This window comes from Lepeophtheirus salmonis, chromosome 6 (assembly GCF_016086655.4).
Source record: "Lepeophtheirus salmonis chromosome 6, UVic_Lsal_1.4, whole genome shotgun sequence".
Lineage (NCBI taxonomy): Eukaryota > Metazoa > Arthropoda > Copepoda > Siphonostomatoida > Caligidae > Lepeophtheirus > Lepeophtheirus salmonis.
Genome location: NC_052136.2, coordinates 20,345,053 through 20,489,231, shown reverse-complemented (window position 1 = coordinate 20,489,231; position 144,179 = coordinate 20,345,053). Strand labels below are relative to the sequence as shown.

Here is a 144,179-nt window from a genome sequence, read left to right as displayed (position 1 = left end):
TCCTCAATTTTACTCCGAGTCCAATGAAGAATTACACTTATAACCACGAAGCAAACCCTTAATGTTACTCTTCGTCATTAAGAACTATTAAGAAAATAGTTTCGAAAAAGTTGTGCTCCTAAGGTCTCAAAATATGCTTTTTAATAAAAAATAGTTTCCATACTTTCTGATTTGTAGACAAAACTAGCATATTTTCCTCTAAATCTCCACATCAATTAACGATAAAGCACTTACAATGACAGAAAATAACTTTTCTCCTAAATTAAAAACTCGTTGTCAAGAAGAAAAAAAACATTATTGGAACGGTTTCTTTACTACTGCGTAGGAACAGCACGAACCTTTTTCTATATCTAGGCGTAATTAATTATTGATAGTAACTAATCACTTTTTACAAAAGTATTAATAAAAACACCTAAGTTTGAAAAGAGTCTGAATTAACATATATTTTTTCGGTTTTCTGACACTATGCCTATGTAGCATTAATTGCAACTCATCTTTGTTAGCAAGTTATCGTATTACTTAATTATATCTACACCACGTCGAACATTGGGATTGGTCACTTTAATACCTTAGACTATCTTTATTGCTTTTTTGTAGTCATCTATACTATTCCGCAAGTTTGGGGATTCACGATGAAACAGTGAGAGAATTTTCATTTTGTTAAAAAAAAGAGATAATTTTTCTGGTTGGAAAATCTTCAGAAAAACATATCTTTACCAATATATATATTTATTCGTTGTTTTTTTAAAATATTTTCTTATGTGAAGGACTTTTGTTCATGCCCTGAACAATTAGAGGATGAGTAGTAGCGTGATTACTCTGCACCAACCTCTTTTTCATCTTTCTGACCATTCTTATAGTTCGATATACTGAGCCTAAATCCGGAATCGGCACATTATTTTTCGATCTTTGTTATTACTCCAAAATAATCATTTTTTCTTCGTTTTCTCTATTTCACATTTGTTTTCAATACAGAGGGTTATTAACATACATATGATAATACAGATCTAATAATCAGTTAGAACAAAATAAAAACACAAAGTGCTCATCCACAAAAAAATTATTAGAGTGTCTTCGTGAAGATTTTATATATCTTTAGGGATCAAAAATAATCAAAGTATGGAAGTGTTTTTTGTGTTATTTTAGTAAACGTTAAAAGCCTTAAAGTTAATAACTTCCCTTCCTTGAATGAAAAAATGAAATGTGAAGCAGATGACTGTGTAAAGAATCAGATTTCACGTGTTTACGATAAAACAAGAAAACTAATAGTCACAAAAATAATATTACAGGAAAAGTTATATCCTTCCAAAAAAATTAATACAAAAATGGTCTTAAAGTTCCTATTGATAGATAATCAGCTGACAAAAAAGTTTCATCTCTTTGAAAAGATAAAAGAATCATGCTTCCCCCCCCCCTAGGAATGCCAAGAAAATTTTGCTATACAGTCTGAAGGAAAAGTCTAAACAAGAAAATAATATTGTTCAAGAGTATTATTGTTTTTAGAAGATATGAAGAAGTATTACATATAAAACAAATTAAAAGGTCCCAGAAAGCCAAATTCATTATTGTAGTGTACTGGTATGGAAAATTGATGAAAATTCTTTAAAATCCTTATTGCTTGGAAGAAAAGTTAACTGTACTTGTTTCGGAAATAAGAGGAGTAAAATTACTTGGTGTTCCTACAATACCACACAAAACAATTGATTTACTTAGAATGATAATTAAAAAGACAATATTTATTTTATTGAGTGATTGGAAGTGTACAGAAAATGTTAGGGAAATGGTTTTTGACGCAACAGTATCGAAAACTAGGAAAATACAAATCTGCAGGTTGTGTATCTGTCCATCAATTATTTAATAGACAGAGAGAGGTATTTTTGGGTTGCTTGTAGACATAAAATTAGAGAAAGATAGCTTACACATTCTTGGGATGCATTAAAAAATGAAGTATTAAAACGACCTGAACATTCATTATTTGGGAGAATTAAAAAAGTTTAAAATATTAAAAATATAATAGCTTCACTCTATATGAAAGCTTTAGAGTTTCACTATTCGAGAATGGACTATAAATAATTAGTTCAGCTCACACTCGTTCATCTTGGTAAAGTACCTCTGAAATTAAATTACCTGGAGCTTTTCACAATGCAAATTGGATAGCAAAAATATTAATAATATTTTAATCATACTAATATCACGTTAAATAAATTCATACCACAGTTTGATTAACAGTTTTTACCAATTATTTTCAATTGGAAAAATTAATTTATTTTGTACATTTCTGTATATATATATTGTTATATTCCTCGGTGGATATCGGCACCATCTTCAAATTTTGCTCCAATAAATGATTTCATTCTAATGCATACTGTCCTAGAATATAAAAATGTATATCTTACTTTGTTAGGAGCTGCTACAAAAGTAATGGTGTGATGTTTGACGGAAGAATTGGTTCTATTAGCATGATTAAGGGAGTCTATCGATGGGCATCAAAAAAGAAGATTAAGAGCAAAATTCTTAAAAAAGAGAATCCTTTTAAAAGACTTAAATAGACATAGAACTGGGTTTGAAAAACCAAAATTTTCGCGTGTAACTAAAAAAAAATGACTGATTTGTCAAAATTCATTGGCTCAGATAGTTGGGCGTTATTTCGGATATTAAATATCCGTTCTGACTTTTAAAGACACCTGTAGCTAAATAGAAATGAAAAACAACACCTATAATATTATCAAATCAGTCGTGAAAAATCCATCTGTTGTAAATTATGCCACAGAGAAGGAAATGAAGCCATGCACTAACTTTGTAGACACATAAAAAACAAGAAAATTTTTTAAACATATTACATGTAGTAGATATTTGTCATGGTTGCTTACCAAACGGGTTTGTTAAACAATATATGGATTGTTTATCTTATTCTATAATATCAAAAGTCTTAAGACTCAAGACCAGAACAAAGGCCAATTACATCTCGTAACATTTTGAAAAAAAGGGGCAGGGCATCCAGGGAAACATCTAGGCATTATCTACTTGAATGTGATAATGTCAGAGATCACTTAAGGTATATTTTTTTTTAATATTACTAAAAACTAAAGATTTTACATATTTTTATATAGGCCGTAATCTAAAAAAAAAATTAATTTTATTAACACAAAAGCTCAGAGTATCTTATAAAAATTAAGATCCACAAGAAAGATATAGCCTTATAATTATGGTTCCAAATTATTGTATAAATTTATTGTATAGGAATATGCTTTCCTTTTTTTGTATTTTGTTATATTTTAAGTATGAGTTTACCTCCTCCACATTGTAATTTATGATATAATCATTTTGAAATATAGGTGTCCTTGGGTACAAAAAAACAAAAAACATAGAGCATTCAATTCTTAAAATAAATACTTTCAGTGTTAACTAAATATTTTGACATTTTTTCCTCTATTTGGCGGCATTTCGAACTTCTAATGCAAAAGTTATTCTAAAATATGATAAATACCATCTCAATTCAACTAATAATCTATAGTTGATTAACATTAAGAGCATCAGAAATTTGAAACTAGTAGGTGACTAAGCTTTTATTAAATTATGTTGATAATATTTTTATAATATTTGTGTCCATAATCTCGGTAACGTATAAAAACTCAGTATTATAACTAGTATTATTATGAAATTATTTTTTTAAAAAAACAATATAAACTCTCAATAACATACCAACATAAATGCATCCAAAAAATTGTCTAGATGGAAGTCCATTTTTTATTTTTGTCAAAAATATGCCAAATCGAAATTTTCCGAAAAAAATCACAAAAACTTTTTTGAACTAATTTTGCATTTTTTTTCGTACTTGCAAAAACAAAAAGTTATGAAGAATAATTTTGACAAAAAATAACCCTCGATAACTGGTTCAATTTTGCAAATATTGCAAAAATCATATTATAAAATGTTCTGGAAATTGAAAATACTAAATTGTACAGTCAGATTCTAAAAGTTTATGTCCAAATAAAAATTTATATTTTTTTTGTGGCAAAATTTCAACCTCTTAGGTTCAACATATAACGGAAACAGAAAAAAAAGGAGGGAGAAGAAATCACATTGAAAATGGTCAAATTAATTCAGAAAATTTAAAAATTATTCAGAAAATACTTCTATGTACTAAATATACTAATAATTATAATAGGAATTTTTGTAGTTATCAAAAAAGATCCTGATAATTCTAATTCAATTGGATTCTTCACATTATATCAATACAGTTAAGCAAAGTAATCTACAAAGTGTCATCATAATAACTACTTTCAAATAAACAAAAAAACTCATATCATATTTTTTTAACTTTAATAGTAGTATTATAAATGTATAAAAATATTGTGTTATAAATTTCAAATAATATACCAATTGTCTGAATGAGAAGTCTTTTTTTTTATTTCCTTCAAAAAATTCCCAAATCGAAATTCGCAAAGAAACGTGCAAAAAACTTTTTTTTTCTAATTGTGCAAAAAAAAGTTGTAAATAGTAATTATTAAATTGTAAAGAGGAACGCAAACCTAATATTATTTGTTTCGTACTTGTAAAGACAAAAAGTTATGAATGTTGTTGAAAAAATAACCCTCTATAACGGGTTCATTTTTGCAAATATTGCAAAAATTATGTAATAAAATGTTCCAGAATACTATTTTGTACAGCTGCAGTTTAAAATTTTATTTCCAAATTGTATCGTTTTTTGGCATTTCTTTTTAAAAATTGAAAATTGAGTTTGATGAAAAAAAAAGAAAAATTATTCAGAAAATGACAGATATTTCAGTTAAACATCAATTTTTTTTACTCAAATTTATATGCAAACGAATCTCTAGATAAATTTCTACAAGCTTTATTCTTTGTCAATAATACATAATTTTATTGGAAGTTCATTTTTTTGCACCTGAAAAAAAAAACGAAATTGTAATTTTCAATGTTTTCTTCTTCTCCTAACTTTTTTATCTGAATAAATGTAGAAAAACGTAGTTATTTGTATAATTGTTTTTTTTTGAAACGCCAACTTATTTTTTTATAACTCAACCCCCTATCTAGTCCTTGAGCTGAAATAAAAACAAACCAGTTTTTGTGTTTGGGGTATAGCATAATCCTGCATTGTATGACCTCCCCCCGTCTTAGCCTGACCAGCTTAAAAAAAGGGACCCTTGCAAAATTACAGCCTCTTAGGTTCAACGGTATTGGCACTTATAAAGATTAGAGACACAATCACTTTTATATATATCCAGATAATAATGAAATGGAAAATATACGAGATAAAATCAACAGGTACTTGATTATTAAATTCTTCAAGTGAAAATGTTTAATCCAAGCTCTTAATTACTCCTTTTAAAAAGTATTTCTTATTTTTTAAATAATATTTTGTAAAAATACTTATAAATTATGAGACAAGTGTTTTAAAAATAGTTGAATGAAATAAATCTATAAACTTATTTAAAAAATAAATTTGAAAACAAAATCCTTGTTCTTCATCAAATGTCAAAAATATGCGTCCTATACGCTGTACCGAAAAACTGTTCCCATAAGTGGTTGTTTCTTTTTGAGAGAGAGTTGTTGATGTAAAAATAATGTTATTTTAAAATTATATCATCATTTAATTTTTTTTTTTTTTTCGTAAGTGATTTATCATTAGGTATTGTGGAGATATAGAAGGAAATATTACAATTTTGTCCAAAAATCAGAAAATGTGGAAGCTTTAGGATAGTGTATAGCCCCTAAATTTGCATTGATCGGGCTGAAATTTTGTATTAGCTATTTTTTATTGGAAAGGACATTTTGTGAACATAGGAGCACAACTATTTTAAGAGAAATAAGATAAAATTGCAGTTTATGCAATTCTTAAGCCTCGACGCCCACTTATCTTTACCAGCTTATATCCATAAAAAATCTCGTAGGTCAATGCAAATGTGTGCCCTGAACCCAGTTTCAATCTAAAAAAATCACATTCTGTGACAATCGTACCTCAAGGTATTACTGTACACTAAAACTCTTTCCTAATGAGACTTTTTGCTACTCCTTGTAGTAGTATTCCCACATAAATATTAACCTAACTAAAAATATTATTTTATTTTTTGCTATCAGGGATAGTTATTTATGCAAAATATATTGTAAACAGATTTTTATTTTGCCAAATGTATATATTTTTTGCAAAACTCAGCAAAAAAAAACATAGTTCAATCAATATGAATATATATATATATGTATTTACATATTTTTACACAATTTGCAAATATTACATATGTACATATATAATTTGCACAAGTATTATAGTTATAAGAATTTTTGATTTATAACGCAACCTTCTTTAGAGTAAATAACTACAAAACCTACAAGTACTTGGACTTGAAACAAACAATACTTCCTGAAGATGCAAATGTCCCAACATCAGGGCCGTCCGCCTTCGGATTAGGGATTGATAACATATACTATAAATTTAAAAAAATATATATAATAATGGCCAATTTACTATTTCAAAATGGGAAAAATATGTTTTGCACCTCCAAAGTTTGTGAGCTTTTGACGGCCCTGTCCAACAAACAAGATATTTGAGATACGACCTAGATTCTGAGCAAAAATATGCATTGACAACAAAGTTTTGTTTAGGTACGAGCTGGTCAAGAGTTTGTGAAGGGACGGGGAGCTGCTTTTGAAATGTAATTTTTATTTTAAATTTATTTTGCCATAAACTGCTTTGATTTACGAGTTACGTCCAGGAATGAATTAAACTCGTATGTCAAGATATTAATGTATAATTATAGCATGCTTGCTATTGATTAGGAATATTGAGCGAGCAAGGAGAATGCATCACACAAAAAGAAAGTACGTCCAATCTTTTAGAAAAGAGTAGTGACATATTGTACTTACTCATCTGTTTTCTATTACATAATGGAGGGTAGATTTATTAATCATTATGATTTGTAGAATGACTCGGAATGATAAAACAATTGATGTTTCCTGAGACAACATACATACAGTTTATACACGCAGCATGTCTGAAAGTTAATTCCCGTTTGGTCCTTACACATCCCAAATTTGATTTTTTATTTTTGTTTACCCCATTTGCCTTTTTCATTCACTTTCTATTTATCTACATAATAATGTGTATGTTTGTAACTATCTATCTCATGCCATCTGTTTATAAATAAATCTGATATGATTACAACATTAATGAGATTAGTCTAAATCGGATCAAATTTAATTTATCTATATTTGTATGTAGTATGAATGGATAGGAGTCCAATTTTTATGTAAATGAAGGACAAAATATGAGTCAATAGTTAATGAATGTACATAATGATAATGTAATGATACGGGGATCAGTTTATTTACATATTAAAATGTATTCACTTCTCTTAATGGGCAGTTGGTAAACCCTCTTCTTTTATAATATTCAAAATGGCTCTTCATCAACTGAAATTGTATATAACACACGTTACCTTATTTATATCGCGCAACCTTTCACAAGAAAAGAAAAAGAAGAAAATGTTACAAAATCAATTGTTAGTTATCCAATTCTTAGTCGATGCTTCCCAACTATATAATTATTTATCGTTGATAAGTGTTCACAGCTTAACAAGAGCTAATTCTAATTCAACAAATCAACGTTCAAAACACTGACTACGGAAAAAGAAGCCCACATCCACAGCTGACAAAAAAATATACTGTATATTTTGTATTATTGAGGTAATGTTGTGATAATTAACCATTGGTCAACTAGAACTGACATTTTAATCTCTATACAGGGATTTTTCCTACTATCACAAATGAATAGACAGTGTCACTGAGATGATGGATATATACTAAATTTTAAACATGAAAATTTTAATCGAGGTCGCGTTGTCATTAAATTATATACACTCTGTTGGCGTAAAGATAAAGAATTTTACTATATAATTAAAAATTATTAAAAGATTTAGTGAGGTTGAATAAAAATTGTATTTAACACGGCGTTCCCTCACTAATACAAAATGCACACTGTATTTTGTTTTCAGTTGTACATGTTTCTGTTTTTTCATTGGTTGAATTAAAATTAGTAGCTTTTCTTAAGCTGTTAACCATTATCAACAACTATTGAATGATGATTAAATAGTTGGAACGAATTGGCTAACTAGAAACTGATTCTGACACTGTTTTCTATTTTTTTTTAAATAAAGCTGTCGAATTTTCTGCTTCATTTTCCAAGTTCTGAGCAATGATTGGTTGAATTTGAATAAAGTCTTGTTAAGCTGTGGACAATTCTCAACAAATATATTTTTGGGAAGAACTGTTTACTACCGACTGATTTTAAATCTTGTTTCTATTGTTTGTTTTTTAATGGAAAGGTTGCGAGAAATAACAACGTATTCAGGCAGCGTAAAATATTATTATTAAATAATTAAAATATTTAGTGAAGTTGCATAAAAATGGTATATAAGGATTATAACCAAATGATGTACATAATACATAGTAATAATTAAATAACATATATCATAGTAAATTGTATCTCCCGAGCACCATATGTAAATATCCAAAAGATTGATGCACGCGTAAAAGAGGGATCATACAAAAAAAAAAAAAAAAAAGGTTTTCACTCACAGAAGAAGCCGCTTGTTGTTTGTTGTCTAATGTACGTACATAGTAAAAACTTTACTTATAAATAGCGTAGAACATACATACATAAACAATAATCAATAATGTTTTTGTATATATCTGCATATATACACAAATACACGCGTGGATAATTATGACAGTATAAAGATCCTTTCACTCACAGATGGTTCCACATTCTGAAGAGGGTTTTTTATACAAATATACTACTATTCTGCTTCTCCTTGATCCTGAATGTCAATCGAGTTGAGTAAATCAATAGTGTTTCAATGAATATACAAACTTTTGCATGTAAATGTTATTTGTAACAAATTAAATGCATAATAGTTGGGTCCGAAAAAATAAAGTTCCAGTGTGTTGCGTGGATTCAAACTCATAAAATGTTCCGACATTTTAGGGTGAAAAATGATTTTTTTTTGTCTTTTGTGAATTTCCAGGTATTTTATATAAATATATATTTAGTCAAAACCGAATAAGAAAAAAATTAACTTTTCTTCTGACAGCATTTTTTTACTTCAAAAACTACAAACTTCGAACAAAAGCGAAACGATACTAAAAAGTAAAACTTTTGGACGTAATTTTTACGTAGATAATTCACAAATTTTTTCATTTTCCGATAGCCATTTTTTTATTTGTCTATTCTATTATAAAAATATTTCTTTTAAAATAATGGAATTGGCAATCCCACTCCTAAGGAAATTGAAGAAAAAAAAATTCAATCTTCATAACTAAAAAAAAAAAAAAAATAGAGAGAAAAATGTTTGATTATATGAAATAAATAGGGATTGAAATTAATTGCAAATTGTCTTATATCATTGTGCAGGACACTTAGCCTACGAAACGTTGATTTTGACGTCTGTACTTGAGATTATGTCTATAAAAAAAGAAAAATTAGAATATGTTACTGATAGTCAAAGATAGTATTATTATAATATTTTCATTGTTATGAAAATAATTTTACATGAAGGTTTTTTTAAACTTGTACTGACACATAAACCCCACACCTCTGTTCATACGAATTTTGATACAGTTCAGTATAAATATATAGTATAAATTATATAAAATATAATAATATTATCAATATTTACCGCATAACAATTTCATAATAAAATATTCCACTCAATGTATACTAAAATATACTCAAAAGAACCACAGTATTGATCACACCTTCAAGAAAAGATTTTGTAAATGTATTCCAAATGTAAATGAAGCACAATTTATTTACTTATATGATTATTTCAATTTCATATAAACTTTTTGGTACTATGAAATCATAAATCTCAAAATATTATCAACTGATTTGATTTACTTTAATCAAACTATAATTAGAATAGTGAAAAGATAGTTGAATAAATTAAAGTAACCGTTTCTAGTAAAATATAATTCTTCTCTGCTAAAAAGACTATGAATCTAATCAATATTGAAAATTTAAGATATTTTTATTAATTTAATTTTTAACCAAAAATCGATAAACTTTATATTTCATTGTTTCATACATAACATAATTCAGTGCCTCAATCTCGGTTTTTTATTGGTGGGTTGGGAGTGGCTATGGATGACTCAGCATTAATAAAGCCAATTAATAGTACTATTGAAAACATTATTGGGGTCTCAGGCTCCCTCCCCTTGTAATTACGACCTGTAATTTAATTCTGTTTTCGAAATAATCGTTATAGGCAAGGATTTCTTTTTAAATATAATAATACCTCAATATGAAGGTATGAACAAGTCAAAGTTTTACAGCTATAGGATTTGCGAACCATTTTAAATAAAATAAAAGTAATAAAAAATTCAAAAAGGAAAAAAATCTCTATTTTTCAAGTCTGTTTTTTTTTTTTGTTTTTTAAAAGAGAATAATTTTCTTTTAAATTTATTGGTTGATTTATCACAATTTCAATTTGTCAGATATAAAAAACCTTTAAATAATTCAATGAAAAGATTGCGACTATGAGTAACAAGGCTGGTTTGAGGTTACTGCTAAATCTGTGGCAAAAGTAAGCTTGCTTTCCAAAAGGCCTTGCATTTCTGAAAATAGTTAATTTGAAAATTTGAAAAAAGATTTGCGATAAAACTAAGAAACGTTTTTTCTCAAAAATAAATGGATCATTTATAAAAAACGATAATTATATTTCCTAAAAAAGGGGTAATTTGAAATATCTCTCAAATAAAGCCACACATTTTATTTTCTATGAGTTTAAGATTAGAAATTCAATAATTAGCCATACCTCCCCAGATTGGGATTGGGTCACCATACAATAGGGTTCATAGTTTTTAAGACCGATCCTGATTAATAAAACTGCATTACGACACGTATAAATTTCGAAAAGTCTTCATTAAAATGCTTATATCTCATGAACGAATGATTTTAGTCAAATAAAATTTCTAAAAAATCCCCAAATTATGTGATGGTTGGACTACTTTTATTTGTTGAATTGATATTAAGAAATTACGTGGTTATGCCAAATCAATACAAAATTATAAGGAATTTTTATATTTTTTATCAAATTTCAATATTCATGGAGGTGCGCCATTATAAATAAAGGTAAAACTTGAATCTTCATTCATCACAATTTTGTTTACTAATTACTATAATAAATATCCTTCTTCATTGGGCATGCACATTCAACTCCATATGTGCATGTAAGCATTTCAAGTACTAAAATTTTGGCTGTTATATTCATACTCGGCAGAGCAAAGAGAAATGCACCTTTCTTATATGAACCTCTTGAATATCTACCATTTTACCATCTTTTACTTACAAATATAGAGACAAAAAAAAATTAGCTATTGGGTCGATGATCAGAGTAAGGTTATAAAAATACATATGCTTAAATATCAAAAATGGTAACAATAACAAAAATAGGAAATCTAAATAATGTATCATATTACTTTTTGCAGAAAATTCCAAACTGGGATCTTCCAACAAAAATAGGTCAATCGCGAAACTTTTCTCAGAAAAGATGATCTTCACAGTTGATCAATTCCACAACCATCTGACCGACCGCTGGCTAAGGGATTTACCACACCAAATATCTGGCCCAAACAATGGCCCTTCGCGTTGTAATGGAAAAAAGATACCTCCGTTCTTTTCAATGTTGGACAGAAAATCGAGGCTTAGGTACACCATCATGACATAACTGAAGACAAACTACTCGAAAGGTAACTACGTTTGGACTCAGGACGGTGCCCCCTCTCATACGTCCGCCAAGAAATAAAAATTATAAATTTTGCGTAGGTAATATGGCTCGATTCTTGTCCTAAGAGATATGGGAACTTTTTGTTAGAGGTATTTGCTATCAACTCTTATAAGGCCTTCAGGCGACGTGTAAAGTCGTGTAAATGCATATATTTTTTTTAATTATTATTTTTACTATGCAGGTAAAACTAACATCATCAGTAGGCAAACAAAACAATCAAGTCAACAAAAACTAAATATAAAAGAAGATAAAATTTAATGAATTAGTTAATTATTTTTTAATTATGTAACATTTTATATAAATTTATTAATACATCTGTAAAATATATATGAGCGAACTGGGAAAAACTGGTGTTAATTTTCATGTGAAGAAAGACTTTATTTTAAGCGTTTTACAAATCGTTCAAAAAAAAATTTACAAGCCAACGAACACTATTGTACATTGACCATCAATGATAAAAATGTCCGATTAGCTTTCACCAGTATGTCAGACAGAATTTCTTTTGGTGTCACAAGGAATACTTGTGTTATATTATGGTTTTGCCATCACTGTCTTAGGATAAGAGTCTTTTGGAATACAAAACAAACCAAAAGGGCACGAACAAACTATAAAGGATATATTATCTGCAAGGTGGTGTGACTCAATATAGCTAGGACTCATTGATTGCATGAGGCCGCTAGTGTCACGTTAGATCAAATCAACTGTTGGGTGACCTCGCTGTATGCTTGACTAATTATAACTTATAAGATCTATTACATTATTTATTGATAATATTTCATACTTGTAAATTGCAATATTGTGATATTTGTAACTTGTAAGTTAGTCATTATTATAACTTATAAATATGCCATAGTCTTGTGTCGTACCTGGGTACTTTTGAGTTCCCTCCAAATGAAAATACATGTCTTAAATGACAGATTGGTCTCACACGAGAAGACGTTAATGGTTCACTCTGGAGTCGATCAGCATAATCTGTATTATGTGAACAACACTTAAAGCCAAAAGAGGAACTCTTACCACATATGTTCACGATCCGGGACTTTGTAAATAATTCATCAAATAGATTAAAAATATACTATCTATCCTGGGATACTCTATAGAAAGATACTCCATTTGTATTTTAAACAGCATTTGTGGTTTTTTAAAAGAAAAATGGTGAAACATGTTTTTGATATATATTTATTACTTTGTCGTTTGAATTTATGGCCAAATCTAATAATTTATATGCAATTGAATGGAAGGGGCACCATACCTCTCCTAAAATGTAATCAAAAATATTATTTAGTAATGAATAAGAAAGATCTAATAAAATTTATAAAGCTACAGTAGTAGAAACTTAATTCATATTTTTTTAAGAGGAATATTTATTTTTCTTTAAAATATTAATGAATTATCTTATAGGCTAGACAGCGCCTTCCATGTGATAAATAATAATTGCATCATCAATCTTAGGATCAAAAATGGTAAAATTTCTAATCAAATATTTGAAGAACTGTTGGAATCCTCATCATTACTTTTCATTATCATTATATAATCTTCCTAAATAATAAAATTGTTTGCATATTGTGGAGATCACTACAGTTTACTAATTTTCACTTATATTATAATATTCAAACAAGAGAACAAATAAACTTAAGCCACAACCACTGGATAATAAAATAAATAACTGCTTTTCTACTGTGTCATTTCTAACCATTACCTCGTCAACTGATTGATATGTTCTTAAGGACATTTTATCCAAAAGATATTTCATGATTTTATCTACTTATTTATTCCTTGGTGGTACAATTGCTCCTTCTTGTAGTCATCTAACTTCATTGTAGTTCTGACAAAAAAGAAACTTCACTTAAATTTATACTAAAGAAAAACATTTATATCAATAATACCGAATTTTTGTAAGACAGATCCAGACCGAATTTTTCTTTGATACCAGTCCAGACCGAACTTCTAAAAATGACCGAATTAGCTTGGTCTTCTAAAAATCATAACGGTTTCCAGACCGAACCCCAATACTAATATATATTATTTTGTGGTGTATTTATATATTAACAATGTTAACAAGATGTAACTCAAAAATGAGAAAAATAATTTTAAATGCAGCATTTACAGTACTTGGGATGTCGATTAATAAATTTTTGAAAATTCTATGGATATATCAATGATGTAACCTTTGTCTATTTTAATACAAATTTTGTATAACGAAGTACTTTATTTTATTTTAATGAATAAAAAGCGTGCTTATTTATAAAAAAGCAAACATGAAAGAATAAACTTTTATGGGATCGGTGAATATATAAATGAATATTCCCACTACCACAGTGCAAAAAATCCAATAAAGTCAGGGCTTGTCAATATAAATGTACTAGGGGAGGAATACCCTACATTGGTCAAAACTATTACTTATTGGGTGTCGATGAACTTTATCTTAAAATCAGATACTTGGTGCTAAATCCATCTGAAGTCACATTATTTTTTTAAAGATATATAAAATGTGACCCGTCAAATTAAATGTAAGTAGAATGAAAAAATAAATTAAGTGTGGATTACATTTGTATTATTTTCTTTTTTTGCAAATTATTATCAATTTCTATCAACAAATTATTATTGTTAACCCTTTGGGTGTGTCGCAAATTACACTTAAAGTATACCCTATACCAAAAACTAAAGGGTATCTTAGTTCATCCCACAAATTGGAATATAAAGCCTCGAATATGTATTTAAAATATTTGGTTATATTACAGGGTTGCTTTTAAAATTGTGTCACAAATAATAAATGGCTCTAAATCAAAAACAACTGTCCAATTTTATTGAAATCTTTTGAAACATTTAATTTGTCAATTATAGATATTTAAAATATGAATTTATTCAAAATGGCCACCTTTGGCCTTCTTACAGCAATCTCTTCCAAACTGCATTACAACTGGCAAGTATTACATCATCTGAAATTTAGTTACATTTTTTATCAATTGCCACCCTTATTTAGTGAAAGATAAGCATTGACCTCATTCTCCAACATTCCCTAAATGGAAAAGTCCAGGGGATTTTAATAAGATGAAGAGAGAGGACACATAAAGTTGTTCCAAAAATGCTGAATTTTTTTACACTAGTTTTGAAATGAGTGGGAAGTGAGCTGGAGATGAATCCTGAGGGAAAAAACTTCTTGACGTGGAAATGCTATTTCAATCCAGCGCTTCATTCTATTTCTTTCAAAAAGTATAAATAAACAATTTTTTTCCCATAGAAGCGATTTTTTTTCAATTTGTCCATTTGTCTACAGATATGTTTTCTGAAATGGTGTCAATCTCCCTGAAAAGAGGAGACTTTGGAGTATTCAAAAAATAATAATAATAATTATATAGTATTCAGGGAGTTGTATTATGCTTCTACAATACGGCACTACTCACTGTTGCCATGTCTACAAACTAATATCAGGGGCGTACGCAGGAGGAGAAACCTAGAGTAACTGTGCCCCCCCCCCCATCAAGGGATTTTTGTTTCTTATTAAAAATAATTATTTAAAATTTGAAGGAGTTTTATTTTTTTTATGATTTTTTTTCTAAAAAAAGTCGGGCTAATTATGTAGCAAAAAAAAAAAAAATCTTGCTTATGCCCCTGAATATAACTAAACAGTAAACAACACTCACGTCATATTGTGATAAAACAAAAAAAATCTATAGAGGATAAAGCTTCATATAATCATTTGTAAAATATCTAACCGGAAAATGTTTTTATACCAGGTCAGTTCCAGTTGCAATTGTCCCCTGTCTATTCAATGCTATGAGAAAGTTAAATATTTAAACTATAAATGGGTTTCTTTTAATTGTTGTTGTTTTTTTACAAATGAGTCAAAATTCATTTATTATTTCTTGAATTGAGGAGAAGTACTCAATTTATTTACTAATTAACTCTTATCTTCTTAAAAATAAAAAAAAGTTTGGCGTATATAAAAGGTTGCGTGTTTGTATTTAATACTTCCGCGCTATTAAGTAAGAGGTAAAAACATTTTTCCCTTTTTACTCTCTTATTTGGTAGTATATACATCAAATATGGTTTTTTGTATATCTTGTGTTTTCAATTTAAAAAAAAAAATTATTGCAATTATATTAATTATAAATTGAATTATATTAATAAAATTGTAATTATCTCCAGAAATATTTATATGACTTTATGGGTAGTCCATAAAGTATGTGTAATACATAGTGAATTTAGTATAAATGGAAAAAGTTGAACCATTTTTTTTACGTTTTATTTGAAAATTTCATTTTTTTTGTAATGGTTGAATATATTTGAATAAATATATATAACTACTTATAGATTTTGATCTCCTTAGTGAGTAACAATTTACATACATTAGATAAAATAAATATTGTGATATTGTTCACTGATACATAGTCCCAACTGTACTTTTTCTTCATTCGAACAAATTTAAAATGTTCAATGTTTAAAAGAAATAAAAAATATGTATTGTACGATATTAAAAAAATAGATTTTCGAAATTGGTAGTTCAATATTTCAAATAAGTAGGTCTATGTGTTATATTTAAATTTATAACTAATATATTCATATATAAATGTAATTTTTTTATTATTATTACTTTTTATATAATTTAAACATATACAGAAAATATTATCCAAATGAATTTAACCGGTTCAAAATGATAAGTTGTAAGACATCGAACCCTTTTGGAAACTCCATCCAAAAAAAAAAAAAACTATACACAAAATGTGCGTTAAAAACCGCTCTATACAATACCTTTAACTTTTATTTTTGAATTACCAATGAATGTTGGTAACATGCCCATCTTTTTCAATACTGAAACTTTTGAAAGTCTAGATTAATACTAGTATAGGAGTTTTACAACTTTATTAGAGGAAGCCTCTATGCTACACATTTAAATATGTCTTTTTTGTTTGGAAATATTTTTGTTCAAAAAAAATATTCATATTTTCTTTCGATTAGATTATGGCTGCCAATTTCAGAGTAAACATTTCGGATATTTCTCTTCAATATTCCCGTATAAAATATTCGTTACATAGGAGGGGGAAATGAAGGCCGTGCCAGCAGTTCTAATTAAGACTAAATAGGATCTAGACAAAAAAGATCGAATGTATGTAAACATTTTAATCTTGCTGTTTTGTTCTTAGTCACGAATACGACACTAAGACATTTAAAGGGGTTGAAATCAAGACGAGACCTTCAAAAGCTCCAATCACTATTAATAAATGTAATTTAATTTTTTTTATATATGGATTTAAGTAATTTTATAACATTTTATAATGAACAACAGGAAAAGCAAAAACTGTAATAAAAAAAAAACAATAAACATTTTTAGAAAAGCCATTAATATGTGTCACAAGCCAATTTGATAGGTAAAGGAAAAACAAAGTGATTAAATATAAAGTATATATATACATTGTACTTACAAAAAACGTTTCATAGATGCTAAAATTAAATATTGGAAGAACCTATTTTGTATAGGGGAGAGTGGTGATACTTTTTACGGAGGAGACATGTTAACACTTAAATCGTAAAGTTATCTAACTACCTTGTTCTTATACAATTGAACGTTTCCCTTTGTTTATCAAATCAACATAAAACCTGGCTTGCCTAATGCCTACAGTTATAAAGAATTTCGACATTGAAATTTTTGACACAAAAAGTAAACATTTTAGTTAAGTGTTATTCGATATATATTTCTATTATAAAACATGTGAATTTTATTTTATTTTATTGAATGCTATGGTCTAGCATGTTGTTCAATTAATTAACATTTTTGTAATATATTATTAGTTTCAATATTTAGCTCATATCATTTATTCTGATTCCAACACTATGGAGGAGACTTGTTACACCCTATTTTTATTATATCTTATCGTACTATATATATATTATATTTAATTGTGTTTTAGTGTAATTTCATGTTATTATCAATCAAAGTAAATCGTAAAAAAAATATATTTTTTTTTATTTCATTATTAACTATGCTCTATTTCTGTAAAGTGTTTATTTGTTTCTCTTATATATATAATTTTATGTATATACTTTATGCTGACAAACCGTAATAAAAAGTAAAATAAATGCTTGAATATAACAAATGGCAGTTTGTACAATTTGCCTTCTGTTGTAACATGTGTAATCCTAACTTGTACCATGTCTCCTACTACAATGGATCATGTCTCCTCCTGGTGTATTAAGTTTCCTACTTTTGGTTAGTTTCGAAAACACCACTAAATGGCTATTAATTATTGTACTACAGCAAAAATACTTTGGAATTATATGTCTAAAGTTGATAATCCTATAAAGAAAAACGCGTGCAAGGAGAAGGGGGGGGGGGAAAATACATATGGTATCATTGTTTAAAATACTGATGTGATTATCATCTGCCTGCTTTATTATGATTTTTGAGGGTATAACGAAAGTATTTATTAGCAAAATGTTAAATATAGACGTACTACGTATAGCTGACTTAGACGTTTTTTATCCGTTAAAGTAGATACAGAATATTGAAATAATAGATTGATCCAAATAATATATTCTTGTTTGACATCAGAATTCAGTTAAATTTATCATACCTTTAGGTTGCAAAACACAAGCCAGACGTGGAGTTTTATCAAAAAGATCATCACCCCTTTCTGCTCATGTGGAAGTTGCTATATAAAATTGTGCACAAGATAGATATATCTCTACCGCTTATATAACAACCTACTATAATCATGAAGGATACACATAATTGCTAATTATAATGCTACACCCAATGCAACTACCCCCGTTTTGTTACAATTGAAGCAATTGTTATTGCCTTTTATGAGTTTTCCGAACACCACTTTTTGAAGCCTATGAACCATAGCTAATCCTTAAGTTATAAAAAAGTAATATTTATTGACTATGTAATATTGGAAAACCTAATGATCCTACTATCTGGTTCCTCTGTTTTCTTTTGGACATACACAAACATTTATTCATAAATCATACTTGATGGCCGATGGGTAATTTCGAACATACTGATAAATTATAAGATATCTCAATTTTGATTTTTTTAACATTACAACTTATCTGAAAATTTACTACATATAGAAACTTTCCTTCACAAAAATATAGCTTTACTTGGTACTATTTAATCAAAATAATATTATCAAGAAAATGTTTTAATGTTAGTTATTTTATTTATTGTATGATACAAATATTATTAAATATTAATTGTCATAATATAAAACTTTGGTTACAAATATCAGTATTCAAGCTGGATATAACAAATCGTAAATAGCATGTGTATAAATTAAATGCAAACTAAAATAACTTTTGTAGGAGGCTGTAGATGTTTATTCCTTACATGGGGACGTAAAACCATTTAGATAAAGAAAAATCTGTCAACACAATCTAAGTGTAAGGAAGAAATAGTCTTAAATTTGGTCGAAATACTTTTACTTCGCGAGGAAGTTACTTGGTGGTAAGAGAGGTCACTATGCAAGAGTATGCAGGTGTCTAAAAGAAAACTCAATTTCGATCATCAACTCTATTCAAAAATTTGAACTGAATAATTTACCCATCAATGCATTGGATGTCCATGGAAATTACTTCAAATATATAATAGCTACAGATGAGAGTGGTGCAATTGTATCTGTCGCTAGATCCAGAGTTCAAAGTAAATATCTATTCTAACCCAATGAAAAGAGTATCGTTTAGAATATATCTTTAACTTAAATTATTTATTTATTTGCACATGAAGGAAGAGAGATTGTTGTATATTATTAATATATAACTTCCCTATAAATAACTTTATAAATGCATATTATATGCTGTAAATTTATGCAAGACAAATTATATTGTTAGTTAGAGACCATCAAACCCATTATTACAGGAAGTGTCCTCGTAACTTCTTAGTGACCACTGACCATAAAGGATGACTTTGTCACGAAATCTAAAGAATAGAAATGAGGCAATAAAGTAACAAATTATTTAAAAATATTGTTAATATTTACGAATTGAAAATTAACTGAAAAATTAAACCGTTTAATTCTCCTTCGTCTCCTTTAATCTTTTGTTTCTTGAAGACTTATAAGTTGTTGATGTGATAGTAGGTTTTGGAGTGGTGGATTAATTGCCATAAAGAACGAGAAACCGCAAAAACGGCAAGATATACATTAATTTTCCTAATCCTAATTCCACACATCAGTACCTCCGTTGTTAGAAACCCATGAAAAAAGGCACGCTTTCTTCGGCATGATGATGATGCACGTGAGAGAGCAGAAAAGGAAAGTTCCTTTGCTGATGATTAAAACATTACTGTGGAAAATATGTTTAGAAGATGCAATGCTAACAACGTGTTTTATTCCTTTTTCATATAATCTCTTTCAACCAATCAAATTCTTTCTTTTTCAATGATTCCAACAACCCTACAAATGACTTAAGTTGATAATATTGTAGAGAAAAACGCGTGCAAGGAGAAGGGGGGAAAAATACATATGGTATCATTGTTTAAAATACTGATGTGATTATCATCTGCCTGCTTTATTATGATTTTTGAGGGTATAACGAAAGTATTTATTAGCAAAATGTTTAATGTAGATATACTACGTATAATTGACTTAGACGTTTTTTATCCGTTACAGTAGATTTATAACGTCACCCTCCATGAAATTGTAATTCATTATTAACCTTATTCTCAGAATTATAGCTAATGAAACGACAAAGTAGAGTATTTCGAAATATATTTGAAGTTCCAGGTTTAAAAAAGAAGGCTTTAATTAAATATAATCTACATAATAAAAAATATACCATCATACATTTATGTTAAACATACACAATTAAACAATTGAAATCATATAACTAATAACAATAAATTATATATACAGAATATTGAAATTATAGATTGATCCAAATAATATTTTCTTGTTCTGACACCGGAATCCAGTTAAATATGTCATAACTTTAGGTTGCAAAACACAAGCGAGACGTGGAGTTTAATCAAAAAGATAATCACCCCTCTTCTTCATGTGGAAGTTGCTATATACAATTGTGCACAGGATAGATATATCTCTACCAATGAGATCTAACTAATTATTAATAATAAAGTAAATATCAAAATCATAAAATTAGACAATAAATATACTAAAAAAAAATGTTAGAAATAAATCCATCTTAAAGATTTAGAGCAAAAGCTATTTATGTAGTAAATTATCAAAATTATTTTGGTAAGAATAGAAAAGTGAGCGAGGAGAAGAGAAGAAATACTTATGACATCATTGATTAAATAATATACATCTTCTTCTATCAATGAAGAACGTTATCATTCCCGCCATTATTATTCAATATTAATATTATATTAGATGGTGATAGTCGATAGAGAACTGAATAAAATGCCTAAAATAACGTCGCCTTCTGTCTGGATTTCTGAAAATGGAGGCTCAGGAATTTGGAAAATACTTACCGGATGAGAAACAGATGGTTTGTCGATATAAATGTGACTTTAGTCCCCTGTCTAGAATTACATGCCACTCATTATCCTCATCTCATATCAAGTTAATGACGAATACAACAAGTCAGACTTTAACTCTGATCACACAAAGATGCTTATTGCATGTATATACCCTTACCCATTGCTAATCATCTACGTTCAAAAATGGAGAAATACACGGGTAAGTCTATCCCTTCCCGAGGAACCATCATTTAATTAATGGAGGATGTTGGTACGGATGTCATTTATAGAAATACATATAAAAATGTTTTGAGTCATCCACACCAAATGACGATCAAGTTATCAGTAAAAAGTATAAAATATTTACTAATTTCGAAATGGAGCTCTGAATTTTGTACTATCTAACAGTAATTATTCAATTTTTTAAATCTACCCCTAAAATATGATTCTATTTTAGCCAAAATTATCAAGAATTATGACACACAACTCATTCAATGGCAAAAAAAGTGCTTAAATGGTCACAACAACGGAGGTAGTAGCTTTGGATGGTTTGCAACTAGTTTGTCTGAGACTAGTTTCTTCGCTTAAAGACTTGGGTATGATCATTAGGTTTTCCAATATCACATAGTCAGTAAATATTACTTTTTTATCACTTAAGGCTTAGCTATGGTTGATAGGCTCCAAGAAATTGTGTTCAGAAAACTCATAAAAGGCAAAAACAACTGTTTAAATGGTCACAACAACGGGGGTAGTTACATCGGGTGTAGCATTATAATTAGCAATTGTGTATATCCTTCATGTTAATAGTATTTTGTTATGTAAGCATAAATAACGGGGAAAATATCTTTGTTGATGCTCTTAATAAGGAGTAATATCGCCGGACATTACTACATAATTAGCTTTTGCTCTAAATCTTTAAGATGGATTTATTTCTAACATATTTTTTATTAGTATATTTATTGTCTAATTTTATGATTTTGACATTTACTTTATTATTAATAATTAGTTAGATCTTATCGGTAGAGATATATCTATCCTGTGCACAATTGTATATAGCAACTTTTTGATTCAACTCCACGTCTCGCTTGTGTTATGAACCTAAAGTTATGGGATTGATTATATTTTTGATCAATCTATTATTTCAATATTCTGTATCATAATTTATTGTTATTAGTTATATGATTCCAATTGTTTAATTTTGTATATTTAACATAAATGTATGATGGTTTATTGTTTAGTATGTAGATTATATTTAATTTAAGCCTTCTTTTTAAATTTGGAACTTCAAATATATTTCGAAATACTCTACTTTGTCGTTTCATTAGTTATTATTCTGAGAATGTGGTTCATAATGAATGTCAATTTCATGGAGTATGACGTTATAAAATCTACTGTAACGGATAAAAACGTCTAAATCAATTATATGTAGTATATCTTCATTAAACATTTTGCTAATAAATACATTCGTTATACCCTCAAAAATCAAAATAAAGCAGGCAAATGATAATCACGTTAGTATTTCAAACAATGATGTCATATGTATTTTCCCCCCTTCTGCTTGCACGCGTTTTTCTCTACAATATTATCAACTTTACAAATGACATAGCATAGCTTTGCTGTCATTCTTTGATTTTAAGAAAATTTTCCATTCGTCATCCATTCGTTCACTTATTTTTCACTGATTCGTTTATTTTTGAACGGTGGAAAAAAAAAATATATGGAAGAATAAAGTTTAGTGTGAACGATAAAAATTAATCTTTCCGTAACATGGCACGAAATTCAGTAAACTCAGAGTTTGTTAATATAAGTGTACTAGAAGGAGTGAACTTTGCTTTAAAAAAAAAAAAAATTATCAGGCTTTAGCTACACAAGCTCGTTGCAAACCTCATATAAGTCACATTAATTATTTTTAAATTTTATATATGTCAATACAAAAGCAAGGTAGAATGAATTTTCTCAAAATTATTTGGGGTTTATATTTATTTTATAACAAATTATTGTCAATTTCTATAAACAAATTATTTTTATTAACTCTTTAATTGTGCTCCAAATTGCACTTAAAGTAGCTTAAATTGATTTTTATAATACAGGAATGAGAAATTGATTGATTTTATTTGAAAGATCATATTAGACTGTGTAGATATATAATGTAAAAATAATAAATAGAGATTTTTTTTTTCCCTTTTCTTGATATTTATTCAAGAATTTGTTCATTTTGACGCAGCGAATATATACTTCCTATTCATTTTTAATATAAAATGCTGAGTTTGAGCTACACATATTTGTCAAAATGTACCTCCACAGTCAGAGAGACCGACAAACTTTGCTTAATTTTAATATAGGTTGTATTAAAATTAAAAATAGGTTTTCTCTAAAAATATAAATATTTATGTTCTGGGCCCTCCGAAGTTGAGGGTCGTGTTCTTCATGAGTAAGACTTGATAGTTTAAACTTATATAATATTTAATGAAATGGTATTAATTCCCTGATAATAGGACACTTTAGTAAATGCAAAATAGTAAACTCTGTTCATTTTTGCTTTCAATCTCCTAGCCTGCTAATAACCAAACTAATGATTATTAAATAAGTTTTATAGTTATGATAAATATCAATTGGTAAACTACATATTTATATTTTACATTTAACCATTTTAATAAATACAAAATATATCAAGTAATTGATAAATAATCCGGCCTCAAGCCCCTTTTTTATACAATATAGAACTCTTCTTGTTCTTTCTCCTTCTTTATCGTACAATTATTGCACTCATTTGGATTCATAATCCTTCCAAACGCAATTAAGTCATCACGGATCTCAACAAATAAAAGAAAGGGCTTATCAAACTTTAATACCCTATCGTTTTTTACTTCAGGGAGCGAGATTTTTGAATTTGAAGATTCTATCATTTCAAGATAAGTGTCTTGGAAAACATACACTTCATCCCCAGAAATGGAATGACCATCTTTATCCTAAAAAAATAAATATAAGCATTCGGTACTATACAATAGGGAGGGTCAATACATATGTAATAGTGAACCTCTACCATTTGTTGGTCTTAGATTAGTGTATTAATTGTATCAATGTCTCCAACAGCAATCAAATAATAAGCTTACATTTCCTAAACGGGAATTTTAGATACATTTTAGACTATAAGGCTATAAATTATGTCTTTAAAAAAATAATTAAATCTGAATAATTATATTGCATAATATTTTGGAGTACTACGCCTGCTTTTATTTGTTTAATTTAAAGAAATAAGGATAAAAGACTCTGCGTTATATAGAGTACATATTATATACATGTACATTGTATATTTTTCTCCTTAAACTACCCTTTCATTGAAACGCCAAAGCCAAATTTTAGAAGAGGATTGTACAAATATTTGTTTTAGACTCTTTGTTTTACCAAAATAAGTTATAAAATTTAAAAAAAGAAATATCTCCATGTACTTGGATGATCATAGAAGAAGAAAAATAAATTTCCAAACAAATAGCTATGTTTTATAACTTCAAAGGTGTTAAACAACTTCTAAATGTAACAAAAAAATAACTTTTAATTACCATACTGATCTACTTAACAAATAAACGAATTTAGGGGATTAGACTAATAAAAAATTAAAATTTAATGTTTATTATATATAGATACCTTAATATTCTTGAGCTTTTGGTTTGAAGGAATTGAAAATTCATGAGATATTTGAACCTTTAACTGCGGAATAAGAACCTCTATGTTATCTACACTATTGTTTATCCAGCTCATTTCCTGAACAAATTTATTATACACAACATTATTGCTTATAATTTTAGATTCAACTCGATCTAGTGATGCTTTCTCTTGAGGCAAAACGAGGATGGCACGTCCTTTGTGTATCGAGGAATCTAAGGGTAAGGCAATGGCCTTGTAATTGTCTTTTTCAATGTAAGGAAATTGACCAACAGTTTTCATGAAAGGGACCTTTAACATTGATTAATAATAGGTACTTTTTATTAATTTATTGTTCAAAAATATAGCTTACTTTTACAATAGACTGTGATCCATCGGAGGCTTTCTCTCCGAGATGGAAGAGTTGTTGGAATTCTGTATTTGCACTACTAAATAAGTCGTTCATCCATGATAACTTTAATATCGTCGATGAAGCTATGATAACCTTCGATGACTGAATGACGTTATTGTCGTGAAAGACAGAGGCATGCCCTTCAGAGATGTCATTTTTGTTGGAAGTGAGATTTGTTATGTACTTTTCAGCCCTTGTGGCTTCATCCAGGACCCATTCATTTATATTTTCATGACAAGATTTTACATCCCTAAACATGGACATCGAAATGAATGACACAAGATATGAAAATAAATATATGTTATATGTATACACATACTTGAAATCCAATCTATTGATGGGAACATCATACCAACAAAATGTATTTTGCGCAAAATCATAGTTTATTTTCAAGTCCTCATCAGCAAACATTTTCCTTTGAATCAACATCATAACAGCCTTGTGGTAGTTACTATTAACACTCGTGTCCACCAAAACGTTTTTATTGAGACTCTTTTTCAAGTCTCGAATATAACATCTGACATCATTTAAACTTGAGGCCTTGTCTGCTTTTTCCAACTGAGAATTTGGAGTCCCATCCACAACCATAGAAATAGTTGAAGCAATTTCCATAGGTAGAAAAAATAAATTGTGATTTTTTATTTTATCCATACTTCGGAGACCATAGTATAATTCCATTGACATCTTAAAAATGTTTTCTTTTCCATTTCCGAGAGCTGCTTTTGAGCAAACAAGCTCCTTTTTTCTTTCACATGGATTGATTAGAATATGACCCGTGCGAGAAAACTCATCAGGTCTCCAACTACTGCTACTACTCTGGGACGAACAAGATTCTACTTCTGTAAAATAGTCAATGATAAAAAACAGAAAGATGATTCCTAATCGATATAACATGATTGGAAATTATACAAGATATACAGTTTTGATTAATGTCTGCTAATTGACTGTAATTAATTTTGATATCATTTGTATTTTACGTCTAATTTATCATCTTAAACAATATGCAAAAAATAATAATAATATTATATTTTTTTATTCATCCTGTCCATACATAGGGAATCTATCTTTTTTGGATGACTTAGCGTCCTTAGGAACGTTAAATTCATTTCTCAAAAAGAGTTCCATACTCCGATGAATTTTTTCACGCTTCATCATTTCAGTTTCATAAATTCTCCGAAGTAAATATCGGAGCTGCAAAAAAGCAACGTTTTTGCAAATTATAGTTTCGTTATCGGTCTTTTCCATGAGAGTACTTAAAGGAACAGTATCCTTAATTTCCTTCAATATATGATCATATGGTCCATCTGCCCTAAGACTTGTTCCGATAGCTCCTTTACGGAAGAGGAATGTGAATAAAAGAAAAGTATAGAATGATAAATGCAACATTACATCAAAGGTAATTTGAGTTTATACTACAATATGAAGGATACGCTTGAATATATCACTTAAAATAATTCACATATTTCATTGCTTGCAACGTAACATGATCTCCACTCACATAAATTCATATTTTATATAGTAGATTCTTACGTATGATATTTAAAAGATTTCATCAAAATCTATTGAAAATAAATTCGATCAAGAAATTGTGTATTCTTAATTTTTGTGTCAAGTTATAAGTTACTTAAAAAATAAACATTTATTTACTGTAGTATGTATATATAATAATAATTTATAATTCAAAAGAGTATCTAAATAATATGTTGTATGAATATAATCACGAATATCTGAAGAACTGTTCCACTTTGTAACCGGCACATATTTTACTTATAAGCTTAAGCTTATTTTTAGACTTTTCAATTTGTGCATCACAGAAATTAACAGGAGATGAGTCATTTGCACTGCATTCTTGACCATTGTCTCTTTCTTGGTCACAGTTTTCACTTCGTGTCATTGTTAAATAAATATCCATTAATAGCTTTGAATCATTTTTTTGTATCTGAAAAATGAAACAAATTCAACAATGAGCAATCAAGTTAAAATAACGTATTTCAATATTGATTTATAGATAATATTTTTTTGGTGAGTTAATCCAAATTTTTGATTACATTTTTGCAAGAGTTTCATATTAAGATTCATAATTACAGTATTGTTAATTAACAACTACATACACATGGTATCAATATGTTTTCTTGTGTACAATATATGGGCAGTTGGTTTTTCAATCTCTTAATAGAATAGCGATTTTTGTTTGAACGAGTTAATTTTACAAAGGAAAATATCAAGTTATCTAGAAGGCCATTAGAGTCGAAGACGTGAAATCTCGTATACCAAAGAAAGAACAAAAGTAAAAAAAGATATGGGTAGAAAATTGTTTGAATGAACTAATAAACTCACTGTTTGAATCCCAGTCTTTCCAACAGAGCTTAGTATCCATGTATTTGTATCATTCAATTCTTTGGAAATTACTTTTACTGCATATGCAGCACCTTGATTGATTGAATTTTTTCTGTTCATTTTCTCTGCAAAATAATAAAAACATATTTCACAAATCTGGCATTGGCAAAACACATTTATTGCCCATACCAAGTATATTACAATTTTCCTGCACGACACGATCCTTTTGAATACCAACTTTACAAATCATTTTTCTTTGCCCATATAGAGAGCTCCTACATTGCTCCTCTGACTTTTGTCTTCCCTTACGATCAAAACAAAATCTTTCAAATAGAAATAAATTATATGTTTTGAGTCCATCTGTTCGTATATTTCGAATATTCCAACGTGGGTACTTTTGAGAAAAATAACGAGAAAAAGCTTCCTTTTGATGTCTTTTACATTATTATTTGTAGGATTTTGAGTGGATATGTTGGCAATCACATCTGATCATTAAAAAAAAAAAAAAAAAAAAGATGTATGATTTCTAACCCTTTGCTTAAAACAAATTAAAAACCTTTTTCTAAGAAGCATGGTCCGTTATACAGGAAGAACAAATTTCTTTTATTTGAGTTTTTTAAGCATATATATCTCTTGAATTGACATTCACTAACGTATGTCACACCATCTGATCCACAAACAACGGTATCTTTATTTTCCATGGATGATTCATTACATTGTGGACAACCTAAAAGAAGATTTTGGATTTAGAAAAAAAATGTAGATTTTAATAAAATATCGTGGAGTAAACTTGCATTTTTGGTTGGCCTTTTCTAGAATTAAAGTCTCGGAGCTATTTAAGACAAAATCGTTCTCAACTTTTTGATTTGGGTAGTAAAATCTACCATCCCGATTACATGTATTTGTGATATCAACATTCATTCCTTGTTTTTCCAACTCTGTAAAAATATGTGCATAAATGTCAAGAAATAGTCTTATAAATATTTATTTATATCTAGAGATGTGGAAAAGATCGAAATAACGCCAAGTGGGTTTAAAAAAGTACATTTCAGTAACCTTCGATTTACTATTACAGATGTATCGGTCCCAAAATTTAGACATTCTGTCCGGTCAAGCCCTAAATATTAAGGATTCAAATTGCTTGCAACAAGTGTCAAACAGAACAATCTTTACTAAATGAATGTATCATCTATTTCAGTTAGTGAAGTCAAACTTTACCAATGTTTATAAGAATAATAAATACTTTAATGAAGAATAATGGCAAACGAATCTGTGCTTGTAAGATACATAAAATTTTACGATAAATTGAAGTACTTTATTATAGTAAAAGTAAAAATAAATGATTATTTTAAAATTTAAACGTTTTTCAAGGACCGATAACAGGGATGGAGCCAATTTTAAGTCCCGCATTGATGACTAATATAACCTTAAGTATCATTGCTCTTATTAATTATTAACAGGCATGGGCCAGAGTTATTAGCCATCAACGTGTAGAGACACACCTTGTTTTAATAATACAGATTTTCTTTATTAATATAAAAGATAGCTACTCAATAAAATCATCAGTGTTATTCTCTGTTTCTCTGTTAATAAGTTGAGATGAATAATAGCTTCATACACTTGTTACTCATTTAGAGTCACATTTATTATTTATATTTTAAATCATGAATTTTTACTTTTTTAATATGAACTTTAGCTACGCATGCCTGTTATTAAAACATATTATGTTGTTTCGCAGAAGAAATCATATTTTATATCACACTATGCATATTAGGCGTCCTTTTTACCCTCACCAGGATTTCGAACTTTTTGACATCTCTATGACAGTATTTTGCAATGATCTCACTTTACCTCCACTTTCTCTAGATATATCTGTACATTCATCGTTTTCAATTATATTTTCTGTGATAAACTTTGATAAAATACATTTCTTAAAACTTGTGGACTCGCTATCCTCACTTCGTCTGAGAATAAGACTTGCAGTGACTAAAGAAGTGTTTGTCTGATAATTTAAAGAAAGTTTGTTTAATAGATAATTAAAAAACAATCCCTTTTCATTGATAATTCATTAAAAATCACCTCTTTTTGTCGAACGTCAATCAAATGATACATTTCATAATCTTGGAGTGACATCCTTTCCTTTAATTCCGATAAGAAATCATATAAGATATTTTTTAGTCTTGAATCCAAAACTATTGTAGATGAACAAAAACATATTATATGTAAAAATTCTTAAGATAATTTGAAAACCTACAGCTCTCTTCATCGTTGTAATAATCATCCTTGAGTAGAATAGTGTAAGGATCATTCACATCACAAACTCCATTTTTCACACGTTTGATGTCATCAGTATTTGCAAAATCTTCGTTTGAAATTACTTTCATTCGATCCTCATTTTCCATCAACTGATAGCACTTATATTTTTTGAAATAGCACTCATTTGCAAAAGACTTTCCATTTGAGGTGCAGATGGGAAAGAGAGGCCAAGATTCACATTTCATAATGTCACAGTATTTAAGGTCTACAACGGTATATCATGGACAAATTATTGCAAAACTATAACAAAAAAACAAATACTATTTCTTACCATGGCTGTTTGGTAATAAGCAAGACTCATCCAATGACTCAAAAATAGGGAATGTTGATGGTGAGGAGCTGGTAGCCATGTTTTCACAAATTTGGAACTCTATTAAATATTCATACATATATTCTAACTTAATGATTGATTTTATGTATTGATATAAATGTATGTAAATCAAAATGGTTGAAAATTGATTAATGAGTTATAATACCTAAAGATATGCAATAAGTGTATTACAACACAAAAATACGTAATTACCTAGGTCACATAAACTTTCGTAGGTGTTATTTGCTCCTACTCCACAAAATGGTTTGTCATTTGCAACATTACAATAATTATCACGTCTTTGGCAATAGCAGAGTCCAAAATGATATACCGTCACATTTGGGTTCCTAGTTAGACATCCTTGTTTTTTCATTTGACATACATTGGCATATGATTTCCCATTGGATCCACAGACAGGATCATAATCCGTAGAGCAAAACTCAGGCATATCCTTCATGCAATCTTTTATTACGTTGATCTCATTGCTATCTTCCTTCAAATGATCTTTGCATTGTCTTCCTTTTATCTTCAGGAAAAGCTGTTCGGAACCTAGCTTATTATCTTCGAATAAGGAGCACATTTTTATTTGAAATTCACAAAGATTTGGATATATAATCCCATCACTCCCACAAACGGGTTCATCATTGAAGGAACATACTTGAGGGCAAGTGCATTTACCGCCATAGACCTATTTCACAGAATTAACTATATATATAACCTATCTTATCCATGGATAGGGATTAAAATTACCTTATATATTTTTACGCTTAAGTTCCTATTTGCCTCTATAATTTCACAAACACTTGAGTATGTTTTTCCATCTGAACCACATACCTCTCCCGTGTTGCAAGTATTTTGTAAAAGAGAGTTGTCATTAGGTCGAATACTTCGTTCCTCATATGTATCGCTAATAATTCGTGCCTTGGGACTACATTCCCCCAAATCCAATAAAAATATATATTTGTTATCATGTCTACAATTGCCTGCCAACAAATGGCAGTCATTTACATAGGTTATACCATCTGAGCCACACACGGGCTCATATTTGGTTGCACAAAACTCCGGACATTTGTCAAGACATGATCCATAATAGGAAATTTTTATTTTGGAATCGTTCTGGTTGTTACAGTTTGCAAGCTTTAATTGACATTCGTTCACATATGTAAGCCCGTTACTACCACAGATGGGGCTATAGTCATTAGGACACTTTACAGGACATACATTACTATCATCTGTCAATTTGTCTTTCGAGTTACAAGGTCCATTTGAAGCTTTTTTAATATTATCCTCTGGACTGTGAAGATGACATAAGATTAAAATATATATTTGCATGTAGGGTTAAATGGTTATGTAGGGCTTACTATTGACAGGACTGGTATTTTAAATGGCATAGATTCCTATATGTCGTTCCGTCTGTGCCACAAACCTCCTCGTGTGTAAATGAACAAAATACGGGACATTTATCATCATTTTCTTCTTCCTCTTCTTCTTCAGTAATTACAGCTTCAAATGGATCATCACATTGACCAGGATGATCCATTTCAATATTATTCCCACTTTTACAGGACTGAGATTGAAGATGGCACTTATTGCTATAAGTTACTCCATCAGATCCGCATACAGGAATGAATTCAAATGTACAAAACTTTGGACATTCCAAAATAGGATCTTCTTCTGCAATGGATGGCTCAAATTCGTAGATTGGATCGTCACATGGTCCTTGAGAAACAATGCTGAGGGTTTTAGTTGAAGTAAGACAATTTTTTGATTCAAACTGACACTTATTTGCATATGTTTGACCATCTGAGCCACAAACAGGCTGATAAATCAAATTACATGCAAAAGGGCATTCTAAGGAATATAAATTATGTAATGGAACAAAACTTTGAGGAACATTGACTCACCTTTTATAATACTCGCTAGTCTCAATTTACGTAAATTCGAATTATTTTTACAAACCCCATCATGTCTCTTTATTATGAGCTCATTTTCAGTACATGAAGTAGCCATCATATAACACTCATTCGTATAGGTCCGACCATCAATCCCACAAACTGGATCATATACTGTGGGACATTGTGTGGCGTTAAAGCTGTTACACGCTGAATAGTAACATTATAAGAAAAGACAAAAGTAAATACAGAACAATAAATTTGTAGCTGACCTACATTCAGAGATGTCTTTATCCTCTTTATCACAATCCCCAGTAAAAGCTTTAACTAGAGCATTTTTTCGTTTACATCTGGATAAACCTTGGAGTAAGCACTCGTTTTCATATGTATTTCCATCAGACCCACAAACAGGGTAGTATATTCTTGAACAAGTTAAGTCTGGCAAACAATTGTCACTGTTGGGATTGGTATCTGTAAAAGAATTATTTTCATTAGATAATATTATAGGTAACTCCTTAGTTTCTCATGAGAGATAAGTTTGGATGCTTCAGGAGGCAATTTCACACTCCTGTGATCCCAATTGGAGCACTAATATAATTATATATAAAATGCTATCTAGGATCAGCCTTGTCCTCATAAAAATGATTATTGAAAGTGCCCTTTGAGTACACAGTACTAAAATATTGTGTGACCAAAAAAGAATGTATATGACTGGGAGATTGATATTTGGTATAATCCAAATTAATAAATACCTAAAGAGTAGGTTAGAGCTTTCCTGGTATTTTTTATTTTTATTTTTAATGGAATAGACAAGTAATTAAAAAATATATATATTAATCAATCAAAGTTTGTTTGAATGTAGAGACCTTGTTTTTTAGAGATCGCTTAATATCATAGAACTAATAACAACGTAGCAACGACGCTTCTGCAAATAAAGCTACGCGAATGATATAAAAAAAGAAATACATATTAATATTAATGAAGCAAAGTTTATACGTTTGTCTGTTGTCGACACCTAATAACTCTAATAACTCCGAGCAATGCCGGATCCTATCGCTAGTATTAAATAAAATACTATTTTTTGGGGGAAGCATACGAATAATATTATATTTATCGACTATATAGTATACTAGCAGTATACTCCACAGACACTCTTTGCTTTAATTATATAGAAGATAACTCCCCAACAAATCCTCAGTATTATCTACGTAGTTACTCAATACTGAGATGAGATGTTCTCCCTCTAGAATGAAAGAGTAATAATAACAGCTTGAAAAAAATAAAATAAACATTATTTAGGTCGCTTGGTTTCAGGTCTTGGAGTATCTGGCGTGTGGTCAAATATGTGTGTAGCCTGGTGTTGTCTTGATGGAATACAAAACCCATGGTATTGGCCAATCCTGGGGATTTCTGGTCGATCGCCTGGTTCAATATGGTGAGTTGCTTACAGTATTATTCCAAATTGAGTGTTCTGCCCGTGGGAGTTGCTCACAGTGGATGATTTCTTTTCAGTCCTCCTAAAACATAGCATCACCTTCTTAGCCGTTAATCCAGCTTAGCAATCGTATGAGCCCATTCACTGTGTTTTCACCCCCATCTTTTTCAACTTTTGTTCTCGTATGTTACCTATTTTTCATTGCCAGTCACTATACGTTTCAAAAATGAATCGATTTCGATACATTTCAGCAAACAGTCGAAAACATAAATTCGATCCAAAAGGTTATTTTGCGTCAATTCGTGTGATACCCATAGATCGAGCTTCTTCGTAAAACTAGCCTTATGTAAATGATTCTAAACGGGTTTTTTTTGGCTAATCTTCAGTTCCTGGGCAATTGAATAAGTGCTCACATGCCGGTCCAACTCGACGATTTCCTTTTATTTTATCGACATTTTTCACCAAAATGGAATCGTTGGAACCATCACTTTTACCTTGCATTCGATACTGTACTGGGTCCATAAACAGCACAAATATTTTTGGCCACCTGTTCTGCCTTTTCCCCTTGGTCGGTGTGATACTGAAGAATGTATCGAATTTTATCTTTTTTTACTTCCATTTTGGAACGCTGTAACACAGAACTGACTTCACCAAACACAAAACTGTAAATGAACATTTTTAAAGTACGCTTAACCTTTAAGCATACTTGTGTGTTTTTTTAAATACAAAAACGCAAAGAACTTTTTACTTAATCTAATATAATGTGATGAACAATGGTTACATACCTTCCTTGTCAAAAAATGACTTCTCCTCCGACAATCAAACATAAAAACTTGATTTTATTCAAATAGTTAAAGTCATGTAAATAGATTTAAATTTGATTTCTTTTAAATTCCAATAATTAATTTAAGAAATGAAGATACAAACATAATTAGAAAAACAAACAAAAACCATTTATTTACAAGCTCTGTGCATTGAAAAATGATCAATGCAATTTAGAACAAGATTTTTTTACATTATTTCCTTTGATGTACAAACTTCAAGTATATCAAAATAGCCCCACATGGAAAAAAAGTGATTTAGAGTGTGTTCTTTATAAGATACTGTCTACGTTTTTTATGGGAATATTTACTATTGGGTAATTTTAAATCTTTTATTCTAAGTTTATCAGTGTAGGAAATAGTTTTGGCAAAAATCAAAGGTATGGACATCGTACTTTTAGTAGTTATGACAAGGTGAACTTTAATGTATGTTCGATACCTTTAAACGTATCAATTTTTGGAATACTCATGAAATATCTTATTTATATTTTTTTTTAGATATCCTCATTTGAATACTCCCACTGTCATTGAATGAGATATCTTTCGTTATTATATAAATATTCAAAAAAAGTAGAAACCATTTGTTCAGTTTTACTATCGGACACATGGATGGATAGAATATTTTGTCAAAGATAAAAAATACCTTATTATGAGAACACTGGCACACTCTAAGTCATAGCCAACTAAATTTGTCAAAAATTGATCACATGATCATCGTTTGGCTTATAGCTTAGACATAACGGAACCCTTGTGTCTTCTTATCTTACCCTTTAAACTTTCTTGCTGTTTTGGATGCCTTTGCTGCCCACTAGATGTTGGTAAAACATTTAGATAAGAAGAAACGAGACTACTATGAGGAGGAGAGCGTGAAGGAACAAGGACATCCTTATAATGAGGGTCGATTTTTGAGCATGGAATTTGAAATATTGTCACATTTTCTCTGCACGACTCTTGCATCATATAGCATGTATTAACATAAACTATTCCGTTTGAGCCACAAATCTTTCCAGAATCAGAAGTATTTTTACAGTGCTTCCATAAAAGACAACTTGCTTCTAAAATAATAAAACCAAAATATTCAAATATACATATTTTGTTAAAAATATGATTTTTTTAACGAAGAAAATGGAGGAATTTAAGTTTGTCTTGATGAAAAATAAGTATTCTTTTTTCTTTTCTTAAATTAGAAAAATGGGTCCACAAATTTTTCATTCTTTGAAAAAAATAAAAATACAAACAGTTTAAATCTCTTAAATATATGTACATGATTTTATTTTGTATATGTATACAAACTAGTTAAAAAAACTCATGCTAAAATACATTTAGAATCTTCCCTCAACTTAGTATATGCACAAAGTTTTCTTTCTTAAATCCTTACATACAAATAAGTATAATTTTTTTTTAAATACACGTTTAGTCTTAAAATCATTTATTTACATATACTTCAACTTACCATTTGGAAATCTATCATGACAAACTCCTTCGTACTCAACCCTCAATTCTTTGGAATCAAGACATGCGGTAGCTTGAAGACGGCAAGCATTGTCGTAGGTAGTATGATCGGATCCACAGACTGGATTCCATACAAAAGGACAAAACTCTGGGCATTTTTCAATCTCTTCTCTGACTAAGGACTCTAAATGAATATATTTTATGACATAATTTATTCCATATTTTTAAACTATTATAATAATTAATTCGCCAATAAAACATTTTTTTTAAAATATATTTTACTGACGGCACATATTGTACAATAAACGAAAAGGGAATCCATCTTTTGAGGCATAATTGTTGATAAATGTAGATATTCAATAAAATTGAAGAGTTTAAAAAAAAGTATAAACGAAATTTAATCTAATCGCTCTGAAGTTTATAAGTGAAACCTCTAAGAAGGCCTCTATAATGCAAAAAACAACAACTATCTATTAATGTATTATCCATGCATTAAAAATCAGTATTGCAGGATTTCCAAAGATACAATGTTTTGTCAAACAGATTTTACTAATAATTCTAATTCGTTTGTAAATAAATGATTTAATAAATTTGTTAGATTTGGACTTCCCTTTTTTAAGATATGACTTAGTTAATTAAGGCCTCATACATCTTAAGGTGTTAAAATTTTTTTTTTATTAATTATAATTTTCATGTTATAAAATAAATAAAGCAACCAAAATTCCTTAAAACATTCATTACAGGATTGTTTTAATTCGATTTCCTTTTTCATTTCATAACTATTCTACTCTAAAAAATTGCTCCCACTTGGTTAAAAAAACCACGTGTTCAATTAGCAGAGTATTCCTGGAATAAACTAATCAAATCTCATCAATTCTTCCATGAAAGATTTTAAAATATTAAAAACATTTTTCGATGGATTAATTATTGGTTCAGGTCATGAAAGAAGATTATAGAAACAAACAGGATATAAATATTTAAATAGTTTAAACTATTATATTATATTATTATGCTTCATCAGAAATTAAATTAGATGATTAGTATCCAGTTTTATACTATTAAAAATGTGACTCTGTGCCAATTACTGTAATTAATTACAACAATTACGTATAAGTATATATTTGTAGAAATAATTCTGATTTATGGACCTTATATTCTATGTAATATGTTTTTACACAAAATATAATAACTAGCAAAGAGTTACCTGGAGTTACTCGGACCAATGAGGCAGTGGAAAATCCTATTGACAACAGTCAATGCATTTTTCTTAATGTTTAGTCCCCTTCAGTGAGGTAGAACTTTAAGGTATCCTATATTGCATTATATTAATAAAGAGCCTGTATATTATATGAAGTGTATCATTATAAATTTAAAAAAAAAAGAACTGTTATAAACTTCAAATAACATATCTACATATATGTAAGAAAAATTTTATAGATAAAATGTCAATCTTTTAATCTTGTCAAAAATTGTAAAATCGAAATTCTTAAAGAAAATTTAAAAAAAAACTGTTAGCACTAATTTTGAAAAAAAATGGAAAAAAACATTTATCGGCATTATAAAGATATTTTATGCACTTGCAAAAAAAAAAGTTATGTAGAACAATGTTGTAGAAAAAATAACCCTCGATATCGAGTTCATTTTTGCAAATATTGCAGAAAATATGAAATTAAATGCTCCAGAAATTAAAAAAACTATAATTTATAATTGTCAGATTTAAAATTTTGATATACAAAATGGATTTGTGGACATTCTTCTTAAAAATTGAAAATTAACGTTTTACGTAAAAATTAAATGATTTTTTAGAAAATGACAGATATTTCCGTTAAATATAAGTTTTTATTTGTCAAATTTAAGTTTAAATGAATCTTCAGAAAAATTTCTATAAACTTAATCTTATCTACAAATACAATATTCCATCATTTTTTGTACCTAAAAAAAAGTACAATTTTCGCTTATTTCTTTTTTTGTCCATATTTTTTTTTTTTTTATTTAGAAAATATTTAGAATTTTTTTAGTACGGATAGTTGTTTCTTGAGATGCCTGATACTATTTGATTATAATTTAAGACCCTAACTAGCCTCCTTGAGCTAAAAAAACACAATTTTTGTATTTTGCCCCCCCAAAAAAAAAAAAAAAAAAAATCGATAACCCTGTCTCAGCCTGACCACGTTCAAAAGAGGCACCTTACAAAGTTGAAGCCTCTTAGACTCAATGATGTGAGTATCCATAAAAGACAAATACACAAACTCTATTATATATAAGGTATGCAGATAATAATATACCTAATAATTGAAACCTAAGTATTAGTCGTAATTTCCTTTTAATTATTCATCTTTTCAAAATACAGAACCTTGAATATTCCATAACGTTTTGCTCAATAAATTTGCAATGTTAGGGGCGTCTCCAGGGATTGGGCTGTAGGAGCTGCCCCCCTTCCCTCCCAATTTAAGATTTTTATTTCTTTTTACTAAAATTTTTCTTCGTCATTCGCAACAGAGCACAAAATTTAATGTTTGAATTTTTTTCCAAAAAATTTAATTTTCTGTCAATAGCTACGGATTTTTGGAAAAAAGTTATAAAAACCAAGCACCCCCCCACCTAGAAAAAAATTATATAGACGCCCTTGAATGTGCAGGGATCCTAAGTTTTGAAATTTTGAATAATTCTCTTAGTTTGTAAAAAAGTTCTGTATTTCCTACTAGAGGTTCTCATAAATGAAAAATATATGCATGAACAAAAATATATTTAATTTCTTCAAATTAAACATTGAACGGTACTTGTGATAGGTTTTAAGGTCTGGGATGGTGAGCCTCCATTTTAAAAGATGTACTTCTATTTTAAACTGTTATCATTTATAATGTACAAGAGTGAAAGATTGATAGGAAATGCGTGAGTCTTACGTTAATTGTATTAGACTTTAGAGCCCTGTGATTCATTATTAAGAATAAAAGATTGATCTCTGATCACAATATCCATCTACAAAAATGTAATATCACTATTTATTTTAACTTATCTTGAAAATACAGAATTAATCGTATGTCTTGATGATGGAATATACACTTAGTCTGTAGAAGCTTTTAATAAAGTCTTTGACACTCAGAGAAAGGGTTAAACAGGAGGACTTTTATTCAGCGTTTGTACAAGTTACAACTTGTATAAGCAAATTGTACAAGTTGCAATTTCTTTTTCTTAAAATGGATTATTTAATTGCAGCATTGTTCATTCTAATTACAAACATTTAATTAATACTATCATTTCCTTATGATCTATTTAAATAACATAGTAATTATGTATTTATAAGTAAAGTAAATTTGTGTATTAGATTTTTATAAATATAATGTGCCACAGCATTCTTATAGTTTAGAAATTTTGATTAAACTAGTAAAAAATTATGTATATCGGTCATCTAGTGAATATTCAATGATTGCATGATTCTTATCTCAAATAGAGTTAAATTTAAAAAAATATTGTTATCATTTTTTCGTTGCAACTTGTAGAATTTGCTGTTAGAAGTTACAACTTGTTCGTTCATAAAAGCCAATTGCAAATATTATATATGTATATATATTAAGCCTGAAAGAATAAAGTTAGACTTTTTAGTCCCTTTTATTGACATGTTAGCATTTATAAAATGTCTAAATGGTATCTTTTTGCATCTACTCAGACGCAAAACAACATAAAAAGACGGGACTCAGTCATAAAATAAGCAAAAAACAACCGTTGCACAACTATAATGGCAAGAAAATAATAAATATGAAGTACAAAAAAAAAATCAGATATGAACTGGAGTAGAAGTTTCTTTGTAAAGAAAGTGTTATTATTTAATCATTAAAACTTTATTATTCAATTTTGAGGTCTTTTAATATTAAATTTCATATCTATTCACTCAACCTTATCCATTGTATCTCCACTATCACAAAGCAGACTCAATTTTTAGCTAAATATAATGAATAACTAAGAGTGGGATACTCGGCCTATACTAGGATAACTTTAAGAGAGTATCGTCTACCTATAGACGAGGGTGGTCTGAAAAGTTTTCAGACCTCAGCGTGAAGATGGCACCACTCGTAACTAATAGTTAGTCACATCTATCGACAGTGACTCACCAAAGTTTCACGCACAGTTATTATGTAACAGTCGTTTGAGTTAAAATCTGTTTTGGTCGGAAACTTTCAGAACCCTTAGTTCTTACTATTTTGAATCCAACTAATAATTTAAAAAAAGTTAATAAAAAAAAAAAAATCTTGACAAGGGCACCATCGGGACTTTTTGCCCGAGCAGAACTCACAATGAAACTACACTTATATATGGTGATATGATTTTTATCAATCTATGAATATGTGTAGTACTACAAATCCATGGAAAAAAATATGAAAACAAGAACTATTTAAATTTTTCCCTCTATAAAACAATCATATTTTTGACTTAAAGTGTTGAAAATAAAGGGCAAAATTTGAATTACAGAGGTAAAACTACTTTACCAAAAATGAATTCATTATTTATTTCAACTAATTACCTTACTGATTGGATCATTACTTTTTGCCGATTTTTACTACGAGAGATAATTCTGTTTTTCTTGTATTTGTATACAATTTCTAAGATAACATACTATTTGCCATATCGATAAAAATCAATCGTAAAATTTGATATAACATAAAGTTAAACTAGACATTTTATTTCACTAATATATATATCCCCATTTTTAAAATAACTTCTCCAGATTAGTTTTATGTTACAATGCCTCATTTCGACAATTACCTATGTACAACAATGATATTTTCATTACATCTCTCAACTTTTCATTACAAAAAGAGATTTGAAAGTATATGACTGGCCAATTGCGTCACAATTTCCCATACTGTTGGACTATTACCTAATTAATAATTGGTATATTTACAAATTAGCAAGAAATAATTTGAATTGGTGAATTGAATTTCCAAACACTAATAGCTAGTAATGATGTGTCGTTCGCGCAATTAATAACTCTATGAGCCGGCTCTTTGAAGTTACCAACCGGATCTAGTTCCCATTAGTCAGAGGCCGGCTCATTAAATGATAGATTTTTTACTTTTTATTAAAAAAAATTCGTTAGGATGAAAAACTTTGATGAGCAAAATTTAAGGAAAATGTTTTTTGAAGGATTTATTTTTCTTTAAAATAAGGTCACTGAGTAAAAATATTGCAGCAGAGCAAAAATTTGAATTTTTGAAAAAATTTCTACAAATATTGAAATCCCCCTCACCCTAACACCTAACAAAAAACTATGAAGAGCCGTTTAGGAGCCATAAGAGCCAATTTTCTAAAAAGAGCAAGAATTCCCATCACTAATATCTAGTCGAGAAGAGAGATCAACAGCTGATACAAAAATACACTCAAAATTTTAATACTATTGGGATAAATAGTAAATAGGTATGTATGAATATAATTGTTTTACATAATGTGTTTCTTTCTTCGTATGAATCATGATTTTAGTTGGCTCATTTAATACGAGAGTTATGACTTATAGTTGTTACATGCTCAACAGATATGTGTTATGATTGTATACATAAATTAGGAGACATTATTTTTATCAGTTTTTCGAATGTGGAACAGCAAAATATAAATATATATATGCATACATAAAGAGAAGGGGAAATCCCGTTTTAAATTATTAGTGGAATATCCAGGGCCAAACTGGGGTGTTCCTGCTCATATTTCATAGTCCCATTGTTTACTGCTTTGATTGAAAAAGGGAATCCCCAAAGTTTTTGGAATATCTACAGAAGAAACTAAAACAGAAAAGAGCTTATTTCTTAAAAATAATTTACCTTAAAAAGATATCTGCCCACAAAAACAAAAGTACTTTGAAAATATAGCTTTATTTCTTAATGCAAATGTGAAGCTTGAAACATTTTTTAGCCCCCTTTTGTAAGAAACAGAATTATATTATATAAATTATTATTAAACTATCTAAATGTCTAATTTAAAATGATTTACACCGTCGTATGAGAAACTTTTTGCAATAATACCCAGATACATTAAAACAGGCACATTTACCTAGATACTAATAAAAAGAGATAATTACTACGTAGCAGTTGGATGAAGCATTCATGCTTACTACGTTGTACCAATTGCTAATTGTAATCGATGTAGATATATATAGAGACAATAACTGTTGACAAATTAAATAATTGATATATTGAATAACAAAATATCCACTTTTGATGTTACAAACATTTGTTTGTTACATCAAAAGTTATATTAGTGAAGTAATATAATCCTCTTTGGAACTGTGTAAAAAAATAATCTAATTTTAACAATATCCACACTATGTATGTATGTAATATTGATTCGGACTCTTGATTGATAACATTATTTGATACGTTGTATATGTATTTTTAAAATAAAATCAGAGGAGCTACTTAAAACAGATGTTTTATGTATTATACCAGGCTCCAATTACTTTGACGGATGAGGTGCTCTTTTGGCATTTTTATTTTACGAAAAAGAGATGCATCTTACATTATTTAGTTAAAAATAATGTATTTATTAATTGAACTAATATTCACATTGGTTCGCCTCATTTCCTTGTTTGTATGTATATAGTTGTAAATTCTTAGAATGAACTCGTGTCAAAAAATGCTTGTAGTTGGCAATCTCAATCCTGTTTTTTCATTGTCAAAAACAAAACTTTGACGATTCTGACAGAAGGTTTCAAAAACGACATTTAAACAAATTTACAACCATAATATTTTTAATATATCCCATTTTGACAACATATATTCTTTTTTTTTTTTAATCATTTGCTTTTTAGACAAATTTAAAAACAAGATTTTATTCAGGGGGAGGGTGTAGAGTCCCGCCGTAGTCACGGGTATGATTATAAGTATAAGTCCTTTTTAGACTCAAATAAGAATTGAGGATCAACATTTGAATAATTACTTCCTATGTCCTTGCTTGATACGGTGTGGGACTTGTATTTATTCCATTCGTCTCATAGCTGCTAGTAGCAAATCCAATGACGGCCATGTTGTTCTTTTAGCAAACATTCTTAAAGTCGTTAGGGTTACCATTTCATTTTTTACATACAGAAAGTGCTTAGAATATACAATTATATTTATGTGTTTACAATATACATTAAACAATGGACTCTGAAATATTCTCAGTAACTATAAATAAATTGAGAAATGTTATTGTATATTTAATTATGTACGATGCCCAATTGTGAGATCCTTTTTTTTTTTTTTTGCAGAGATAAATCACAATCGTACATGGAGAATAATCATTTGAAAATTATTTTCTCTCTTTTTACATATTTTATATTTGCTTTGTGCAAAAGGTACTTTTATTAGAAATTGATAAATATCTTGCAAATTTGAATTGACAGACATGACCACTTTCTACTTTCTTTTTAATAATATTATTATTTGACTATACATATAAAGCTACACATGTCAAGGTTGATATATCTTTGTTTTAAGATCCTTTATTGTGTCTTGTTTGATGACTGACTTGTAAAATTATTTATGTCAATGTTTCGTGTATTTAAGACAGTTGTTCATTTCTAAATTGTTGGTGCTACTTAAACCTATTAAAAAGATGGTGAAATGTAATTCTTACACCTGATGACTATGAACTTTAAATTATCTCAGTATAAAATATTTCTCAATCATATATTTTATGACTTAGTCGGTGCATTCAACATTTATATTGAAACTAACTACTCCAACACTTTGTTCTGTAAATATACCGTCTACAAATTGCAACTATTAATGAGATGAGTAGCTCTAAATTAAAATTTAAAGCAATTGGGATGTGGATAATGTAACAATTGAGTATTACATAGATGATTGATACAATTAAAGATGTCATTTTTGACTATTTTGACGAAATTTATTATAAGTATTTTTTACCACATTTATATAAAGAGTCTCGTAAATATATCATAACTAAGTAATTTTAATTGATGAAAATAAAATGACATCATCAAATAATAGTTCGTTATTAAAATGAATGATTTTCCAATTGAATAAGGTATTATGAAACGTTTAAATTGTACAGAAATTGTAACTTGTACAAGAGATATATACTGACAGGTTAACGATGTTGAATAAGCTCATAGAGCAAAAGGTCATATAACAATTGAGCTTTCGGCCAAACATCTAAAAATTCAATTGTCAACGCATTGTACATAGGCAATGCCGTAATCGTCTTGGGAAAACAAAGAGGCCAGGGCTCCAATAATATGTTCCGTATTAGTATTTATTGGGCATATAAGGAGTGAGCCATCCTTACTCACTCAAATCAGGGCCCAATGAACAAATCTGTGATTACAGCTCTTATAGATAATGAATAAATCGTCTTACCTCTTTGGAACCTTGAACTCGAGACATAACATAGACACAAGAGCACAGAAAATACGCAACAAAGTATGGAATCCATAATCAATTATTGTAGTAATAATAAATATTCACGATTCAAAAGACTTGCATTGTTTTTGATCGAACGGAATCTTTCACATTAACTCGTTTTGTGCTCGTTATTATTTTATTTTTTACGTTTTGCAATGATGAGATGTGGAACGACTCATATTGAAAATAATAACACACAGCCTCCACTCGCTAAATATATCTGCTATAGAGTGAATATTATTGATGGTACATTCCTTGGTACTACCAGTTACACCTACCTTCTCCTCCTTTTCACTCACTTTTACCAGGCCGGTTGGTTGGTTGTTTTTGTTTCTCTTTTTATTATTTCTACTTTACACATTGGACCATAATAAGTACAAGGAAATTCATGTTCTATGTTCATTGTTACAAGTGTGATGATGATACACTGTGTATATAAAAACAAACAACAAAACCCTATGTCCAAGTAGGGCCATAAAATCATAGACTTTCATCCTATGCGTACGTACATACAATTTAAAAAAAAAGTACTATGCTATAAGGGACAAAAAAATTTGGCTGGCTTGCTCCATGAATACACCCGAAAATCAACGAATAATTATTATTGTAGTCGTATTTTATATAAGTTATATACTATTAACTACGTCTATTCATTTTAATGAACGTTCACAAGTTACAATTATGTTGCATGATGACCTTCATTAAAGTCAAAAAAATAAAATAATTATCTACATAAAATATATATAGTTACTTACTATAATAATAATAATTGAACTATCTCTAAATATACCAGTTATATTAAGTGGATCTTTGAACCATATGCCAGAAAGAGGTAGGGCTCTTATGTGTCACTAGGACTTTTTTTTCGACATTTTTTTCAGAAATTATATTTTTCTATCAAATTTTATGTTTGACACCCAATTTTCGGAATATCTATGGGGGTTTCTATCATTTTTGACCTTTTTAAATCTTTTTAAGTGACGTAATCAACTCTTTCACGGAACAAGTGGCTCCAATTTTAAACATTGTGGCTATAATTTCTTGCACTTTCACTTTCTTGATAGTGTACTATAAATTATTAGATTTTTTGGTCCAACCAATCAGGGAAAATTAATAGTTTACTATGTTTCAAAAAATGTACAAGAAATAAAACGTGATGTGTGAGAGCGTAAGATTGGGTAAAAATGATTGAATATCAAGGGAATTGCACGAGACTCTTGTGTACTTTATCATCAAATATGGCTAATTTACAATCCCCATTCTTCAATTGAGAGTCACCAGTGACAAACAGTGTTTAATATTTTTATCAGATGTCATTAAATATTTTTGTCTGTAGGTATGTATTATTTTTATTTGTAAATACTTATTTATAAACTAGGAGCTTTGTTTTATTGCGTTATAATAATAATGAAGTCACGTAAAAATATCATACTAAATATATTTCAAAACTTAAATGCCCTGAAGAAAACACAAAAGGCCTAAATTTCTAGGTAAATAACAAAAAACATCACTTCCTTCAAGTGATGGGAGTTTTTTATTCTTTTTTACTAGTACGATGAGATCTTCACGGTATCTCTCAACCGTTCCTCTTTCTCAAAAAAATAAAATAATAATAACTGATTAACTCTCTTCTGGGTTCGCTTTTTAAAAAAGTGTAATAGTATAAATATTTTCAGATTAAAATTTTATTCAAGTCCAATAAATTATTGTTTCAATCACAAACCAGAATGCAATAAACGGCAGATCAACAATTAAAAAAGAAAGAAAAAAAGACTAATTTAATAACAAAGCCATTAATCTTCGAATACTTTCACCTTTAGTGTTATGAACATTGATGGATTATAAACCAATTAGCTGTTGTTATGGTCTGAACAATTATTTACAATTAATTGAAGATAGGTGGGAAGAATTGGCTAACTACCATATCCTTTAGGGAGTTTTTTTCTCTTTTCGATGGAAAGATTGAGAGATACACCAAAGATTATAATTGTGGGTAAATTTCCATGTTTGTAAAAGAACGCATTGGTACATTCAAAAGCAATTGACATAACTCAAAAGACCAAAAAAAAAAAAGAGACTAGAATGGACACTCTATAGAGGAGAGAAACCCTCTGCTTAAATTAAAATTGTGTTATGTATCTCTATTTGTTCCAAAGTTATGGTCGATTATGTATTTTTTACGTTTTGTGTTAGCTTAACATTGACCCTCCCTCCCCCATCCCACAATAATTTAATGTCATCTATACCATATATAATTTTCGTGCCAAGTTTGATTAAAATTGATCTGCAACTTTTTGCTGTAATCCTTGTGAACAACGAACATAAGAAACAAACAGGAACAAAAACATAACCTCCGTTCAACTTTGTTGGCAGAGGTAAAAGTAAAGGGTTGCTAAATCTATGGGTACATACTACCTACAACTACCAGGAGTTATTAGTTACAAATGGGTTTCCTTACCAGTTATCCAACTTAGAAATCAATCGAAGGAATGTTTGTTTTGAAACACGTTATTGTAAAATGAAGGTACAGCAGATATTTCCATGTTCTTTTTACAAAAAAAAAAACAACACACACACATTCAACAAATGTGTTTCTTAAAAAAAATCAGTTTTATTTAATTTTGTATTGTAAAATAGAAAAGAATATATCATCCTAAAAACTGTAATAAAACAACTATACTAATTACAATGTAGTTTTAAAATGAGTTTTCTTACATATTATTATCAAATCACCATTAGGTACAAGAGTAGGTACTAATATAATGACGTAATATCAAAGATTTGAATGAGAGGATATGACAAATTATAAAATAATAAAATATTTTATGCCTCAAACTCTTTATAGTAAACTATGAATGACATTTTCTAGCATTTCATTTCATACAAACATGACAACAATATTTTTTGAGTGCGTACACATGTATATATTTATCTATACTGTGCATATATCATTTCATACATGAATGTAAATTATATGTAATGAGTGTTGAACATAAAGATAAAAAATATAGAGTCCTGAATAGTGCTGAGACTCGGTCCAGCAGTCAATTTTTTTTTTTCGGTTCTGTCTTAAGTGATTTTTCTAGACCAATTTGGACCGATTTTTCGATCCAGACCACGGCCTCAGACAGTGGACCGATTTTGATTCTGTCTCACTTAATTGACCGATTTTTTTTGGTCTCATATATTACGAGAGACCAATTTTCTTTTTCTGGATCAACTTTCATTCATTTTTTTCAAAAAAATCTCAAAAGTACACGATAAGTTCTAGAACAAATACTGTATACATATAAAAGACGGCGGGATCAAAATTAATCCGAGCTATCTCTGTTTAAGCTTTTTTATAATGTCATTGTACTTGAAAAAACATATGATGTCATGTTATAAACAATTAATCTGTAAAATTGGTCTAGAGCATTTTTTTGGGGACCAAACTAGACCAAATTTATCCTTTGGACCGATCTAGACCGAACTTTTCCTTTGGACCGATCTATACCGAATTTTATATGAGACCTTTTTGTAACGATCTCAAACCAGTCTAGGATTTCCGGACCGAACCCCAACACTAGTCCCGAAGCTGCTCATTCGCAAGTAATAATTTTTGATGTTGACAAGTTAGAGGCTCAAACAATAGCAAACAGTACTATTTATTAGTGTTCATGCTTTTCTTCGATTTGATTTTAAGTGATTTTGACGGATATTTTGGTCAAGACCGCAGTCTCTGACTGTGGACCCAAATTTAATCATTATCAAATCATGGAATGATTTTTTCGATCTCACTCTATGGATCGATATTCTATATTACCCAGGCATAGGTATGAGTTCTACATATATGACGTCATTATACCGATGCTCACAATGTGTAAACTCCAGAGCTTGGCGATACCGCATCAAAAGTGGGCGTCCGTATCTATACGGAACCTAAATATGATACGGATATGGAACCATCTAAAAAAATGGTACGGATATACGGTAAGGACCAAAATGAAATTAAGTCCCTATCAAATCTATAAATATTGCATTTTATCAATCAAATTGTGCTCTTAATGTCTCTATTAGTTTAATCTCTCAAAAACTCCAATAATAAAAAAGTAGTTATGGATTACAAGTTTTTTTTAGAGTTTTATTATATTGTTTTGATTTAGTAAAACTCATCGAGTTACTCCACAAGCCAGGTTGACTCGCGATACATCAAATATAAAAAAGAAGGGGAATATAAATGACGTCATTTAGGACCAATATTTTGTAGCATGCTCACTGTAGAGCTCTAAGAGAAGAGTTGTGGCAACAGCCTGAGGTATTCTGTCGTTAATTTTGGCCCAAAACATTCACAGTTTATGCAGTTTATAGAAATAAAACTTACTTATTCAAAGTTATCATTTAAGGAAGTAATCATATGCATTGATTTAGTTTTGAGAGCTCTATCAAGGTATCAGCTAGAGGATTGTCTCTTTTTTCCTCCTTTAAAGAAAACAAAAAATAAACTCTTTTCACAAACTCGGAAGAAAAGGGACCGATATTAGGTACAAACTATCACTTCAAATAGCTGTCAACAGATCAGAGTAAAATGATATGGAAGTCCAGATATATACGATACGGAATTATTATGTAAAAAATGATACGGAGTATTGGAACTGGGGCATTACAAACTCTAGAAGGAATTTTTTTGTGAGACCGATATATACCAAATGCTTAATGTTACAGGTCCATGTTGAACTTCTTTAAAATACCGAATAATTTCAATCAAACAACATTTATAATGGTATCAGGTCAATCAAACATTTCCATATCGAAACATAACTCTATTTATCACCAATAATTTGTTCAAATTATATTTTGTTACCCTTCAGTTCTTTTTTATTCATTGACTGCTGTTACAGTTTCAATTTTCCCTTCGTATCAGTTATCTGCATTTGTTTTAAAGATTTATGTCAAGTATTAGTATTGTATTAGTGATGTATCGAGTATTTAAAAATGCTGATAAATTGCAGATGTGAATGCCAGTATTTTACTTAGGTAAATATCACTAAAATATATATCAAGCGAGCATCTCATGTACTGGTCATATCTACATTATCTAAATTCTAAATGAACCCTCTTATATTTGTATGTAGGCAAGTTCTATATATTATAACATATACCTACGAAAATCGCCCATGGATCATAGGTAAATTTGAATATTATTTTGCTGTCCTTACGAAATTGATTTCTAGTTTTTGTAAATGTTGTACCTTTTATATTTTGAGGATAATGATCTCAGTTATTAGGATTGGAAAACCAATTTGATTGATTTTTTTAGGGAGATGAGATGAGTGATAAGTATTTAAATCCATGACACCTAGTTTAAAATAAGTAAATGAGGCATGAATCTTAAGATTCAAGCATATGTACATTGTACAGGGAAAAGATACAACCCTTACTATGGCACATGAATAATCTTAATTAGTGTTAAATTAAGGAATTTATTATTCTTATAAACATTGGATGTTTATAGTCAAGATCACTAGCATATATCTAAGATGTTATCATTGAGTAAAGTTTTGTTCTATGAGAGAACAGCTCTTTGGATGAGACGTCTGCATCGACACACCCCTATTCATTACAATCCGTATCCCATAAGTATTCTCTCATGCCTATTTTACATAGTTTTAATATTAATCCACGCGTAGCCATTTGGATGCAATTCTTCCTATTTCAATTACATTCTATAAATGTACAGAGGGTTATTAATAAAATAAATACCTAGTTAATAACATATGTACTTATTAAAACGATGTACTTGTTATTTAACATTTTTTCCATTCATACGTTTTTATAACATATTATATATATATATATATATTTATAACAAAAATAACACATTTATTTTTAAAACATAATTTGTCATAAATATTAGTTATGTATTCCTTTAAAAGAGTTGCTTCTTATTCAAAAAATAATTATAATTATGGAGGCACTGCCTGCACGTGTATTGCATATAGCTTGAATCGATCTGAAGTTTATAACAGATCAATTTTCAAATCAATGGAAAATAAAAAATGTATATTGTTTTAGTATAAAATTTAAACTAATTTATGTGTAAATAACTCGTAAATATATTTTTCATGTCCTTTTTAAAAAATTCTTTTTACTTTTTCTTTTTTTTTTTGGAATGAATAAATCTATTTCAAATTGTTTTTTCCATAGTTCCTTCTAATATATTATATTTTATTTTGGCTAATGATATTTGGTATCAAATCATTGTTTCTTAAATTTAAAAAAACATTATAGAATTATATTATAGAAGAAAAAATATTCGCCAATTAACTGTCCCTCTATCATTCATTTTTAGTATATTCATTATCTGAAGCTCAATTACTTTTTTTATACTCGGATGGCTTTTATATTAAATGCCAAATTTCCAAAAAATGTCAATCTAACAGTAACTAACGGATTCATCAATGGAATATAAAAAAGTTTGGGGAACAATTTCATTAAAAAAGAAAATTTTTAAAAGCGTGTCCATGTATATTTTATATTTTAACTAATTCATGACCTATATCAGGAATAAGAAATAAGCATGTTTACTTATATTTTATGAATCAATATCTTGATCTCATTTTAAAAGAAATAAGGATGTGGAATTGGGTCTGTATAATTAGAAAATTCCAATAAATTCTATGGCAAAGAAAATTAAGTAAACCCGGATGTCTCAAAACATGCTTCAATAAAATTTGTGACCTGTCGTCTACGTAGGGATATTATTTATTGGGTGACTGACTTATTTAAAAACAATATAATTGAAGTTTTGTACATGAAACATAATTTAACGAGTGCTCATACTAAGAGTAATCAATATTTCTGGATTTTTAATAATAAATAATTATTAGGAATAAAATTTAAAATATCTAATTACATAAATCAAATAATTACATAACACTTCATTCTGTAGTATGAACTTACTATACTTACTGAACAACACTTTCAAGATTAATCCATATTTCTGTATTTCAATTTAGGAACATTGTTTCTAATTAGGTTGTATCTACACAATTCTTTTGATCACATAGACGCTGAATTATAAATTATAATAAAGTGATATTTTTTTACCAATTCCATTGATTTCAAAAGTAACTATAATCTCTTATTGTAGATGCCAAAAAAAAAATTATTTTCGACCCGGATCCGCTTTGAATTTATCTCTAACTATCCCTCATCGAGTTGGCTCTTTGATGTAATAAAGAACATATCTTCTGAACTGAAAAGCGATAACTGTCTCGAGCCGTCTTTGCTTGATTGACTTTTTTCAGGATGCAATGTATGAAAATTCAAATAAGAACTCCCTCAGAAAAGATTTAGACTTACTCTCATTGACAGCAACCCATGTATCCTCGCTAAAATACCTCTCATATTTCGAGTAGCTCGTCAAGAACCCGCCCTCCAGTGAAAACTCACACGTAGCTACTCACTCAATACTTAGACGCTCTCTCTGAAATAGTTAAAAATAAATGACAACATCTTGAAAAAAAAAAATAAGATGATTTAATCAGATAGGGAGTACTTTAGCTCATTTGCTAAACCTTATTTAAAGGTACTTTTATTTTTATACATTTTTAAATTTTTATAAATTTTAATTACATATATTGAATAATAAATAATAATTTAATTTAAATAATTTTATATTAATAATTTATTTATTTATTTTAATATATTTTTAATTATTAAATATTATAAATTTTTTTAAAACATATTGGTTTTTATATGTTCGATATCATTATAATTATATAATACATTTTATATATTAATTTATCTAAATTTTCTCCTTTAAATAATAAATTTACTCCAATGTAATAGATAAAATGGTAAAATTTACTTCAAATGTATTCCAATATTCCTCCAATTAACCAAAGAGTTGGAAAATATCAAAGTTGTCGGATATGAATTTGAAGACACAGAATTAATGACGAAATAAATTCTTTTTGACTCATGAAGTTGTAAATTTTCTTGTATAGTGATGTAGCTTTGAATCTTGAAGTATACGTTAAATTTAAGAAATATGTTACACTTTATCGAAACTTTAAAAAATAGAGTTTTCAAATATTTGATATTCAACTTATCAAATAATGATTATAATTCATTCAATAGGTATGTGACTAAGTCTAAAAAAAGGAGTTTGGAAAGTTGTGCATGGAGTGTATCTTTTCATAAATACCTCAATTATTAAAATCTATTGCTATTCACTGAGAAATCTGGAGATCCGTGGTCGAAAATTGAATACGTCTTCTCCTTGAATTGCACGTACTAAGAACGGGTTTCTTAAGACTGGCGTATTAAATATGACGCACGGAGTTTATTAATTATTATTTTAATCAAATTATGACCTTCTACATTTAGGAGGGTATTATTTTGAATCATGTAACCTACACTTTCCTAGATGTGAATTGTACGAGGTTCAGTGACTGGAAATGAATGAGTATAACACAAATATGACACTCCTCTCATAATTTATTGGCGCCAACAAATTTCTTCATTTCATAAAAACTGATTTTATCTATCGATTATTAAACTTTTCCCAATAAAAATAGAAAAATGTTCCAGGTTTTTTAGATAAAATAAATTATGTTTTAATTAGAAGAGTCATTTTTGACCCAAAACGTCGAAGCCAATTTGAAGATAAAGATATAGCTTTATTATTTATTAATGATGATAAATTTATTCATCTCATACAAACTGATTGCGTCAATCAATTTATTATTATTTTTTCCCCAAATCCCTTTTCCCTTAAGTGTTTTTAAAATTTTTTGTTGTCAACTGGAAGTTATGCTTTTTTGTCCCAAACTATCATGCAAATCTATAGTTTATTACATCTTTTTTTTTCATTAGCGGCTACAAATTACTTTATCTCATAAAAACTGATTTTGTCCATCAATTTTTATATTTTTCTACTAATGAATATAAAATTTTTCCATCTTCCTTAGGCTTAAAAAGAAAATTCTCTATTCATTAGAAGAGTCACTTTTTGGCCAAAACGTCAATTTATGGCGTTTTATGCATCACAAAACTTCTTATCGATCAGCTGTTCAAGCACGTATTACGCGGAGAAGAAAAAAAGATTAGAGCACTCCCTCTTTTGTAATATACCTACCTTCAATAATAATCAAAAATAGGTAAAGAACTAGTTTGAAAATATGTCATATGTTTAAAGAATTTAAAGTTCTTTGACGTGGAAGGTTTTTATCTTTTTTCTATGCCGTTATAAAAAAAAATCTCCCTGAAATAGTTAACTAAGTGACATTTAAAAAAATCTCTAAGGTGAATAAAGTTTCTGTTCTGAGGATGGATCCCTCACAGTATGGGAAAATATATCCGGGAAGATTTGAGGGCCAAATTACATGTGTTAGAGGAGGAGTCAGCGAAGTTTAAAAAAAAGGAAAATTAGGATTTGAATTACGTAGATGTGGAGGAGGACCTGTCAAAAAGAGACAAAAAGGGAAACAATGAAATTTAAAATGACATATTCAAAAATTACCAAATCTAATGGAATAATAAAAAAAACAATAAGGGCAAAACCAACGTGGGATAAAATACTTTTGGATTGGAAAGATAGGACAAATAAAGTTTGAAAATGTAAAGGGGAGTTTATAACGACAAGATAATGTATTCTTCACGATAGAGGTTGGATAACTTGAGAGTTGCTCAAAAGCCAATTGAAGTAACTATATAAAATGGGGTGCAGGTAACTTGACAATAATGAGAGAAATAATGGTTGAATATGGGAAAATCGTAGGGGATTTTGAAAGTGCCCTCATACTGTAGCAGAAGGATATCTTGTACTCTTATTAATTTCCCCCATAAGTTAGGTGGGCTTGGTTTATTAAAATTGAAATTTTTTTGGAAAATGATGCTTTTTACATGGTTCAGACGAATTTTTGCTAAGGATTCTATAAGGAATAAAATACTGGAACAAACGTTCCTTGAAATAATGGGTACTACATTAAGAGGGAGAGAAAGGCAACGGACCATGCAAAATTATACGAATAACTAATGATAAAAGCCCATTCTGGGGGAAAATGAAGTAATTAATTGGGAATTGACGGAAAAAGTTTTAGAAAGAATGGAATGGAAGGAACTAGTTTTAGAGAATAGCAGATTCGCATATATATCGGATACGTCAATCAAAAGGAAGATATCGTTCTTGGGAGAGGTTTTTAATAGAAATTGTGAATATCTCAAGGTGTTGTAAAAAAGGGACCTAATTTCACTATCCTTGTTTATTATGGCAATAAATGCATTATGTGGATCAGATCTAGGAAAATAAAAATGTTAAAGGCATTACAATTGATGAGGACAGGGTTCTGAAGGCTCTCTTATACGCTGACGACCTTTCCATTACCTGCTCAGGCAATGAACGAAAAATCATAAGGTGTATGAATAGAATATTCGATATCTTAAAATAATTTGAGGCCCAATTAGGACTCCAAATCAGCATAGGAAAGACTCAGGTGATGACTTGATTGGAATCCATGGTAAAAAAATCCCAAAGATGATCATAAAACCTCTTACAAGTCTTCTAATATATATCTCTCCAAAAATGGCAAAGAATCCTCTATCAATCTAAGTAGAAAAAGATTGCTAAAGATTTTAAATGAAAACAGTTACTACTTGGACACTTTCCATCAAAACATACTTAAAAGGATTATGACATGGAAAATAATTAAAAGTTATGTATTACTGTGGCCTTTCTCATGAAAGACATCTTTGACTAACTGAGAAGCATTAGATCTAAAATATCAGACACTAATCCGTCAGTTGATGCATTCATTACAGCAGATTTTGATTCTTGAGTTTCTTCCACAAAGCTCAAAATTTCAATAGACACCTTCTTTTTAATACTATTTTCCTTGGCTTTTTCAAGTCTATTCCCAAGGTCTATCTTATTATCAGTAATTCTGGTAAGCCGTAGTCCTTTAGTTGCTTTTTTAGAACCTTATGGCAAATAACAGAAGGTACGGTCGGTGACTCCAAAAATGACTCAAAGTCTCACTTTTTTACTTTTTCTCCGCTCTAAGAGTTCTTGTGTACTTTTCATTTTTAATAGATTTTCGCGAATCGACATTTGGCTGGAATTTAGTTTTTAACATTCTTTCATAATTTGTTTCAGGAATCAACTAATATATTAACGTGGATGTCTCAAACGAATCATCACTCAAATGCATGCTGCATATAAATGAAGTATAAAGATTAAATGGATCATTCCTCATACAGAATTGAGCCCAATTTCTTCTCAAACAAGGATCTGATGGGAATGAATGGTAGGATGATTCATGAGAACTTGGACAATTCAAGACATCACACATATATATTATAAAAGTTATTTTTAACCTTTTTCAGGCATGGAGATGAATCCGAACTTAGATTTATACTTTCATCCATTCTTATTGATTCTTTGACCACCTTATTACACTAATGAATTAACAATACTAAAGAAAATGGTAAATTAATTGTAAAATTTTATCAACAAGATTATCCTACTGACGTTCATTTCAATGGAAGAAGGATATATGTTCCTGATTATTATATTAATTTATATGTAGTTGTTATTAGGTAAATAAAAAAATATATATTAAGAAAAGTAGCTATAATAATTCATTTTTATTAATAACTTTTTTCAATGCTATTTATAAATATATTTAGTTTATTTAGTAACCAAATTATTTTTTAATACTAAATACCTACTTTGTGACGTCATTTTGCCTTTTCTACACTGATAGGTTGGAAGGAACGTCCCTGTACTACCTTGTCTCTAGATATCTTGACTTATAGTAATAACATCATGATACTCATAAAAGTTGGGAATCTACTCATGGGAAGGAATTTGTATTAAAAGAGTTTATTGTTGTGTCTGCTCGACGAATTATCGAATGGACATGAGTCGTTACATTTCCGAACTAAGTACAATGTTACGTTTGATTTTGGAGTCAATCTGTTGCAAATATATAATTTTTTTTATTAAGTAATCTCTACGTCTTTTTTATATTCAAAGTATATAAAACTTTATAGTAGTTGGTAAATTTACAATATGTAATTACTTCAATGTTTCACCTGACACTAAATTAAATTTTTTCCAAAATATTTTAGTTCAGGAATCTTTTTTGGTCTCTATTTCAAAATTGATACGTATTAATTTTGTCCAGGTAGTTATAGAAAAGGATATCATCAGTTACTTGTAATACAGAATTATAATTTAATGTAAAAGATGGGAGAATCCTTTGTAAGTTTTTCAAAAGTTTCAATTTCTTGAATTACAATATTCCTATAAGAAACCAAAACCTTGTTTATCAAATCTATATTTTGGGTGTCTATTTCTTCCAAAAAAAAATATCGTCTGAGGGTAATTTGAACAATAAAATGCATTTAAAATTGACGAAGAGAGTATAATTCATCTCACGCCTATGTTGATGCAATTATATACTATTGACCAATTAAGGAGATTGTTTTATCGGCATATTACACAGTTTGTAGAAGTAATATTAAGACATCAGTTGTTTTGTAAAAAAAGTTCAAAACTATATGCAACTTTTGGCACCAATTTTATGATATAGATAATGGTACTTTAGCTATATTATTAAATTTAATGTTGCCAATATTTTTAGCCAACTTGCCCAATCATTTTTTTGTCCTTTGTGGTACCTTTTTTTCTTCTCCAAATAGTGTGTTTTTACTTGCTTCTCTAACTTTGACTTAAAACAACAACCTCTAGCAACTCAAAAAAATTGTTTAGTTTGGTGCACTCTTATTAGATTGTTAATTAATTGAATACCAGGGTTGAGAACTTGAGTCCATATTTTATCGACTTGCAACTCGACTTGACCTAAATTTTTACGTTGTTAGTTTCCCAATAACAATAACGCTGAAAAATTAATCATAAAGTTTTTCTTACAATCTCTAATTAATTTTTGGTGGAAAAAAATACTGTTGAAGGCAAGGCTTGATAAAAATTATTTAGACACTATTCCAGCAAAATCAACCGTTGAAAAATGGTTTGTTGAATTTAAACGAGTAGAAAACAGCGTCCAGGACGATTCACGCGTTTGACGTCTGTAATATGCAGTTACCATCGAAAACATCTAAAAAGTCCAAAAATAATTTTGAATGATCGTAAAGTGAAAGACGTGTTGGACATACGAAAAGCTGTGTGTACAATGTACAAGGTATAATATTCATTGATTACCCCTAAAAAGACCAAATATCAATAGGAATTATTATAATATAGCATTTTTGGAACGTTTGAAGGATGAAATCATGAAAAAAAAGTGCTTCACCGTGTCACAAATCACTAAAAATAGTGGCAAAGTTACATGGATTGGGTACGAATTACTTTTTATATCCACCGTATTTTCCAAATCTGGTCCCTTGGAATTGTTTTCTGTTTGCACACCTCAAAGGAATATTTGACTGAATTTTTTTAGTGATAATCGTCGAAACTGAAGCCTATTTAGAAACTAAATAGAAATCGTACTATAAAAATTCGAGACTTAGCCTGACTGGTCATTTTGAGAACAATTCTTGAGGTTGGATACATCTTTCATGTGCTTTCAAACGCGGAAGATGGTGTTCTAGTTAAACCCAAGGCTATTTGAGAATGTTCGAGGTGTTATGGCCGGCGCAAATCAAATTTTCACCTCAAACCTTTTTGTTACCATTTCTGTCCAGAAGGGAAATATATATTTTTGGTATGAAATCGTTTAAAAAATAGAAACAACAGCTATTCATTAATATGTGCAAATTTATGATTGAATTCTCTAGATCTCCAAAAATACAAAAAAAGAGGTTGTGCAAGTTACCTGTATGATCATTCTAAAAAAGTTATTTGTTATAATATTCGTAAGTAGTCGAAATTGCCTCAAGAAAGATGGGCATTTTAAACTCCATAAATTTAAATATTGTATACATATGTATTATGTAGGTAACATTCGTTTTAACAGGGAGTAATTGGTAAATGAGATCTGGGGGCCATAGACTTGAGGGTGATTTTCCTGTTGCATTTCATCAAAGTTCAAACCAGTAATTAATTAATAATTATGGATTATTATAGGGAATTTGTCAAATTTCACGTCGAAATATAAGAAACAGTAGTGCAAAATACAATTAGCAAATTTAACACAATAAAATAATATATAATACTATGATTATAATAAAATTTTTACACATTTTCCATTTTACTACACAAATATAATTATTAATGCTTATGTGGTTAAACCATTTTCTGAAAGAAAGCATTGATATAATTTGCTAAGTACTATTAGATATGAAATGGTCTATTTCATTGTAGAAAATTGAGGAGAGGAGAATGTTTTTTGGAATTGTCTTAAAAAATGCTTCTAAATGACATATTTTATAAGCTTACTAGCAGTATTGCCCGGAGTAATAAAGCATGATGAACAAATAAACTTTACCTGAATAAAATAGAAGATAACTTCCCAACAAATTCTCCCTTTTTCATGGTCACACTTACACTTAGTTACTCAATACTTAGTTGTTTTCTCATTAATAATAATAACAGCTTGAGACGATAATTAATATTATTCAGGTTGCCAACAACAAAAAACTGCCCACTAATGAATGCTTAGTTTTTACAGCCCTATATATATCCTCTTTCTTTACGTTTTTAATAATATGACGTTATGATTCAGGGAGTACGTTAGTCTCTAGAGTGCTCCCTGGCTTAGCTTTAGCTTCACAAAATCATTTCTAAAACTTATTTAAAGGAATATTCATGATTTTTATTTTATAAAAGTGGTAGTACCTAAGATTGCCAGAAGTTATTAGACGTCGAAAAACCACACAAACTTTGCTTTAATAGCACTGAGGAACGCAAATTTTGTAAGTATAAATTTATACCAAGGGTGGAATTTATCTTTGAACGCAAAATCCAAAACGGATTTCTGTTTTTCTGTCACTCATCTTAATTTTGAAATATCAAGGATCATCCTAGTTCGTGACTATTCTTGTTCAGAGTCATTTTTCACTATTACAACAATATCAAATCAAAATTACAATGAATATAGCTTATGTAGAGTGGATATTATTGATTTTTTATCTTTTTCAGATTTCAACATTTCCTTTTTTAGGCTGAAAAATGATGAAAAACGACACTATGTATTCTTTAGATGCTTACAATTTATTCATCATTCAAAGTGATAAGAAAAATATTCCATGTTTAATTTTAAAATATGGATCTTCAGTAATTTTTTTGTTTGATGTTGTATTTTTTAGTGATCCTATTTGTTATGGACTACATAGATAAGTATATGTAGGTTATTTGAGGTCGCTGGTGTCGTGTAATGATATTTTTTTTATTTTCAAAGAATAAAGAAGTACAAGTTTAAGATACTATAACAGAAATACCCTGACAACAGCAGACGCCATCTCGAGTGGATAAGAATATTCTCAATAAAAACTTAGTCACTTTTTATATTTTATATGCTGTACTTAGTATATTTTTACAGTCCGTGATGATGTATCTTAATAGATCAATGTGCCCATATTCTTTTTTAATATACAGTGCACGATCGTTACAATAATGTAATTCCTTTTTAAAAATACTTTAAGCCATTAATTCAAGCAAATTCACCAAATAAACACTAACTTTGTTTTATTAATATAACACATGAAAAGTCCTGCGCTTAACAAAGAAAACACGGGGTTTTCGTTCAAAATTGGCTTTCATAAAATTATTATTATTCGTTTTATAGAGCCGAGTCCCCATATCACTTTTTAGGCCCTTTTTTAACTTGAAGAATATTTTTTCCCATCAATAAGCAGTGTAAAATCAAACACGAAACTGTTTTTGATCATTGTTCTGGAAATAATAAAAGTAGTTTATCAATTAGCACAATAACTCACAAACTAAAGAGCAGATTATAATAAAACTTTGACAGCTGTCTTTTGAAGATTGTTACTAACTAAAAATGAGGTGATTTAAAAAATAATAGCGCCATTTTATGAAATCCGGGACTTTTCTCACCCCATGTGTTTGATGAGGTACTGAACACACCCGCTCATTTGCTAAATTTTCATATTATTTATATACATGTACTTCTCTTTTGTTCGTTTTCAAAAATGAGTCTTTATCCGACAAATAAATAATCAAACAGTATGACAAATTTTGATTAATTAATATAAAAGAAGATATAAGTAAAATCAAGGTTAATAGAAATACAAGGTAATACCCTTACGTTTTTCCTACAAATGTTTTAATTCTACTACGTTTTTTAATAGTACGTCAAAGAGTATAACTGTTACCATTATGTTAATATAAAATGTATACAAATTTTTGTTTTTCAAATTCGTATTAGAAAAATTATTATCAAATATGAAATTGAGGTAAGTGTGTAATTTTTTGGAAATATTTATACACTTTCTACAATAAATGGCTAAATATAAGAGAAAATAACATTGATACATGAAAGTATACAATTTTAGTCCTGCGGTCCGTGCACCTAGATGTTTCGCTGTACCTTCATTGTACTGGGCAATCTTGATACTTATATAATAAGATATATAAAAAGTATTATTTAAAAATGTTATATTTTAGTTTAATGTCTTTTTTGGATTTTAAGGGCCATGAGGCAGGGTATAGAACAAACTTAGATTCCTCAAAAGTTGATTTTCGAGCTTTTCACATCTTAAAGCATGGGGAAAAATGCGGAACATATCAAAATTCAAAAAAGTATATTTTTTAATAGGTCTACCATATCATATTATATCATTAACTAATAATCAATACGTATAATATCTACGTCATGGTCAATATGATATTAACAATGATTCTTTTGTCCAGTACCTAGTGCTAGAGAAAGCGACCTGTTTAGTAAACTACTAAATTCCACGACAAGGTAACTTCAATTTTGACATATGATAAATTTGTATTAACGTACTTTAATCATTGAATTCTGCTTCACAAATTTATATCGATAGAAAATTTATTTCTTGTTTATATCTCTCGCACATGAGTAAGGTACAACTTTTTAAATTGTAGTATAGATAAATAATGTTCCTGAGCTGTACTACAGGATAGGTTAGGGATAAAAATAATATGAACCTCCTTATAATCTCAATTACTCAAATATATAAACTACAGTTTGCATGAACATTTCACTTCCTCTTTTAAAAGAAAAGTTTTCAGAAAATGTTTCAATATTTATTGCATTGAGGTAAATAATGGTTTTAAAGCTCATTCGTCGACCAAATTTTTTCCCGTTGGGTCTTAAGGGATTTTTCGTTCCTCGACCAATTGGACCAATATTTAGGTCTTAACAGTAATTTTGGACTGTATACAGTAAATTTTATCGTTTTCAAATTGTGAATGGATTTGTCCGATCTCAATATATTATCCAAGTTTTTTTCATCTCAATATAAAGACATATTTTTTCGATCTCACCTATGGATCGATTTTCTTACTTATTTGGATTTATGAGTTGTACGAATATGATCTATACAAACCATTTAAGTACATATGATGTGATTGTGTCAATGTGTACATGTGATAATACGTCATCAACAATTCATCTATAGAATCGGTCCAGATCGATTTTTTTGAAAGAATGATCTAAACCAAAATTCTATTAGCGCACCAAATTAGTTCGGTCTACTAAAGATCATAACGGTTTTACACCGGCATAAGGTTTTCAGACCGAACCCCAACACTAGTAAATATATTTATTTATAAACCATAATAATATATATATATTCATTATGAAAATACAGTCCTATCACATTAAAACTCGGATTATTTCATTACTTATTAACAAATCCTCTATAGTCTTAATTACATATGTCATATATTTTTTTTCAAAAATAAATCCTTAACTTTCAAAGTAAGGGGGTTTTTAAGGCGATATTTAAAAAAGTTATGTATTTCTTACCTTATTCAAAACTACATTCTAATTATCACTGCCTAAATTTAGAAAATTAAAATTCCAAAAAGGAAAGCTTCTCTTTTAGAGTCAATTTTAGGTAATCGTATCAAAGTTTTCGAGTAAAAAACAAGATACAAAAATGTTACTAGCATTTTTTTAAAACTAAAGACTTTTTTTGTATGTATTTCATTTTTAATGTTGAAAAATAAGTCTGAATATTTGATATTCACTATAAAAAATCATTTATAGTCTGCAAAAATTATTATTATTATTTTTTTGTAGATTTATATTTTGTATTATTTGAAATTAAAGAAATAAACGGAAACAAAAATGTTGCTGCTATAATAATATTAAAAACAAATAGGAGGAGCCAGGAAATAAATCGCTCAATACAACAAGATTATCAACTTTATTTAAAGCAAAACATAAAATTTGCATGGTTTTCATTGTCAAAAATACAACAAATGGTTGAAAGTGTAGTATAAATCCTAAAATAATGATTTTTAATGTATGATTAATATTTATTTCCATAATGTTCATCATGCAACAGTACGTTAGGACCCTACAATGCACATAAGTTTATATTAACTCACTAACGATAATAAATATTTTTAAATGAAGCTTTTTAGTTTTGTAAATAAGAGAGAAAAATATTTTCCCAAAAAAAATGACGTCCTTTGGCCGAGGAAACGGCTGTTTTCATACGATAAAACTAGTAGTGTTATATTGGTCCTTATTTAGAACATATGATCGTTGTTAGTACCTTCCAGTCCAATCCCACTTGTGAGTCCTTTAAGAAGGTAAAATCGATCCGTTACCGTAACGTCAACTAAAAATATAAGACTCATGGATAAGAGAAACAGATGTGGAAGTGATCTTTACTCGAGTATTCAGAAATGTTCATGCATTCTTATTTCGATGACATATCACTTAAGACTAAACATACGAACATGCTAGAACATTATCTTTTTAGATGAGGGTATTATGATATTTTTTGATAGGTAAGAATAATTGAATATAGAATTAAGTAAAAATATAAAATGTTCGTATTATATTGCATTATAAAGGAAATATCAATATTTTTTGCAAGATATATCATATTTGGTTTAATAAAATATCGACATATTCACGAAAATTTTAAGGACCGACAGTTCTAAGGAATAAAGAAAAATCAGTATTAACTATGGAAAATTTTATTATAAACTGTTGAAATTTATCACAGATACTTTTTGAAGAATATAATATATTCATATTTTCAAATGAAGAGGATTAATTTCATTTGGAATTGATTTCAGTGTATAAAAAATGAACATTTTCATATAATTTCGATATGCGTTAAGGAGTTAACATTAAATGAAAGAAAAGTAATAAAGTAAAAAATTAAATCAGCCAAATATTTTTTTAATTTATAATTTTTCATTATAACTATGATTAAAAAGCATGTTTTGTGTATTATTATTTAATTATTATCTTTATAGAAAGTACATATAAAGGTAAGGGTAGGCCAATCTATAAAACAGTTGCTCTAACATAAAAAAAAACACAAACAATAAAATATTATATTTGAACGAATTATAAGATTCTCATTCCAACTATAAATAATCTTTTTAGGAAGAATGAAATGTCTTATATACTATGCAACAAAATTCAGATCTTGCTTGCTAAAAACCCAACTATTATTGTTATTTCAACTGTAAAAAATGAACCAAACCATTAAAACATTCATTCCAAAAAGATTTGGTCTTTAGACCCTTTTAAAAAATTACATTTTAGAATATAATTTTGGTTCAGAGTCATATTTCCAAGTAAAAATAACTATAGCAATGAAAATCAAAGGTAACTAAAATTTAAAAAAAAACAATTTGCATTCGAGAAATAAAATATTTATTAAGCTATCTTGAATAAAGTTCCTCCAAAATGCGACAAATCATACTAAAGTCAAGTAAAATGAAGGTTTAAATTTAGAAGCAAATATTTGTTACATATTTTTCCCATTGCTTAATATTATAGCTAACAGTAAAGAATTAATATTATATTACAACTTAAAAAGAAATGCCGTCTATTGTGATTGATGTGGTCAAATCGTGGCCAACGTGCTAGGAGGCTGAAAAGATACATTAGCCTTATGTTAGTTTAGCAAGTATTTATTTTTAGCCTTGAGGCCATTAATATTAGATCACACCCCATTTAACATTGCGTTGGAGGCACTTAATATACAAAATGTTCGAAAGGAGCTCGTGAAAATGAAAGTATCAACCCCCCCAATTCTTTTAGTTTCCTAACGACTCCAAAAGCTGAATAAAACGGACAAGGATAAAGTGAGAGGGAAATCGGTCATGAGAAATCAATTCACCGATTCAAGAGAGCGATGGCAAAGATATAGTCTCGCCCTGTCAACGGTATTCACCAACAAGTCGAAAAAAGATGAAACGGAGAGGAGGCTCTGCTCTTTCTGCAAGGACTGCATGGAGTCATCCTTCCATCTTTTTTATGAATGCAGTAGTGACACCTGTAAGGGAAATCGTGGAATTGAAAATTAGGGACGCACTCGGAATAGAACTAAAAAGAAGATTGGCTGGTGGCTATACCATCGACGACACGGGTACCTAAAGGCTGACGCAGTCATCACGAAAGTTATCTTCATTATATAATTCACCCGGACAGTGGGCTCTATAATAAAGACGACAGGACTCGAGGATTTCGTTGACGGACAACTGAGGGTGCTTTAACTCTTTTGAACAATGTTGTTGATAGATAATTATTCATGAGAACTGGGTTAAACTCTCTTCTCTTCAGTCGCGTGGTAGCTTGCCTATCAGATCTACCGGTTTTTATATCTTATATGTATATATATATATAAATTGAAGAAGGGAAGGGAGGGATAAATAATTATTTCATATATTGAATTTTAATTATTGTTTTTATTTATGTTATATTTTCTTTTTCAGTGTTTTTAACCGTATTACAAAATTTTTCTCAACTCTCATGATTCAATATGATGTTTAGAAGAATAAAAGGCTAGATAATTTGAAAAAAAAGAAGAATTTTTCAATGTTATTTTCCCCTGCCTCCTTGGCCCAAACAACTTAACCCTTTGCTAGTATATTCTATTAAAAATTAAAAGATATTCAGATTTTAATATTTATAATATAACGTACTCATAGGGGGTGGGGTGTCCGCAACAATTTTTGTATTTATTAAAGAAAAATTAAGGCTTTGTAAGAAAAAAAATATAATGGGAAAATAGCGAAAACCCAATTTTTAAAGGAATTCTTTTTTAAAAAATAGATCATCAGATCATACATAGCACCACGGCAAGTTAGAATTTTTTTCTAAAAATCAAAGGCCCCTCTTCTCCAATATAATCCTCCGGACACCCCTGTATAGTAACAGCCAAGGCCTCCTGTAAGGAATCCTTGTAACAGCAAAGTTGTTAACATGTTAATTTTCCTTTTTTTTTTTTTTTTTTTTTTTTTTTTTGATACCTGTTGGATCATCAACCTTATATTTTATCCAATATACAGTTCTTGCTATTGTTAATACTCAAATGGAATGTTTTACGGAATGAAAAGCAAGAATAATCTTCCAAAACGAGTTTACGTTTTATGAAAACAGAAACGGATTTAAATTACCAAGAAATATTTTTCAAGTTATTCTAATCAAGATATGTGTCTCTAAGAAATTGTAAAATAGATATAAATATCAACCTGTGATACCGATGGTATCAATAGGAACTTTATGGATGTACTAAGTTAAACTGTTTAGGAAAACTTTGTTTTTAACAAATACGTAAAGAGTACACTCGTTTCACAAAATGTTTCGTTTGTTACGGTAATTATTCTATAAACATTTTTGACTATTGGCCTTCCAGAGTGGTGCATCTTGTACATCAAAATTACCGAAACGGAATCGACAAAACTAAAATACTGGATGAAGTTCTGTTACAGTATCAGAACCATAAACACTATTCACATTTTCAGCCGCCTAGGTTTGGTTTTGCCTTGTTCGAAGAAAAACTGTAAAATATGGCGTATTTTCTCTTTTCATGTAAGATGCCATCTTTGACGATCATCAAAGAGATCACCAGACTCACTGAACAGTTTTTTTTAGCACGAAATCTTATCTTTATAACACAATCTAGTGTAAACAAATCGCACTTGTATAACGCCAGATACCCATGATTGAAGCTATCTATTGGAAAAATAATGGCTTTTTTACTATACCTATCATTTTGTATTAGTTGATCCTTAAATATTGCATTTTTGACAAACTGCCCCAACCACTATAAAAAAAGTAAAAATGTAACTTGACCCTTTGTTCGATGTATTTTTTTAGATTTTGACAATTTTTTGGGTTAAAAAAATATGACATTCGGAATACGTTAACACAAGTCCAGTGTTTTAGCCAATTGCACACATGTTGAACATGTTGAAAAAAGCTTGAACTGTAAAAGAAGAAGTATGGATTATAGGATTCTTGGCAACCGTTAATTTAGAGGTAATTTCACAAGAAGTTCTGAAGGTATCCTTGAAAGATACATTTTTTTTTTTTTTTTTAAATTGTTAACACTGATTGTGCAAGTTATTTCAATTTTAATAGTAAATACCACGAGAATTAGTGGAAGATAATGCTAAAATCCAATATTAAATGTTCAAGATTAAAAAAAATCGCATTCCGTTCACAATGCTTGAATAAGTCTTCCTATATTTCCAAGTCGCGTGGAATAATATGCATTTCCACCAAATCATCTAAATTTTACGACTAAAATGAAAGTAGTTTTTAATTAAAATAGATCATTGTTTCAACATATATATTAATATAAGAATAGGATTAGGGAGTTTGTCTTAGTATGTATTTATAAAAAAAATGGAATAAAATAAATAATACGGGTACATCGTAGTAATAAATAATCTAATTATAATTCAAAGAGTTGTATGTGTTATTTGAGAAGCCATGTTGAATCAGAACCAACAATAAACTAGAATCATTTTATTACAACAATCTTTGGTACTATTTATTTTTAGAAAATACAAATATAATATACACATGATATTTAATACCTCTAAATCATTGATTCTTAAAAAGAATCTGTTTCGAAAGAGACTTTCGGATAAATTCTTTTTTTTAAATGCTTCAAAATGAAGCCTAATTTTAGAATATGTCAAGATAATACGTTTTTGTAATTTAAGGATATGGTTATTTAATGGTGAGCTGTCAAGACTATGAGATTTAAGTTCCTTAAATATCTAGGATTTATAATTGCATATTTGTAGGATACTGCTGGTAATAGTGTTTTGTATCACAGTAGCTTTGGTCTTGAGAATTCCTTGAATTTTGAGTCACAAGAGACATTTTTTAGTTTCTATACATATTTTCAATACACTTTTTGATGGATAAAGGAGACCTCCATTGGATTTCCTCGCAATTAAAAAATTGCTTTAGTTACATGGAGTAAAGAGCCTCTAAGCCCTCAAAGCATACTATGTACTTGGAAACTGACCTTACTATATACCCACTGATGTAAGCAACCACGCATTCTTTGAATTGTGCAAGGCTTTGCACAAAAGGAGTCACATCGCATTGAAGTTATGGATGCCATGAATCCAACAAAAGCTGTTCTTTTCTTCGTTTTGACCAAAGGATTGCCAGATTAATACTTCAATTCGTTAATATACGATAGCATTTTTTCAATAAATGCTTTCCAAAAGTCTTCATTCCCAATACTAAGAGGAGATTTGAATCCTTTGGCCAAAGGATTTCGGCTCTTGGTGAAATCAAATAGTCGATCAAATCTTCGAATAAAGTCGACAGTTCCTAATTTTTTTTTTTAATTCCTCAATTGGAGGTCTTTATCCCAAATTTCTATCGCATCTGCTACATACGAGCTGAAAAGTTGAGTAGCCAAGTTTACCTAATAAAAAGTAAAAAAATACATGTTTATCATTTTTTTTTAAATATATAATGTTTTCATACCTTCATTTTCATATGTATTATGGAATTTTATGTGCTTTTTCCTAAGTTTATTTTCATAGTCTCACTAAGTTCTTCTTCATGAAGATAAATGTTGACATATTCATCAAATCTTTTCCTATTCCATTGATTTTTTTTTAAACTGACATTTCGTCTACTGTCAAATTGACGAGAATTTCTTCTTTAGATTCGAGAGCTTTATTGGCCTTCGATTTAAGAATATCAAAGGAAGATTGAGTAAAACCCAGATCACTATCCACATTCGAATACCAGTTTCGATTGGTACTGAGACTAGGTAGGCATAAGTCAAAGGTTTTTCTTACATAACTAGATGCTTTTGTCGAGTAGAATGGCAATGTCAAAGCAAATGCTTGGAGCTCAGGTGAGTAGCTACTGCGACTTCCCTTTATACCAGTTCCAATTTGCATCCCTATGAGAAGGTTTTTAGGAACGTCAGACATTGTATCAAGAATGGATTAAGCCTCTTCTGATAGCATTCTCTTGGACCTCAGGTCTTTTAGAACGACAACCAAGTTTCCTAACTTCTTGGAGATTGTATTCCGTTGACATTTGTATTTTTAAGAACGGTCCGCAAGCTCAAAAATCATATTCGTTTGCCATTGGAGCCTCTCCTTAATGACTTGAGCTGATGGGAGAGAATAGAGATGCTCCAATTGCACATTTTCCATAGCCTAAAAGTGGGAAGATCTACCTCGAGTCCAGGAGATGGTTTAACCTTTTTAATAGGTGATGAGGACCTCCTTGTAGGAGACTTGCGTTTTCGAAGAGTTCTTGCTACTTCTTCTTGAAGGCGAGGAGGGAATGCTTTGAATATGTAGAGTAGGCAGGGCATTTTCTCTCAGCCTTACAACGTCCAGAGTCCGATTGAAGGATTCCGGAGTAAGATGATCCGAACAAATTATCGAAAACTTTTTGGGAATAAAGTAATCTCCCTTGAGATTCCTTACCCATTGTCTGCACCTCTCTGGAGTATGGATGGGAAAACGATGATATGAAATCGAATTGCCAGCAGCATACTTGTTTTTGCAACCAAATGCGACACAAGTCATGGTAATCCTCGACTTGTACGCACAAATAATTTGCATTAACTTAATAATGCATAAGTAAAGTCACCAAAGAGAACAAATAGGTACTCAAGATGGCTGCCAACTGTAGAAGGGTATCTCACTCTTTTTCTCCTTTTATTATATACATAGGTCGGTGGTTCTAGTTCTGACAGTGTGAATGACCGACTGTCTTCAGGACCAATCCTAAGAATTAATGAATTGGACTGAAACAAATAAATAAGGACAAATACAACACCAATCATGTCCAATTGGCAAAACAATTATTATTATAAGAGTTTTATTAATAAAACTCAGTTTAACATTTTATGAGGTTTTGTTGTCTAAGCATATTATAGAAATATTGCGAATATTTCTTTAAATATAATAAATTAGAGTTCATTTTAATTTATTTATGAAAATGTCTTTGTATATAATATATATTTTAGGAAATTTACTAAAGTCCTTTAGACTAAACTTTTAGCAAAAAAATAATAATAATAATATTTGTATCATAATTTAAAGTATATTTAAAAAAATTAAAATATTTTGGTGTTCCGTATTTCGACTAATTAAATTATATAGGGAAAGACTATGTGCAAAAAATTTTTATTTCTGAAATAATAATTATTAAGATTCCATTGAACAAATGGCTAACGATGATATACATTTTATTATAAATATTTGTTCGTTTCTTGAAAAAAACCTTAATTATAGATCTTTTTAATGAAGGTTTTTAAGAAAAGTTGACCTAATCCAATGACTACTATATTACATGGACTTAAACTAGTTTGTACAGGAAAGAAAAGTGGACATCGCTGGGGACAAGAGGGAGAAGAAAATGCTTTATTATTCATGAGTATTATTTTGAATTCCCTTCTTTTCAATAATTACTTGGTGGAAATAATATCGAGTCTGGGGTCCTCTTGAGTTCCGCTGGTGTATTACAATGCCTAAAATATATTGTGTCCCTGGATGTAGAACAGGATATTAGAATGAAGGGAAGGATACGGGGATTATTCTTGGTGTATTCCCCAAGAAGGAAGATCTTGGTCATGAATGGACTCAAGCAATTCCACGGTGGAATTGAAAGCCAGGTCAACATGATAGAGTTTGTTCCTATTTTTAAATTCTTAACTCAACTCTTCGGTTCTACTCTTCACCTCCTTAGGTTTAGCAAAGCACTATTCGAGGCATGTTCCCAATGAGAAATCAAATAGGACGAGTTGTGAGTTGTATGGAACGTTATGAAATGAAGCTAATGGGCTAGAAAATCGTATATCTGAGCTAAAGTCATATTGATGGAACCTTATGATTTACTGATTCAATGAAAGGAAGAATCCGTCTTGTTCTATGTCCTTGCGATGACCACTTATCCTCATTTGAAATACAGTCTCTTGGTTAAATCACCTATGACCTTTGAAGTGCATGTTAATGCAAGTTCTGTGCCCCTGAGACATTTTTCTAAGTTGGCTCCACAGGTTATCATTGCATCAACGAGTCAGATATGCAATTTGATCTTCGAGAATAAATCACTGTTCGGAAACAGTTATGTCAACTGGAATTTTTTAAATCCAAACAAGGACCTAGGAAATACTCCCAAGGCACACTTGGTAAATATTGCTGTTAATTTAAAGTATCCCTTTTAATTTTCATTAATTGATCTTATTTGGAAAAGGGCATCAACGTCTTTGTATAAACTTATATTGAGCGAAGGAATTCTGAAATTACCATCTATTCAGTGGTTAACGAGGCTTTCAAGCTGCTTTACAGTCGATACAAGACTTATTCCTCCAACAATAAAATATTTAGAATAAAGAATCTCAACGATAGAGAAAGAATTGTAACCATTATTTTGGATGAAGTATATTGGTAAGCAGGAAGAAATTCAAGGGACTTTTATACAAAATTCATAGCTTTTTCATTTTATTGCAAAAGTTTGTGAGTATACAGGAGGGAAATTTTACTCCAACCAAGACTTTGCTTTGTGTGATGATCAAGAACTTAACTAAAAAAATATGATGACTATTGCAATAGTACCTTTGACAAAATTAGACTCTAAAATTCTGAGAAAATTATTCTACCAAGTTGTAGAAGCAATTACACCTGTTGGTTTTGAGCCAGTTGCATCACTGCTTAATTGATTTTCAGCAAACTGAAAATTCTACACTCAAGAGCTATGCAACAGCACATTGTATACTCACATTGTCATTCCTTGTGATAGTGGGAAAAAGTTATTTTTGTTATTTGATATATTTAAGTGCAAATACAACAACTTATTGGGAAGAAAGTTTTTGAAATTTCCTTCGTTTGAAGAAATGACTGCTGAATTTATCCATATAAACAATGTGAGAATGGTCATCCGTTCGAAAAATATATGAAGCAAAGTGTATTCAAGTTATTTAATATCATGAGCAAAAATTTTGCTCAAGAAATTAATAACTGAATTTATGAAAACTGAAAGAAACATGCAAAAAAAAAAATATTTCGGATAAGTAAAAAAGTTAAGATAGAAGAAGAAATAAGCTCTATGACATTGATTTGGCTTTGAAATATATATTCATTTAATGATAACTGATTGTATGATTTAATATTTCTTAACAAGTGGTGAATTTAAGTGCATAGCTTGAGGTCCATATATCGAGTATTTTCCATACTTGTATCTCATTTATATTTTATTTTACTAAAATGTAGATAAAATGAGTGATATTCAGACCTATATTTTGGTTTAAGTCCATGTATATATAGTAGTTATTTCCTAATCGTTAAAAGTTTAAAATATTAATGAAGAATGTTTTTCATGTTTATTCTTGTTACAGGCAATGTGGAAAATCGGACATTTTGAAAAATGCCCTGGCCATCTATAAAATTTCCCCTAGAGTGGTCATTTTACGTTCCTTTACATTGTCAGGTAAATGGATTGATGTCATATTATTTTCTCTTTCATATTCTCTTCTGAGGATTCTTCCAAAAGACTAAAAACTTCTTCCGTTTTTCATTATATTAAACAACTAAGTTTTTTACTTATTATATGAGGGCCCAAATTTTCTCATTCTCATAATTTTTTTAATTTTCAGATTGCGACTCAAAAGGATATTTTTTCTGGGCACCTTGGGTTCATCTCACAATGGATAGCATGGTAGCCTTCTCTTCATTCGACATCTTGTCGGGTTCTTATGAATCCACAGATTTGTCCTTTACTTTTTCTAAAACTATCGACTGCACCATGTGTTATCCAATTCTATCAGGGATACAATCTTGGAATAATCATGGGAGACTTAGCAGTACACACGTATCAACACAAATATATTTTATATTCTAAACCGGTAAGACGTATCTTAAATAATAATCATAAACATATGTATTAGATGCATAATTAAGTAAATATGAATGAATTTGAATATAATTCCAATATTTTCCATGCTGTAATGCTATTTTGAATGTGTAAGGTCTACTCTTTATAGCAGTACTTTTTTCTCCTCCCAAAATCAGCCAGTTTTAAAAAAGAGATGCTGGCAAACATTATTTTTCTTTATCTGCACTTCCACTAATGCAAATCCACTGTCGCTCCTCTTTAATCAAAAACACACACAAAAAAAAAAAAAAAAATAGATGTGCGCTATACATTATATGGACAGGGGGGCTCGAGATGCTTTAGCTCCCCCCTCCAAAAGAAAAACCTACAAAAAACCTGCAGACGCTGCTGATGGAGCACCTTCGAGATGATTGCCTCGATATTAAATTCGTCCTTGTAATAGGAACGACGTTGCCATTCGGTACCGAAACCACTTCTCATTGAGATTCATGAAAGGTTTGCCCATAAAGACATTTGAACTGTTTATCACATCTTCGTTGGGTGTAAGGTCGAGCCTTTGATAGTACTTTCTCATTTAAATATTTGGAGAAGATGAAGAAGTTTGGCGGACAAATTGGGAGTTAAACACTTGTAAACTAAGGTAGAATGGAGTTGGTGGTCCATAAATAGTATCAAGATTTACTACTTTTGCTGACAGTATTATTTTCAGAAAAATGACATTTAGAGTTGTCGTGATGTCTTAGCAATCTGGACTTGTCCAATTGTAGTTAAGTGATGATGTAGTTACTTAAATGGGATATTCCCCGGACACATTCTTGAGCTCAAATTTATTAGCTTATCTGGTCCCAGTAAAGGAAGTATTAATTTTAGAGTAGAAGCACATTAACTTGACATCTGCCCTTAATAAATGTTCAGCGTTCTCACACATTTTGTTAGTTCCTTTGGTCATATAGCTATTCTATTTTCAAAGACGTATCCATTCATCTTATTGAATTTGTTTTTTAATCACATTACCCAAAAATCGTAAGTGACTCAAATTATTTTTAGCCATATGAGATCCAAGATTTCAATATTGGTGAAATACCAACCTCACTCTCGTATAAGAGCTTCCATTTTGGTTTTTTGAAATATAGTACCTCTTTGAACGCCACTTTGATCCTCCCTTATCTTGTATATCACCGAAGTAGTAATGTACGAGAATGGAGTATACCTTGTCAGTTTTGGGAAGTATACTTTGATTCTACGCAATGATCCTTTCATGTATGTTTAGTTGGAAAGTTTCAAAATAGTAAGTATTTTCTTTTAAAATCTTTAATAATATTGTTCAATTTATAATCACAAATAATATATGCCTAGAAGGGGTTGTATGAGGTTTTTTCATCTCTGAGAAGTTTTTTTTTTTTTTTTTTTTTTTGACCATTGGATTCCAATAAAGACTTCAACTGAGTATGGTTATTCGAAGTCCATATTCAGCCTCATATGTATTGAGTTACCGAGTGGAGCACCGGGTATATATTTAGAGATAAGTTTTCTGTAAGAGCACGAGGAGAAGGTACGAGCTAGACATATTTTACTACGGAATTAAAACCCTTATTAATATCAGCTGTCTATTATATGATTTTGGGAGAGAGAAAATAAATTACCGTAATAACCGGTAACCGTTCTTCCTTTTCTGATTTTAAAACGTAGCTTTTTCATTAGAAATTACTCAACTCTAATTATTGCGCATCTTTGCTGTAAACTGTGTTAAACATTCATAATGATAATATATATATGAATTTAAATATAATTACAATATTTTTCCCGCGCAATTGCTATTTCAAAGGTAGATAAAAATACTATTATTGACTCCTTTTTGATGTATTGCCCATTTAAAATTAAAATTTATTAGTAAAAAATACATCATATATATTGTGAAACAGTTTTAATTTACAATAACTTTTAAAAATTGTTAATAAATATTGTTAAATATGAACTTTCTGCACAGTGAGGATAGTAGGGGGAACTTTCCGCCAGTGAAAACAGCGTGGTTAATTTTCTTATAATCCGTTGTTAGTAGTACCGTCTATGGATGTCTCAAGCACCTGGACAAAAGACTAGAAAACGCACGTTCCAAGGGCTGGCTTATAAGTAGTTCACGATTATGTTATTTTTTTATTAAAAATATAATAATACGGTTTTTCAATACAGATTGTATGAGTTAAAATATATAAATAGGACAATTAATAAGAATTCAAGACTAAATAAGCTGGAATATATCAACAATATAATTTACATTAATTATTTCACAAATAGATACTCACACCAGAAAAATTAAAGTTCAATCAATTTGAGCTTGTCTTCAGATTATCTTCTGGAAGCAGTTTTTTAAAATTGTGCACAGGGTCGAAGATGAGATGAACTTTTCTATTGATGTTGTGTAGGGGAGTAATTGAAGTTTGGACCTCACTACCACAAAGAAAATGAGAGAAGAAATTCCTGTTAACTGGTTGTTTATCAAATAATATCGATTTGATAGAGGATTTACATAGTTAGAGTATCTTTGCTGTAGAGGAATTCAGCATTTAATTTGGCAACCGGTATAAGTGCTACCCCATCCATGTATTTTCCTCAAGCAGATTTGATCGTAAATGTAAGGACCGTTTTAGTTCTTTGATTGTTCCCGGAGCCAAACAAACTTGACTCTTTCTGCGGAGTAGACCTCATCGATTATAAGATTAACAGTACACTCTCTGCTCTTAAGCTGTTTGATCCTTGTTCCAAGATATTTAAATATAGATGACGGTAGTCCAGTCTCTATCGTAACTGCATTAAACAGAGTTCTAAGATACGGGGACATGGAAATGCAAGGAAACCAGGAAAACTATGGTATAGGATCTTAGGGGTGTCGTCATAACCTGCATCTGGGGACATAGCACTTCCATCCCATCACCTTAAACTTAAGAGTCACGATCGAAATCCTGAAGCTATAAGTATCTTTCACTAATGAAAACAATGATTAATCAATTTAAAATAAGACGTGTGCGCTTTTTTATTCTTCTGTATGTAGTCCAGATAGCTAGAGATGTCCATTGATCGTAACCTCTTGAATATGAAAGATATTAGAAGCAAGGGGGGGGGGAACTGGTTGGTAAAATAATCAAATATCTAGCCTTGGAGTAGGAGCAGGATATTTTTTTGTGTGATCTTGAATTTATATCTAAGGGAACATGCTTGAGCTGATTGTCAGTTTATGTAGCATAAGAAGGACTCGAAGTCGATCTGTGGACTGATAATCTACCCAGAGGAGGATTGGTATGTACTCATTATCTACTATGGATTTTGCTTTATTATTAAAGAGAATACCATCATTAATTTCAATTTTCTGTTATGAAAATCAACGTTGCTGTCCATAAAAATGAGATATAAAAAGGATCTACGACGTATTGGAAAATTATAAACATTACCCTTAAACATTTTTATGGAACACTTCTTCAAATATTTAGTATAGTGATGCTTAAGAAAACTTTTGAGAATTAATGAACGGTGGCCGATGAGTAATCACATTATTTCAGTACAAATCCATGGAAAGCGTCAATTTGTTGAAAAAGTAGACAAAAGAAAATATTTAACGACATAACCATAGGAAATTTTATATTCCTACTAACGATCCACATAATTAATGATGATGATACAAACATTATGTAAATGAAAATTATGTTAACTTTGTAAATAAAAAAAAGTATATCAAGCATGTAATTAAAACATGATAATAATGAGTATGGCATTTTCAAAATACTATTACCCACTGCATCCCTGACCATCAAAGGCCCTTTAAAAATCACATAAAGTCATGTACCAAAAAAATTTGTCGGCCCGGTATTTGGGAAGAATCAGCTAAAAACCAATACTTCATTTTCTTCTATGTAAATTGTATATTTAACTACATTAATTTAATTTATTTATTTCAACCAGCGGCCATAAACAAAGCCTGTAAAGGTTGATTTATTTTATAAAATAAAAAAATGATCGTTTTTAATAAAAGTGATGCATTTATAATACAAATATTAAAATATAAAAGTCAAAAACACAAATAAGTTAATAGTTTTAGTGGTGAAAATTAAGATTGGATAATGATCGGATAAATTAATATCATTCGACACTTTATTGTTAACAGTAGAATTGGAGGAGGGGAGCACCAGATCCAAAATATTGCCCGAGAGTGAGTAGCTTCACTGACTTTTTTTTCCAGGAAAAGATCTTGAAAGACTTCTATATACAGCCTACCAGTAGACGAGAAGGGGATCCAAGATGCCCAATCAATATTTGGACTTGCCCATCTCATTTTTACGAGGAAACATTGTATATGAATGAAATCTTTTGTTGTTTGAGTATATAGCTATACCCATCATGCCTATTTGTTTTTGTATTTTAGTTTGAGTGAGTTTCTGATATCTTGTAATATGCAAGTCTGTGTTTAACAATCATTGTTAGAATCTCTCTATCTCAATTGCAGGATTGGCAGTCTTCTTTTTTTTTTTTCATTTCCCCCAGAAATGAGATACTACACAAGAAATCTAATAATTTTAGAGTTCCTGAATCGATGTCACTTGCTCGGGCTAGAGCTTTTAACAAGCCAAAAATCAACAAGTTTTGTAAAAAAGTATGTTTCAAAATGATCATCATAGTGATCAACTTAGCAAAGTTGTCGGACAATTTTTGTTTTATTTTGTGATAGATTGACATTCCATAACCAAAAACGACGTTTTGCACCATTAATCAAAAGATGTTACGAACATTACATTGACTTTATAGTTTGAGATCAGGATAAAAGCTGGTCTCCTCATATGTGTTGCGTGTGTGAATAATGGCTTTCATCATTTGTCTTTTGCCTTATCTATGGTATGGAGAGAGCCAGTAAACCATATCGGGAACTGTTATTTCTTATTAAAAAAGAAGCAAATATTAAAAAAATACCGAACACACTGTAGTATATCCAAATTTGAAATTGGTTTTTAGACCAACTTCTCACAATCAAGAATATCCACTACCTGTTTCTCCAAATTTAATTGAAATAATTTATTATTAATTAGGCACGATAGAGCTAAATGATCTTATTTAATGTTTACTTTTGACAAAACAGTGAGCTAAAATTTTAGCTTCAAGATTTCAATGATGTAATCTTCTGAAAAAATATACTAAAAATAGTTTGTAAAAGGAAACGACAATCTGATTTCCAAAAGTTTTCTCAGTTGAAGGAGTAGTGTTTTTTTTTAATTAAGTCTTAATTCACCTTAATTATGAACGAAATGAGTGGCGTTTATTTATTGACTCTTCCTAGGTAAGCCTCAAAGCTGTATTAATACACAATGGTAATATATATCCCTTTGTTCCTTTGTGTATGCAGTAGGCATGAAAATGTTTTTCATCTCATTCAACGTCAAGAACTTCCAGCAAATATAGGTCTTCTGCTTTTAGTTTTAAAATATTATAATTTGTGAAAATTGGATTTTTTTTGTTGAAGATATAATTTTCTTGAATATAGATCCTTTTTTTTTTTTTTTTTTGTTTAAACTAATGAAAATATTAAATAACAAAACGTTCAAACTAAGAAAAGTAAGATCAACACTGAATTTTTTTAGACTTTGATGCCTTTAACTAATACAGTATTCTGGAACAAAGCATTGAAAACCATATTGATGGATTCCAATGTAAAGACACTTATGAATAAATCTTTGACCAATGAGAGTAGTCTACACAAATCTTCAGTTTTTACTAAATACCTAGAAATTTAGAAGTATATAACTGTAATAAATGTAAATAGGAGTAAATTTTATCAAGTATCAAATATATTTTAAGGGTCAACAACTAAGACAAAATAAAAATATAAACTTAAATTAATGAAGCACATAAATAAGTGCATGTTTGCATTAGACCATTATTTACAATTGATAAATAAGGAAATAATTTTAATTGTTAATGTCATATTAATATGCTTTACAATTGTCGAGGAACATAATCTATTATTTAGTGTCAATAAATAGTGAAATAATCGTTCTTATATACAGTTTTGTCACATCCTAAGCATTTAGTGTAATCTAAAATTTATTTATTGAATATTAATGTGGAGATCCTAAATCCTCACGATAGAGTGATATTTAAATATAGTGACAAGTGATTTAGTAATTTAGAAAATGACTCCGACTCACACACTTTTGAAATTTGTTAAACAAAATTTATATTTTCCAATATAAGTTTAGACTTATTTCAACAGCGTAGCCGACTCGAGACTAATTCTTTTTTCTGCATTACCCGGTTTATATATTAACCTTTTCGTTATGCTTTAAATTTATATATTTTGTCTGGGTTCTGGGTCTCTTACACATCGGTTGTTGGGCAATGCTACATCTGAGTTCGAATAATAAAGTAATTACTATTTAGGAGATGCAAAAATGATCACTAAATATTTTTATGTAAAAGCGAAATCATTCATCTCTGGGTCTGACACCCTTTGATTAGAGAAGCTGAGGTAAAATATATAAATGGACTTGAATCTTTGAGTTTTGGGGATCACATCTCTATTAAAGTGGTCGTTACAAAGATAAATAGTGGGTATTTATAATTAATTAAGTCATCAACGGACGAGTTTTAGGAGACCCATACAAAAACCACTTTTTTCATATCTCTACTTATGTAAATAATATACCAGTCCTTCTTTAAATCTCGTTATATCACACAAACTATACCTAACCCGCTTTATGCTTGTAAAATGAATGAGACATGAGCGTTGATTACTTATATTTGTGTGTAAACGAAGCAACAAAGAGTCTTGTGGCAAAATAATTCATTTCCCTGAATCATCTTCATAGTATAACCAACGTTACATTTTAAAGAAATGTGATTTCTTCCTTATAGATTATACTCTTTTTCCCATCATATCATACCTAATTACCACTGACCAGTGATGAAAATCCGGTGTATTTTTTTTTTTTTTTTTTTTTTTTTTTTTTTTGAATTGGTAGTCTGAAGAATAAATTGTGTTCATAAAAGACAGAGTGTAACACCAAGGATTTGTTTGGGAGTTATAATTGTAAGTCCTTTTTGGACTCAGAGTAGAATTGGGGATCAATACCAGAGAAATTCAGGCTAATGCCCTTGTTTATTTCCTTTTCTCCTTCCTCCCTTGTCGAAGCTGATTGTAGCTGATCTAATGTAAGTTTATGTGCATTATTTTTTCTCTCCGCCTAAATATTCTTCAAATTATCAGGGTTACAATGTTGATTTTCGGTTTCTTTTTTTAAATAAGCCAATTCTTCACTGGATTTTTATCATTACTTAGGACTATATGTACGTATGATTATTTATAACCTTCCTTTACACATACATTAGTTAGAATGAATGAACAACGTAAAATGAATTTAATTTATGATATTCATAGACCTATCCCAAAATTATGAGTGAATTCAAAAGTATATTACCGTGAATTCTTCATTCACAACATTTAAATAATTTATTTTTTAACTTTGAATATTCGATTCACATCCATCGTAGGATTGGATATTGGGTACTGTTCATGCTTTGCGTTTATTTTTAAAATCATCAGCACCTGAACACCATTCATCTTTTATCCCAAGACCAAAGCTAAAACCAAGTTGCGAAAGGACAATCACTTAATCAATTTTTGTCCTTATTTTGTTGCCTTGAGGATGCCATGAACATTACTCTATTATCAGTAACGAACATAAAAAGTTTGAACGTGTTCAAGCTTGATCTTAGTCTGAAATTATTTAGAATAAGTCTAGGCTTTATTTGACTTTTTTGCAAATGAATGAATTGGTAGAAAATGATTAAAATACACTCCCTATTTTCAATTGTAATAATTACATAATCTCCAAAAATATGTATTTGACGAAAGTTCTAAATATACAATAGGTTATGACGCATAAAGAAAAGTATTAATTAAATCAGAGTTATGCATTAATTTTGCTTTGTATGTAGATATTTGCTGAATTTGTGGACCAATCTATTGTCTATTAAGATGAAAATGAAGAAGAACTCAGTAACTACTCTAACAATTACTATTACAAGTATACACATAATATGATAAATTAACACAGAAACAATCTTGAACAAAAATCAAGAAAAGGAAAAACCTCCAAATCATTTTGTTACATCATATATGCAGGACTCGGCAGCTATAACGTGTCTAGTAAAAAACCAGTTGGGCTAGTGCAGGGTGGTCTTTATTTAGCCTTTCGGCTACGTAATGCCCTACTTTAAATACCATATATAGACATGTAATTTCGGGTTCAAATCATTAGTATTACCTTGTGTTAATTCAGATTACTATTCTGATGAAGATGAGGCAAAGAAAGCAGCTTATTTACTTTGAAATGAAGAACCAAGAGCTTATGCTATAATCAAGAAAGATTTACTTTCTGGTGCAAGATGATTTCATTCCTATTCATTTCAGTCCCAGAAAATTCATTCCTGGACATTTCCTTCCAACTTAGATGAGAGATATTTAGTTACATCATCCTGTTTATGGGGAGAGTAAGGAAAAGGGAGTGAGGGGCCCGAGCAACTTGATTTTGGTGTACTTAGATTTGAATTGTAAAAAGGGGAAAGGAATGATGATTGTGGATTGATGAGAAGGAGTAGGATCAAGTAGTAATAGACGATGGAGAAGAAGAAGAAGACTAATGAAATGGATTTACCTCCATTCTAGGTTTTTCAAGGTTTAAATAATATCCACAGATTGGGACTACTCACTATTAAGGATTTCGTCATTTCTAATCCATAAACACCAAAAATCTTATATATTATACATCATCACTCATCTTACATGAGTAATCTCCAGTTCCCACTAGCCAGGCCTCCGTCTACAACCATACACAAAAAATACTAACCTTTTTAGAAAAATAAACTGTATAACGTCACTAAATATCCCTCTTCAAAGTTGGAACGAAATGTCCGGGGTTGAAATTTACAGGGAATGAAATTACCGCTCACGTTACTTTCTATGGAGCATGAATAGTAATTGTTAAATTACAAGTTCTACTTTTTCTAAAGTATAAATTGTGTTTCACAGAAAATATATTATTTTCTTTTTGTACTCCCAAAACATATCTTATTTAAATACAAGAGTAATAGTCCTGTACCAGTGTAAAAATGATATAACATTTGTGGTTTTCTGGGCTAGTATATTTTTCACAGAGCTAGTACAAAAAAATTTGAAGGGCCTTGTTGGCTAAAAGTTAATTTTAAATACCTTCCAGCCTTGCACATATATAAGCAACCCATTATTTCGTTGACCTAGGTTTGCACTGAAGATTTTTTATTCAATTCTTTTGGATAAGTTGATATATTAATGAATGTTAGCTGTAGTTTAAAAACTTTGTTTGATTTATGAGACCTAATTCGGCCCCGTTATGGTCTTATATCTATTTCTAATCCTTAGATTGTGAATATACATTTTTCTTACATTCAGTACCGTTTTTCGTTCCTCCAAAGGATTATTAAGAAATTTCTTGGTGTTGAAAAATACAAATGTAATACAAATTCAATTTTGAGAACAGTCCTTTTAACTTGCTTTTTTGTTGTTTTTCATGTTTCTGGAATTTTGAAAATTGTCTACTCATCAAAAGATATAAAGAGCTGGGCAATTTGTAAGATAACTTTCATATTATCCAACCATCCAGAAAGAAAATAAAAGTTTTCGAACATTTGAAATAGGAAATTGTTGTACTTATCAAACACTTGATATCAAAAAGTTACAATATGAGTGCCTTTTTATGATTTATTTAAACCTCTTTGTATGAAGAATACTCACAAACTCTGCTAAAAGGCAAAATTCACTTAGTTTTTCAAATATTGCTTAGAAGAACCTAGCTTTGCTGTCATGGCAGGAATTACCCCAAAGTCGATCTTCAATTCTACTGAGACCATCAAGGACTTAAACCTTTAACTCCGCAACAAATCATTAGTATTACACTTCATCTTTCACACTACATATATATTTGTAATTATAATTTTATCTCTTCAATGGTAAAATAATAATCAAAACAGCTTTGGAAAATTAGAAAAAGTCTTTAGGTTACAACTAGAAAAAGACTCACGCTCGTGTAAGATCATATTTTTTTTTACAAATCTATGCGTAGCACAGTGCTTGATTTAACAGAACATAAGGCCAAAACCTTAAATATTATGAGCTATGAAATATTATAAAGTTTCATTGAAAACCATTGTCTCGGCATCACACAAATATCTGGTCTCTATTTTTTTTTATAGAAACTTGTAAATAGCTGTACATGCACCAACGAAGTTTTTTCCATCGTAGGACCATATAGTTTGTGGAATCCCTCGTCAACAAGTAAATCGCCTGAATGCCATAAGAAGTGATTAGTTGAAAGACTGTTGCCCAACTCCAAATGAACAGCCTGGACAACTCTATCTCCAAAAATGCAGATATATGCTTTACATAAGTTTTTATTCTTCTTGTTGGCTCGTATCATTATGGGACATAAAGGAGAGCCAATCTTAGCTTGATCATTTGGAGTTTCTCTTATTCTCTGAGCCCTCGGTTTCACCAATATTCTCTGCATGCTATACATTCAAGAAATGGATATCGTCCCAACTGTTGTGCATTAATAATCCAATATTTTCTTCTTATCATTGACAAGCCACACTGCGGCCCAGCATGTAATAATTGAATATGCTCAGAAGCAATAATCCTAGACGCAAGCAATGATTCTTTTACTATAACTATAGGATGTTTTCCTTCATTAGATAAAAACACAACATTCTCCAATCTTCCGCCAACCTTGATGATTAAGTCGTCCATATCCCAATGAAGTCTTCAAGGAGCAAGCTTGCATTTAATATCCATCTCTTCATCTGATTGGAGTTTCTTAATAATATCTCTCATACAACTTATCAAACATCTAGAAGATAGTTATATTTCCTACTAATACAATGCTTCATTAAAAATGTCCTTTTTTTCCTTTTAATTAAAAGAATAAAATGTCTAATCCAACAGTATATCCCCATTTTATTCCAATTAGAAACACTACTAATTAGTTTATCGAGACCATACGGTTCATTCTTTAAAATAATATTTAGCACCTACTTCTTTTCCACTTTCTAATTCAATCTTGTCATCCTGGTTTACCACTCCCTGAAAATCTCCCATTTATGTGAAGGGAGAGATAACCACGTGGGTCACTTCATCCAAATCTTGGATCTGACAAATTCTTTGGGAAGTACACCTCGACTAGCAATATGAACTGGATTTTCATGTCCATAAACATGTTTCCAATAGTTTAGACTAATGCTCCCCCCAATATTTTGAACCCTATAGGCAATGTAGGTCTTCCATCGATTTGGTTCAAATTGAACACAATACAAAAATATAATCGATTACGTCCAAGTGCATACAGATTTTACTTGTAAGTGAGTGATAGACCCAAAAACAAAGTTTTAAGCCAAGACAGAAGCTTCTAGTTCCATTTGTGGAATAGAAATAATCTTTAAAGGTTTCTTCCATGTTCTACTAGTTTCGGAATTTATGAATACAGAACCATCTTCTACAACAATACGTAAATAAATCCCAGCAGCCGATCCCTTCTGAAAGGCATCATAAAGTACACACAATTTAACTGAAGAATCATCCCCCAGAATCATCAACAACACATAGGAAATGATATTTCAATTAGTATATGTACTGATTTATCTATGCATTTCATTTTTTTACAAGTTTCTCAGGCAACAGTTAATCCCAATCCACTTTTGTTACCCAAACCCTTGGCAGAAGAATCTTTGTTATAAATAGCACAGGTGAGTAACGACCTTGGGGAGTCAAAATATTTAGATGACTCTGCCAAGATATTTCGTTTAGTTGACACAGTATTTTCTTCATTAATTTTGACATACATTTGAACCTTATCATTCTTGGGATCCCAAACATATCCGAGAGTTCGTATCTCCTTCATACCTAAAGATTTATTTATATATTCTATTAAAAAAATTACCTAAATCAGACAACGTCTTTGTACAATTAGTCTGCCATTTCCTTAATGGAAAACCGCCAAGTTCAATTTAATTAAGTCATCAACAAGTTCCTCACCCTCCCTTTCATTATTTGTTCCTGTAAGGAGGTCGTCCACATACATGTCCTTGATAGTGACTGTAGAGGCACGAGGAAATTGTTCAGATAAATGTTTGGCATTCCACTGAAATGCTGTAATAGAAGATTATGTAGTACTAGATGTTCAAAGACTTGGCATGTATGTCTGTATTATTTGAGATCACCATTTCCTCCTTTTCCAAAAAAAAATCAAAAAAAAATCGCAAAAGATTCCTTTGATCCGCAGGAACACGAACTTGATTGTACACAGCAACGAGAGCGCAATCTTATAAAAACTCCAACGGTATAAAATATCTATAAGATTGTATTGGAAGTTAAGGGTCTACTATCAAGGAAGAATTCTTTGTCTCTGACCAATCAAATATAATTCGCAACCTCGTAGACGCTAAGCTTTCTTTCAATACTCCATGCTTAGGCATGTAATTAACTTTGGACGTATCTGCCAATTTCAGTTCTTCAATACGCACTAATTCTACATATCCATCCTGAAACGCATTCTCTATTACTTGTTCATAATCATCTTTATAACAAGGGTTCTTCCTTAATTTAAATTCCAAAGAATTAAACCATTTTAAGACAACATTTCTTATATTTACAATGGGTAGTACACTCTTCTTTAATGGAAGATGAGCCTCTATAGCACTATTTTCAAGTCTTCTAACACTAGATTCAAATATCCTTTGAGTACACTGTTTTTCAATCAATAATGGAATTTTTGAAGTAAGACCTATTTCTTCTAACTTCCAGAATTTTGAAGTATCACCAAATACTGAGACATGGGAAACAAATTTACTGTTTGTTTTTCTATAGCATTTTAGTTTTTAGATTTTACTTTTTTATGATTCTGCGTTTTTAACTAAAATATAAGTATTTATTCTAAGTACTCTGTTTGCATTTGAGTGTTATAGAAAACTAAGTAAACTATAAAGGCACATAATGAAGTAAAATTATACAATATCAATATGACGTACTTTTATATTATCAACCGGTTAATATTCAACATATCCATTGCTACTACCTTGTAATCATATTTTTTTAATTTTGTAGACTAATTTGTTTGTTTTATGTAATAATATGTAATCACCGCTTTTTTTTCTCTAACCCCCCGATTGCCACTTGCTAAATATGCTAATGTTATAATATAATCCATAATCTGGTATTTATTTAATTTTTGGATATTGCCGGCCCAGCCATAAAAGCACCACCCCCAGCGGGCGGTATTGCCCACTTTGGGAAACGCAAGACCTTTGCACTTTAAGGCTTGTTTTAAATTACATATATCATCACGAAATTGACAAAGCTTGGGTTGGCTGGAGATCAAACAAAAAAAGTTGTCCGTAATAGTCAAGTTCATTGTGAATCTAGCACACCTGAAACGAGTTAGCTTCATTTTTGGTAACATCGAGATAAGTTATTTTGTGAAATTGAGGTAATTTGTTTGGTATGAAGTTCATACACTATTCGAGCAAGTCTATGGACCAAAAATTTCTCTATTAGTTGGGCTCAGAGCATGTTCTACTATACTTACTATCAAGCTCTAAGCAAGAAGATCGACAATTCGGGATATCAAAAATAAAAGACATAAGAAACGGAAGTGATTTAGGCGATATCAGTGTAGGGTCATACTGTTCACCTCAATTCGGATTTTACTTCAATCATTATATCCATGATTGGAACAACGCCACTGAGTCTTTAATCACGGTAGTCATTCATAAAAGTAAACTGATTATTTTTATTAAAAAAAAGGAATTAAATATTAATAATAAGTGAAAAATAGGAAACTTATAGAATATAAAAATAAAACTATGGTTGAAAAAACAAAAAACAAAAAAAAACAAATCAACCCTAGAAATTAAGGAACAAAAAATAATAGGTCGTACTTCTAAAAGTCCAAAATTATAAATTGGTAAAATAAGGTGTCTTATTTGGCATGAAAAAATAACATACATGTAATCAAAAAATGAGATTTTATTGATAAAAATGAGGAGAAACATCAAAATAAATGCGCGTAATAAGCCTACCAAAAGAAATTTTTTATTTATTGACAACATGTTTGGAACTAAAAACACACAACATGAGGCAAGTTAGAGATTGATTGTCAATATCTTGTTGCAAAATATATGTTTAATCTATAATACTTAATAAAATAAAAATCCTGTAACTTGATTCAAATCGATAATTTTAAAGAAACAACGTCAAAGTTTCATTTTTTTAAATTTTTTTTTTGAGAAATTACTGATTTTCAAATTAGAGCACGTCCATGAAGGACCCTTTTTTTAAAAAATGTTTCATGTTTTTTTGTTTTTAGAGGAATAAAATGCAAAATAAAAAATATACCAAATTCCCAACTTGCGTCATTTCCTTATAGTATAATATATATCCATCAAATTGTCAAATTCTTCTAAAATACATTTATGACAATCTTTTAAACTTAAATAATCGTCGTTTTCGACATCTATTTCATTGTATAAATCTCCAATGGACACTTCAAAATACTGTTTGAATCCTTGTAGAGTTTTTAGAGAAATTTGAGGCCTATTTTTTGAGAGTATTTTACAAATTTAAGATTAAAGAAATATCCCAAGGATATCTGGCTCGAAGGACCATATGTAAGAACACAATGCTGTCTTCCCAATTTTTGGATCTGCCAACCTCTTTTAATAGTTGAAACACACGTGTATGCACGATAAGATATTAGTATTAACAATACTAATAAAAAGAGAAAAAATAATAACTACAATTACAAAAAAGGTACCATAATTACAAACAAAACAAGGAACACCGAACAATCAATAAATTAAACAAACACAACCCCCTTGCAGGGTCCAATACACTATCTCTAACAGTAACTATTTTAGAGTAATTTTTCGTAAATTTTATATTTATATAAAAAATTTTTTTTGGGTTTTTTGAAAATGGTACTAACTTTTTGATTTAAATACATAAAATGATTCATATACATGATGTTTTAGTATAGAAGAATAAGTGTACACAATAAATCTGCCTGATGTTAGGTAGATACATCTTTAATGAAGAGTATAAAATAAATAAAAACCTGCGTATAATTGCGCACTTCTACAAAAAGGAGAATTTCAATTGAGAGTGTACTGCCAAATTGAACATGTTCTCATCCTCCAGACAATTAACGAACACGTGCGTGTACGTATATTTATGTCACATTGCAAGTTATGTCAGACCAGTGATCCATTCTTGTCATTACTTAATAGACCTTCTTTATATTATAGACTTAATGACTCAAAAAAATCATCAAGAATAAAGACCCTGACGGGTTGGATTCATCATCTTCTGATAAGCAGTGATCCCTTAATGAAAGGAAATAAACAAGAGTTGTCGGCAGATGTTAAATCATAATTATATATTGATACAGTAAATGATGCATCCGATGAGTATTAGATTAAATATTTTATACACTTTTTTATTAAATAGACTAAATTTATGCTTTCATTTATTTGCCCTGTATCAACGAATAAATTACATTTCAATATTTTCATAAATATGAATCATATTCATATTTATGATTCAAAAATTATATGATATTAGTCAAAGCTAATATGTTTGTGATAAATATATAATAATAACTTGAATTGTGAAAACTATAATATAAAATCAATAAATGTAGTTTTAGCCAATTTTTGGGGGAAGGTTCGATTCATGGGTGCTCCTAAAAATATGTATATGGGTTTCAAAACTATTCCTAGATCAGATGGAGTTATTGTAATACTATAATGTTTACTCATACTTAATCAGTACAACTCCATCTGACCCATTTAAGGAACATTAATTATTGGGACAATAAGCATACAAACTTTGTTAAATGGTTGGTAATTCTCGAGTTGGTGCCAAAATTTTGCCCTCAAAAATTAACTAATGACAAGTAATACTATTTCGCTGAAATTGCATAAGAAAATTTGATCCTTAAGAATACTTTATCGATCATAATTGGAAATCGGAGGGAAGCTGTCATTTCCTTATATCTAGAAGGAAATAAGTCTTCTTAATTTTTTTGTATCTTAACTGGACTGGGGAATTGATAAAATCCTAAAACTTTATGGTGACTGCAAGGGCTCAACCGAAGCTTCGAAAAAAAATAATTAGCCTTCTGAGGATCCCTGAAGTCGTTAAATCCGAAAGATTCTCATGAACCTGAAAAAAGAAGCTGGACGTGTCAAACCTTAATTTGTCATGGTTTGGGTGTCAATTTCATCGAAAACGAAGATACTTCCACTAATTTTTCTAAAATAAGGAGTAAAATCAATTCCCAAACCCACATAGACACCATCCTAAAGCCGATAGTGAAGCGTTGGTTCGTGGAAAATACAACAAGCCATAAAAAGTAGGTTCAATTACAGGATTATGAACCCAGTCATGCCTTTAAAAAAGCATACAAAAGTGGTTGGGATCGAATATACGATTTAGCCTAAGGAAATTTAGTCACCTTGTGCACCAGACTTAAATCCTATAATCTTGTTATACATAAGGATATATAGTGAAAAAGGTTAATCAATCCAGCTATCATGATATAAGTTCTTTAAAACTTTTTATGATATGGGAATGGAACAAAAAATATACTGAAAAAGTTAAATATATTCATTGTATATATATATATAATGAATGAAAAACAATAAATCGACTTTTTTTACTAGATTATAAATTATTTTGTTAGTTTAAATAATCAAAATGCAAAAAAATCAATCCAGATCAATAAATATCAATGTTTTTGGTATTTTTAAATTTCCCTTAAGGATATTCAATTCGATATAATTAAACTATGTAGATATTATTGAAATCATGAATTTAATTAAAGGATTTCATGTTACATGATCATAAATAAGTCCATAGGGTGCAAAGTTAATTTTAAAATATTATTAAAAATAATTTGATGCTACTTTCTCAACAATATTTTATTATCATCAAACAAACAAATATCAACAAGGCAAATTTATAAATAATAATGTCAATAAAGCAATGGTTTTGTCTAACATTTCCCTAATAGACTTTTCTAAAATGTATGATATTAACTATTTTATTTAATTATGGGAAGAAAGGACAATTAACTTTGGTCTTAATCTACGTAGAGAGTATGTATTCGTCGTTGTCCGAAGGAGAAATCCCCGGAAGGGACATAACCCCCCTAATGATGCTGTATGTAATTAATTGTCCAATTCTTGAAATTTTGTCACAAAGACTATAAATGTGTGCACCCATTCATTGTCTTGGTTGAACATACCATTTTTCTTCGAATCGTCATTGAATCTGTCCAATCAGTAGGTATAATATTTGCCATTGATTGTTCTTCAGTTTTGACGGTTACCAATGTGGATTAGGGGATAGTGAGGATAAGTTTCACAACTTAAAAGATAATTCAACGCCCCGGCAACATAACATAGGTAGTTACCTAAGACAAATAATTCCAAAGTATTTTTGATGTAGTGCAATAATTAATAGCCATTCATTGATGTTTTTGAAACTAATCAAAAGTAGGATAATTGATACACCACGAGAAGACATGATTCAGGATAGAAGGAGCCATGGTACAGGGCAGGATTATACATGTTACAACAGAAGAAAACATATAAAAAGTGCCATTTGTTATATTCAAGCATTTATTTTAATGTTTATTACAGTTTCTCAGCATAAACTAAATACTTATAATATATATACTACTATATTACTATATATATATAAGATAAACAAATAAAAAATTTACAGAAATAGAGCATAGTTAATTATAAAATTAAAAAAAAAATATTTTGTTACTATTTATTGTGATTCATAATTAAAGTATAACATGAAATTAAACATAATATATTTATATAGTACGATTATATATACTAAAAATGGGGTGTAACAAGTCGCTCTGTAATGTTTGAATCAAAGTAAATGATGTGAACTGAATATTGAAACAAATAATACCTATATTACAAACATTTATTAAAATACAGATTTGCCTTTCAATAAACAAAAGCCATCGATAGCTGCATGATGATAAAATAATAATTAACAAATTATCCTATTTAAAGTCCTAAAATACTATCTTAATATCTATAAAGTGCCACCAAAAGTTATCGTCTCTTGTAGTGCGTAGTTTTTATAGTATGTATATACTGCGTCTTTGTAATTATTGTGTCGAATTTTCCGTCGTTTGCTGTTGATAAGAAATCATTTTTCAAATGTTGGAGGACAAATCCCTCTTCAATGATGATTTGTACGTCACTGTAGATTTCCATCAATCTGCTGCATTCCCACAGGATGTGGTTGGTTGTTTCTCTTGTTAAACCGCAGAAAACGCAATCTGCTCTCCCATCTTTGTAGTATTCTCCGGCTATTTCAAGAGTACCCTAAAGTACTCTGTACTTGAACCATTTCTCAGGAGCGGTTAGATACTTATTTTTAATGGCTTTGATGCTTTGCTGTGGAGTTCTGGTTTCCATACCTAATGGATGATCTATTTCTTGCTAAGGTTCAACCATTCGAAGGATATAGTCTCCAAAAACCTTTATCTACAGCGGTTGATAAAGTAACATACGCCTTGGCAAAATCCAGAGCCATTAACGATAGCCCTTGGTTACTTTCTATACACGTTTGTAGAGTGAAAGGAATCAGTCCATTAGCTTATGTTTTAAGAAACCATACTGAGACTCATTCAATGTTTTATCTAAGAAGTTGTTTATGCGATTTAAAATAATGTATGTGAAAATCTTGTAATGACAGTTTTACATAGTAAGAGGTCGGAATTTTTTTATAAATTTTGCATCTTTATTTTTTTTAGGAATCAGTATGATATTTCCATCAGACGCATATTCAGGAAAATATCCAACACTCATTATGTTTTCGTAAAATAAGAGTAATATAAAGTATATATTTTGTGTAAAATTAAAAACCATAACCAGATGGTTCAGGAGTTTTATTAGATTTAGCGTTTTCTTTTACGGCAGTTATAATTTCGTGCATCGTTGAATGTTTCTCGATTAAATTATTATCATCCGGATGAATTGTGAATCTACCGACCGCAGATTCGCATTACATCTCAGTTCTTCGCAGAAGTATGCAAATTGATGGGTGCATCTAAAACATTTCTTAAGTGCTGTACAATCGAAGCATTGTACAGCTCGGAGAAGAATGTTTTTATTTATGTGGATCTTAAGATATTTCTCCACTTGCTAGCAGGATTGAAAAATCCTTGCTTTTGTTTTTTTTTTTTTCTCCATCATACCACATTGTAGCTCTAATTTAGATAAGTCTTCGATATTCTTCATTTTTAATCTGGTTCTAAATGCTAGATCAGAATCTGGAAAGACTTGATCCAGTTTTAATTTCTTTTCACGATTCGAAATGTCATCTTTATTTATATTTCCAATAATATCAATTTTCTTATTCCAATTGGCGGCTTCTTGGGCTCCAGCTTGTCTGCATATAGGTTTTATCTTTGATAACATCTTTTATACTTCATAGAAGACCTGTTTCAACATTGCATCCCGTCGTTTTAATTATTTCCACGATCTCATCATTGACTATGGGTAGAGCTAACAGTGATGAATTGAGTTTTCAAGCTTTTTTTATGTCTATGATTTCGCAAATGTATCAAATTAATTTTAATTTCATTACTGACCCTAATGGTCGGATATTTTGCTATCGATTACTTTATATGACGTAACTGATTGCTTTTGAATACCACTGAATGGAAAGAGGTACATTCTTGAGGACGTGGGTGTGTAGGATTTTTCAGAAGAAAAGAAAGCATAGCTACACATAATCTTTAAAAATGAACCAGTTGTCTAGGGTTATTTATTCGACAACATTATTCTTTATAATTTTTTTAGTTTTCGCAAGTACGAAAAAAATATTGGTAGGTCTGTGTTTCTTTTACAATTCCTATAAATGCTAATGACTATTTTTTTTCCAAAATTAGTGCAAAAAAGTTTTTTGCAATTTACTTTGCAAATTTTGATTTGGGAATTTTTTGAAGTAAATAGAAATTGGACTTCTCATCTACACAAATTTTTAGATGCATATATGTTGGTATGTTATTTGAAGTTTATAACACATTATTTCTTTTTTATATTCATAATAATAATACTAAGGTTACAACAGACAAAAGTAAGAGTGTTTTTTTTTTTTGGGGGGGGGACGCCGGATAATCCTTAGCTAGTATATAACTATATTTGAACATATTTATGTCCTTGAGGGGAAGTTGATTAAAAAAACTAGCAATGTGTTTATACAAAAACATTGATTATCTTTGTATGTACCTATATGAAATATTCGCTTGTCAATCACATATACCTATTATATGTATCGATATGCTAGTGTTGTTCAAATGTATGTATATTCATAAATTGATCAGTACATTGAATTAGATAGTGATGATTTGGAGGAATAAAGAACGCTTCATTATATTCTTTTTTACAAAAACAATTCTAGCTAGTTCATGAAAGATATAATAAATACTCATTGTTCCTATTTTTAGATACATTATTGACGAGACAAACTGAACTTATACGTCAATAAAGTTATAAAAATTGAAGTGATAGAGTGAATCTATCTTAATACAACAACATTCACCTTAAATTACAAATTTGTGTTGTCATTAATAGACAATAAATAGTCTTTTCTAATAGTTTTTACTATTTCTCCTCGATTTCTATGCAGTTTCGAAGTTCATATTTGTTCCTCAGTACAAATAAGTAATTATATAACGTATGCGTCATAATGGCTTGTGAGTGAATTCAAAAGCCTCATGCTCCATAACGATTGATTAGAATGTTATGAATTTTCAACAATGTTTCTTAATGGTACGTATTTTGTATAAATCAATAAGAAGTGCCCTTTTTTTTACATTAGTATACGCGCAGATTGGTGCTGGAGATAGATTTATTGACAGATCCAAGATTGTTGGGGTTCATATGAACACTGTTGCCAACATCTAAAAAAAATTGAAGCTACTTTGACCTTTAAAACAGGCAGGAGTAGTGAAAGAGTCCCAGGCTGAGATCATTGAGATAAACTATATTATTTATATATAATCCTGCAACTAACATAAGGAATCTTGCAAGAGACAATAGAATCTCTAAGAATACTATGATGGACCCCTAATTCAGGAGGGTTTGGTTTAAAAAAAGGTTTTGACTACGTTACAGTAACAGAAAAGAGTTGAATGATGCCGTCAGTTTTTAAAATTTCTCCAAAAATCATCCAACACCAAAGATCATCTTATTTATTGATGGAAAGATGTTTGTCGTTGATAAGGTACCTTTACATCTCGGTTGTGGCAAAGTCTAAACAACCTGCCAGAGTCATGGTGTTAGGTTATATTGGCTCCGATGGAAAAGTTTTCCCTCCTATATTTCTTGAAGACACAGATGCATTCACATATATTTTACGTAACATTGTTTGGATGCAACATATTTCTCTTTCACATACCAGCAAAAAAGTTCAACTCTAATTGACGAAGAAACTGAAGTCAAGTGTATTTTGGTAGAATGAGTTTTGGGCACCATCAAGCCCAAACCTGAATCCACTTGACTTCACTATTGTACCACATGTGCCTGTTGACCTTATCATAATCCTGAAGTGTATTACTTATAAATACATATTAATCATATAATTTTAATAAATCAAAATAAAAGTATATCATCAATTAATAGTTTGTAATTGGAATGAACAATGTTGTAATTAAATAATGGAATTTAAGACGAAGAACAATTTGCTTATAGAGGTTGCAACTTGTACAAAACATTCATACAATTTCAAAACCGGCTGCTATCATAGTATGTCCGTAAAAAGGGATGTGTATAAAGAAAAAACTAAGCATAGCGTTAAGAAAAGAAAAAACGGGTGAGGCTTGGGATCTTTCTTCCTACATTTGTTCATTATTTAATAAGTCGTGGTGTGTTAAAATCTTCCTCTAAAAGAGGAAGATTTGCCTATCTTTGGTGTAAATTTATTTAAAAATGCGTAATAAAGTAAATATATATGAATTGAAATATACCTATTTAGAGATAGCATATTCGAAAAGTATATTCTTATGATCTTTACTGTGATCAACTTGTGTATCTTATGTTTAAATATATACATATGATTGATTATTCTTCCTCTGTATAGAGAGCGCCAGACCTAATTATAATTCAAATTTAGAAAATTGTTGTTTTTATGACAGTATTCATTTTCTGCCTCCAAATCAATCAAACAGGCATATGATGTTAAAAACAGTCTTAATTAAATGTATCTCTTCCACTTTCTCATCACGTTCTCAGAAAAACCCGTCTCTAAGAATGGGGTACAGTGATCTCAAAAAGAAAAATCATTTCTGAATTATTATTCATGTTGATTTGAACACCTACTAAGATCTACTATGGATACAGAAGGTGTTTTCCCTAGAATTTGCCAAGTAATGTATGATGGAAAAGAAGGGCAATAATGAGTCCATGAGTCAGCTTATAGAGAACGTTTTAAGAAAATTTTCTATTAAATAATAATTAATTAATTTTATTATTTGTTTAATTATATGTTACCATCTAGGATATCCAAGCTCATATTCATGTAAATTTAGGATTTCACTCTACCCAAAACTACATTAAGTAATGAATACATAGTTTAATTTCAACTAAACGGAAATAAATAAAGATTTTCTTTTAAAAAAATATTATTACATATAGTCATGTTTGTAAATGAAAATGGAAGAGATAACAGTAGTAAAATTAAGGGTTTAAATTTTAACAGAGCTCTCTTTAGGATGTTCTTGTGCTATGGTAGAAAACACTTTTATTTTAAATTGTATTCCTAAAATTGAAGCTAAAGTTAATTAATTACAAAAATCATGAAATATTAACAAATAGCGTAGACATAATATCTGACAGAAGACTCACAAATTAGTGATTTTGACTTAGACAGCCATTTTTAGGGAGCACTCGTATTGATTAAACAAATAAGAATTTGAATTTTTTCTTTTAAAGTTTTCTTAATAACAAAATTTGAAATTAATTTGAAGAAAAGTGCCCCATAAATCTTTGTCATGTGGTAGTTAGGCAAATAAGTCAATCATACCAAATGCTATTTATCTCATATGTACACCCAGACTATCACTGTTATATTATTCTCAACCATTTTTAAATAAATTACATACTCGTATATATATTTTATAATATTATAATCCAACATAGTATTTTATTCGATGCTGTACTATAATATTTCTTAAAAATATTTTATTAAACGGATAGCTATACATTAGAATTTATGTATAATAGACAAAATTTATTCATAGAAATAATATTAAAATTGCCAATATATATAGAAAAAAAATTGTATTCCTCTCATTTTGGAAATGGAGCATAAGTATAGAAAAAACTTATTACTTCGTTTATTTATCCAAAAGAATAAATTATGAAATAGCCATGATGTATCAAGCTGGAGGAAGGCATCAACCGCTGACAACAAATTACATATGTTATTTGTTGTCAGCGAAGTAACGCCGTGACAAAGCTATGTACAGGGGTGGCCAGAAGTATCAGGACATACTTGTAATTGTTTTTTTTTAAAATCTAATTTAATTGTCCTGCTTACCTCTAATTTCACCTGAAAGACTTCCCAGTGTTCATAGACAAAAAGTTTGGTTTGTATACTTAATCTGTTCAGTTTCATCATGAAGAAGCAAGAAGACAAACGTCAAGTCATTGCAGAATTGTTTGAGGACGTCAACGATGGTATGGTAATCATAAAAGGTAGAAAATATGACAGGAGCACCGCGAATGACTTCTGCAAAGTGGACTGGCCACTTTCTGGCTGGGTGCAAGGGGTCCATCAAAGCAAATTCTAGCATTTCCATGACTGCTCATGCCGGGAAGAGGTCTATCAGTAGGAGGACAGCGCCCTCAATCATGATCTCGGCTGGAAGTTCTACATTAGGGAGGGTGTCACCTTCTTTAACGAAGATGAATAACATCAAGTTACAATGAGGGAAGAAAATCTACCAAATTTATAAAGTTATTTAGTGATTAGTCAAACTTCACCTTGGACACTGTCTACATCCCAAAAAATGACTGCTGGCTGGCAGAGGGTGGAGATGATGTTTCCCCTGTTATGAAAACCAGGTTCTCGTCCAAGATAATGGTGTTTGGCTTGATCAACAGTGACGGTCTCTAATTTACCTCCTCAGTGTACTTGGACTTATTTAAGAATTTTGTGATACCATGGCTGGAAGCCACATATCTTCCAGAATCAAGGTTCATGTGGATTCAAGACTCAGCGCCTAGTCATATTTCCAAAACTGTCATTTATTACTTCAACAGCCAGTTCCACGTCGTTATTAAAGCTTATGATTGACCTTAAACCGTCTGATTTTTAGTTGTAGTAAGAGATGAGAAGGAAGTTAATCGAACATCCCCATAGCTCCTTGAGATAAATGAAGCTCTTTATGAAAAGGAACATATCCCACTTCAATAAAGAAGACATAATAAAGGCCTGCTCAGCCTTTATGTATTGTTTACAGTGTCAAGGTTGATCATATTAAATTACAAAACAGATAATTGTTTAATTTAAATTTCTTATGAAATAAATTTTGTCTTAAAATGACATCTACTATTATTTAAACTTACTTGAGAATATTTTTGGGTTACTTCTGTGAACCCTGTATGTAAGATGAAGAATTTTTGTCATAATGCAGTCATATTAAATATGAGATTTGTTTGATCGTGACAATATGTACTCATGAGATAATAAAGACTTCATGATTTTACTATTATTAATTATTTGAAATTTAAAAAAATGAGAAGATAGAAGGAAGTGATGGATCTTGCAACAATGTTGCGAAAAAAGTCACGCCTCCATAATACTTTTAAGACAATTTTAGTATTTAAAATGCCTCAATTCAATTATAAATGGGCCTGTGTAACAATCGTGCACGGAACATAAATGTAAAAAATACCCATTTACTTCCCGAAAAAAGAGTACCTTGTTTTTAATTACTCGTGGACGGGTAAAATTTAAAAAAAATATTATGATCTTTATTTATTGACGATTACTCGGTTTTACCCGGGTACTTGTAATATATAAATATGTGTATCGCTATTTAAGGGTAATTTAAAGTCTTCCTCTTTTTTTTACTCGTATTTATGTACAAAGGATGACTGAATAAATGTTTTTAAGAAGTCTTAAAAACTCATTAACAAATGCTTAGAAATGATTAAAATCATCACAAGTAAAGTTGGGGGTGCAGTTTCAGTAGATTTAAAGCTTAATGACAACTTAATTACGCAACTTCTCATTGTTATTGTCTTTCAAAAAATGAGAGGAACAATGCGGCTTTATTCATCGTTATTGAAAGAAAATATGCCAATAAGGTTTTTTTTTTTGCTGTTAGACGGTAATTGTAAACGTGTCGTATAGTCCTGTCCCTTGATGTACTACCTCAGCATGACTCCAACTCCTCTGTTTGGGCCCTTTTAAATAAAGCTACAAATATTAAATTGATATTAAACATCCTGGTTCTACTCGGTTTGGAACAAATACTCAAAGCCTAACCCTACTAGGAATCATCCTTATTTTATTCATTTGCATGAACGCGTGACACACAATGAGTAATGACTGTTCAAGGCAACTCCTCAACTCTCCTATAGGAGTTCTTCTAACTGTGGAAATCATTCAATGGGAGAAGCATAGTAATGATGACTATGTAAGGAGAAAAAAAAGGATGTTTGCTGATTCATGTACAAACGTTTCTACCCACTGATTCCGAAGGAACATTATGTATAGGTTGAGTCATATAAGCTATAAATATGGGCACTTCATGTTTTCTTCATTTGTTTTTTGAGAAATATGGTTCTAATTTAATAAGTCCATTTAAACAATCACTATTTTTTGTGCCCTTAAAACGAAATTTAATTGATAAACATGCCTAAGAATTAATTATGGATATATGATTGTGATGATGTAACTAATTAATACTCCTTCTCTTTACGTAATAATGAATGTATAATGAGCTATATATTTTTGAAGTACGTGCTGAAAAAGATAAACATAATCCGTGTATTATTAAAATGTTTGTCTAATGGCTGAATTATTTATGTACATAAAAATATGAAGGGGTCTATATACTACAAAAGCCATGAAAATTAATGTAATAAACCTTCCAATTTGATTAATGTATGGTAAGAGAATAGCTTAGCTGTCATGTCGTTTTATTAGAGCAGCTTTAAGAGGGTGAGGAGGGAAATAAGTATGTTGTACAGATATTGTAAGAATTACCCCAATATCGATCTTCTTTTCTACTCCAAGTCTAACTAGTACTTACACCTATAACTCATCAGTCATTCATAAGCATATAACTCTAACATGTTTGGGGAATGGGAAAACATTGTTTTGGATACAACTACAAATAGTATTGTACTCGTTTTAGGTCATATTATTACAACTCTAATAAATGACTATGTACATATGTACACAGTTGGAAGATGAGGAGAGGTTTTCAAATTATAAGCACATGTTACAATATGTAATGTACGTACATAATCTGTACATATGCAACCATGGGGGGGGGGATTGAGGCAAAAAATGCCTAAAACTTTTGTACATACTTTGTATGTATGATCAATTTTGTTGATTTCAAAGCGTGACGCAACATAATTCCATGTTTTGATTTAAATTATGCATTCTTTGTAAGAAAATATTGTTTTTCATCCCAAAATATAGAGCACTCATCCAAAAACTGTATTTTCAAAAATCAGAAAGGGAATCATAATTTTTTTTTTTGTATTGTATAGGAATTGAACTACTTAAATTTTATACATTTATTAAGGAATTTTATACATTTTTTCATGTGTATGAATATGTTACATAACTATGGCAAGAGAGTGCCTTGTTCAAACGATGTTTATGCCCCATCAATGGAATATAAATACAGGGTTATAAATAATTTATATTTCTATTATTTTGAAAGATAGGATATTTTATGAAACGAAATCATATTTGGGAAACAATAAAAATAAAAGTTGTATACTATATTTCTAAGTTTATTTTTTATAAATTACTTATTTAATTTAAATGCTCTTGTTACCCTATAAATCCATAGCAAAGATATATCAAATGAGGATATGAATACACTTCTACCTTTGACTCAAGATAAACCTATACAAACTAATCCAGGGAGTTGAGATCTGAACTTTAAGAATCTTGGGTAAAAACAATTTTATTACCATCTAATGAATGTTTTTTTAACCAAGGAAGAATAAAAGGTGACATTTTAGGTTCATATCCCATTTTTTCTCATCACTAATATAATTTTGCTTTCTATTTTGATATGAGTTACGGAGATTTAGATGCACACGCTCCTTAATAGATTTTTATTTCTTATATTAAGTAGTTCTAAGATGTTTAACGCACACTCCGAAATGATGCTTCAGCAGGGAGACACACTTGCTATTAACACATGTATGTATTTCAAAAAATTCCCCTGCAACAATTGACATGAAATCATGCGATTTCAATGACCTCCAGCTATCTATAGTTATCTATGCCCAATAAATGTCGCAATTATGTCTAATTCAGCTGAAAATTCATATTCGAAGTGAATGGACTAGAACTTGACTCCAGCTCGTAAAAATTACAGGTAAAGAGCTCTGGACTAGTGATTTTAAAATATGTAAGTCAGAAACTAAATGTTAGAAAAGAGGGTCAAGTTATTCATAAACTTTTCTAAGCGAATAATAAATACTTATCTTAATACATTTTTTAGTACATTATGTAAAACAGAATATTAGTTCGTTCGTTTGATCGTTCATCCGTAACACTTTCACTTTATAACAAAACTTCAAATTAGAGTGTTTAAATTTGGATATGGAATTATACTTGATTAAAGATGGTTATACGTGTATTTTTATGAATTAATTTGAGTTAAAATCAGAGAGAAAAATGAACCCCATGATGATATATTAAAGAAAGAAGAATGATAGTATCTACCATTTTTCATTTTGTAATCTTAAAAATTGTCATGTTAATTTACCTTTAACCCATGTCTAGATAGGGATGATATTTTTTTATAGAAAGGAAAAAAAAACATCGTTTAGCAATTAGAAAAGAAAACACGATTTTATCTTTTTTCCGCATTCCTTAGGAAGTCGTCGTGGTGTGAACATCTCTCTTTGAAAGAATAATTCTTGCCTACCTTTGGAGTAAATTGTTTTTCAAATAAGGATAATAATAAATTAAAAAATATTTGTATTTAAATATGATTATAATATTTTTCCTCAAGTAATGCTATTTCAATGTATGCAGACATATTTTCTTCTATATAGTAGTAATGGATTCCCCCTCCCAAAAAAAAAAAAAAAAAAAAAAAATCATTTAACAGGCAGCTGATGATTGCAAGGGTTTTAATTCAGTAATACCACAAGTCTTGTTCCTGCTTTCTCCTCGCACTCTACAATAAAAAATCCCTAGCATTAATAAGGTGTCAAAAAACTCGAGGAGAAGTTGAGAGCAAGACTTAAGGGGGGTTACCACATCTATCGTCCAAGTGTATATATATATATACATATAAATTATATCAGGAGAACAGAAAAAACTTTCTTTAATGATCGATATAATATATATATATACATATATAAACTTAAAAGTGTACACGCACGGTAGATGTTGGTATTACTGAATTAAGACCCAAGTTAATATCAGCTCCTTTTTATAAGATTTTGGGTGAAAAAACTGAATTACTGCTATAAAAAGGGCAACCGTCTACATTTAAAATAACATTAGTACAGGGCAAATATTTTACTTATATTGAAATACATATATATGTTCATCTTATTATTCATTTTTAAAACAATTTACAACAACGATAAGCGAGAATTCTTACTTCAGAGGAAGATGTTAATACAAATACGATCTATTAAATAAGTTATATCCTTTCTAATTTCTAAACTTGTTTTATCTTTACACAAATGGCATCCTTAGTTACATTATTGTATACGTAGGGATGTTAATATTTGATAAGTTACGGTGAGCGAAATTTAAAGAAATAAGTTTATGAATTTATCTACAACACTCCTGTTAATTTGTTGTTATTTTTTAGATCAAGAAGTTATAAGATGTTAAGCACAGACTCCAAAATGATGCTTCGGCAGAAAAATACACTTTTTTTTATTAATATAGATATGTATTTCAAAAATTATTCTTCCTAATTTTGAAAATTCTAACGTATCAACGAAAAATCATTCATATATCACCGGTTTTTTTATGCTCGCCGCAATTTAGGCAATATTCACATCGCTAACTATACGTAACATGTTATTCTTTGTTGTACATTTTTAATAGCTACATTGGATATTTAAACGATCCCGTATAGATAGTATGAAGAATTTTTGCACATATCTCCTTAGTAATTGAAAAGTGTGTATCTTTGTTCTTGATATTGATAAGGCATTAAAATTAAAGTATATAATATGTAGTTCTTCACTAGCTCAAATTTCATTTCTAGAGGACAAATACAATATTGTATACGTACATAGACATAAAACATTTATTTAATACAAACTAAATGGATAGCAGAAGAGAAAAAAAGAACTTTTTATTATTATTAAAATTTAAAATGTAATTAATTGTAGTTTAAATGAATAATACAACTTTTTTCGTCTTTCTTAAAAGAAAATCGTAAATTGCTGAATTACATTTTTTACTTTTCTTTCATTGAATTACTTTTTGTTCAGTTAATAGGAGTTTCAAATGGTTTTTTATTTCTTGTTCTTATTATTTTATTTCTTGATTGAAAATAGAAGAGCCGATTTAATTATATAATTTCGTGGTTGGAGCCTACATGTATAAAAGTAAAAGAAAGTAAAATTACTATATAGATAATAAAAGTAAAACAAAAATGGCTCAACATCTACACATTTACATTATCAATCTTGTGTCCACATTAGACTGCTTCGGAATTGCAGTAAAACCAATATTTCTCCATCACCCTATTTCAGTGATGATATTAGGCCTGGGCACATTCAACAGGAGGGCCATGAATCCTTTGTAGTTCCCTTTAGAATACAGCCTGAAGGCTGATGAGTACGTCAAAATTTTGGAAACCAAAGCTCTCCCATGGATCAAATGCCATCGTTGGCAACAAGAAGAAGCACCTTCCCACACACCAAAGAAACCCCAAGAGTGGCTCTAGCCCAACATGTACTTCTGGGCAAAGGAATTCTGGCCGTCGTAGAGCCCAGACTTCAATCCCAAGACTATTCCATCTAAGTGCACGTAGAGTCCAAGGCCTGCAGGAGATACCACATCATCGCCCACGTCCTAAATACTTTCATTAACAAGACCTAGGTGGTCTCCGTGAGCGTTGAGTATATCCAGATGGTCTACAGAAGTTTCTGCCACTGCTCAAAATCAACTCTGAGGACGAATACATTGACAAAACTTTGTTCTTTGGGTTTCAATTAATAATCAATATACTTGTTTCCTAATTCACTCAGGATGCTGCCATGGACTTCAATACCTTCTGTGTTAAAATTGGTAAATAATACGGTTGGCCCGGTAGAAGTATAAAATGATTTTATAAAAGAACTAGAGCAACGGATATGTATTTTAACTAATGTATTATAATTGATTAATTTAGATCTTAAAATACATATCCACAATGAATGATAATTCTATTTAATGAGATGACATCCACCGAGAAAGACACACGAACCTTTTCTATAGAGATGAGATCCCTGAACATCATGGATATCCCTATTTTATATAAACAAATATGAATTCAATGTAATATAATTGGAATCAGATCCAATTTATCCGAACGTTCTGCGAAAATGTAGGTCCAACCCCTCCTTATTACCTTAGAAGTAATTAATTTTATGTATATATCACTATTGTCTATTCTTACTAAAGTTTATCACACTAAATGTCTTGACAAAAAAGTGCTAAATCATTTTATTTATTCCTCCTTCACCCCATGAAGTAGTTTTGAATAAAGGAGATTTTGTGGAGCTTCTTATTTTCTCTTTCTTATTTATTATTCTATAGACAAATATTCCATGTCTTATTAAAATAAAGGCCTTTAAAAAAATATAAATCACCAAGGATTTTTGTTCGACTTTGTATTTCGTGTATTTTTTGTGGGGGTGACCTTACGAAAAGACAATATTATCTTAATATTTTTGACGATATATTATTTATTAATAGGGCCTCAATAATAGTTTTGTTTTTCATCATTTTTAGCCTAAAAAATAAAATATCTGTAATTTAGAAGAAGTTGCATAATCACTAAAAACACTTTTATGATCAGAAAAAAATATTTTAATAAGTTATAATTTCGTATTTTAATTTGGTGATTATGATAATGGTGAAAAATCACTCTGAAGGAGAATATTCCGGAATTACTCTAATTCCAGATATTTGCGAGACCTAATGTATTAAATAAAAATTGAGATCAGTTCTGTATTATGCATTTGAAGACAAACATAATCCTTGACTTAAATGTATTTGTACAAATTTATTCTTTTCCTGTGTTACATGTTATCTATATACATTATTTTGAATTGATTCAAATACTGAGAAAATGTTGTTCTTCATTTAAAATTCCATGTTGACTGAATTCTGAAAATGTCTAATCTGTATAGGTTGGAAATATATTTGTAAACTATTAATGCAAAAAACCATTATTTTGTATTAAAAAAACCTTATCAGTTTGTTTGTTCCTTAATAACTTAACTTTCACCTCTAAATGAATGCAGATAAATATTTAACTCATTAATTTCACAAAAATTGAAATTCTTACTGATACAATGAAAAGCCTTGTAATCTAAATTTACTATGAAAACGTTTATTATTTTAAATATGATTTCATAGTAATGAGTAGTGATCTCTAAATAATGCTTACAAATGGAGCTAAATATGCAAATAAAGAACTCAAAAATGCAAGTAATTCTGGTAAAATAGGATGTATTCTAATAAAAAACAAATATATAGTTAAATTTATTAATCAATCATATACTTGTTCCATTGAATTATCATCTGAGACGGCTAGGCATTGTCTTGGCAAGGGCGGTATTAGTGAGTCCTTCACTAGGTCAGTATTGAAGAAACTATCGCTCTTATCGTTGGAAGGAATGACGTTGAGCACCTTCTGTATAGCTTTGTCTCCCTTGTTGTTTTAAACATACATTATTTTTGTGCTTGGAACACTGTCCATGTGGTTCTAGGAAACTTGTCGTGTTGGCTTTATCGCTAAATTTGCAAAGGTTGCATATCAAATACTTTATTTCAGGCAAATAAATCCAAATCTTGGTGTTACACATAGTTAATATAAATACAAAGTTATGCCATAACAAGTGCATGACTGATGACTGATAAATCAAATTAAAAATTCTAGCAATAGTGACGTCATAAACTATGATTGGTTGTATGTTTTGTGAAATTTTGACATAACTAGTATTGAGCAAGAGCTATATAGTGTATTTCAAAAGTATTTCATAGACTCACAAGTATGTTCAAAATAAACTCTTAGGAAATATAATAATAATGAATCGATTAAAATCGTGTGTATAATAGGCATTTAAAAAAATAAACATAAATCAACATGGTAACCATGACAATTTTGAAGAATATTTGGAAAAAATCAGCTTGAATCATCTGTGACTAGGCAATAGGAGGAAAAGGAAATATACAAGGACAATAGCATTAATTACTCCGATGTGGATCCATATTCTGCTCAATTCAAAACTTACAATTATAACTATGCAACAAATCATCTCCGTCTTTTATGAGCACACACTAATGTGCAATCATGTTTTAAATGTAATTGAATGTACAAGAAAAGGAAGTTCACTTCTCAGGTAATAAATAATAATGATAACAGCTGAGGAAAAGAAAGTGGATTCTTCAGATAACCAATTCCAAAATAATGGGCCACCTAAAAAATACAAACGATTTATATCATTGAACATGTACATCAAATATTTTCACTCATTCACCTACCCTCTTTCAAAAATTGACTAGGGATGGGATATATTTACTCATGAAAATAGTTTGTATGTTGGGGATATAAAAAAGAAACCAAAAATTAACATGGTAACCATGACCATTTGAAAATGTTTTTGAAGAGAGCAGCTTAGCTGTCAAAACGTTTCATTAGAGCAGCTACACTAAACCATGACAAGGGAGTAAGGAAAAAAGGAAATGTGCATCTGCTAGAATTACTCCGATGTCGATCCCTGATCTCTGGTTATAAGTTGTATTCTTCGTTGTGGAATAAAGCCCAAGAAATTCAGAGTTAGTATTAAAAAAAACCCCAATATTCACTTCATATTATTCATGTCTTTAAACAATCACTAATTGTGATATAAAATGACGAGAAGGAGTGTTTTTACTATTTATTTAAATAAAAATATATATTTTTATTCAGTAGATTCAAGCTTTTCAAAAAAAGTTTACATCACATAAAGGGAAGAAAATACGACTTGTCAAATGTTGCAACTATCCCTGTTTGTAAGCTTGATTCTATATTACCAGATTAAGGATATTCTAAATGTTGGAAAGGAAAACAAAACTTCCACAATAGTATTTTCAGTCACTAAACAATTTTGGGAAATCTTCTTGATCTTTTTAAATGAAAAGTTGAGAAATGCAATGTAGAGTGGGGGATGTGTCCATACTATTCAAGGAATAATAGTAGTTGAACAGTAAGAAAGAAAAACTTAATTGACTAATTACATGTGTGTAATTTCGAGCCTTTTTTATATTACTCTTTTCTTTTTGAAGGAAACGTTGAGTCGTACAATTAGAATCTCTTCCCAATAAAACATCTATTGTGCAATCAATCAAAAGTCTTACAATAATAAAAAACTGGCAAAATTACAAAAATTGTGGAGTTTCTAATCACTTATAATTTTCGAAAAGAAAGTAAGCTTTATTATTTTTTAAATTAACCAAGATCCTTTAAAAAATAGTATTTATGGAGTTATTACTTTTTAATTAACTTACAAAAAAAAAGTCAAATAAAGGACTTTGGAAGTTAAAACTTAACTGTTGGAAGGTTATACCGGACACAATGGAAACGTACATGCCGACATTATTCAGGAGGAAAATAAGTCATGACTTTAAAGAATTGAAACCAAGTGAATAGTGTCGAAACCACTGCTCGAGTTGTAGTGGGACGCCATCCTCCTACAATGAAAATGTTCTAAAATCATCATTATTGATATATGAACATATATTCATTTATTGGCTATACACACATATTGCATTTAAATTACATTTAATCAACTCTATTTTCAAAACTTTATCAGGAGAGAAACCCTGATCAGAATCCATCGCTGACCTTCCCCTTGTTTGATTTTACAACTCAACCACAGGTCGTAGCCGAATATATATTCAAAAAGGGACAGTCCCAATTTTGGGATGTTTTTTTTTGTTATTTATTTTATTTCGATTTATTTATTTTTCTTTTTTATACAGTATTATTACGGAATGTTAAAAATTTCAGAACTTTACATTGAGAAATTTTTTATAAAGCTAGATAAAACATCTGGTCTTAAGCAGGAGCGAGGACTATGCAGCAGGTTGATCCTTGAATCTATTCATAGACAAACCAAGGGTTCCCTTTCCCAAAAACTTATCTAAAAATGAAAGGTTTTTTTGTTTTTTAACAGCTTATCGAGTTCTGTAGAAATCATGGAATTATTTGAAAGTGCGGAGTAGAGGATAAATAGGACTTTTGAAATGATTAATTCAATTTTGTTAATGTCTTTATAGGAAAGGAATGGCGTCGCCCAAAAATTAGTCTGGGACATCGATATTTGAAACGAAGCCAAAAAGATCCCCGCACTAATTTTTTTTTTGTTAGTTGATTTTTTTAAATTCTTGATATTTTTTTTTTTTTAATTCTTGATATTTTTTTTTTTTACCTTTTTTATACATAACAGCCCAAAATTAGAAATTATTATTATTTAATATTCACCCTTCAGTAATCACAGGTCTGGGAACACACTTAGTTTAGAATGCAGTGAGAACTCTGCAGTTTTCGCAAAATAAATTTTAAATTCTGTCTATATTTTAGCATCGTGCTTGGAGGGTACAGTCCCCTAAATCTGGCTGTAGTTATGGTACTTTTACGATCTCAAGTAGGTGACAAAAATGAATAAAATGTCAACAAAGTATCAACAATTCTTCCTTTTTAAGTCATAGAATTATATTTTTAATGACATAATCACAAAATTCCTATTAAAAATAGCAATTGGAAATAAAGATTAATATATTATTTTTTTATAAATTGTCTTCAAGCTATGTATTCATTCTAGAGATAGAAATGTGTTTGCCTCCATGTACTTGTTTTGGCCTGAGGAATCATAAATAAGGACGTCTTCTAAAGGAAAATACTTCGAGTTACTCGTACCACTTTACTTTAATAACTTCGAACAACAAAGAAATTATTTATTATTTAATAATAAATTATGATAATTAGAATGTTTTTTCACTCTCTCTCTCTCTCTCTCTATATATATATACAAGATAAGGATATAATTAATTCACAAATATTTATAATTTTAAAGAGGGGAACAAATAGTACATGCCTTAATGCTTACATACTATTTTAAGAATATATTGCATTAAATTACATGGATTGCCCATGTAATTTATTAGGAACAATACTTGTAAAAATTTAAAATGTCTTTGCCAGCTTTTCTCCTAAAGAAATTGTATCTAAACTCATTGTTAAACCTTCTTTTATGATTTAAAAAAAAATAACCTCATATTTGATTAAAGCATTTAAAATGGCGGAAAAAGTATTATAATTTTCTCATTTTTTTAGACCATCACCTCTGTTGTATGTTTAAGAAAACATTTTTTCACTAAGCTTTTTATTTTTGAGACTTTTATGAAGAATATTTAACTATTATTATGTATAGCACTCTATAAGCCCTAAATGTAGCTTAAAAAAAGATATGAGAAACGGAAGTTCTATATAAAAAAAGAATCTATTGTGTAGAACAGGGATAATTTTTCAAACCTTATAGGGGGGCTTAACTGAGGATAAAGTTTTCATTCAATCACGTACATATTTGAATGGAAAAACAATAATGAGGGAGATAAGACTATACGCAGAATATAGATACATGGCCACTTAAAAATAATTATCAATACATTAGATCCCTAACACGACGTCATCAGACTAAAACAGGATATTTTTTATTAATTTATCTTCAGTAGATTTGTCTACTAATATTACCACCTATTAGTGTCCCAAAAATTGTTCATTTAAACAACAATTAACTCTTTAGACATAAGCAATGAATAACCTATGAATAAATGAAGTATGACAATACAGTTAGAAAGAATCCAAATACTATATAGTACTGGGTTTTGGTCTGAAAACGTTATAATTTTGTTGGAACGAACTAATTCGACCCTCTAAAGAAGTCCAGTCTCAAAAAAAAAAAAATCTGTCATATTAAAAGTTCAGTCCACAGCCATGTTTTAGATTAACTCTTCATAACGTCAGGTGTGTTTCCAAATAGTTAACATTGGTGCAATGACGTCATAGGAATTTTAAAGTGTTTCAGATTTCAGTTTGTTTCCTTACTAATATAAATTACTATGTGTATTTTTTTTGTCAACTATCGATTGCTCTACTCCTCTTTCCCTCATCAGTGCTCCGAAGGTCAATTGATTGAATTAGCTCTACTTAAGCTCTGAACAATTTCCAACCATTGATAAAATTTATTCCTTAGTTTGAATCTGAAAAAAGATTTAACCGTGAGAAAGATATTGTAGGTATACCAATACTGAGTTGGAAGCATGAATATGTGTTTGCTTTTGGGGTTTAATCACGGTGTTACCTCGCTAATACACAAAATGTATTGCATTTTCTAGTCAATTGTCAATCTGTATCCTTATTTTTCCGTAATCAGTGTTCCTAACGTTGATTGGTTAAATTAACACAAGCTCCTTTTAAGCTGTAAACAATTCCTAACAGATAGTGAATAATAATTCAACATTTGGAAGGAATATGCCATACACCAACTGATTTTGGGTGTTTTCTTTTTAAAGGAAAGGTTGAATGATACAATAAATGTAACAACGCGTAGGGAGGTTTATCTTTTTAATTTCTTTTTTTCTTCCAAAATGATGAGACGCTTCAGCTCAAAGAGTATTACAAAATTGGTCTTGGACTGAGCCTTAATACTAATAACTACAAACAATTTTTGAGCCTTTTTTATTTCTCTATTTGGAGGAAAGGTTGCGAGAGACAGCAAAGATTATATTGTGCTGAATACAAAAATAATTCATTTTATTTTGTGAGATAAATATTTAACACATAAATTTAACATATTTTCTTAATATTGACAAATAATATAATTAAATAACCAAAAAAAAGATTGTCACAGACGTTAAAGAGATAAAATAAATGCTTGGTTACTTTTTATGCAATAACCTTTTTATTTTATTTATGTTTCCATAAAGATGAAGAGGGAATCTGAAAAGTAAAAAGTAAATAATAATGACAATATTATCTTCAAATACCCTATAAAATATTATTATGTAACTAATAATATGAGTTTTACATAAGAGTTCAAAAAAAAAAAACCTAACAAAAAATCAAATCAAATGAATAATTTATGAGTTCCATCATCAATCAGGTTGGTGCATATTATTTACACTCCATGATGATCCCTCAACCAAAGGAACTATCACTTCATACATATTTATGATTTGGATAGATAAAAATACTTTATTATATTGGTTAAAAAGTGATTACATCAAAATAATATAATTCAAAATAGTCACTGGAATAATCTACTTCAATTAAAATTTACTTTCTATTTTTTAGTCATATTTTGCCCATTCAAAAGCTATAACCTAAGTAGCGAAAAAAATACAATGTAATCAATATTTGTCAGATTACACAGGGGAACAATTAAGGGGGGAAGGGGGAATTGTGCAAATGAATTGAAGACAATAATCGAATTTATTTATGGGCGCATAATCCAAAATGGAAATCAGTTTTTCTCTCATACTGAATTCTAGATTATCTGAGATTGTAGTAATTCGGAACTATTATCGTTCAGAGTCCTTTTTTTACCCATAAAACAATCCCCAAATTAAAAATAGGATTAATGAAACATATGCAAAGGTGTTTTTATTTATTCTGTATCTTGCTCTGAACTCGGTATATTTCCATTTTTAGGCTGAAAAATGATGGAAAACGGCACTCTTCTTTAGACCCATAAAACTTATTCATAATACATAGTTTATTGGATAACTATCAACTAGTACTGTACCGTATACCGGTACTATAGTGGTACCAGTACAATAACGTTTTTAAAACGGTATTGTACTCAATTGTAGTCTATGACATAAGTTTCTCCATTTTTGAGTTGCGAGAGCCCTATAAGTGTATATGAGTTACTTTGAATTAATTTATATATATTTTCCCCCAACCTAGTACGCAAATTTTGTTACTCGAAATGGTATAAAAATGTTGATTATGTGATAACTCTACTACCAACTAATTTTTGATCTTTCTTTATGAAACATTGAAGGTCGTATTTCGTAAGGATGAAATAAAAAAACTTAAAATGTCTGTTGTTAGATATACTCGTACTTAAATATGAACATTAGGCTGGTTTGTTTTTTAACTTTTTTTGAATTACCATTACGACTTGTTTGGAAAATTTGGGATTTGGTAAGAAATAACCTATAGAAACTTTCATTTTCCTACGATATCATCTTTCAGTAGCACACCTAGTTCAAAATTTGAAAGTAGACAAATGTTCTTTACTTCGTCAATAAAGATTAAAATACAGTATAAATCCTTATATTACACTAATTGATGATGATAGAGACTACTATAACCTATAAAAAACATCTATAAGATTTTCTCTATAGCTAATCTGGACCAAAAATAGAGAATAACATAAGGAAAATGATATCCTTCCTTTCTGAAAATGTATATGCGATATATGCGCGCTATACGTGGATCATCAAATATAAATAACTTTTTCTCAATAAAACAATTTGAGAAAACAACATTCTTAGTGCTTTTTAAATGTTAGAAAAATGTATATCAAAATTATTTAAGATAAAATAACTAAAAATGTATTCTCAGTATTTATATTAATTAAGTGAGGAGTTTTGTCATTTTTATTAATTTGATCAAGGGCAATGAAATTTTGTATAGGTAATTTTCATATGAAAACTTTTCCCACTACCCGTAATCGAAATTCGAAAAAGGTTGAAAATCAAATCGCTCCAATGTACTTGTACTTCAACTTTAATGTGTAATGGTTTTTTTATGTACTTGTTTTGTCTTTTATGCAAATACTGTAGTAGGGATTCCATAAAGATATATTTAAAAAACTTTTGATTCTGTTCATTCTTTCTTATTACATTCACTCAAAACCAAGGAAATCAAAGTATAAGAAAAGCAAGATTGATTGACGAATCATTGCTACTGTATTTGTGTGTGAATTTTTTTAAATATTTGACAAGTGGCATATGGAGTAGAATACTATACTATCAGAATACAAATATTACATCGTAATTGGACTGAAACGTATTATTCCATCAGTTTTTGACGTAATTGAATATAAAATATAAAGATAATGGCCCATATCTTTTACATAATATATCTCAAAGTCTACCACAAACTTTTTAATGGAACTAAAAAGGGTTTGAAAAATAAAAGGATTATTACCAGGCATAAGTGGAATTGGATATCCTGATACTAGGATCCGCACGACACCATGAGTCCTCATAACTAATACGAGCAACAAAATCCGTTTTTTCTTCAATAGCTCTCATGGTAGAGTCCTCGAAAAGTGATGCAAATATCTTGGCAATATCTTTCTTGATGCTTTTGACATTTCTAAAAGTGTTGAAAGATTATGATAGTTAGTATTATTATTTGAGCTTTATGTTAAATAGAATAATTAAAAATATGTACCATATTATAAAAGTCTTATTTAAATATGTATTTACGTTGGTAACCTACACAATCTTGGTGCTCTTATTAATTTTAACTTCCTATTTTGAAAATACACGTATATTAGTGAGCAAGGAGCACCAAAGCTACAAACCAAGTAGAAAAGTGTTAGGTTGAGTAGATTAATGGTCTAATTTAAAAAAAATCCGCATGAAAGCTGTCACTTTTTTTGATACGACACCTTGTTAATTTAAAAAAAAATTAATTTATGGGGATTATATATATTAGTGTTGGGGTTCGGTCTGGAAATCATTGACCGGTCTGAGAACGTTATAAAGTTCGGTCTAGATTGGTCTCATAGAAAAATTTTATAGCATGACAGCATATGGATTTTCAAGTACAATGACGTCATACGAAGTTTAAACAGAGATAACTCTGATAAATTTTAATCCCGTCGCTCGTAGAATTCTGAATTCGAACATCTCTTGAGATGTTTTATCAATTTAGAAGTATCTTGCTTGGGTCCTAATTCTTGGAGAACATGTAAGACTACTTAATAATAAAACAAACTTATGTGTGAGGAAACGGATTCTTTTACTTGTATGACATATTACACATTAATCAATAGATTTGCTTGTATAATCGAATTAATAAATGTTTACTATATGTATAAAATATTTGTTCTTAAAAAAAATTGTGTACTTTTGAGATATTTTTGAAAAAAATCAATAACGGTTGATCCAGAAGAAAAGAAAAAAGAAATTTGATATCTCATAATATATGAGACCGAACAAATAGGTCCTCGGTCTGAGACCACAGCACAGACCGAAAAATCGTTCCAAATCTGTCTAGAAAAAATCACTTAAGACCGAACCTAAAAAAAGTCCGTGCTGGACTGAGTCTCAACACTATTAGCTATAATTAAAGAGGGGATGTGTTAAAGAAAAAACTGATTTTAGGGATTAGAAAAGAAAAAAATGGTTGATGCGTGTGCTCTTTCTTCTTTTTGTTAATTATGTAATCAGTCGCAGTGGTGTTAATATCTCCCTCTAAAAGAAAAAATGATTTAAAAATGGATAATAAAATAAACTTTTATGAATTTAAATATAATGATAATATTTTCCCTCCACTCATACTATTTTAAATGTAGAAGGGTCTCCTCTTTATAGCCGTGATTAACAACAAGAAGAAGTTGCTTCCGCTTTCTAAAACAGGTTTTATGTACCTCAACACGTATAGCAGAAAAAAAGGTTGTTGTGTAGCAGCCAACTACATTTTGACAAATATGATCATGGCTTCGTGTCGTCATTTGGTTTGTAGCTGAAAATTACTGTCAGTAGATATGTCGCCTCTCAAATTTAGGAAATTATGCTCTTTTTTTATATCTACACTTGCGAGGATTTCGACAATTTTCAAATCTCTAGTAATATTATGTAGGTACTACGAGGAAGCTCCTTCTAAGTAACTATTAGCAAGTGTCAACAAGGGTTAAAATGACGAGTCATTTGATCGGATGTGAGTAATTTGAAGGAACATAATATAATAAATGTGTCATTTATTTACAATACGCTAAAAATATAAAGTAAATGTTTGTGTAAAAACAATAAACAAAAGTTAAATACATATATTTTACGTATTTAACGAAGTTTTTGAGTTACAAACTTAAGTTTCCAAAAGAAATATATTATATTTTATATAACTTAAAGTGAGAATTGTTACATCAAATTCGACAAACTTGTCATCACATCCCAAAAATCCTTCATTTTATATCCTTTTCCATTTTAATGTACGAGTATATACTGTACATAATATTATATGATATTTTTCTAAAAGATATAAGTCGCATCAATCAACATAATTCAAATATAAAAGTAAATAAAATTGTCACTACAAATGATAAAAAAAAATAATTTTATTTGCTTCTAATCTCTTTGACTTGTTATTATGATTCCTTAGGGTTTCCTGTACAAGTTTCCCCATATTTCATACTTTCTCTCTCTATCTCGAAATTAGAGACAGTGAGAGAGGATAGTTGAAATTTACTCATCGCAATTTTTTAATAATAAGGAAATAACTTTGGTATGACAACCGAATAACAAGTCTATGAATTTGCCGGGTGGGGTCATCAATCTTCAGTGCTCATTGAAATAATTTTTTTAAAGTAGTTTTAATTGGTTGTATATTGATTTTTTTTTCTTCCCCAGTGTGTTCATAAGGACTCATTCCACCTCTGTTCGGATATTGAGGATTGCGTCCTATTATCTTATTAATAAATAGTAAGGTAATTTGGATCCCTAGGATCTATTGCATCATATCCCACGTCTTCAAAAAGGTGAGAGTAGGAGTTCTTTTATTTTTTTAATTTTATTCAAAAGAATCACGCTAAGAATGTCAGGGCGCCCGACTGAGAGACCATGAGAGGGGGAGACTCCTCGCTAACTTTATTCAAGGGCTGTGAGGAAAGGAAATTTTTTGAAGGCGAATGAAGAAAGTCTATTGACTGGGAAAGAAGTCATAAATGGTAGATATTTTTTGTTTTTCTTGAAGATGATGGGAAGATTTTCACCCAATGCGTAGATGAGGTTCTTCCCTATTTAGTTGAGCTGGAGAAGTCTATGGAAATTCGTCGGAAGCTTCCACAGTCCATAACAAGAGGCTAGATATTAATGATCGCTAAAAAAGGGTGGCTACCGATTTTAACAATTAGAGACTATCACGGTGCGCAATGAGATCTATAAGCATTCTTTCGAGTGTTCTTGCCAGTAAAATATAACCAATTTTTAACTCCAAAGTTGGTAAAGAACAAAAAGCCTTCCTAAAGGGGAGAAATATTTCATTTAAAGAAATGTAGAAATTGTGTCCTGTTGAAATAGTAGGCCAAAAAGGGAAATTTTCGTACAATTCAGCAAAGCTTTTGATTCTGTCATACACAGTCATATTTTGAAAGCAGATAAAATACTTCTTCCTTTTGGAATACTTTAATCCCATCACAGCTTTCTCTTCAATGTCGCGTCAACTATCTCGATGCGTGATTTTTTCAGATCCACCAGCACCTGTCCTACATAACTGCAGCATATGATCCAACAGTGATCTCGTCCAAGCAAAATGCAACTTTCAAATCGTGAATAAAGACAAACTCCTCATCATCACTACACCGTTTTGTCCTTTTGAAACGTTCGAGTAACGTGTTTATAATGATGATCACCAAGTCATTCTTATTCAGTAGGCGAACACTGATAGATCTATACTCACATGGTTTCAGATGTAACTTGCTTCATCGAGAAACTTATTGAATCACTGCAGGAACTCAGGCCTCGCTCCTACATTTCAAAAGGATGATCTAGCTACCTTAACCAACTAAAAAAATGATTTCTATTATTCACATGCCATCTTTCTCGCTGATTTTGGAAAGAACTATTCTTTTTTGTACAAGATGAAGTTCAGAGTTTTCACTGGAACAATTTTAAGTGTTCATTACATCCAGTTGTCCTCTACTTTAAGTCGGACAATGTTATTAATCATGTCTCCTATACAATTATTTCTGATGACAGCACTGAAGACGTACACTTTGTTTTAAAGTCCTGGATGTCATCAGGAAAGATTTGAAAGTGAGATTACCTGGTTTGTAGTTCTTGCATTTGTTTACTTATGGTTGTTCAGGGTAATACAAAAATTGGAAGATGCTTTGCAACGTTTGCTAATTTGAAAGGGAGTTAGGTATTGAATATCAGTGGAATTTATTTCCTACTTCTCATCGGAAATCCCCATGCAATGGGTAGGGTGGTACTGTCAAACGCCTTACTGCTGCAGAAAGCTTAGCCAAGCAATACACCAACCAAATTCTATCTCAGAAGAAATGTTTGAATGTTGCCCTTTATTGTATTTAAGTATGTTACCCAAGATTGAAATGGAAGGATGGCGAACTCTGCATGCAAATCGTTACGATGGAATTGATGTGAGGGTGCTGTTCCTGGAATCAAATCTTAACACCAGTTCATTCCACTAAGTATTGATAAAATTGGGGCAAAAATGGTGCAGTGATGATAAAGAGCTTGCCTGTATTCACGATTTTAAAGTTGTATTCGGCTTGGACGAGATCATAGTTGGCTCTTATGCTGCAGTTATGTTCGACATTCATTTTAAGCAGATCATTTTTTTTCAAAAATCTTGCAGAAATTATTTTGATTTTATCTCTTGAAGTGAAAATTTTGAGTAGATTTTAACTTGATCTAAAATTGTTAATTTTGTATTTAATGGACGTTTCTCAAACCCCAAAATTTCCATAAATTAGTTTTTAGTATATAGAAAATAAATTTGTCAAACAAATGTTTACAAAAATTGGGGTTATGGACCGCAGAGGAGGGTGCGGTCACTGAAACAGAAATATTGATTTTTTAGAATTCTACATCAAAAAATGAACACACATGGAGTTCTTAGTCTTTTTCTACGAGTACTTCTTCAAATATTACCTAAAATTATTTTTCGGATCTTTATGTGATGATATCCATATTTGGAAATGAGGCCTTAACAAAAACATCAGTTAATCGATAACACCTAATCTTAATGACTTCAAATTTTGGCAGGAGATTTATTATAATTAGAGGTAAAACATATCTAAAAATGAAGAAAATCTAAACGCATTCGTGTAAATTTTGAAAAAAATTGGCTGATTTGACATGGATTATTGACCCATTAAGAAAGAGTTACAATCAAGGTTGCCCTTCAGCCCATCTATTATTCGTCGTTGCACTAAAAGATCTTGGAGATTCAATTGTAAGGAAATTCAAGGGGTTTGAAGTGGATTTTGGGACCTCAAGACATATAATTGATATAGACGTAACATTGATGTTAGAAGCTAAGTGTGAGGGGCGATTAAATAAACTGGTTGACGTGATTTTAAATTACTTCAAGAAGTATGAAAGGATGTCCGGTTTGAAGATCAACTATAAAAAACAGTTGTTGTTCCTACTGATAAATGGAACCCAAGTAAGGATATAAAAATTAGCAGCTGTTCAATTAATGACACTGTTGAAATATTAGGAATTATATAGAATACAAAAGGTGCATCTTATTCAAACTGGGCATTCCAAAAAAAATATGTGTGGTCTTCCATATACCAATGGAGAAGTTTGAATCTTCAAAAAAGGATTGACCTATAATGTTTCAAAATTGTTCATAATATATTATAAAAAGGCAACAGCTATTCCGTGGCTCGCTGAGAAGGCAATTGAAGAAAAAAATTGTTGTTTCAAGAATTTATTTTACTGTTCTAAAAAAAAAACTATAAAGAAGCTAGGAAGTGTGTTGGCCTTGCTGTCGAGAATTATACCAAAAATATATCAAAATGTATTTATTGAGCTAGCAAGAGAATTATTTGGAAAGTTACGCCGAATTTTACATCTTCCTCAACAATTGACATTCTGCGTCGGAATTGTGAGTAAAAAGTTTTCTTTAAAAACAAGTTATACCTGCCAAAGCTGGAATTAGAGGCTTTATCAAAAAAAAAAAATATATATATATTATTACAATTCACGATATTGGCGATGGCTCAGTGTTTAGTTACCAAAAATGTATGTTCCCACTTAAAAGAGCAGCATTAAATCATTTGCTACCTGTACCGTGGCAATTGGTAATGAATTATTTGTCTCAAACAGAAGCAGAAGCTACAAGAATATGTGATTATTTTCTAGTGTTACTAGATTCACCTTGTGAATGAACAAGCAGAATTATGGTCAATCTCTAACATAAAGTATGGGAAAAAATTTACTTGCCAATTTCAAATTTAATCAGGCTGCATTTATTTTGACGCTCCCTGTAAGGATTTTGATTCAATGTTTAATTCAACAATTCACGCTGTAGCCAGTTGTCCGGCTCTCAAAATTGAAAGAGAGTTTGTCACACTGAATTTTCCAAAGATTACGGCGAAGTTTGTCTCCCCTTTATTATTATTTGGACTCCCTTCGAAAAGACGTAATGCTAAAAATTGAGTATTTGAACATACTATTAGAAGCTTTAAAAGCTTTATAGCTGAAAAATTACCTATTGCAGAGCCCATCAGGGTAGAAAATCTTAGGACAATAATGATTTCAGCTGCAGCAAGATATTCATCATTTTTAATCAAGATTCCTAATACTGGTTTAACTTCATGGTGCTATGCTGGAGGTTTAATAAGATATTATTCAATATTGTTCAAGTAGAAGCTCAAAGTTCCTGAGTTGATTGGTTCGCAATTTTAGAAAGTTTCAAAATGAATCAATTTCTCATATTTAGTTTATTACTGTTAGTTTTTTAATTTTTTTTTCCAATAGTTTTTAGTTGTTTAATTAATTTCACAATTGATTTCCTATTCAATTTATAAGGCGTGCATTTGAAGTCATCTTTTTCAATGATTTAAAAAAAGTATGAATTTATTTTAGTCAAGTAATAGTAATTGTAATATGTGTCAAATGTCTGTTTATTCCTATTTATATTACACCGGGTGTCCGGAAAGTCCTGACTGATTTCTAACTTCCAACTTCATTAAGATCTACAAGGACTAAAAGTAGATATACAGAGAAATGTTTTTAATAAAAAAACTTGGCTTGGTTATAATCTATAATATGTTTTTAACAATTTGGCCTTTAGATTCCATAACAGCCACAACACGGGGACGGAAGGAGGAACAGGTGTTCTTGATGTAGGTGGGGTCTATTTTGCCCCAGGCCTTAGTGATACTGGCCTTGAGAGCTTTGGTACTGCTGTGGCGTTTTTTGCAAGCCTGCGCCCAGATGCTGAAATCCAAGGGGTTCAGGTCGGGGGAGAAGGGGGACCAGAAGTCCTTAGGCCAGAAATCCACATTCTCCTTCAACCACTTCTGGGTGTTCTTGGCTGTGTGTGCGGGTGCCCCATCCTGCTGGAAACACACCCTCTTGCCAGGATACTCCTTCCTGATCCATGGGACCACCTTGGTCTTGAGCACCTTGATGTAGTCCTTCGAGGTGAGCCTGTAGCCCTCTCAGAAGAAGACTGGAGGCATGGCTTTACCATCTGAGCCAACAACTCCAAGCATCATGATGCTGGCTGGGTGCTTGGTCATGGACACATATTTCTCAGATTCCACATAACCATTAAGTCAAATGTAGCGATCATTTTTGCGGTTGAAGACTGGATCCACTGTAAAAGTTTTCTCATCGGAAAAAATGAGAATTCTGTCCCCATTACTTTTCATGTTGTTCAAAATCTTCTTGCATCGGATGTATCTGGCCTCCATATTGGCCATGGACAACATGGGACGGGTGATGCGGACCAAGGACTTGCCCCCAATGTCCTTGACAATGTTGGCAGCAGTAGTCTTCCCCATGTTGTTCTTCTTGGCAATTGTTCTGATGCTCAGAAGAGGGTTTATCTTGATCTGGGCCCTAATCTTCTTCTTTGTGGCCTTGGTGGCCTTTAAGACAGGTATCCTACTTCGAGGCTTGTCTTCAAAGCCTTCCCCCTTGTCCAACCTCCTCTTGACCCTGCCAATGGTGCTGGCGGACATGCTGGTGGCCTCAGAGATCTCCTTGTGGCTTATTCCTGCATGAAGCAGAGCAGCTACTTCATGTCTATTAGCCTCCATGTCAAAAACAATTATGAATTTCGAAATGTTATTGAAACAAAACTTGTTAATCTGAAAACTGTCTTTAACTTTTATTTACGTAACATTTACGTAAAAAGTCTCTGAAACCTCGAAAAAAGCCATTGAAGGTCCCGGTCAAGACTTTCGGGACACCCAGTATGTATATGTAGTCTCTCAAGAATGAATAAAGCTATAAAAAAAACTTACCCTCCAGAACCCAGGAATCTGCTCTAACCAGAATGAAACATAGTTATACCTAACTCAGAATTCTGAATCGTTTATATTTTATGTTTAACGCCTGTATCTGTCTCCGTTTTTGAAATAAATACCCTGGTTATGGGTTTTTATGAGTGGATAAACATCAATCATACCAACTACTATTTATCTCTTATACTCCCCACCACCTAAAAAAAATATGGGGGCTTCATAAACTTTTAGACAGACTCATGCCCTCTCTAGTTGAAGGCCACTGGTGTTTAGTCTAAAAATGATATCTTGAGTGAGATTCAAGTTCTATAATTTAGCTATGTACTTGTATAAATTTTGCTATAACTAACTTCTACGAAGTCCCAAATTGTACCTACATGATAGAGAATGAATATTTCTATGTAGACCCAATCAACGTAAATATAATGAGGGATTTTTAAGTTGGAGTAATTGATAAGAAGAAACAAAAACTAATGGAAGACTTTAATTAGAACACAACTTTGTGGGGATAGAAGTTTGTTGAACTCTACTTGATGTAGTTCATTCCTCATATTTCATTTTAATCACTTTTACATACTCGTACATACTTAAGTATGTATGTTATTGTTAGGTGTTAATTTCAGCAATCCAAAAACATAGGCCCCATAAATCTACTTAGTACAGCGTTTCTCCTAAAAAGAATATCCCACTTATTTTTTTAAGAACATTTTTGTAGTTGACAAAACTTCTGAATTCTAATAGTTTGATGAGGTAATAGTATGCATATTATTCTACAAAATAAGTTTTTCAGTGAACCTGGATAGAGAATCACAGACTAGGGGAAATCACAATGGCCAAAGAATAAGAAGTGACTTGTACATATCGAAGTAAAAATCGAATACAATAGCAAGCAAGAATGTTTTTTCTCAAAATGGAATCTGTATAACTTTTGTATGCTTCGAAGAATTGTTGTCATTTTATATTGGAGGTGCTGAAAAGTGCACTTAATGAATGTACAAATTGATTCCTTCAGTAAAGTAATTATAAATTGATAGATTATATTTGAAAGGTCATATTGGAGACAAGCTAAGTCTCATAGATCAAATGAACATTATAAACTATTATTCAAAATCTTAGGTATCGCGAATCGTCCTGGAAGTTTGAATACAAAGCCTACAACATAAAAAATATATAGTTGTGTATTAAATATTGGGCTGGATTGTTTTTGTGTTAACTAACTCACCACAAATAATTATCATAATTATAGTATTGAGATAACTATTAAGCCATTGGGGAAATATGAAACTATACGATTCTGCGGATTTATCGGACTGTTGGAGTCACAATACATTTGGGAGTGCTACAAACTTGCATTTTTTTTCTATGTATGTATGGACTAAATGACAAAAAGGGCTTAGAATTGCAAAGCCCTAACGTACCTGGAGGGATCAAATACAAACTAAACGGGTTACTCCCGTAAAATTATTTTATTAGTTATATATATATTAGTATATTTATGAGAATATTTTAGTACGAAATTCATTCTATGGTGATAAAAGACGTAATTTCTCACAAATAAATTTGACAAGTCAAAAGATTAATACAATTTTTTTAATAAAAATAAGATAATAACAGTTTTTACAATACTTGCATGCAAAGTATCATTGGCACTCAATCATATCCTTTTCTAAAAGGCTCAGGGAATCATACGATTTTGCGGCGTTTCCAAAGAAATGATCAAAGTACGTTATCAATATAAATGTGAGATAATTTAAATGAAAATATAAATGTAATTTAAATTCTATTTTGAGAAACACAATGTCAGCTTCTTGTGTGTTAACGGGCACATGGATATATTCTAAAAAGTTTATTTCACAACTGCATATGTATACCCAAAAACTCCTAGTTACATTGCCCCATACTGATAAATAATAAATCAAACAAGAAACAAAAAACTTCTCTAATATTATTTTTTGCTCATCAAAGATTTTCCCGCCAAATAATCTTCTTTTTTTTTCTTGCAAAAAAATGGTATGCACACTAAGCAGCAGTAAAAGTTGGTAACAATCGACATTTAACGATCGACATACATATTTGGAGAGTTATAAACGGACACATTCCATATTTTTACATTATTCGTTATGTTTAAACTTACTTAATCAAATATTTTGTATGCTCCACTGGTTGATATTTATGATACATGACTCACGGAAAAGGCACTTGCTGACGAGGATGGATTGATTGATTGAAAGTGATGATGTATAGCGCGGAGAAGATGATAAATAAGATGTAAAAGGAGTTATTGTGTAATATGTAGAATTTGAGAGATTATTACTGTATTACTATACAAGGAACTTTTGGGCTACTGGGTTAAAACAACATTGTTGATTCATCAACTGTTCCTCATCATTATTTTTAAGTAAAGTATTACACACGTAATATTGCCATGAATCGCACGCTCGTAATTCACTTCATACAACTGACGAGGAGGGGAATGAACGTAAAAAACGGAGTCTAGTGAATTATAAATTTTAATACATAAGTCATAACATAGGAAAAAATATGATGAAATTCATATATGTACTGGCGCGCCAAAATCGAGTTTATACTAATGAAAAAGTTCTACAAAAGATAATTACATATCATTATTATTACATCGAAACTATTTTATCAACAACTCACGACATATAAATAAATATATCAAAAACCTATAATTATAAGTTTGTATTAGTCTTAAACTTACAATCGGTCTCGTCCCACGTCTTGTCCAGTTTCTTGAAAAGCACCCTCTAAAAACCATCATTTTCAATAATATTTTAGTAAAATAGTGAATTTACCAATTGGATTTGTTTACAAATACTATAAATATCTTTCAAGTACCAGAAAAGTTTGACACTATTCTTAATTTAGGCGTAATTAAAGTATTGCTATACACATTGTTGAAAATTGATTGATGATGACGTCACTGGCGTAAATCAATGATGACTTTATTGAGCAAAACAAATAAGATCCATTTTGGACTCATCCTTAAAATTTAGAATGGGTCGTACGTCACATCAGAATTTTTGAACTAATACATCCTTAATATATTACTAACTAATCTCATCCTATTACATTGAATACCTCTAGTAAGTAAATTAAATCTGTAAACATGCAAAATAGACATAACTATATATAGTAGGTATAATGGACCAATACATTTATATAAAATACAAGATTAAGGATGAAAGATATATTTACTTAAATAACAAATAAAATATGTATTTCGTTATTAATTAGAATGCAAATTCGTTTTTATTCCAAAATAACTTTTACTCTCACGTTCTTGCATATGACGTCAGCACTGTTGATGTCGGCCTTGAGCTTGAGACCCTAAACCGGGGCTTTTATGTTTCGAAATAGGTAAGGTGTGAGCTTTTTGGTCTTATTATGTGACGTCATTGGTGTAATCACGTCATTTAATCGAGTTAATGATTAAGTCATTCAGTCAAGTCTATGATTACGAAATAAGATATTTTGAACTTTTTGGATTGTTGATGCGTGAAAAATAAAATGCATTGTGTGACATTGATCAAAAATACACGAGCCTACTGTCAATTTGATTAAACTTGAGATCCCTGCTAAGCATTTAACAGCCAAGTTTTATAAGAATAAAAATATTTTTAAATTAAGATGAGAGAAATTGTTAAATTTCAGCCGTGTATTTGGATTTCTAAATAGGACTTTCAAGACATAAATCTTTACTGTCCATAATTATGGCTTTCAAAAAAATAATGTAAAAAAGTAACCCTACATCCACTCCCCCTTCCAAAGAAAAATCATAGAAACGCCCCTGGTCCTACCTGTTATTTTGATAAAATTTAATGTTACTGTTTTGATTATAAAATTTAGTTGTTATAAAACATGATTGTTTAAGCCCCCAAATTGGGAGACATTATCAATGATGACATGATGTGAAAACAACCTATAGGTATATAACTGTGTGTACCTTAGTTCAAACATAGCTAATTAGCACCCTTTTCGCTTTGTCATAGAATTATAAAAGTAGGTTCATAAGACGTAATACGATTGTTCTTTTGTGTGTACGTTTCTTACTTCTTACTACAATGAACATTGAGCATCTCCTTATTAAGGATATCAGGCTATTTATACTAGAAGATAAAAACATAATACTTTACATATAGATAAATATCAAATATTAAATAATCATAAAAATAATAAGAAGAGGGCCAGAAGAAAGAAAAGAAGAAGATCCTTTGTACATACACTAAAATCAGACCCTAATATTTATTAAAAATATGTTACTACATCGTTATACAATCATTTTTGATATAGTAAACAATAAGTTAACTATTATAATAGAAAGAATAAGGTATTTTATCTACTTATCATGGTTCTCTTTCCCTCATCGATCCAAAAAACAAAAGTAATGTACTAATCTAGCCATTTTTAAGGAGTTAGTACATATTAGTTTGATATAATTGAATACTTGTATTTGAATCATTAAACAGCTCCAAGTCTTACATTGGTATTTTTTTGGATTTAAGAAATTAATGTAAATACCATTAATATAAATATAACCAAACCCTTCGTAATGATCGGTAAGTGCACATAAAATAAATCACCCTAAGATTGAGGACTGACGATGGGTCTGACTATATGTATCTGCATAAATGTTCTAAACAAATTATTATAAATTTTTATTATAACAGTATGGAAACAACTTATTCAATTTAAAAAATTATATTTTACAAATAGTCTTTAAATGAATTTAAAAAACCTTACCCACCTATTTGTTGTAGTATTTTTAAATGGAAAATTAGTTAATTCTCAAAAGAAAATTATATGTTCCCTTCATTTCAAAAACATAGATTTTTGGACTGAAAAAATATACTCGGACAAACTTACGAAACACATTTTGGTGAAGAAAGATATATTTCCGTCATTCAATCATCAAAATACTTCTATAATTAAGCTCAACGCCGGTGGAACATTAAAAAAGTCATTTATATCTTAACTTAAAGAAAAACTGGATTTGAACAGCGTTCCAAAAGCTATTGGGCCTGAACATAATCTCAATTTCGGTTCATAACTAAAAACTATGTAGGTATAATACAATTTAAATAACATATTAAAAGCATTAATTATGTTCTTTTGTATCTAATAATAGTATACTAATAACTATAGATCACAACCAACAAGAATTATAAAATATATAGATTAGCTTTTAAATATTGTATTATCAAATTGAAAGTATAAAAAAGAAACAGAAGCTATCAAGCTCATTTATGAATTCCAAAAATTTAAATATCGTTGCACTATCATTTTAAATAGTATCTAGCCTATTATAAACTGTTAGTTTAGTTTCACAGGATCTCCAATCATTGTACTTGTTTTATTATATTAGTTAATTGCAAATTTACAGATCAAATTTGAAGGTTCATATCAAATAAGTTATTCACATTCTTGTGCTTCAGTCTTAACTTTTCTTGCTTTCCCGAAGTTAAAATATGAAAACAATATAAATGAAGATATAACATTAAGTATTCAAAGTTATATATATGGTTTGGCGCAAGAAATATAAAAATTTGTTAATAGCGGAACAATTGAAGATATCTTGGATCCAAATCATCGTGGAAATTCTTAGATTATGATTTAGAGTTTTTTCTTTGGCGAACAATTGCAACTTCTATATAACATCAGTAAGCTGAGGCTGATAGTGATAACTCTTCCTGGAAAACCTCAGCGTGCTTGATATCGTTGATATATGTTCAGTTGTTGTAACTTGTATATTCTTTAGTCAATCCCTCATATTATGTAAATTGAAAAAACTTGAGTCCTATTAATCCTGGAGTCAGAAAGGCCCATTCAAACTAATTAGACATCCGTTTGCTGTTTTTCATATTCTTCTTATAAAAGTTCTAACACAAAACTTAAGGAAATACATATGACGCTGTTTTGGAGCAAAATTTGACATCGTGAATCCCATATGACGACAAAGAAATAGATACTTATCTGCCTACTGATTTGGAGAAGAAACAAGGACTTTTGAAGTCGTGCTCCTGTTCAAAGACATACTTCTTTAATTTTTACGAGTCAAAAACATGTAATTTATAGCAGTATTAGAAGTCCTAAGTATCATAATAGTTATAAAACAACAACATCCAAGTACTAAATAACTAAATGAAAAAGGGGAGCAGAGGTTTCGTGGGAAGAGATCATCCAGATGTTGTAATTCATGGTTTATCATAGACTTGAAGTAATATTTAATGCAGGTAAAAAAATGAACTTGTCTGAATAATTTTTCAATTTTTTTCATTTTTTCTCTTTCTTTTTCCCTACATGTTTTCATCAAACATCAATTTTCAATATCTGCAAAAATGAACCAGTTATCAAGGGTTATTTTTTCGACAACATTATTCTTCATAACTTTTGTTTTTGGAAGTACGAATTTTTTTTTTCGTAGTTTTGTGTTTCTTTTACATTTCCACTAAATGTTATTTACTAATATTTTTTTTTTTGCAAAATTAGTTCAAAAAAAGTATATAGAAAATTGACTCCTCATCTTAACATTTTTTTAGATGCATATATATTGGTATGCTTTTTGAAGTTTATAACACATTATTTTTTTATATTCATAATAATAATACTAAGGTTACAAGAGGCTATAATTAGAGTAATTTTTTTTTTTTTTGGGGGGGAGATGATGAGACGTTGTAAATTACCTTACTTAACCGGATCTTTTTCGACAATAATAACGAAACATTAATATTATAATTATTAGTATATAGAAGCATTTTCTGAATATTTTTTTAATTTTCTTAATTAATTTGACAATTTTCAATATTATTTCCCTCACCCTCCTTAGCCGGAGCAACGCCGGCTAATTCTTAGCTAGTATTATGCATATATACTCGTATATGTATTTAAAATTAGATGATGATATCATACGTACTTCACTTTTCAATGTACTAAAGTAATGTCTATGTTGACACTTATGAATAGAACTCTATCAACATTAATATTGAATGTATAGACTAGTCATATATCTAGGCATAGAGATTAAGGTGAAATTAAGAGAATTTTATGCTCATTTTTGAGCAACTGAATGGACAAAATTTAAAAATGAATCGATAAAATCTTTATATGACCTTCATATTTCATGTTGTTACCATTGTTGAATCACACAACTTTTCTTTCAAAAAGAAACCGAAAAAAGGCTCAAAATCAGTAGGTAGTTTGCCAAAATAAGTGAATCTTACCGAATTTATCTCTTATTACTCATAAACTATCATGGTCACATTATTTCCCCACAATTTTTAAATGAAATACATATTTCATAATATTAAAATCCTAAATAGTATTTTATTCGATACTGTATTATAAAACTGCATAGTAATATTTTATTAAGAGCATAGCTTTACCTTTATATTTGTAACGTAGTGTTGTGTCGATCCTTATTTGTTCGGTCCAGTCCAGTATTAGGATCGTCAGTCTTTGGGAACAGTCCATAGGACTGTCGTTCCTTCGAATTTTTCATAAAAATATCAATAGTGTTAAGCCAAATAAGATATATTTAATATGCATTAAGATTATTGCATATATCTTGCAAAAAAAAAATATATATTTTTCATTATAATACAATATAATAGGAACATATTATATTGTTACTTGGTTATATAATTTATTTTTATATAAGGGAATAGTTAATAGGAGGAAAAACACCCTCATTGACGTAAAGAGGGATTAATTTTACCTTCTTTAAACACCGACAAGTGGGTCTGGCCTGGACTGCAGTCCTCTGTCCTAAATAATGACCGACACAACACTATTTGTAAGTGACTAGCCTGTCCCTTCCACAGACGCATAGGGGGGTATTTGGACACAAAATGCTGCTGGTGTAGAGTCTATGTTTATGTCTCTCAAATAATTTAAAAATTCAAATCAATAATGTTATTTATAATTTATCTAATTTATTCTAGAACAATAATTAAAAACCTAATCAAATAGTCAGTAACAGTAAAAAATCAATAGATTGCTACGTAACAATCCTCTCAATATGTCGCTAAACCAAATTTATGATTTTTTTGTTGATGTTTCTTCTTTTTAATGATAAATAAAAAGTTTCTTTTATAACAATTTATTAAATAACTTTTGTTTACTAATATTATGTAAATTTAATCCTGTTCAATCCAATATCACAAAACTAACTAACTCCTAACTTGCCTTGTCACAAATTTAGACCAAAATGAAGATCACTAAATACATCTTTTCTTGTGCCTCTGTGTACAACTGGAAGTATTGTCACCCCTAAATAAAATTAGTTTACCCCAAATGAATTAGTATCTTGTGTTCTACCATCTTTCATAAGATTTGAAGCAATCCCAGAATAATCAACTATTAATGCATTATCCCTTTACTTTTATTTTTTTAAAGTAGAGAGTGTTAATGTTAATGATGTTAGTTTCTAGTTACTACCTAAAAAACTGCACAGAAGCATGCGAGGGAGGAGCAAAATTAAATAGTTTATTTATATATATATATATATAAGACTAGTATGAGTTTGCCTGTTCCACGGACGCATGGGGCAGGGACGCACTTGGACAAAAAATGATGGTGGTCAAATAATTTAATAATTCAAAAAAATAATATTATTCATAACTTATGTTTGTCTATTTAAATCGAATGTTAAAGTACCAGAAGAAACATAAAAAAACCCCAAGAACGCAAAAAAAAAAAAAAATGTTTTGTAACCTCCTAGGTTTGATTAAAAAAAAAGGTTATGTTCAGAATTACTCCTAAATTAGTATTGTTACTCACACAGTTACGCATGCTTTAAGGACAACCCAATAAATTGTAAAGATAATAAATAATCAGTATCGGTAAACAATCAGCAGATAGCTAAGTAACAATCCTCTAACTATATTGCTAAACCAAATTTATGATTAATAATTTTTTTGTTAATGTTTTTTATATATATCAAAGATAAAAAGTTTACTATATTAATATTTTTAAATTAAACCCTGTTCAACACCATGTCGATAAACTAACCTTCTCCTAACTTGCCTAAAGTAAAGATCGTTTAATAAATTCACCAACTACATAACAACTTTAAAATTACTTAACCTACAAATAAATTAGTATCCTGCGTAATATCCCATGCTTCAATAGAATGCTCATAAGTGTTCATTTGAATTGCAGTGATGAATTAACTTTTTAATGCAATCTCCCCTTCATGTTACATCCTAAATATGATTGAACAGAGTGAATTCTCATAAGTGTTCATCCAAGACGAATTAACTGGCTAATATAATCTTCCCTTCACTTCTTATTTTTAATATTAGATAGAGCAAGAAGAAAACAAAAACTGTTCCTAGGTAGCAAAAATGTAGGAGGAATCGTGTTCTATTTATTTACTTTATCTACAAGCTTTTACAAATGTATTTCCTGTCACTTGAAGACTCCCTAATTTGATGGGAAGGATAATTAATCAATGTTTAACAAAAAGCTAAATTGTTCTTGCATTACTATCCTAGAAAATAAGATTGGCTGGAATTCCACGTTTCTACCAATCCTAAAGACATTACTAGTTGTCATTCATAAGTAAAATTTTTTATATTTTTTATAATTTTAGCATCATTCATAAAGACATGAAACGTGTGATACAGTGAGGCTATCCGTCTTCTTTTCACGTAGTTGTCTTTATTGTATCTCATTAATTTTCCTGAAAAAAAGTCTAAAAATCCGTTAGTAATTAGCCAATTCTTCCCAACTGTGGAATTATAAATCAATGTTGGAAATTGTAAACAGCTTAAGTAGAGCTTATTCGAATGCAATTAATCAACGTTCAGATCACTTATAAAAGGTAGGGGCAGTAGAAAAATTGACGACTGACGACTAAAAATAATAGAAAAGTTTTATGTTAGTGAGGTAATTTCGTGTTCTAAATTTTATTTGAGGAAATCAGTTCTACTGACGGTGTAAATTTTGGAGGAAAAAAAAAGCTTCTCCTTTTGTTGACAATATTACAAAATATAGCCAGTGTATATGTATATGTGTATATATCTAAAAATATGCTAGTACTTTAACAGCAGTTGGGATTGGTCCCCCGTACAATCCATTTCATATAGAGTCCCACTATAATTCAAACCGGGCATGTTCAACAAACGCCTTGTTTTGATATCTCAAAAGCCAACATTATAGTGAGAACCAAACACAGAACAATCAAATCTATTCAGTAATGCACGATATTCATCCACCAAGCATTCAAGGATAGATATTCTTATTCCCAAAAATATTAATGTTATTATTCAATTCATAAATATATTAGAAAAAAATATTAAATCTCTAAAGATGTTGTATTGAAAGAAGTTGAACAACCTCAAAAAAGTGAAAGGAGATGTTTTCCCTGTAAATTGAAGAGTATTCATTCAAGAAGGATATTTAAATACCTATTTAAAATGCTTTAATTGTAACAGTAATGGCGTGATGTGCTTTTTTTTTTTTTTTTGTTCTCTGAATACAAATATTTTATTTTTAATCAAATTATAATGTTTAATGATTTTTTTGCTTTTTTTTTTCTCCCGAAATCGAAGAAATTAAATAGGCTATAGAATGAGAATCCCTATTGATGACACGTTTCAGGAATACAATAATCCTAATATTCTATATAAAATACTTAATAATGTACATATTTCGAATTATATGCAAATATCTAGCTATTATATACACTTGACGTGTTCATTTATCTTCAGTTAAAAATTGTATTAAGTGTTGCATAAAAGAGATTTGTAAAAATCTATGCACAAGGAATCATTGCATTAAATATGTAGCTATTTACTATAAGTACTTAAAAATATACATTAAATCAAAATTTTCATTTAATGCCTTTTTATTTGAACACAAGGAATTGTCATTTATATGAGTCATTTAATTGCTGGGACCACCGAACTATATAATAACTTGATAATCAATATGAGAAAAAAATAAGACTCGACCAATAATTTCTAATACTATAATATTAGAACTCATTAACTCCACCTTCAGCTGATATTGTATGTTATTTCTATGCAATAAAAAAACACCAAGTAGTTCTAGTATTTATTTAGTATTCAACAGCTGATAGACGAATAGCTCTCTTTTTCCTTTTTATTCATTAGGTTGTGCATCCAGTTATTATACTAAGCGGTGACTGGGACTTATTTTAATTTAATTTCCATAACGTCTATCTCGGAGGGGATGTCACATATTGATGACTTCAATAACTCGCAACTTTTGATTGTTATTGTTTTTCAAAAAAAGGAGGAGGAGGATAATGGCTTAATTCTCTTACTAATAGCACAAAAAACAACCCCAGAAAAAAGCTCCAAAAATTAATTGGTAGTGTGCGAATAATTTCAAATATGGAATTTTGGATTTCTATCAAACAATTGTCAGGAATCGTTCACAGCTTATGAAGAGCTAAATAAATTTCGAGCATTCAACGTTCAGAACATTGACTACTGAAAAAAAGAAACTGAAACATTGACTGCTGAAAAAACTGTATATTGTTGGGTTAGCGAGGTAACGCCCTGCTAGAGAGAAGGATTGGAGACACATAATTGACACATCTGTTGACTGTAGTCCTTTTACTTCATAAATTATTTTCAATGAAGTCATAAATAGCATTATAATTTAAGGAGACGCCTTCATGCAACTTCAGTGTTGATATTTGTAAAACATAAAATGTGCAAATCTTGATGAAACTTCATCAAATGGCTTTCAAAATAAAAAAAATATATGATATTTACTTGAATACTACTTTATGCCAGTAATTGATACTGATATTTTAATTAAATCAAAGGAGTATTTACTAAAAATCCTTAAAAATGGGTAGACTTTCCTTTATTTATTTTTTTTGGATAAATTAGAGACAAAAAAAGTAGAATAATTTAGAGAGAAATATCTTTTTTTTAATTATTGTAATAGTTAATGTTTATCTACAATATGGAAATAAGATTTTATAACTATGTAATACCATATTTTAAAGACATCTTAAGGTCAGGTATATAATAAAACTATGTAATAGAGGGATATATTTGTGATAACTCTGTCCTACAGCAAAAATTGAACAAAAACAGTATATACTCAATTTAATAGAGTTTGATCCCCTTATTCCAAATGTAAACCTTATGTTTTTTTCTCAGAATCTTGTGGCCTTCAGAAAATGGACATACATTTTTTATTATTTTGGCTATTTTTAAGGTTCAATGCTGATTTAAAGATAGGGATAAATTATTTAAATATATTTTAAAGCCGAATGTTAAAAAATTATAAAACTATTTTTTAAATGCCTGCACTATACTTATAACTCGAGTTATCTTTGTTTAAAGTGTAAAACATGTACTTTTTATTCAGAGGCTCATACATTCAAGACGAATAGATTCCAAAAGTTTAAAAGTATCTCATCGGATAGCTGAAAATATTAACTTTAATTATTAAAAAAAAGAGCTCTTACAAAAAGGCCCTATATATTGTTGTCAATTTGAGATTAGGTCACGACAATATCTCAAGGATAAAACTCATTTTTGAATTGATCTCATAATAAAAGTCCATATACCAGGTGTCCGGAAAGTCCTGACTGATTTCTAACTTCCAACTTCATTAAGATCTACAAGGACTAAAAGTAGAGATACAGAGAAATGTTTTTAATAAAAAAACTTTGCTTGGTTATAATCTATAATATGTTTTTAACAATTTGGGATTCAGCTTCCATAACAGCCACAACACGGGGACGGAAGGAGGAGCAGGTGTTCTTGATGTAGGTGGGGTCCATCTTGGCCCAGGCCTTGGTGATACTGGCCTTGAGAGCTTTGGTAGTATTCTGCTGTGGCGTTTTTAGCAAGCTTGCCTCTCAATGTGCGCCCAGATGCTGAAATCCAAAGGGTTCAGGTCGGGGGGGGGAGGAGGGGGCCAGAAGTTCTTAGGCCATAATTCCACATTCTCCTTCAATCACTTTTGGGTGTTCTTGGCTGTGTGTGCGGGTGCTCCATCCTGCTGGAAACACACCCTCTTGCCAGGATACTCCTTCCTGATCCATGGGGCCACCTATGTCTTGAGCACCTTGATGTAGTCCTCCGAGGTGAGCCTGTTGCCCTCTCGGAAGAAGACTGGAGGCATGGCTTTACCATCTGAGCCAACAACTCCAAGCATCATGATGCTGGCTGGGTGCTTGGTCATGGACACATATTTCTCTGATCCCACATAACCATTAAGGCTAATGTAGCAATCATTTTTGTAGTTGAAGACTGGATCCACTGTAGAAGTTTTCTCATCGGAAAAAATGAGAATTCTGTCCCCATTGCTTTTCATGTTGTTCAAAATCTTATTGCATCAGATGTATCTGGCCTCCATATTGCCCATGGACAACATGGGACGGGTGGTGCGGACCAAGGACTTGCCCCCAATGTCCTTGACAATGTTGGCAGCAGTAGTCTTACCCATGTTGTTCTTCTTGGCAATTGTTCTGATGTTCAGAAGAGGGTTTATCTTGATTTGGGCCCTGATCTTCTTTGTGGCCTTTAAGACAGGGGTCCTACTTCGAGGCTTGTCTTCAAGGCTTTCCCCTTTGTCCAACCTCCTCTTGGTCCTGCCAATGGTGCTGGCGGACATGCTCAGAGATCTCCTTGTGGCTGATTCCTGCACGAAGCAGAGCAGCTACTTCATTTCTTTTAGCCTCCATGTCAAAAACAATTATGAATTTCGAAATGTTATTGAAACAAAGCTTGTTAATCTGAAAACGGTCTTTAACTTTTATTTACGCAACATTTACGTAAAAAGTCTCTGAAACGTCGAAAAAAACCATCGAAGGTACCGGTCAATACTTTCGGGACATCCGGTATGTATATTGGTATTACCCACTTAGAAGAGATAAAAACAAAGAGAGATAAAAATAAAAAGTAGGGTGAGAAATTTAAAAAATGTGAAATACAATCCATCTTGAGTGTATAATACTGAATTCGGTATCCATGTTCATCAAGGGGAAGAGTGCATGTGCAGGAAGGAATCCCTGCTGAACTGTTCCCGGCCAGTAGAATTTGCTCCGAGGACTTCCTTGAATGCCCGTCTTTTGGAATCACATACTCACTACGGGTATGCATCTTGTGTCCATGGAGCTTGAAATAAGGATGAATGTGCGGAATAAATCTTACTAGTGAATTTTATAGTTAATGTAAAAGGATAAATTTCTTTTCTGAGTTTAATCTTGGATCGGTGTTGATGGATAGAGTTGTGTTGATAAAGTTGTAACTATCTGACAGTGGGAGAAGGAACCCTTTATATATGATTTCTGGATAACGCCTCCTAATTAAAGAGATTAAAAAATTTAACATCCACTTTGATATTAACTTCTATAGAGCCTTTTCACTGACATCATGAATTGCATCATAATTGAAGGAGACGCCATTTTGGGGGCTCAAAGTTGATATTTTTACTACATAACATGGATAAGTTTATATATATTTTTTGATTAATTGCATCAACATTGTTATTGTTGAAACTAATGTATTGTATGAAATATATATAAACAATCTATAGAGGAACACCCATATTAAATAAAAATCAATAAGAAATTGACTTATCTCATTATACAGGTTTCTGAGATATAAAATTTTCTATAGACTTTGAAAAAGAGCAAGTTCTGTATTGGAACAATATTTTGCGCTGAAACAAAAGAGTTTCTTTAATCTGGATTTATTTATACAGGTTGAGACATGAGGCTTAATGTTACAACAAATCGTATAATATATCTTTATTTTCATTGAAACTGTTACATATAAATTACAATTTATATAATTCTAAAACATATACTAAGCACATTCTTAACTCAATGGCATGAAACATTCCACCATTACACATTTCTCAAGGGTTAAAAAAATATATTTACATAATTTATCCCTATCTTTAACACTGAGGGATTAAAACAGCTTTGAACCTTAAAAATAGCCAAAATAATAAAAATATTTAGGCATTTTCTGAAGGCCACGAGATTCTGAGGGAGAAAATAGGACACATTTAGAATAAGGGTATGTAATTGTACTAAGTTAAGCATATGTTGTTCTTGTGTATAAAAAAAAGTTTGCTCTTGTTGAATATTGTATTTAATAAGGTTTAAAAGTCCTTTTGTTTGTTGATCCGATTGGGCATCCAATAGTTCACAATTTTCCAGAATATTAATGAAATTTTTTTTCCATTCTTATTAAACATTATTATTTAAACCTTCAAAATAGTCAACATCAACAATGGTGACGTCAAGTGAAAGCACTCTATTGCCCATTATTATTTGTTACGTTTTAAAAAGAAATAACAAACAAATAAGTGAAGAAAAAATAACAAATAAATTGAATTGAAGACTGCAGTCAACAGCTTTATCCAGTCCTTTTTCTGAGTCTCTAGTCTCTACAGCTGAAAAAAAGAAAAGAATGTATAGTGTACCTATATTTATTTTGTTAGTATATTATTGTGATACTATACAGTATACACCGTCATCCATGTTATTGAATCCTGTCGCCTGTCACCCAATTAATCAATATTTTCAATTCGAGAGGTTGCGATATTGTAACATAAATATTTATTGATGTAAGAATAATTATATTCTATGATCATTGCATAATCATCAAATCAATATTTCCAAGGAATTTGATCATAGACAACTTCTACTCATGTAGACTAATTGAGGATACTACTGTAGCACTAATTTAAGGGGTTTTTAATAATATTGATTTAAAAAGTTAGGGTTTTGCTTATTTGAAAAATATAATGATTTTGAACATAAATTCAATTTTTTTTTTGTCAACTACAAATATATATTTAACTAAGGTTGCTTACCATTGGATTTGCTGAATACAAAGTACTTATTATCAGAGATATAGACCTACGGTCCATGGCTGATATGATCCAAAGACAAGTAAAAGAAATGACACATAAGTATCTGAAATTAGCAATAAATTTAGTGAGTGAAAAACAAATGGAATGGTATGTACCCGAGCCCGCAAAGTGATATTCCCAAAAATTAAACAGAACAATAGAATTGGTAAAGCAATACAAATATCTTGGAGTTATTATATACTTCAGACTTAGATGGGCGGCCCAATATTATTCAAAAAGCCAAAAAAAGTTGTTTTTTTCGTTCAGGAATTTGATTGGACAATAGTGGGGTTTACGCCCTTACTATATTCAATGGATTTGGAATGCCTGCCTGGAGCCTATTATTTGTTATGGAGCAGGGACATGGGCACCTCGAATTATTGAGGTAGAGCTTTTTATCCAAAGGATCAGGAAAATTAACAGGTATTTTGATGTGTCGAGTAATGAGGTCTACTCCTACTAATGCCATGGAAGTTGTGTTCGAAATGGAACCACTACATTTAAGCATGAAAAAGAATGCACTTAGTAACTAAGAACTCTGATAAAAAGGAGACACTCTTGGATCCGCATTGCCTGAATGTTTTTCACAGATGGAAGAAAGATTGCGGACAAAGTTGTTTATGGAGGGTGCATTTCCATAGGAGACGAATGTTTATTCGATGGATACGGAAATCTGAACTGGTATAATCCTCTTTCAGGCTGAGTTGGAAGTTATTTATCAAGCAATACGTGCCCTAAATGATGTGGATGAATACCTCAAATCCCCAGTCATTTTTTACGTTGACAGTATGGCAGCTATTGAATGCTTAGAAAGGAAAAGAGAGTCCTTCACAGAACAACAACGATGTATATTAGAAAGATTGGAATTTCAGAACGATCCATAAGTATAAAATGGGTAAGGGGTCATGCCCGCAACACGTGGGACGAATTTGTGGATGCCCCGGGTAAAATGGCGTGCCAAATGACTTATCAATCGCATATAGAAATTACATAGACAACGTTGGAGGTAGAAATTAAAAAATTGTTAAGCGCCAAATGGGAACAGGAATAGCAAATTGATCCAAGTTACCGTCAAACAAAACGGTTCTTCACAAGTCCTAATCATGGATGGAAATTGCAATCACATACTAGAGCATTTCTCAACATTTTGTGACCCTTGTTTCGGCCACATTCCAATTAAAATGCATTTATTAAAATGGGATTAGTCGATGAGTACTCCTGCAGACTATGTAAAGAAGGATCCGAGTCTCGTATCCATTTCCTGACAGAATGCAACGCTCTTGCCAGGACGAGAAGAAACCAAAAGGAAACTTCTGAGGACGTTCGTTAGAGTAAAAGTGACGTACCCAGTTTCATCAAAAAACTTCCGGGCACTAAACATTTTGAGGACGTTTTTCAAGATGATGGCTGCTTGTTACATCCACGATAAAAAACTGTTTCATTTATTTATTTTATAAATTAACCAAATATTATTTACCTCCATTTTTGTTTATTTTATTATATTTTGTTTTTATGGATGGTCGACATTTTTATTGTCGGTGTATTTTATTAAAGTGCCTTTATTATTGTGTGATGAATAAAATGTCTAACTGAAATATATTCCAACTCAAGGGTATATGCATCACGGGTTGCTGCATTAAATTGCGGTTTCCGTAACCCATGGAGGGTGCTGTGTGCTTATGCTCCTTGGGAAATGACAATGTAAAAAATATATATGTATATATTTTTTGCTGTTGTGATACTAACAGCTATTTTGAGAACCATTTTTTACACCTGCTTTCTAACAATTCTCTATGAGTTTGATAAATCTTTATTTAGATATTATGAAAAATTATTGTAATTTTGACTAGGAAATGCTTCTGAGATTCCTTTCAGAAAATACGAAATTTATATCCAATTCAGGTAAGAAATATGTTTTTTGTTGTCAAATGGTTATTTTATAATTTATTATTTTTGATAAATAAACGAAAAATTAAATTATAAATTATATTATACCGCTTCCAAAAGGACATGATTAGAATTTCTTGTTATACTTATTTCGGGTATTTTATTATTTCCATGAGAAGTTTTGCAGTTTGTATGAATGACTAATTTGCCTAGCTACCGGACGATTTTGGCTCTTTTTTCTTTGTTTTTTTAGAGGAAAGGTAGCGTGACGCAACAGAGGCAACAAGATGACCTCTGGTTTTTTTCTCCCTTTGTTTTGTTTTGCAATAAATTATTTTGTAGGAATTCTCAAAAGAAAATATACTAGTTTATTTTGATATAACTATATATATAGCTCAATATGTTGCAAAATAACTTTTCCGTCTTATTTTGTTATAATACTCAATACATATTTTTATTAAAAGTAAATTTACAAAACAAAATAATGAAATAAAAAACTTGGAAAGAAAAAAAGTGTATCTGTATTTTTAGACAGCAACCTAAATGTCAAATGCATTCATTTCTCTTATAATAAGATGTACATACATATTATATTTAACATATACATAGATCTATAATAAAATCTAAATTGAAAAATAGTAATAATTATAATAAAATATACTTTCATCCACAGACTATACTTTATTTTGTTGAATGTAATCTTAAAGTTTAAATTTGGTTGAATTAGTGTTATATCGTTATAAGCCTTTCTATACAATGAACCCTGTCATTCAGAGAGGAGATAGATATAGTACTCAAGTTCGGAATCAAATAATTTATGCGTAGAATGGGACTCGGAATTGTAGTCATTTGGTCTTTTTTCTCAGAGTTGTTTGATACAGATATTTTATCATATATTTATACTTGCCAGGATTTCAGTATTTTTTACATCCAACACACACATCTAGAAAGTCCAACTTAGCTATTCAAAGACAATAATTGTCCATGTACTACTACAGGTTCCTTTTTTACTTTTTGTTTAGACGACTAGGGGAATACATTTCTGAGGGTTTTTTTTCAAACTCAGTTGCAATCAAAATTAATTATCAAACATATATTGTATCTACTCGGAGATGTAGTAATCAGGTGTTAACTCGGACTTGAGTTATGCTTAGAAAAGGTGTACCCTAATGTAATTGTGTCTAGGACTGTTGTAAATGACTGAATCACTCCTTGAAAATATCAACACGTGTTTCTTTTATTACAGTAACATCCAAAATACATATAGTTATTACCCCACTTACATAGAAATTTGTGTTTTATCTAGTTGTCAGCGGACGATTTTTCTTCTTTTTTTTCCATTATGAGGGTGTTTTGACCATAGATTAGTGAAATTTACCTGAGTGTTGTTATGTAGTGAACAATTCCCAGCAACTATAAAATAATATATCAATACTTGGGAGGAAATTTGCTAACTACCAAGTGATTTTGGGTCTTCTTTTTTTCATTTTGAAGAAAAAGTTGTGCGATACAATATAGTTAAAGACGCGTACACAATCATTTTTTTTAAACTTTAGCTTAAAATTATTTCGTCACGGATTGGCAAAATAAAGTACTTTTACAAGCTAATGATAGAAGATATAAGTATTTTCATCGTTAACATTATATACGGGGTAAGTAGATTAAAAATGACGTTAGAAGGATTTTTTTCTCAAAAAAGTGTGGTATGGATGTGTATTCTTCAACTAATTATCTTTCTTTATTTTTTATAAATTACAGAGGTCCCGTTAATCCTACTTAAATATTGCAAAAATTTACAGTCACAATAAAAAAAAACACAACATATATTGTCCTTGATTTGATTTTCTTTTGGCATATGAGGTGCGTTAACATACAAGCAATATAGAATATAAATCAAGATAAGGAAATAATCCCAATTAATTATTTTACTTTAATTTACGATAATTTATGATAACGTAATCATACTATCTTCGCGATTCGATGCTAAATTTAGTAATGAAGAGAGCGTTTTAGCTGTTAATCTTCAATGAAACATCTTATTTGGAAATATTTTTTGATAGAACTCATTCTCTTTATATGATACGTAAGATTAGGTTCTAATGAAAGGGTGATGATAGTGATGTATGGAACTTTTATAATCAAATTTTTTCCTAGTCATCTTTAGAAACTTATTCATGAATTATGATGCATATATTCAGCATTAAGAATCCTACATAATTGATTATGAAAATTGTACAAATATATGAGCGTAACAAGCAACCCATTAATTTGAAAAACATTTTTTCCTCAATGAACGGAAGTAATTTAACTTCCTTTAACGCATGATAGATCATAATTTTAATACCTTTATTATTGTGTAATGTTAAACGATATAAATACATAATTACTATTAATAAGTAATATTTACTTACAACAAACGTAATTCCAATTACCAACAAGATATATATGTATATGAGCATCCGCCATCCAGGTTCCAATATATCGGAAATCCAGCTTTTTTTTGTATGATTTATTTTGTTGGGGACTTTATCTCTCAGAGTAAATGAAAATTATTGATCACAAACAAATTTTTATTTAAAACTCCTAAGTGTTATTTTTCATGACAAAAAAGATTGAATAAAATAACGTAAGACCAAACGTATAGATAAAGAGTGCACTACGATAAATAGATAGATATTCTATCTCTCAACCTTTCCTTTAATAAGATAAAATCAAATACATAATCATACATAATCATTTGATAGGTATGTAGACAAAAGCGGGGTAGTTAGAACTAGATTAACTTTTAGATTACTCTTTGTACTGGCTAGTAATTTTAATAAAAGATAAAGAACAATTTCTCATCAGAATAATTGATATCTCAGGGCCGTAATCACCCCCCTCCAAAAAAATAATCCATAGTATATCCAATCAGGCCCCACTTCCTATATCTAAACCATGATTACTACACTTCTGAGCCAAAATATGTCCTGATCTATTAAAAATGACTTGATTACTTAAGTTTGTAAACTTAACGGAACCATTGTGAATCAAAGCTATAAAACTAAGTGTCGAACAACGTCTATTAGCTTGTTAACATTTATTTAGCAACGTTGTCGAATTCACCTTGTAAATTTTAATTTATAAAAAAGATGAATTGGGAGAGGTTGTGTAGTTACTTATGGAGTGATATTGATGGTGCCCTCCCTCAATGTTTCTAGTAAAAAAAAAAAAAAGTTGCGTAGTGAACTAAATACTGATCACGTGGTAGAGCTGCAAAGTCGGAGTTGAACTCGCCCGTGGTTAAGGCTTTAGCCCGTACTGTAAGTCGGACTCGTTATTTGTTGTGTAACTCGTGACTCCAAATCCGGATAAACTTGTGTGGTCCTCCGAAAAAAAAAACACAATCATGACTACTGCGGAAAATCTATTATTTTAGTTTAATTTTGCATTATATACCTAAGTTAGCAAAACTACAAGATTGTTTTTGTTCATTTCGGTTCTTGCGCCAAACAAAGGAAGAGTATAAAGTACTTTTCACAATCCAGTACACACCTCTAATAATTTATTCCTTATGAAGAGTGATTGACTCAACAGTTAAGTCATACAGGAAGGATGTCAATTGTGCAAATCAACCATTCTGTACGAAATCATTATCCAGTTTAGTAATATTTTGAGAAATTACATTGAAAATATGGTAAAAGTTGCAGAACCAGATGCAAGGTCTAGTGGAAAGATTAAACTCCCAAAGAGAGAAGTGTCAGCAGAAACAACAAAAAGCAGATGCCACGGAGGAGGAGCTTGATGATCCAGGTAAGGAAGTTAGTATCTGATAAACAAGTACTGTACGGTACATACTATGATTTGTTAAGTTTTTAAAGACATCAAAGACAAAAAAATCTTGATGCTAATACTTAACAGTTATTATTTTTGTCATTGCTGTTAGGCGCTTAATTTATTTTTGAAGAACTACAGCCATAGCATCAGAGGCCTCTTCGTCATTCAGAAAATCATGTTCAGCCACTATTTCTGCTGCCCAATATGGACATGTCAAACAACAGGCAACAACATCTCTGGACAGATATATCATAAAAACTTCCGCCTCCCAAATGCCAGTCTAGATGAAGAAGTTGCTATGATTTATATCATGGAATATGAAAAGTGTACGAATCACCTGAAAAAATAAAACTGTATGTCTTGCAATAGATGGGTTGTCTAACATTCATAATGGACCCATTATTTGTGTTACTTTAACAGTGGCAACTGTCCAAATTTTTCTAATTGACAGGGTAGACACATCAGGCCATCCTCACACTACTGAGTACTTTCTACAAATTGCTCAATTTTCTATCTAGAAATGTGAAGATAATTTTGATTGTAATGTTCGTAGCATCGTGATAGACAATGCAGCAAATGGTACCAAAATGCAGAAACTACTACAAGAATGAAATAAACATAATATCATCTCCTTTGGTTGTGCAGCACACCTTATAAATCTATTGGCTCATGACATAGAAATTGTGTATAAAAATAGAATGATGGGGTGTGTTTTGTAGTAAAATATTTCAGGAATAATCATCATGCTGGTGCAAAATGCCGCCAAGAAGGTGGGCAGCGTCTGTTAATGCCCAAGATACTAAATGGAACACTATGTCAGACTGCTTCCAGATTTATGTAAACAACTGGTCAATTCTAATGAAAATCTGTAAAGTTGACAGAGAAATGATTGATCCACCTGTAAAGAATGACGCATCCAATATTGGACTCAAACGCTCTGCTGAGGAGCTATTGGCTTGAACACAGACAATAGCCTAAGTCTCTAGATCAGGTACAAAGGGGAAAATGCACTTTTGCTCAAGCAGTCAATATTTGGAAAGGGATATGAGAATAACAACTTCAGTTGAGTAAAAAAGCTTAGAAAAATAGTTAAAAAGGACAAAATATATTAAATTTACAATAAAGTACAAAATATTTCAATTCTATAAATAAACTCAGAATAAACTTAGTTAATATGCACAAAGTATACTCAATTCATAATCAAGAAATAATTATTTCATTTGTATAAGTAGACAAGGTGTATTTCTTTAATTATACTGTATTAACAAAATAATTATTGTGCATCAAAATGTCTGCATATTTTTTTAATTTTTCCTTATTTTTTAATTTATATATTATATAAGTATGATAAAAATCATTGATTTTTATTTAAAAAAATCTTTGATTTAAATCGAGTAACCCTGGTTTCCACGGCTTAATGTCAACAAATCCAGTAAATTCTGAGCTTATTAATATAATTTGTTTTGAGTGTATTATTAAATTTTTACATAATAGAACCCTTGATATAGTTATGTTTTTAAAAGATATCAGTAAAAACTGGCCTAACGTCCGTCCGTCTTAAAAGTGTCATTGCAATAAGTGGGGATATCCTTTTTTTTAAATTTAGAAAGGTTATAAAATATGAAATCTGGATTAAGATGTCACCTAAACTAAGCAGCCTCTTTTTTTGTTCCCTTTGCCTGACTGCTTAATACAGGTTCGATTGTATTTGCGCTTTTATGATATGTTTATCTGGTATTAATCCCCCCCAACCCAATAAAAAGGCATTTCTATAAATACTAATGATGATAAAAGGAAAACATTGTTGTAACGTCAACAATGTAACTGAGTCGGGCTCCTCTGATTTTTATTTTAAAATCAGTAATAATAAGCTATTACAAATACCAAATCATAATTAATTAAAAAAGTTTATAAAATTTGTTATATAGATTTTTATCTATTTTATTAACAATAATTTGATTTAAATCAGCCAACCCTATTATAAAGTTTCTCCTAAGAATCGGGACCCTAGCATGTTTTTTTCCGGAAGAAGGGTAATTTATAATTGTCAAAACCTTCTGTATAACCCCTTCCTTGGCTCTAACTTCCCTGCTTTGGTGATATAGTTTCGGACATCAATAACTTTTGTGGACCAAGAATTTTCTTCCTTACATTTTTACAAGTATCCTCTTGAATTTGATTTACTTTACACTAATTCACCATGTTGTACTAAATTACATTCAGATTTTAAGGAAATATTTAGGAATGAAATAATGAATAAATGTGTAT

The 144,179-nt window shown here is 30.1% G+C and overlaps 2 protein-coding genes and 6 long non-coding RNA genes across 16 annotated transcripts; 2 read left to right on the top strand and 6 right to left on the bottom strand.

Moving 5' to 3' along the window:
• Nucleotides 1-18,944: 18,944 nt before the first annotated feature.
• Nucleotides 18,945-21,704, bottom strand: LOC121120959 (uncharacterized). The gene is made up of 3 exons (XR_005865283.2): nucleotides 19,781-21,704; nucleotides 19,345-19,719; nucleotides 18,945-19,283 (listed from the first exon to the last, which is right to left on the bottom strand). It is a non-coding gene; the product is annotated as an uncharacterized lncRNA (long non-coding RNA).
• A 2,124-nt stretch (nucleotides 21,705-23,828) lies between these two features.
• Nucleotides 23,829-26,722, bottom strand: LOC121119282 (serpin B6). The gene is made up of 4 exons (XM_040713917.2): nucleotides 25,590-26,722; nucleotides 25,232-25,520; nucleotides 24,862-25,170; nucleotides 23,829-24,185 (listed from the first exon to the last, which is right to left on the bottom strand). Exons 1-4 carry the CDS (start codon nucleotides 26,162-26,164, stop codon nucleotides 23,925-23,927), a joined length of 1,434 nt encoding a protein of 477 aa, XP_040569851.1. The 5' UTR covers nucleotides 26,165-26,722; the 3' UTR covers nucleotides 23,829-23,924.
• Nucleotides 26,723-26,870: 148 nt separating this feature from the next.
• Nucleotides 26,871-44,636, bottom strand: LOC121119281 (uncharacterized). 3 transcript variants are annotated; one of them, XM_071889748.1, is made up of 18 exons: nucleotides 44,505-44,636; nucleotides 44,182-44,449; nucleotides 35,835-36,017; nucleotides 35,149-35,436; nucleotides 32,402-32,596; nucleotides 32,138-32,335; nucleotides 31,595-32,084; nucleotides 30,984-31,527; nucleotides 30,447-30,921; nucleotides 30,195-30,293; nucleotides 29,862-30,128; nucleotides 29,687-29,799; nucleotides 29,459-29,609; nucleotides 28,402-28,545; nucleotides 28,164-28,334; nucleotides 27,797-28,092; nucleotides 27,608-27,732; nucleotides 26,871-27,209 (listed from the first exon to the last, which is right to left on the bottom strand). In XM_071889748.1, the coding sequence occupies exons 2-16, from the start codon at nucleotides 44,255-44,257 to the stop codon at nucleotides 27,854-27,856; spliced, it is 3,633 nt and encodes a 1,210-aa protein (XP_071745849.1). In that variant the 5' UTR covers nucleotides 44,258-44,449; nucleotides 44,505-44,636; the 3' UTR covers nucleotides 26,871-27,209; nucleotides 27,608-27,732; nucleotides 27,797-27,853. The 3 variants fall into 3 exon arrangements, with proteins under 3 accessions (XP_071745849.1, XP_040569849.1, XP_040569850.1); XM_040713915.2 differs by lacking the exon at nucleotides 44,505-44,636 and having other exon boundaries at nucleotides 44,182-44,453; XM_040713916.2 differs by lacking the exons at nucleotides 35,149-35,436; nucleotides 35,835-36,017; nucleotides 44,505-44,636 and having other exon boundaries at nucleotides 44,182-44,453.
• LOC121119283 (uncharacterized) lies at nucleotides 33,126-55,827 on the top strand. 3 transcript variants are annotated; one of them, XR_005864724.2, is made up of 5 exons: nucleotides 33,134-33,381; nucleotides 33,440-33,560; nucleotides 53,184-53,372; nucleotides 55,367-55,517; nucleotides 55,597-55,827. It is a non-coding gene; the product is annotated as an uncharacterized lncRNA (long non-coding RNA). The 3 variants fall into 3 exon arrangements; XR_011781001.1 differs by lacking the exon at nucleotides 53,184-53,372; XR_011781000.1 differs by lacking the exons at nucleotides 53,184-53,372; nucleotides 55,367-55,517; nucleotides 55,597-55,827 and adding an exon at nucleotides 33,638-36,109 and having other exon boundaries at nucleotides 33,126-33,381.
• Nucleotides 55,828-62,518: 6,691 nt separating this feature from the next.
• Nucleotides 62,519-64,921, bottom strand: LOC121120911 (uncharacterized). 2 transcript variants are annotated; one of them, XR_011780800.1, is made up of 4 exons: nucleotides 64,715-64,921; nucleotides 64,480-64,635; nucleotides 64,166-64,230; nucleotides 63,570-63,941 (listed from the first exon to the last, which is right to left on the bottom strand). It is a non-coding gene; the product is annotated as an uncharacterized lncRNA (long non-coding RNA). The 2 variants fall into 2 exon arrangements; XR_005865260.2 differs by lacking the exons at nucleotides 63,570-63,941; nucleotides 64,166-64,230 and adding an exon at nucleotides 62,519-63,279.
• Nucleotides 64,922-66,888: 1,967 nt separating this feature from the next.
• On the bottom strand, nucleotides 66,889-69,389 carry LOC121120886 (uncharacterized). The gene is made up of 2 exons (XR_005865246.2): nucleotides 68,100-69,389; nucleotides 66,889-68,037 (listed from the first exon to the last, which is right to left on the bottom strand). It is a non-coding gene; the product is annotated as an uncharacterized lncRNA (long non-coding RNA).
• A 566-nt stretch (nucleotides 69,390-69,955) lies between these two features.
• Nucleotides 69,956-129,986, top strand: LOC121120177 (uncharacterized). 4 transcript variants are annotated; one of them, XR_011780512.1, is made up of 7 exons: nucleotides 69,956-70,271; nucleotides 70,332-70,773; nucleotides 70,839-71,032; nucleotides 71,980-72,071; nucleotides 72,238-72,486; nucleotides 125,177-126,580; nucleotides 126,695-126,990. It is a non-coding gene; the product is annotated as an uncharacterized lncRNA (long non-coding RNA). The 4 variants fall into 4 exon arrangements; XR_005864930.2 differs by having other exon boundaries at nucleotides 69,964-70,271; nucleotides 125,177-129,986; XR_011780513.1 differs by lacking the exons at nucleotides 125,177-126,580; nucleotides 126,695-126,990 and adding an exon at nucleotides 82,103-87,483 and having other exon boundaries at nucleotides 69,964-70,271.
• On the bottom strand, nucleotides 109,797-122,722 carry LOC121120176 (uncharacterized). Its single transcript, XR_005864928.2, has 3 exons — nucleotides 122,461-122,722; nucleotides 112,295-112,465; nucleotides 109,797-110,074 (listed from the first exon to the last, which is right to left on the bottom strand). It is a non-coding gene; the product is annotated as an uncharacterized lncRNA (long non-coding RNA).
• Nucleotides 129,987-144,179: the final 14,193 nt, after the last annotated feature.

What these genes read in the sequence shown, in the direction of transcription:
- LOC121119281 (XM_071889748.1), bottom strand. Translation starts at nt 44,257, where the DNA reads ATGGATTCCATACTTTGTTGCGTATTTTCTGTGCTCTTGTGTCTATGT. An exon ending in CTTATTACCAAACAGCCATG is followed by an intron (nt 30,129 to 30,194) that starts GTAAGAAATAGT and finishes ATACCGTTGTAG; the next exon opens with ACCTTAAATACTGTGACATT. An exon ending in TTGACGTTCGACAAAAAGAG is followed by an intron (nt 29,610 to 29,686) that starts GTGATTTTTAAT and finishes TTAAATTATCAG; the next exon opens with ACAAACACTTCTTTAGTCAC.
- LOC121119282 (XM_040713917.2), bottom strand. Translation starts at nt 26,164, where the DNA reads ATGTTATATCGATTAGGAATCATCTTTCTGTTTTTTATCATTGACTAT. An exon ending in GATCACAGTCTATTGTAAAA is followed by an intron (nt 25,171 to 25,231) that starts GTAAGCTATATT and finishes TCAATGTTAAAG; the next exon opens with GTCCCTTTCATGAAAACTGT. An exon ending in AAAAGCTCAAGAATATTAAG is followed by an intron (nt 24,186 to 24,861) that starts GTATCTATATAT and finishes TTATTTTTTTAG; the next exon opens with GATAAAGATGGTCATTCCAT.